Source organism: Carcharhinus amblyrhynchos, chromosome 8 (assembly GCF_965287045.1).
Source record: "Carcharhinus amblyrhynchos chromosome 8, sCarAmb.v2.hapA, whole genome shotgun sequence".
Taxonomy (NCBI): Eukaryota; Metazoa; Chordata; class Chondrichthyes; order Carcharhiniformes; family Carcharhinidae; genus Carcharhinus; species Carcharhinus amblyrhynchos.
The window spans coordinates 61,391,104-61,504,712 of record NC_137331.1 but is presented as its reverse complement, the minus strand read 5'-3'; the positions used below and the strand labels follow the sequence as shown (position 1 = coordinate 61,504,712).

The window sequence follows — 113,609 nt, the reverse complement described above, 5'->3', positions numbered from 1 at the left end:
AAAATTAAGGGGTCTCCCATTTAACATAGAACATAGAACATTACAGAGCAGAACAGGCCCTTCGGCCCACGATGTTGCGCCGACCAGTTACAAAAGCAATGACCCACTAGCCTATACCAATCCCTTTTCGTCCATAAACCTATCCAGAGATCTCTTAAACGCCCCCAAACTAGACGCATTTACAACTGCAGCAGGCAGGGCATTCCAATCCCTCACCACCCGCTGGGTAAAGAACCTACCCCTGACATCCGTCCTATAACTACCCCCCCTTAATTTAAAGCCATGCCCCCTCGTGCTAGCTTTCTCCATCCAAGGAAAAAGGCTATCACTATCCACCCTATCTAAACCTCTAATCATCTTATATGTTTCAATAAGATCCCCTCTTAGCCGCCTTCTTTCTAACGAAAACAACCCTAAATCCCTCAGTCTCTCCTCATAGGACCTCCCCACCATACCAGGCAACATCCTAGTAAACCTCCTCTGCACCCTCTCCAACGCCTCCACATCCTTCTTGTAATGCGGGGACCAGAACTGCACACAGTACTCCAAGTGCGGCCGCACTAGAGTAGTGTACAGTTGCAACATGACGCTGCGACTCCTAAATTCAATCCCCCTACCAATAAACGCCAAGACACCGTACGCCTTCTTAACAACCTTATCTACTTGATTCCCAACTTTCAGGGATCTATGTACACATACACCTAGATCCCTCTGTTCATCCACACTATTCAAAGTCCTCCCGTTAGCCCTATACTCGACACATCTGTTGCTCCTACCAAAGTGAATTACCTCACACTTCTCCGCATTAAATTCCATCCGCCACCTCTCGGCCCAGCTCTGCAACCTATCTAAGTCTCCCTGCAGACTATGACACCCTTCCTCACAATCTACCACACCTCCGACTTTGGTGTCATCAGCAAATTTACTAATCCACCCAACTATACCCTCATCCAGATCATTAATAAAAATTACAAACAACAGTGGCCCCAAAACAGATCCCTGAGGCACACCACTCGTAACCGAACTCCATGATGAATATTTACCATCAACCACCACCCTCTGTCTCCTATCTGATAGCCAATTCCTGATCCAACTTCCTAGATTACCCACAATCCCATACATCTGCATTTTCTGCAGAAGCCTACCATGGTGAACCTTATCGAACGCCTTACTAAAATCCATATATACCACGTCAACTGCCTTGCCCCCATCCACCTCTTTGGTCACCTTCTCAAAAAACTCAGTAAGGTTAGTAAGGCACGACCTACCCGCTACAAAACCATGCTGACTATTTCTAATCAATTCATTACACTCCAAATAACTATAAATCCTATCCCTAATAATTTTTTCTAAAACCTTGCCCACAACAGAAGTAAGACTCACCGGTCTATAATTCCTGGCAAAGTCTCTGTTCCCCTTCTTAAACAATGGGACAACATTCGCTATCCTCCAATCCTCCGGGACTACACCAGAGACCAATGACGACCTGAAGATCAGAGCCAGAGGCTCTGCAATCACCTCTCTAGCCTCCCAGAGAATCCTAGGGTAGATCCCATCCGGACCAGGGGACTTATCTATTTTCAGCCCCTCAAGAATTTCCAGCACATCCCCCTTATCAACCGTAATACTGTCTATTTTACACCCCTGCAACCCAATGTCCTCCTCAGCTATATTCATGTCCCCCTGTGTGAACACCAAAGAGAAATATTGGTTCAATACTTCTCCAATCTCCTCCGGTTCCACACACAACTTCCCCCTGCTGTCTGTAACTGGCCCTAATCTTGCCCTGACCAACCTTCTGTTCTTGACATACCTATAGAACGCCTTAGGTTTCTCCTTAGTCCTATCAGCCAAAGTCTTCTCATGTCCTCTTTTAGCCCTTCTCAACTCACTCTTCAACTCCCTCCTAGCCAATCTAAAGCTTTCTAGTGCACTATCTGAGCCCTCCAATCTCATCCGAACATAAGCCTCCTTTTTCTTTTTAACCATCGACTCAACTCTTTTAGTGCACCACGGTTCCCTAGATCTACCAAATCCTCCATGCCTGACAGGGACATACCTATCAAGGACTCGCAGTAGCTGCTCCTTGAAAAAACTCCACATTTCGGACGTTCCCAGTCCCTGTAATCTCCTAGTCCAATCTATGCTTCCTAATTCACTCCTAATAGCCTCATAATTGCCCTTACCCCAGCTAAAACTACTGACCCGAGGTTCATGCCTATCCCTTCCCATCACTAAGGTGAACGTAACCGAATTGTGGTCACTATCACCAAAATGCACACCAACTTCCAAGTCTAGCACCTGGTCTGGCTCATTTCCCAGCACCAAATCCAATATAGCCTCACCTCTAGTTGGCCTATCTACATACTGAGTCAAAAAACCTTCCTGCACGCTTTGTACAAACACTGACCCCTCTAGCGAGCTAGAACTATAGCAATTCCAATCAATATTCGTAAAGTTAAAGTCCCCCATAACAATTACCCTATTACTTTCACTCCTAACCAGGATTGTCTCCGCAATCCTTTCCTCAACCTCTCTAGAACTTTTAGGAGGTCTATAAAAGACTCCCAACAGGGTGACCTCTCCTCTCCTATTTCTAATCTCCGCCCATACTACCTCAACAGACAAGTCCTCATCAAACTTCCTCTCCGACACTGTGATACAGTCCTTGACTAGCAATGCTACCCCACCCCCCCTTCTACCTTCATCTCTACTCCGACTAAAGCATTTGTACCCCGGAACCTGCAACAACCATTCCTGACCCTGCTCTATCCATGTCTCTGAAATGGCCACAACATCAAAGTCCCAGGTACTGATCCACGCTGCAAGTTCATCCACTTTATTGCGAATACTCCTCGCATTAAAGTACACAAATTTCAAACCCTGCTCCGCCCCACCCCCACTATGCCGTGCCTTGCATTCCCCAACTATGCCCCCCTCACTTTCACCCCCTTTCCTGACTATCCCTCCCCCCCTCCGAATCAGTTTAAACCTCCCTGCATCGCCTTTGCAAATTTACCCCCCAGGATATTGATTCCCCTCTGGTTCAGGTGTAGACCATCCCTCTTATAGAGGTCCCACCTTCCCCAGAATGAGCCCCAATTGCTCAAGTACCTGAACCCCTCCCTCCTGCACCATCCCCTCAGCCACGAGTTCAAACTTTCCCTCTCTCTATTCCTCTCTAAACTATCCCGTGGCACAGGCAAGAGTCCAGATAGAACTACTCTTTCAGACTTTGCCTTTAGTTTCCACCCCAACTCCATAAATCTTTGCTTAATATCCCCTTCCCTTAATCTCCCTATGTCATGTGTCCCCACATGAACTATAACTTGGGGTTGATCTCCGTCTCCCCTAAGAGTCCTGAATACTCTGTCCGATACATCCCGGACCCCAGCCCCTGGTAGGCAACACACCAGCCCTGAGTCCCTACCCTTACCTCCAACTCTCCTATCCGTCCCCATAACTGTGGGACAAAGATGATGAGGGATTTCTTCTCTTTAGAGGGTTAGTATTTGGAATTCTCTTCCGCAGAGAGCAGTAATGATTAGGCCATCTTCAATGCATGGCACAATTAGGCAGAGCTTTGATTGACAAGGACGTCAAGGATTATGGGGAGTAAACAGGAAAGTGAAATTAAGGTGACACCAGGCGAAGCACGATCTAGCTGAATGGCAAAGTACGCTCGATGGGCTGAATAACCTATTCCTGCAATTTCTTTTGTTCTCATTAACTCTAAGGTATAGAAACCTGAAGCTCTTGACCATTTCCACTTCATCCCTGTTGATGGACAGGTGCGTGTCCTCCACTATGCTGCCTGAAGTTGATGACTATCTCCTTCAATTTCCTGACATTGAGGGAGAGATTATTGTTGTTGCATCAGTTCACCAGATTCTCTATCTCTTTCCTGTGCTCATTGTCACGTCATTGTTTGACATCTGATCCGTTACGGTGGCATCATCAGCAAACTTGAAAATCGAGTTGGAAGAGAATTTGGCCATACAGTCATAAGTGTATCAGGAGTATAGTTGGGGGCTGAGGACACAACTTGTGAGGCATTGGTGTTGAGGATGATCATGAGGAGGGTTTGCCTATCCTTACTGATTGTGGTCTTTGGGTTAGGAAGTTCAGGATCCAGTTGCAGAGGGATCTGAGCCCTAGGCCACAGAGCTTGGACATGAATTTTGTATGAATAATGGTGTTAACGGCTGAGCAGTGGTCAATAAATAGGAGTCTACCATAGGTGTCTTTGTTATCCAGGTGTTCCAGGGTTGAATTAGGGCCAGGGAAATGGTGTCAGCTATGGACCTGCACTGGATCCAGGTAATCTGGGAGGCAGGAACTGATTTATGCCATGATGTTTCAAAGCACTTCATGATGATGGATGTCAGAGCGACAGGACGAAAGTCATTAAGGCATGCTGCCTGGCTTTTCTTTGGTACAAGGATGATGGTTATCTTCTTGAAGCAGATAGGGACTTCAGATTGGTGTAAAGAGATGTTAAATATACCCCCTCAAGCTGGTCTGTGCAGGATCTGAGTACTCGTCTGGATACCCCATCTAGACCAGTCACTTTCCTTGGGATGACTTTCAAGAGGGCTGATCTGGTGTCTGCAATGGTGACCGTGGATATGGGTTCTGCCGAGGTTTCTGGGGTGGAAGGCATGCCCTTGCTAACCTCTTACATGAAACAGGCATAGAATGCATTGAATTCAACAGAGAGGGGTACATTGGTGAGCTCATCGGAGAGACAATGCAAATTAACATGAGTTAGCCTTCAGACAAGAGAGTTTTGGATGAGCTTCAGTTTATGCATGATGGAAGATGTGAAAGGCTGGAAATTCATTGGAATAGCTAAGTTTAGAAGTTACAAAGCCTAGGGTAACATTTTCAGCAACAAGTGAATTGAGGCAAAGGTAGAAATGAGAGATTTTACAGAGCTGGAAAGGGCAGTTTTTTAATGGAACGTATATGTGGCAAGAAGCTTATCTCAGCACCAAAGTTGCTAAATTTTGTTCAGCTCAGACAATTACCAAAGTCCAATTTCAAGTGCAATCAGAAAACGGCAGAGTATTTCAAGTTTCAATCATGAAAACAAGTAGCAAAATGCTACCTATAGAATAAAAATCTTTTCTTGAAACTGATAACTGTTCTCTTGGTAATGTGCTTTATGGAACATTATTCCTTAAAAACGTAACAAGTTTATCTGACTCATGCAAAACAGAAAGTTCTACCTTTGATCCTTGCTGAATTGCTGCACTCAGTCAGGTTATCAATATAGGCAATATGAATTGGATTCAGTGCTTTCATTATGGAGAAGAAGCAAAAATTCTAATTTCTGATTGCTATCCAGCATCTCCACACGGAATATTCATGTTTTCTTTCATTCTTGGGACATAGGCATCGCTGGCTAGCCAGCATTTTTACCCATACCTAATTGCCCTTGAAAAGATGGTGGTGAACTGCCTTCTTGAATCGCTGCTGTCCATGTGTTGTGGGTTGACCCACAATGCTGTTTGTGAGGGAACTCCAGAATTTTGATTCAGCAACTGCAAAGAAATGGCGACATATTTCCAAGTCAGGCTGGTGAGTGGCTTAGAAGGGAACTTGATTTCCCCTGCAACTAACCAGACAATGACCTGGCCTCCCTCAGCCCTCTCCCTCTGCCCACCCCCCTCTTCCCCCGCCACCAGAGATACATCTGACCCGCCTCCTCCTCCTTCCCCCACCAGAAAGTGATCACGCCTCCCTTCTCCCGTTTCCTCCCCCACCAGAGAATGACCTGGCCAGTCTCCCTCCCCCTGCCCACCACCAATCTGAGTCAGAGAGCCGTTGGAAGCTCTGAACTTACCTCTTCAGAAACTGGAATGCTCGAAACAGACGTGGGGAAGAGAGGCAGACCAGATCATTCTCTGGTAAGGGGGTGGGGAAGGAGGAGGAGGCAAGTCAGATGTCCCTCTGGTTGGGGGGGGCGGATCATTGTCAGGTGGTAGGAGACGGGGGACCGATAATTCTCAGCGGGGGGTGGGGGGGGTGTTGGAGGCCCGATCATTTTCTGCTGGGGGAGGGAGGCCTGATCGTTCTCTGATTTGGGGGGGGGGGGGCAGTGGAAAGAGGGAGGCAGGGAAGATGTATCTCTGGTGAGCGGGATGGGGAGGCCAGAAGGATCTCTGGTGGGTGGGGTTGGGGGGTGCGGCACCTGCTGCCACTCTGTGGATGATTGTTGTGAGGGAAGAGGGCAGGGGGTCGTGATCAGTCTGGACAGTGGGCACTGGGGGGGAGGGATAAGGGGGATTGTTATGTTGTGGGAGTGGGGCAATATCTGTGAGGGCCATTGCTCCTGCTTTTCGCTCCCGGGCTGCTTTATCCGCTTTTTGCGGCCCGGGGACGATGTGACAGTGGTGTGTTTTTCACATTATTTTCTAACTGCGCATGTACAGTTCAGAGCTCTAATCATTTTGGGTGTGCTAAGCCCCATTCACACCGCAATTCAGATCTGCGATTTTTTTTAGGTTAAGTGCTAATGGGGGCACCTAAAAGCAGATTTCCAAGTCAGATCTCAATTGCACCCAGATTTAGCATTTAGAATGAAAATGGTAAAATCGGGCCCAGTATGTTCAGTTTGGGAAGCTTGCCAGGTAATGGGCCCTCATCTAGCAAAAAGCTGAACAAGATCTATGATCTAAAAAGATAAAGGATGCATACATAAGGTCCAGGCAACTAAAAACAGATAAAACACTTGAAGAATACAAGGAAAGTAGAACATAATTTCAAAAAGGGAGGTCAATAAGGGGTCACATAATGTCCTAGGCAGGCAGGATTAAGGAGAATCCCAAGGCATTTTAATAAAAAGGGTGACACAGTAGCACGGTGGTTAGCACTGCTGCTTCACAGCTCCGGGGTCCTGGGTTCAATTCTCAGCTCGGGTCACTGTCTGTGTGGAGTTTGCACATTCTCTTCACGTCTGCGTGGGTTTCCTCCAGGTACTCTGGTTTCCTCCCGCAGTCCAAAGATGTGCAGGTTAGGCTGATTGGCCATGCTAAGAAATTGCCCCTTAGTGTCCAGGGATGCGTAGGTTAGAGGGATTAGTGGGCATAATATGTAGGGATATGCGGTTAGGGCCTGGGTGGGATTGTGTTCAGTGCAGACTCGATAGGCTGAAGGGCCTCTTTCTGCACTGTAGGGTTCTATGATCCAAGCTAAAATTTTAGTTTTGCATTGCTAAGCAACCAGGAAGTCATTTTAAGAAGAGTGCTTCCAACAGTTGAATGAAGAAATGACAAAACTACTATTTAAGGTGTCAGATTGTAATTCGATTTAATAGTGCTGTCATGAATAGATTGACAAGTTAAATACTAAACAAGATCCTGTTCAGCTAATGACTGGGCTGACTTTTAGAAAACAAAATTATATAACTAATTGTATTTTTTGGCATGCAAGCAGAGATCTGCAGAGAAAGCTCAGTGGTACTGTTGTGCCATTAGACCCATTTTGGATCCCCCTTCAGCTGAAAGTCTTTGTTTGTCTATTATATGTTTTTCATTTTTAAGTTTTCTATGATTTAATAAAACTGGTTTTAAAAATAAAATCAATTACTCTTTAAAAACATTTACCTTTGCAAGATCAAAATTGCTTATTAGAACATTTTAAATTAATCTGACCACCAAAACAGAATTCCCCACTATATTGAATAACTAAAGATGCACAGTTTATGTAAAATTACCCCTTGTTCCAAAATATATCTATGATCCTTGAATTCACAACTACTCCCCTTTCCCAAGCAATACCCAAATGAAGTAAATCTATAAGTCAAATCCAGCTTATAGTTACTACACAATACAGCGCTGATGATCAAGTCTGGGAAATATCTTTTCCTGGTCCTGCAAAGATACTTAAACAGCCTTTTTTATGAAGATTTCTTGCAATCCTCGACTCTAGAACTTAGATGTAACACAATAGCATCTCTGAGAAGTGAAATATGTTACAGGCCTCTTTGGCTATGAAATGGATTTTAGCTTCCTGACTGTTAGTTGCAGACTGGCTTCTGCCTGTGAGGTATGGACTGCTCTATCTTCTTCTGAGGGGTTAACAGTTATATTGTTTCCCATTTAGTTATTTCAGACTTGAGAGTCAGCTATTTTTTCTTTTGTGAAGCTTAGCATTTTTATAGCCCTGAATTACCCAGTCATTTAGCTGAACTGTTTCTGCTTGGGCAACAACATTTCTACAGCAGTCATCTAAGTAACCTGTTCCTATCCATACAGCAATTCACACACAATCACCTTTCAATGCTCTCATACTGTTGGAATCCCCGATCACTTTTAGAAGCTTGCCTGCCCCTGAAAATACTACCTGTTACTGTTGCTAGGCAGATTTTTTGATTTTCAGGCCTTTTTAAATTCTTGTCACTGTTGCAACTTGGCAAATCCTTGACACTGAAGAGAAGATTGGTGAGAACAGTGTGCAAATAATTTGTCTCCTTTCAATTATTATAGAGTGAAGAAAAGCTGGTGCAACATTTGGTGCTATGAAGACTTAGAGTGAATTTTGCTGGGTTGTAATGTAGTGCCAACCATTTCCTGTGTAACCCATATAACAGTTCATTAGTGAAAGAGTACATACATGGCTGAGCCTTCCATTGGCAGAAGACTGTCTTGCAAGGTTATTTCAATGTCATATGGCTTAAACAGATGTGCCAGGACACCAAATTTGAACCACATGGTTCCAGGTAACATCATGCTGCAAACAACAGATGCAGAACTGCACGGCGGGCCAGAAGAAGCTTTCCTTCAAGGATTGGGCCAGCAAAATGCAGGTAAGGTGATTATGACTATATTGCCAACCATCTGGAAGTATTCTGGATTGTTCTCGGAGGTGCTGAGGTGAGTTCCTAGTTTTGTTAGAATGTGTGTTGCATTCGGAAAGGAAAGGCATTTCCATAAAAAGGCTACAACAAAAGTGGAAGCAGCAATGCAGTGCCTCCAGGCCCGCACAGCTGGAGAGATGGAGCAAAGTTGAAGAGGTGGGAAGCTTGCCAAAAATCACCACTCCAAAAAAATGTAGGCAGAAACTTAAGTTTTGAATTGCATTTGGAAAATATCAACGTAATCTTGAATGATGTTACAAGTGAAAATTAAAATTACTAATTTTCAGTTCGCTGTTGATACTCTGCAGTAAAAAGCATTTCCCCCACATACACCAGATAATCAATTTGTATTAAAGTAACACAATGCAAGAACTACAACAAAGTGGTTGTATTATATTTAATGGTCTGACTGATGCAAGTCCAGTTGAAGTAATTCTAATCAATTAAGTGAATTTGTTCAAACTTAGAAATGTTTCCACTGTAAATGGGTGGATAATTATAAATCAAAGCCTTTTCTTCTTCCGTTGTATTAGAAAAATGACAGGAGTTCTTCCTTGCTGGAAAAGAAATTTTAATTATTTTTTGAGGAAAAGGTGATCTTATTAATGATTTCCTAAATTTGCACTTAAAACAATTGTTATCAGTTGGAAAAAAAGATAGACACTGAAAGTAAACCCTAAAAGATGTAATTTTTTTTCTGTTGTCTACCATACCTTCATTAACAAAAAAATCAGCTAAATACCAAGCAACTTGAACAGCTTCAGATGAGTGTGGGATATTCCATGTTGCATTCCACTCATAAGGGCTTCTCTCAGGGTGCCATTGAACTGCATAAATAGGGTACCTAAAAGCTACATTTAAAAAACAAATAATCAAATCAAGCAGTACTTTCACTTCAAACATGGTTTCAACTATTAGATTACAATTACAATGTGCACACTAAAAGGGGCTAACAGCTTGTGCTGTTTAATCTTGGATATCACTATAATGTTACAATGCCTTACAATGACTATACAGTTTAAAACATTGGTATCTCTGACCAATCTTAAAGCGTAGATACCAATGTTTTAAACTGTATAGTCATTGTAGGGCATTGTGACATTACAGTGATCGCTGAAAGTGAATCTAAAATGTACCAGATCCATTTATAACAGTTAACTGTATAGGGGCACAAAATCTATGGAGTGGATGATGATGATAAGAGTTTTGACATTTTAAGCACAAGTTATTCATTTTTTAGCACTATGAAAAAGTATAAAAATATAACATTACAACATATAAAGCAGTTTTTTAACCAACAGCAAACTGATATTTACTAATTTCCATTTTTTGCTTATTAGAATTATAAATGGAGCATTTCTACCCTCATGCTTTCCACTTTTCAAAGCCTACGTGTTGCCTAGTAAGCTCCCAAGATCTATATCGTAAATCCATTCAGAATTCCCTTAACAGTTCAGAAGTTTATGCAGCAAAGTACAGAATCACAGATCTAAGATGTACATAGCAGGAAGGCCATCAGTAAATCAGTAAATGAATTTTAAAAATGTATAATAATTTATCTTCAAAGTTAAATTAGTTGCAATATTTTACTTTGCATTATTATTGACATTCTAATTGCCCACCATTTTTAGTGTAACTCTTGATTCAATGAAGCTGCCAGAAGCTTTCCTATGTTACAGTTAAGCAGAAAAGACATTGGCAAGCAATGCCAGCAGGCTGAGAGCTGAACATTATTCTCCTGCTGCATGCTATTAGTTATAATGTTTCTTTTTTGGTTCCAAAAGTCATTTATTCTACCAGAAGCTTTCCCTCAACAAAGCTACAATTTGCCTATCCCAAATTGCCCTTAAAAAGATGGTTGTGAGCTATCTTCTTGCACCCACAGTATTGTTAAGGAGGGAGTTCTAGGATTTTGGTCCAGTGACAGAGAAGAAATGACAATACAATTCAAGTCAGGATGGTGAGTGACTTGGAGGCGAACCCAGGTATCAGCTGTCCTTGTCCTTTTAGATGGTAGTGGTCATGGATTTGGACAGTGCTGCCAAAAAAATCTTGGTGAGTTCCTGCAGTGCATGTTGTAGATGGTATACACGGCTGTCATTGTGTGTCATTAATGGAGAAATTGAAAGATGGAAAGGGTACCAATTACGTAAGCTGCTTCACCCTGGATGGTGTTGCATTTCTTCAATGTTGTCATCCAGACAAGTAGAGACTATTCCATCACACTCCTGACCTATGCCTTGAAGATGGTGGGCAGACTATGGGGAGTCAGGAGGTGAATTACTCACTGCAGGATTTCTAGCCTATCTGTTCTTGTAAGCACAGTATATATTATATAAATGGTTATTCCAGTTACTTCGGGTCAATGTAACCTCCAGGGTTGCCATGATGGGGGATTCAACAATGATAATGCCATTGAATATGAAGAGGTGATGGTTCAATCTTTTGTTGGAGGTGGTCATTGCCTGGCACTTGACTAGACTGTTACTTGCCACTTGTCAGCCCAAGCCAGGATATTGTTCAGGTCTTTTGCATTTGGACATGGAGTGCTTCCATGTCTGAGGACTGAGGAATGGTGCTGAACATTGTGCAATCATCAGCACATATCCCCACTTCTGACCTTATGATGGAAGGAAGGTCATTGATTCAGCAACTGAAGATGGTTGGGCCAAGGATATTCCCTACAGAACTCCTGCAGTGATGTCCTGGAACTGAGATGAATGACCTCCAAGCCACGACGTCCTTTGTGTCAGCTGACTCCAACTAGTGGAGTTTTCCCCAATTCCCATTGTCTTCAGTTTTGCTCGGACACTTTGATGTCATACTTGGACAAATACGGTCTTGATATCAAGGAAAATCACTCTCACTTCACCTCTGGAATTCAGCTCTTTTGTCCATGTACGAACCAAGGCTGTAATGAGGTCAGATGCTGAGTGACTCTAGCAGAATCCAAATTGAGCATCAGTGAACAGGTTATTGCTGAGTAAGCGCTGCTTGATAGCACTACTGATGACCATCCCCTCCCCCCCACAAAACGCACACAATCCATTACAGATTATCAAGACTAGAATGATGGAGTGTTAATTGGCCAGGTTGGATTTGTCCAGTGTCTTGCATACCTGGAGAATTTTCCAAACCGCCGGGTAGATATCAATATTGTGGCTGTACTGGAACAGATTGGCTAAGGGTAAGGCAAGTTCTGGTGCACAAGCTGGAATATTGTCATAGTCTTTGCACTATCCAATACCTTTGTGGTATCCAATACCTTCAGCCATTTCTTCATATCACATGGAGTGAATCGAATTGGATGAAGGCTGGCACCTGTGATGGATCATCCGTTTAGCACGCTATATTTCTATATACTTAATTCAAAGATTATTTTCAGATCAGTGGTACTTGTTTCTATTTACCTTCCATGGTGGACACAAATTCCACTTGTTCGCTGTCCATATTAGTAGTCAGGATTTTGTAGAAATTAGTCAAGTTCTTGTTATCTGTAAAACTCTAAAATTTATCACAAAAAGAATTCTAACTAGACATATAGAAATAAATGATCAAAACCATTCTTATAACAGTATCTACATTGTGAAATCAAACTTTAAAGTATGCCTTTGTACAAGAAATGGAAGTTGTATTTTTACAAATGACATTGATTCTATAATAAATGTAAGATCTGCTTTTGATATGTTGACTTATGATTGAGAACCATTAAATGATCTTGATAACCAATCATTGGAAAATAACTATCCTGGTTGTTGGGCTGTAATGGCCCCCAATTTCAAACAAATACATTTAAATTATTCTCTTGTCTATTTGTGGTGCTGTGAATTTTCCAAAATATTTTTTTTACTGTGATGTTCAGTGAAGTTGGTAAAACATGATTTTCATTTAAGTACTTCAGTTGTAAATTTCTGTGAAAATAGGTCCTGAAATGTTCACTAGCTTCAACTTGCACTAAAATTCACGCTAAAGCCTTGTGCTAATGTTCGATTCTACAAATTACATGCAAGAAGCCCCGCTGCAACTTATCCAAATCCTCTCTGTAAGGTTTACTTCCTCCTGTTACTCCTATTTGTTTCTTTCAACTTAATTTCCTTAGAATTACCAATAAGAAGCAGAGAGAGTGCTAACACACTGTATCCCCAAAGTGCAACATAAGGACTCCTTAATGTTTTGTTTTCAAAGCAAGGAGAACTTAAATATGGAAACAACAGAAACACAAAATGGAAGAATCAAGGGAAACCAACGGGAAATGGTCTAACAGAAGTAAAATACTCTGTCCCGGATTTTTGTCAAGATAGAACAGTTCAAGGACAAAAGGAACCCATTTTTGTGTTTCTTGCTCCCATTCCCATTTCCAGCAATTTCTGCTAGGATAAGGGTGCAGGTAACCAGCCTACATATAGCACTTTTTCCCTTGCCGGTTCCAATGTAAGGGTGGGCAGTTTAAACTCTTTCCCCTGCCCTAACAATTTTAGTGGAATCTGGGCCTTTCAGCAAGTAGATGCAGTTCACAGCTTCTTAGGAGAGACATGAACCATGGGAGATATAACATGGAAAACTAAAACAAAAAATCATTAGCTCCTGGAATTCTTTCATTGACAGGCTTTGCAAAACAAGAAAATATATATTTTAGTTTCAATAATTAGATACGTTAGTACAGCCATGATTGGAATCTCTGGTGCAACCCAGAGTTTAAATTGTAAACAAAACTTCAAAACCTGTTGGTTATAGAAAAATAAACTGCCAGGTTGCTTGATAGGGCGGACGCAACACGGTTTCATTAAAGGGAAGTCGTGTCTGACAAATTTACTGGAGTTCTATGAGGATGTGTCTAGGGCAGTGGATAGAGGAGAGCCGGTGGATGTGGTCTTTCTGGATTTTCAGAAGGCGTTTGACAAGGTACCTCACAAGAGGTTATTGCAGAAGGTCAGGGGACATGGAGTTGGGGGTAGGGTGTTAGCGTGGATAGAGGATTGGTTGTCAAATAGGAGGCAGAGAGTGGGGGTCAATGGGTGTTATTCGGATTGGCGGTTGGTGACTAGTGGGGTGCCCCAGGGGTCGGTGCTGGGGCCTCAGCTATTTACCATTTATATAGATGATCTGGAGGAGGGAACCGAGTGCAGGGTGTCGAAATTTGCTGATGACACCAAGATTGGGGGAAAGGCAAATTGTGCGGAGGGTGTGGAGAGTCTGCAGAAGGATCTAGATAGGCTGGGCGAATGGGCCAGGAAATGGCAAATGGAATTTAATGTTGGCAAGTGTGAGGTGGTCCACTTTGGTAGGAAGAATGGTAGGAAGGACTATTACTTACGTGGCGAAAAACTGCAGCAGGCGACGGTGCAGAGGGACCTCGGGGTCCTTGTGCATGAGTCGCAAAAACCCAGCTTGCAGGTGCAGCAAGTGGTCAGGAAGGCGAATGGGATGCTGGCCTTCATAGCGAGGGGGATTGAATATAAAAGTAGGGAGGTCTTGCTGCAGCTTTATAGGGCATTGGTGAGGCCGCAGCTGGAGTACTGTGTGCAGTTTTGGGCGCCGCACCTGCGCAAGGATATTATGGCCCTGGAGGGAGTGCAGAGGAGGTTTACTAGGCTGATACCGGAGTTGAGGGGATTGAGCTATGAGGAGAGGCTGAATAAACTAGGCTTGTACTCGCTAGAGTTTAGAAGAATGAGGGGAGATCTCATTGAGACATATAAGATGATGAATGGGATGGATAGGATAGAGGTGGAGAGACTCTTCCCACTCAAAAAAGACAGTAGGACTAGGGGGCACAGCCTCAAGATAAAGGGGAGGCGGTTTAGAACGGAGTTGAGGAGGAACTTCTTCACTCAAAGGGTGGTGAATCTCTGGAATTCTCTGCCCGTTGAAGTGGTGGAGGCTGCCTCGCTAAATATTTTTAAGAAGCGGGTTGATGGGTTTTTGATAAGAGAGGGGATTAAGGGTTATGGGGAGAGGGCGGGAAAGTGGAACTGAGCCACAACAGATCAGCCATGATCTTATTGAATGGCGGGGCAGGCTCGAAGGGCTAGATGGCCTACTCCTGCTCCTATTTCTTATGTTCTTATGACTACTTTGATTGATGGGGCATCTGGTGTTCCTCAAAATAAAACTGGTCCATCTGTTTTACAATTTAGCAGGCTCCATTGTCTGTCAACTGGAATGGTTTGTTATAACAGCAGTGGCTATGAACAATTGACTGAGTTTCAATAGCTCCAGAAGCACTTATTTCAACAGGAGGCGTATAGACATTTTGATAGACAATTTTTAAGAGGTAATTAAAGAATTAATTATCTGTGATGTGTTTTTGAAAAATGTATTTGTTTTTAATAAGCTCTTTGTGCATGAATTCAGCATAGTGTCTGGTCACGATTGCCCACAAAATGCATTGATGCTTGGGCTGAATGAGGGATGTACATTTGGGCTGAAAATAAATTCTGAAAAAATTGTTGCTGATGAGGACAAAATAACCATGCAACCCTCAGGAACTCCCAGAGTCTGACAATGAGTCCTGGCTTCAGGGACAAAACAGCTCTCATACCAATCAAGGAAAATTGTTGAGTCATCCACGTTTGACCTTTTAAACAACAAGACTCTGATCCCTTTGAAAAACTTATGCTACTAACTTTACCAATAACAAGCAACTGACACCTGTGGTTACCAGTTACATGTGAACATCCATTTTCTTTTCATATTCATGCATGACACATGGGCTTCGCAGACTAAGTTGCATTTGTTACTCACTCTTAATTTTCTTTGAGAAGTTGGCAGAGTTGCCTTCTTGAACTGCTGCAGTTCATGAGTGCAGTACATCCTTGCCTACAAATTTTGAACCCTGTTGGTGCTGACTCATCCACTATTTCCGTGTTTTCCAGGAAACATACCTCCAAATATAATGAGGTTTCATCAGCAGCGTACGCATGCCCTGCTATTTGGCTTTCTTCTAATATTATCATAGAAAATTAATCCAGGCATGCCTCTGCATTTTCATGGTCTGTGGAGGGTTTTTCATCATATACTTTCAGCACACACACACCATGGCAGTTTGTAAATATGTTATGCCATCCTGACACTTAATAACATGGTGTTGTTGGACCATGAGCTCATTATACAACACTTGCGCTTAGGTCATGGGAATGAAGTCATCCAATGAATATTTTCTACTCTGACAATATCTGATCCACTCTAATAACACATTGTCTGCATGGACAATCTTTGACTAGTGGAGGGTTTTCCTATGATCCATTAATTTGGGTACATCACGGTCAGCATAACATATAATTAACTTCTCCATTTGCTTATTCAGATCATAAATGGTTGATATACCAACACCATTCTATTGCCTTAATCTTTTTTCCTGAGATTCCTTTCTTCAGGCACATCAGTAATTCTATTTTCTGCTTAATAGTCAGTGATCTTTTGCTTTGGTGCTCCTGTCAGCCATGGGGTTTATTGATATGAAACCAGAAGTAATGAAGTTTAAAATTATAGAGGGAGAGAGATATGTTCAAGCATTGGTTAAACTGCATTTGGATATGGGAACCTGGGGCTTGACAAATTACCCCGTGCATCAATTACAAGTTGTACAATGTGGCATCATCATCAAGTGTTACCGGTCTTTGGGACCCTCCAGTTTCTGGGACACCAGATATGGGGTCTAGTCCCTGTACCAATTTACAAGAGGGATGAACCTTATTCAAATATAGGTTCCGATGGCTGACTTGTACAATGCACTCCTGAGGCATCAGCAACCACTGTAATGGAAAGGAGAAATGGAAAGGCCGTGCCAACATCCCCCCCTCACATGCCACATGGCTCAGGCACTTAGATGGATGGGACTCTTGCTGTAGGATCTGAAGATTGAAATGTGGTAATAATATCTGCCAAGGATGGAAGGAAAGGCCCAACCTCTGAAAACCAGCAGCCCTGAATGGAAGTGGATGAGAAAGTAAGCAGGAACATTGTGGTTCCTCAAACATGGGAGAAGTGTCCCAATAAGTTCAAGGGGGTCAGGAAAATGCATGACATAACTTGTTCAGGAGCCCAAGTCAACACTCACACTTTCTCAACATTTTCCAGCTCAGCTCCACAAAATAACATGCCTTACACCTCCATTCATTCCTGTCTCTCAAGACACTTCTTCACATCCTCATCTGAAAAGCCAAAGTGCTCACCTCAACCACATCATTGTGCCATCAACGCCATGTCTTGCCCTTACTCTGCACAAACACTCACTTTGTTTTCACTCCACTAAATGCAATTCTCACTCTTACAATTCTCTATTTCCAACCCTTTCAGTTTAACTAACAAATTCTACTACTCCACATATTTATCTAGCTTTCCTGTAAAAGTTGCAATGTTCTCATTCCTCAACTATTCCCAGTAACACAGCATTTAGATTGAGGTCTGTGGGAAGGTAATTGCTAACTGTCAATTAAAAATAAATTAAAGGATATACAGCTGACACTGAGAAAAGGACTAAAACACAGAGGATGATGATGTGAGGAGAATTTCAATAGCGCTCCATTCCTCCTTAGTTTTCTACAGGAAATGAAAGCTAGACTTACATGAAAAACTCTTGTTTGATTGTTGTGAAATCTGTTGTCCAGGATATTTCTAATACACTCAGACTCACTGAACCAACGCTGTGGATAATTTGTTATACCCAAACACCTCTGCATATTATCAGGCAAAAGGACTACACATACAAACTAATAGTAAGTAACCAATTCATAGCATTATTCTGAACAGTAAGTGACTTAAGTTTTACAACATAAACTATTCTCTCTCTCTAGCTAATCTATTGTTTAGAAATTGTATACTACTCTGGATCCCCGTGATCCCTGTCAAATCAATCTCTCTCTCTTTCTGTCTTTCTCTCTCTGGTCCCATAAAGACAGTGGACAGGCAATAGTAGACAGTTAAAGAACAAATAGGTGAACTTCAGAAGTTGTTTATTCATGTTTGGCACAAGAGTGGTAAGGGAATTGAGGCCAATCCATGATTTATAAGGGAAATTAGAGATAGCATCAGATTCTAAAGATGTGCAGGTTAAGGTGATGGCCATGATAAATTGCCTCTTAATGTCCCAGGATGTGTATGTTAGAAGGATAAGCAGGGTAAACATGTGGGGTTTCGGGCATAAGGCCTCGGTGGGATTGTTGTCGGAGCTGACTTGATAAGCCAAATGGTCTCCTTCTGCACTGTAGGGTTTCTATGATTCTTTCTATTTCTATGATTCAAGGGAGAAGCATACAAATTAATACAAAAAAGCAATAGGCCTGAGGAGTGGGCAGAGTTTGAAATTCAGCAAAGGAGGGCCAAGGGATTGATTTAAGAAGTGAAAAATAGATTATGAAAATAAGCTAGTGGGAAACATAAAAGCTATGAAATTTTCTTTCGATATGTAAAGAGAAAAAGATTGACAAAAACGAACGTAGGCTCCTTACAGACAGAAACAGGAGAATTCATTTCTGGGAATAAAGAAAAAGCTGAGGAATTAAATTTGTACTTCGCTTCCATTTCAAAAAGGAGGACACGAATAATGTACCAAAAGTTCGGAGAGAAAAATGTTTTAGCGAAGAGCTGAAGAAAATCAGCATTAGGAGAGAAATGATTTTGGGGAATTGATACGATTGAAAATGGATAAATCTCCAGGTCTTGATAATCTTCATCTCAGAGAACTTAAGGAAGTGGCCCTGGAAATAATAGATCCATTGCTGGGTATTTTCCAAAATTCTTTGGATTCTGGAATAGTTCCTATAAATTGGAGGGTAGCTAATGGAAGCCTGCTATTCAAAACGAGAGATAGAAAGAAGAGGGAACTATAGACCAGTGAGTCTAACTTTGATACTGGGGAAGTTGCGAGAGTCCATTATCAAGGATTTCTTAACTCGGCATTTGGAAGGCAGTGGTATAATCAGACAAAGTCAGCATGGATTTACAAAAGGGAAATCATGCTTGACGAATCTGTTGGAATTTTTGAGGATGTAACTAGTAGAGTTGACCAAGGAGAACCAGTGGATGTGGTTTATTTATACTTATAGAAGACTTTTGACAGGGTCTCACATAACCAACTATTATGTAAAGGCATATGGGAATACAGGTAATGTCTTGAGATGGATAGAAAGCTGGGTAGCACATAGGAGGCAAAGATTTGGCATAAATGGGTCTTTTTCTGACTGGGGGCAGAGGGGTTAGCACTGCTGCCTCACAGCACCAGGGGCCCCATTTCGATTGTTGGCTTTGACATTGTGTGGAATTTCCGCAATCTTTCTGTGTCTACATGAGTTTTCTCTGTGCGCTCCAATTTCCTCCCACGGTCCGAAAGATGTGCAGGTTAGGTGAATTGGCCAGATTAAATTCTCCCTCATGTACCCGAATAGGTGCCAGAATGTGGCAACTGGGGGATTTTCACAGTAACTTTATTGTAATGTGAATGTAAGCCTACTTGTGACTAATAAATAAACTTTAAACTTTCGTGCAATTCTGGAGCATTTGAAAAGCAGTGATCTTATGTTCTTACAAGATAGGTCCAAGTCAGCATGGATTCACTAAAGGGAAATCATGCTTGACAAATCTTGTGGAATTTTTTGAGGGTGTGACCAGTAGACTGGACAAGGGTGAGGACCCCAGCTGTTCTCATTATATATTAATGATGTAGAAGAGCAAACTGAATGTATTATCTCCAAATTTTGTAGATGATTCAAAGTTGGGTGAGAGGGTGAGTTGTGAGGAGGATGCAGAAATGCTTCAGCATGACTTGGACAGGCTGAGTGTATGTGCATTGCATGGCAGATACGCTATAATGTGGATAAATGTGAGGTTATCCATTTTGGTAGCAAAAATAGGAAGATAGATTTTAACCTGAATGGGTGTAAACTGAAAGAGGGGATACTCAATGAGACCTTGGAATCCTTGTGTGTCAGTCGCCGAAAGTAAGTGTGCAGGTACTGCAGGCAGTATAGAAAGTAAATGGTATGTTGGCCGTCATAGTGAGAGGATTCGAGTTTAAGGATAGGGTTGTTTTGCTGCAGTTGTATAAGACATTGGTGAGGCCACGCCTGGAGTATTGTGTGCAGTTTTGGTGTCCTAATCTGAAGAAGTATTGTTCTCGAGGGAGTACAGTGAAGGTTTACTAGGCTGATTCCTGAGATGGCATGTCTGTCATATGAGGAGAGGCTAAATTGGTTAGGATTATATTTACTGGAGTTTAGATGAGTGAGAGAGAATCTCATAAAAACTTACAAAATTCTAATAGAGTTAGACACGTAGATTCAGAAAAAATATACTCACTGGTGGGAAGTCCAGAACTAAGGGCCATAATTTGAGGATAGGGAGTTATACCTTTTAGAACTGAGGTATGGAGAAACTTCTTCACCCAGAGAGTGGTGAATGTGTGGAATTCATTACCACAGAATGTAATTGAGGCCAAAATGTTGTCTTAGATATAGCTCCTGGGGCTAAAGGGATCAAGGGATATGGAAGGTAAGGGGAGATCAGGATATTGATTAGCCATGACTAAAGTAAATAGCGGAGCAGGCTCAAAGGGCTAAAGGCCTATTCCTGCTTTTAGTTTTGATGTTTCTATGTATCTATGGTCTGGAGGTGAGCTATTGTAATATCTGAGCATTTGAAAAGCAGTGACAAGATAGGTCCAAGTCAGCATGGATTCACTAAAGGGAAATCATGCTTAACAAATCTTGTGGAATTTTTTGAGGGTGTGACCAGTAGACTGGACAAGGGTGAACCAGTGGATGTTGTGTATCTGGATTTCAAAAGGCTTTTAACAAGGTCCCACACAAGAGATTAGTGAGCAAAATTAAAGCTCATAGTATTGGGAGGAAAGCATTGATGTGGCTAGAAAACTGGTTGGCAAACAGGAAGGAGAGAGTGGAAATAAATGGGTCCTGTTCAGAGTGCAGTGACTAGTCGGGTACCACGGAGTTCAGTGCTGGGACCCAGCTATTCAAAAGATACATTAATGATTTGGACGAAGGAATTGACTGCAATATCTCTAAATTTGCAGATGACACTACGCTGGTTGGCAGTGTGTGCAGTGAGGATGATGCTAAGAGGCTGCAGGGCAACACGACAGCTCAGTGACTATCACTGTTTGCTGTGCAGACACATGGATTTGGGCCAGTGTCTGTGGGCGTTTGCGCATTCTCCCCGTGCTTGCATGTGTTTTTTCCGGGTGCTCCGGTTTTCTCCCACACCCCAAAGGTGTGCTATTAGGCTGATTGGAAGTAATAAATTGTCCCTAAATTAGTTTCCCTCAATGTGGATTGCCATAAAACAATAGATAAGGGTCATGGGTGGAGGGGGGGACTGGTAATGTTAAAATGGCGGCGCGGGCTCGTTGGGCCGAAGGGCCTATTTCCCGGGCTGTTTTTGTTCTTTGTTCTTTGACTTGAAAAGGCTGACTGAGTGGGCAAACACTTAGCAAATGCAATATCGTGTGGGTCAATGTGAGGTTATCCACTTCAGTGGCAAAAACAGGAAGGAATATTATCTGAATGGTGACCGTTTAAGAAAAAGAGAACTGCAAAGTGACCTGGGCGTCATGGCGGAATGGTCACTGAAGTTTGGCATGCAGGTACAGCAGGCAGTGAGGAAAGCTAATGGCATGCTGACCTTCATCGCAAGAGGATTTGAGTATAGGAGTAAAGATGTCTTGTTGTAGTTGTGTACAGCCTTGGTGAGGCCAACCTTGAGTATTTTGTGCAGTTTTGGTCTCCTAGCCTGAGGAAGGACGTACTTGTGATTAAGGGAGTCCAGCGAAGGTTTACTAGACCGATTCCTGGAATGGCAGAACTGACATATGAAGAGAGGCTGGATTGACTGGGTTTGTACTCACTTGAATTTAGTAGAGTGAAAGTGGATCTCATAGAAACATATAAAATCCTGATAGGACTACACAGGCTAGATGCAAAAAGAACGTTCCTGATGTTGGGGAAGTGCAGAACTAGGGGTCACAGTCTAAGAATAAGGGGTAAACCATTCAGGACCGACATAAGGAAGAACTTCTTCACTCAAGAGAGTTGTGAACCTGTGGGATTCTCTACCAAAGCAAGCTGTGGGGGCCACTTTGTTAGATATGTTCAAGGGGGAGCTGGACATGGCCTTCGTGGCTAAAAAGCTCAAGAGGTATGGAGAGAAAGTGAGAGTGGGATAATGAAAGTGCTTGATCAACCATGATTATATTGAATAATGGTGTAGGCTTGAAGAGCCAATTGGCCTACTCCTGCACCTATTTCATATGCTTCTATGTTTCTAAGTAGTAGCTGGCATGTCCAGATATGTTTCTGGAAATGGTGGAGAGGTCAGGCTGAGCAATGCTAGCATAGGCTTCTTACACCTTTCTGGCTATCTTCTGGAATCTTCTAAAGATTCGGTCTGTCAGGTGCTTTGGTCTGATTAGTTTCACTTTAAAGTTGATGGGTTTCAATGTGTGTTAATGAGTTTTAATGGCAGAACCTTTGTGTTTGTGTGTTACATACCTAAATGTCTAGTTTCAGCTTCTAATAAGCACTGAATCTTTTGTCTTACTGATACATGTCTGCCCCATGTATTTTGTGATGATTTGTTTGTCAGGAAATGTATAAGTGCTCTTTTACACTTGCTAATGTGTCCTTGTGCATCTCTGGCTTTCAATTGTCTAATCTTGCATCTTGCAAAAAGCCTGTCTCCAGGCAGAATTGTCTTTGTGCTTGGACTGAGGTAATCTTAGCATACCTTGCATTTAGGCCAATTTCTATACCCTTATGTCACTCTTCATGGTCAGCTTATTGTGCTTGTATTTCAGGCCTCAGGGCTGCCTGCAGGGGGTTCCCTTCCAGGGGGTTCCTCTACTTTACATGAGCAGTTGCAGGGTGTTACAAATCATCTTGTATTCACCATTCCTCTTTAGGGAAGGAAATTTGCCATCAACCTGGTCTCATCCTTCCCTGGACTATGTGAATCCAGATCCACAGAAATGTGGTTGACTCTCAACAGCTGTGTGAAATGGCCTAGGCAAGCTACTGAATTCAAGGGAAATGAGGGGTGGGCAACAATTGCTGGGCTTGCCACTGACACCCACATCCAATGAAATAAATGAAAAAACACATACCCCGTCTTTGATCCATGTCCCTCTAATTTTAAAAATATGCCCACTTTACTGGATTCCCTCAACAGAGGAAACAAATTGTCCCGATCTAATCGATCATCTTTAAAAAACATTTTAAACAATAGCTAATCATCTATGCAACTCACGTTGCCATAATCTTATCTGTTAGTTCTTGATATTATTCTATACCTCCAGGATATATACCCAAGGCCAATATATCCTGAGCTGTGATGTTCAGGCTTGAACCCAGATGGGAACTAATGAAGCGTGTGATGAAATTTTGCTTGACAAATCCTTGGGTTGCATTTAAATTACAATGACTTACCGTGCTGCAATGCAATAACCGGTTTCCATATGGTCACATCTGAGAGAACAGAGAGTGCAGAAAATGGACAGCAATAGGAATCCTGCCTCCATTTTTTGACTTTAAATAGTTTTTATACTTCAAGCATATTTTGCCATTGTTGGTAGTTTCAAAATCAATTGTTTTAGTGTCACTATCTTCTTGTAGTTTGAATTAATATGCTATTACACATTTTATGTTAAATTGACAAAAGCCATTAAAAAAAACACCCTGCCATATTGGAAACCAGACAGACTAGTTAAATAGGCAGCTTTAATTATAGAACAGTTAAAGGATAAGTAATTCATTAGAAAATGTGTTATGCTAGTGTGGTGATCATATCCTCCTCTCCAGGACCATCCCTTCCTTTATTGCGTTTAAAGCCCTCTCTTCTTCCCTAGGTATGTAGTTTGCAAGATCATTGCTCGCAGCATGGTTCAGATGTAGGCCATCCCAACTGTACAGTCCCCACTTTCTTCAATACTGATGCTAATGGCCTACAGACTGAAACTCACCTCTCCCACCAGTCTTGAGCCATGTATTCATCTCTCTAATTTGATGTACCATATGCCAATTTGCACGGAGGCTGAGTTAATAATCCAGAGATGAAAACCTTGTGGATCTGTTATTAAATTTAGTGTCTATTTTATGATAATGCCTGTGCAGATCCTGCTTCTTCATTTTACCTATGTTATTGGTACCTACATAGTCCACAACAATGGGATCCTCTTCGCATCCAAGATCATCCCAAACCTTGGCAATGGGGCAGGCAACACAGCCAACTGGACTCTGACTCCTTGTTACACAGAACATTGTCAATCCCTCTCACTATACTGTCACCTCCTATCAATACTTATCTGCTTCTCCCCCCACCCCCCACCCCCCACCCCCCACCATCCACTGAAGAGCTTCCTATACCAAAGTGCCATGGTCAATCGGATCATGTGTGTTCAACTGCAGCTCATGTTAGACCGCTTGATGGCTCTGGAGCAGCGGATGAATTCACTTTGGAGCAAAAACTGATGCTAAGGAAGCTGTGGGTAGCACATTCAGTGAGTTGGTCATATCGCAGATAAAAATTACAGAGGGAGATAGAGAATGGGTGACCACCAGACAGAGGAAGAGTAGGAAGACAGCGCAGGGGTGCACTGCAGTCATCTCCCTCCAAAACAGATATACCATTTTGGATACTGTTGGGGGACATGGTTCACCAGGGGAAGATGGCAACAGCCAGGTTCATGGCACTGTGGCTGGCTCTGCTACACAGGAGGGCAGAAAAAAGAGTGGCAGAGCAGGGGACTTAATTATAAGGGGAATAGACAAGTATTTCTGCGGACATAAACAAAACTCCAGGATGTTATGGTGCAAAGGTCAAGTATGGCTCTGAGCGGCTGCAGGGCATTCTGAAGGGGGCTGGTGAACAGCCAGCTGTCATGATGCATATAGCCACCAACACTATAGGTAAAAACTGGGATGAAGTGCTACAAGTCGAATTTTAGGAGTTAGGAGTTAAACTAAAAAGTAGGACCTCAAAGGTAGTAATCTCAGGAGTACTGCCAATGCCCCGTGCTAGCCAGAGTAGGAATGTCGGGATAGCTAGAATAAATATGTGTCTTGAGGGATGGTGCAAGATGGAAGGATGCAAATTCCTGGGACACTGGAAACAGTTCTAGGCAGATGGGACCATTAGAAAACAGATGATCTGCACCTGGGCAGGACGGCAACCAATCTCCTAATGGGAGTGTTTGCTAGTGCTGTTGGGGAGGGTTTAAACTAATGTGACAGGGGGATGGGAACCAATGCAGGAAGTCAGAGGGAAGTAAAATGGGAGCAGAAAATAAAGGCAGTAAAATGAAAAATGGAAGGCAGAGAAACTAAAAGAGAGTACAGAGGCTGTGAAGAACTCAGTGAATGGGTCCAGTAAGGCTAAGAAAAATAAAACCAGGGAAAATGTACAAAACATGACAGGATAGATGGTCTGAGAAAACAGGGCAGAGAGCAAGGGAGGCCTAGATTAAACATGACATGAGGTGAAGTCGCACAGGATCTGAGTTAAGCTGGCAAGATGGATACAAACAGCTGGCAAGATGGATAAAGACAGAGGGTAGCAATGGAAGGGTTCATTTCTGAATGGAGGGCTGTGACTAGCGTTCCTTAGGGTTTAATGCTCAGACCTTTGCTGTTTGTAATATATATATATAAATGATATGGAGGAAAATGTAACTGGTTTGATTAGTAAGTTTGCAAATGACGCAAAGGTTGGTGGAATTGCAGACAATGATGAGGATTGTCAGAGGATACAGCAGGATATATATCAGTTGGAGACTTGTGTGGACAGATGGCAGATGGAGTTTCATCTGGACAAACATGAGGCAATGCATTTTGGAAGGTCTAATACAGATGTGAAATATACAGTAAATGGCAGAACCCTTCAGAGTACTGATCAGCAGGGGGATCTGGGTGTCCAGCTACACAGGTCACTGAAAGTGGTAACGCAGGTGGAGAAGAAGGCACACAGCATGCTTGCCTTTATCAGCCAGGGCACTGAGTTTAAAAATTGGCGAGTCATATTACAGTTTTATAGAACCTTAGGCAATAAGAACCAAGAACATAAGAACATAAGAAATAGGAGCAGGAGTAGGCCATCTAGCCCTTCGAGCCTGCCCCGCCATTCAATAAGATCATGGCTGATCTGTCGTGTCTCAGTTCCACATTCCCGACCTCTCCCCATAACCCTTAATCCCCTTGCCTATCAAAAACCTATCAACCCGCGTCTTAAATATATTTAGCGAGGTAGCCTCCACCACTTCAACGGGCAGAAAATTCCAGAGATTCACCACCCTTTGAGTGAAGAAGTTCCTCCTCAACTCAGTTCTAAACAGCTCCCCCTTTATCTTGAGGCTGTGCCCTCTAGTCCTACTGTCCTTTCTGAGCAGGAAGAGCCTCTCCACCTCTATCCTATCCATCCCATTCATCATCTTATATGTCTCAATGAGATCTCCCCTCATTCTTCTAAACTCTAACGAGTACAAGCCTAGTTTATTCAGCCTCTTCTCATAGTCCAACCCCCTCAACTCCGGAATCAGCCTAGTGAACCTCCTCTGCACTCCCTCCAAGGCCAAAATATCCTTGCGTAAGTGCGGCGACCAAAACTGCACACAGTACTCCAGCTGCGGCCTCACCAGTGCCCTGTACAGTTGCAGCAAGACCTCCCTACTTTTATATTCAATCCCCCTCGCTATGAAGGACAGCATCCCATTAACCTTCCTGATCACCTGCTGCACCTGCAGGCTGGGTTTTTGCGACTCATGCACAAGGACCCCGAGGTCCCTCTGCACCGTTGCATGCTGCAGCTTTTCGCCATGTAAGTAATAATCCTTCCTACCATTATTCCTACCAAAGTGGTCAACTTCACACTTGCCAACATTGAATTCCATTTGCCAGTTCCTGGCCCATTCGCCCAGCCAATCTAGATCCTTCTGCAGACTTTCCACACCCTCCGCACAATACTTGGAATATAGTGTTCAATTCTGGTGTCCACATTACCAGAAGGATGTGGAGGCTTTGGAGAGAGTACAGAAAAAATTTACCAGGATGTTGCCTGGCATGGAGGACATTGGCTACCAGGGGAGGTTGGAGAAACTTGTTTTTTTTTCTCACTCGAATGACGGAGGTTAAGCGGCAACCTGGTAGAAGTCTACAAGAAGATTATGAGGGGTATGGACAGAGTGGATAGTCAGAGGCTTTTTCCAAGGGTGGAAGAGTCAATTACTAGGGGCAACATTTAAAGGAGATGTATGAGGCAAGTTTTTTTTTACACAGAGGGTGATGGGTGCCTGGAACTTGGTGCCGGGGGCAGGGGGGTAGTGGAAGCAGATACAAGAGTGACTTTAAAGAGGCGTCTGGACAAATACATAAATAGGAGGGGAATGGAGGGATATGGCCCTCGGAAGGGTTTTAGTTCAGACAGACAGCACGGTTGGTGCAGGCTTGGAAGGTCAAAAGGCTGACCCTGCGCTGTAATTTTCTTTGTTCTTTGGCATGCATAGGTAGCTGGGATTAAGCAGATCCCTTGACGAATATAGAGGTTGTCGGAGTAGAGTTAAAAGACAAGTCAGGAGGGTAAAGAGGGGGCATGAGACTGCTTTGGCTGAGGAGAATCCATAGAGCTTCTAAAAATACATAAAGGGCAAAAGAGTAACTAAGGAGACAGTAGGGCCCCTTAAGGATCAACAAGGTTATCTATGTACGGATCCACAAGAGATGGGCGAGATCCTAAATGAATATTTCTCATCGGTATTTACAGTTGAGAAAGTCATGGATGTTAAGGAATTTGGGGAAATAAATAGTGATGTCTTGAGGAATTTATATTACGAAGAAGGAGGTGCTAGGAGTCTTAAAGCGCATCAAGGTAGGTTAATCCCCGGGACCTGATGAAATGTAGCCACAGTGTTGTGGGCGACTGGTAAGGAATTGCAGATCCCAAGCCAACTGCCACAGATGAGGTACCTGAAGATTGGAGGGAAGTAAATGTTGTGCCTTTGTTTCAGGAAGGCTGCGGGGGAAAGCCTGGGAACTAGAGACCAGTAAGCCTAATGTCGTAGTAGGTGAGTTGTTCGAAGGTATTTTGAGGGACAAGATCTACAGGCATTTAGAAAGATAAGGACTGATTAGATACAGTCAGCATGGCTTTGTGAGTGGAAAATCATGTCTCATGAATTTGATTGAGGTTTTTGAAGGGGTAGCCAAGACGGTAGAAGAGGGCAGTGCAGTTGATGTTGTCTACGTGGACTTTAGCAAAGCCTTCAAGGAGGTTTTTGCACCAGGTTAAATCGCATGGGATCCAGGGTGAGGTAGCCAACAGGATATAAAATTGGCTTGACGAGAGAACACAGTAAAAAGTCTGACAACACCAGGTTTTAGTCCAACCTATTTATTTGATAATATTCTCACTAGCTTTCGAGGGGACAGCCTCTTCGTCAGGTGAATGGAGTGACGAAGAGGCTGTCCCCTCGAAAGCTAGTGAGAATATTATCAAATAAATAGGTTGGACTAAAACCTGGTGTTGTCAGACTTTTTACTGTGTTTACGCCAGTCCAACGCCGGCATACCCACATCTTGACGAGAAGACAGGATGGTTGTCAAGGGTTTTTCAAACTGGAGACCTGTGACCGGTGGTGAGCCTCGGGGATTCATGTTAGGTCCACTGTTATATGTTATTTGTATTAATGAATTGGATGAAGATTTATGGGGCATGGCAGATGACACCAAGATTGGTGGCATAGTGGACAGTGAAGAAGGTTATCTGGGATTACAGTGGGATCTTTATCAAAAGGGATAGTGAGCTGATGAATGGCAGATGGAGTTTAATTTAGATAAATGAGGGGTGATGCATTTTGGTAGCTCGAATCAGGGCAAGACTTACTCAGTTAATGGTAGGGCACTGGGGAGTTATAGGGCAAAGGGATCAAGGATACAGGTTCATAGCTCCTTGAAAGTGGAGTTACAGGTGGACAGGTGGTGAAGATGGCATTCAGCATGCACAGTTTCATTGGTCAGAACACTGAATAGAGGATTTGGGACATCTTGTTAAAGTTGTACAAGACATTAGTTGGGCTACATTTAAGAACATAAGAACATAAGAAATACGAGCAGGAGTAGGCCATCTAGCCCCTTGAGCCTGCCCCGCCATTCAATAACATCATGGCTGATCTGAAGTGGCTCAGTTCCACTTTCCCACTTTCTCCCCATAACCCTTCATCCCCTTGCCTACCAAAAACCTATCTACCCGCGTCTTAAATATATTTAGCGAGGCAGCCTCCACCACTTCAACGGGCAGAGAATTCCAGAGATTCACCACCCTTTGAGTGAAGAAGTTTCTCTCAACTCCGTTCTAAACCGCGCCCCCCGCCCCCCAACCTTATCTTGAGGCTGTGCCCTCTAGTCCTGTTATCCTTTCTGAGCGGGAAGAACCTCTCAACCTCTACCCTACCCATCTCATTCATCTCAATAAGATCCCCCCTCATCCTTCTAAACTCCAACGAGTACAAGTCCAGTCTATTCAGCCTCTCTTCATAGTTCAACCCCCTCAACTCCGGTATCAGCCTAGTGAACCTCCTCTGCACTCCCTCCAAGGCCAAAATATCCTTGCGCAAGTGCGGCGACCAAAACTGCACACAGTACTCCAGCTGCAGCCTCACCAGTGCCCTGTACAGTTGCAGCAAGACCTCCCTACTTTTATATTCAATCCCCCTCGCTATGAAGGCCAGCAGCCCATTTGCCTTCCTGATCACCTGCTGCACTTGTAGGCTGGGTTTTTGCGACTCATGCACAAGGACCCCCAGGTCCCTCTGCACTGTAGCATGCTGCAGCTTTTCGCCCTTTAAATAGTAGTCTCTCCTACTATTATTCCTGCCAAAGTGGATAACCTCACACTTGCCAACATTGTATTCCATCTGCCAGGTCCTCGCCCACTCGCTTAGCCTATCTAGATCCCTCTGCAGACTTTCTACACCCTCCGCACAATTTACTTTTCTACTTATCTTATCTTATTTGGAATACTGTGTGCAGTTTTGGTCACCCTATTATAGAAAGGATATTATTAAACTAGAAAGAGTGCAGAAAATATTTATTAGAATGCCACGAGGACTTGATGGTTTGAGTTATAAGGAGAGATTGGATAGATTGGGATTTTTTCCCCTGGAGCAGAGGAGGCTTTGAGGTGATCTTATAGAGGTCTACAAAATAATGAGGGGCTTAGATGATGTACATAGTCAACATCTTCTTCCAAAGGGAAGGGGGTCTAAAATGAGAGGATATAGATTTAAGGTGAGGGAGGAAGACATAGAAGGGTCCAGAGGGGCAATTTTTTTCACTCAGAGGGTGGTGACTATCTGGAACAAACTACCAGAGGCATTTAGACAGTTGCATGGATAAGATGGGTATAGAGAGATAAGGGCCAAATGTGGGCAATTGGGATGGGATTAGTGGTAAAAATTGGATGGCATAGACAACTTGGGCCAAAGGGCCTGTTTCCATGCTTTAAACCTCTATGACCCATCCACCCTTCATTCCCCATTCTCAACTGAACCAGCTGGAAGAACCTCCAATTTAGACAATTGAAGTGGCTGAAATTTCTGCACTCTTACCCTCTGGGTGCCCTTACCTACCTCAGCAGCAAACATGCTCATTTCACTCAAACATTTCACTCAAAGGGTGGTGAATCTCTGGAATTCTCTGCCCGTTGAAGTGGTGGAGGCTGCCTCGCTAAATATTTTTAAGACGCGGGTTGATGGGTTTTTGATAAGCGAGGGGATTAAGGGTTATAGGGAGAGGGAGGGAATGTGGAACTGAGCCACGACAGATCAGCCATGATCTTATTGAATGGCGGGGCAGGCTCGAAGGGCTAGATGGCCTACTCCTGCTCCTATTTCTTATGTTCTTATGTTCTTATGTTATGCCCTCCTGTCCCTGAACACTTTCCCAAGTGGAAGGTTATATTTGAAAGGGTGCGACTGCCTCCTGAAACAAAGCTTTCTGGTAACTCCCTCCCTCCCTCGCAGCATCTGCAGCTCAAACTCTAGCTCAATGACTCTGCGCCAAAGCTCCTTAAGCCGTGGACACTTACTGCTGACGTGCCTGCCCTGGATAACACCAGTATCCATGAGCTGCCACATGCTGCAGGCATGACACACCAACTGTCCCGATATACTCATGATCTTTAACTAATTACTTAATGATTTTATTCAGTTATTTACTTTAGATATTAGTTAATCTTATCACAAAGTACAGAACAATTTTCAACCTTTGGAAAATAGATCTTGACCACTTGCTGGATATTCACTAACAGCTTGCCACCTCCCCTGTAGAGAATTCCTACAAGATGAAGAAGTTAGAGGAGCAAAGGAGTAGCACCCTCCCCTCCTCACTGAACTCCCTTTTCTCACCAAACTTCCACACACTGTCCAAAGCCACACTCATTGCTGTTCACTCTTGAGTGTGTCTGAATTTCAAAACCTTGCTTTCAGCCATGTATAAATCATAAAACCCAGTTACTTCATTTTCCTTCCATGTTTATTTCCAGAAGTTAAACTTCTTACATTTAAGTTATTGAAATAATATGATGCTTAAAACATATGGGAAATGACGGATGGAGAAAGACACTCTGGTGTATCCAGCCTGCCTCACTCAAATGCAATGCCTTGTGAAGCACAATATATAGACTTCTCCAGTTCAACCAGCGTAGGTGAATTAACAGATTGATAAACAAGGTTACGTTGGAAGAAAGGTTTGCTAGTAAATTCTTCGTCAATCCCCAGAGGCAATTGAAAACTAGTCCAGAAGATCACTCTGGTTCTAATGAGTTCCATGCATTACAAGGTGATTGCTTCTCCACTCCTACATTGCAGCTGTCATTTGAACACAGGGCCTCAGATCCTGTGTTCGAACAATTCCCATTGTTCAGTCTGAGCAGCTGCTTCCCAAACATTCATCAATTTCATTCATCAATGAAAGCTGATGTTGGGTTGTTCAGATTTTCCACTCCAGTGTCATTACAGATTAAAGAAAAAACTGTACCAAAATTTGTTTTTTAAAAAATGCCAACTGTAACTTCCTTTAATTCAGTGGGACCTGAACCTCGGGCATGGCGGTCAGAGGACTGGACTAATAATTGGAAGATGTGAGTTCAAATTCAATCTTTCAATTCCTATACTCACCAATGTTTTCCCCAACCTGAGTGGCTCCTATTCATTGTTAATTTAGAGCACATCCTCAAACTCGGACTGTTGAAACCTAAATGCAACCCAGATTGATAAACAAACCTATCAAATACTTTCGACAAGGACTGACAAACAGCCAACGGGAAACTACTGAATGAATAAAGTTTTACAATGCATCAGTTTATCAGATACTAGCTCACATCCTCACCTGAAAATGAAAAGCTCACTCAGCCACATTGTTGTTCCTTCACCACCAAGTCTCACTCTCACCCTGTACAAACACTGTCTTTGTTTTCACATCACTCAATATATTTCTCACACTCACAATTTGCTATTTTCATCCCTTTCATTGAGGGGTGAGCGGAACTGCAGGAAAGGCAGAGAAGAGGATGTGATACTCCAGTGACAGTCATTGACAAGCATTGGCAATGCATGCTCTCCTGGTTCACTGTGGGGGAAGCCTTGTTACCAGGGGTCTGGACATCAACAAGACCTGCCACAGAAGTCTGAGCCTCCTGATTAAGCTTTATTGCTTGGATCTGGTGCTCAGACATGTCATCATCATGAATTCAAGGTGCTTCTGTGCTGTGGTGAGACAGTAGGGAAGTACGTATCAAGGTGAGTGACGTTAAGGACATCTGTCTCAGTAAAATATCTTAAGGCCTGATACAATTTTCAGACGTTTTGATATTACAGATCACATAGATCACATTGATTTGGTTTCCACAACACAAGTGGCTCCTAGTCATTGGTCGTTTTTGCAGTCTAGTACATAGCTTGTTGACACCTAAATACAACTTAGGATGATGTACGGAAATCAAGCAAATAATCCCACAACCACCAGGGCTCAAGCAGGCAACAGGAAAATGCTGCATTAGGTGCAGAATGAACCGAGTTTTACATTGTACAGGTACTGGATCCATATCGGAGGCGCTGGCTACCGGACTTGTTCCAGATTTGCGTATTTTGGGCCCTGGATGATATGCTTATAAAATATGAAGAAGGAATGAGAAATAAAGACTAAAAGACTTTTGTAATTTAATTATTATACTTTTATTATTCATAGTTTTACAGATTGCATTTCAACTGAGGGAGAGACAGCTGTCAAACAGACAGATGCTGTGAAAATTGAAGGTTTAAGCCAATTTGGCAGTTTCTGCGTCCTTTCTGGCATGCTTTTAAAACATGGAGAAGGAAGCAGGAATAGAGACCACAAGACTTTTGTTCATTATTGTACATTTATTTTGCATAATTTTACAACTCAAATTACATATCAGCCGAGGAACAGACAGCTGCAATACATAAGAACATAAGAAATAGGAGCAGGAGTAGGCCATCTAGCCCTTCGAGCCTGCCCCGCCATTCAATAAGATCATGGCTGATCTGTTGTGGCTCAGTTCCACTTTCCCGCCCTCTCCCCATAACCCTTAATCCCCTCTCTTATCAAGAACCCATCAACCCGCTTCTTAAAAATATTTAGCGAGGCAGCCTCCACCATTTCAACGGGCAGAGAATTCCAGAGATTCACCACCCTTTGAGTGAAGAAGTTCCCCCTCAACTCCGTTCTAAACCGCCTCCCCTTTATCTTGAGGCTGTGCCCCCTAGTCCTACTGTCTTTTTTGAGCGGGAAGAGTCTCTCCACCTCTATCCTATCCATCCCATTCATCATCTTATACGTCTCAATGAGATCTCCCCTCATTCTTCTAAACTCTAACGAGTACAAGCCTAGTTTATTCAGCCTCTCCTCATAGCTCAATCCCCTCAACTCCGGTATCAGCCTAGTAAACCTCCTCTGCACTCCCTCCAGGGCCAAAATATCCTTGCGCAGGTGCGGCGCCCAAAACTGCACACAGTACTCCAGCTGCGGCCTCACCAATGCCCTATACAGCTGCAGCAAGACCTCCCTACTTTTATATTCAATCCCCCTCGCTATGAAGGCCAGCATCCCATTCGCCTTCCTGACCACCTGCAAGCTGGGTTTTTGCGACTCATGCACAAGGACCCCGAGGTCCCTCTGCACCGTCGCCTGCTGCAGTTTTTCGCCACGTAAGTAATAGTCCTTCCTACCATTCTTCCTACCAAAGTGGACCACCTCACACTTGCCAACATTAAATTCCATTTGCCATTTCCTGGCCCATTCGCCCAGCGAATACCCAGCGAATACAGACACAGGCTGTAAAAATTAAGGGTTCAGAATCTGTTGTATGTCTTTTAAACAAGTCCTGTACCTTAAATCATTTCAAATACATGGGGTGTTCTTTCAGAAACACCTCTTGTATTTTGTAGACCTACGTAATATGCTGCTCTGGAATGAAACTCTTCTGATCAATGCCATGAATGAATTGCTCCGTAATCTTTATTCACCTGTCAATAGACATATTTAAATTCATCATCACCACTCTCATTCTCTTTATTCTTGGTCAAGACCGTGGTGTATATTTCAGTGTGGGTGAGTTGAAAATGAATTGGAGAGTTGTTGCCAAGATCACAGAACCTTCAACATCTTCTTCATCCAACAGCTTGGCTTCAGCACACAGAAGTCTTTCACAAATGGCAAATATATTTCAAAAATATCCTTTTTCTCAGATACATGGACACCATTAAATTCAGTTTTAAATCCACCATCACCAATCAAGGAAATTTGGACAAGATGGCAGGAAAATTCTCACAGATAGAACAGGGTTTTACAATGTACAGGTACCAGACCCCATACCTGGGATGTCTGGGATCCAACGTGTTCTGGATATGTGTATTTGGCAGATTTTGAGCCCTTCTTGGCATGCTTGTAAAGCGTGAAGAGGGGATGAGAAATAAAGACTACAAGGCTTTTATTTTATTATTTTACATTTATTATTTCATAATTTTACAACTCAAATTACATATCAAATGAGGATGTGATATCTGCCACAGAGACACAGCTTGTGAAAATTGAAAGTTCAGGCTCTGCCAACACCTTTTAAACATATCCTTGCAGCTTATGAATTCTGCTCTCTGGATGGCATGCTTATAAAACATGGAGAAGGGATGAGAAATAAAGACTCAAAGGCTTTTATAATTTAATTAGTATATTTCTTTTATTTCACAATTTTACATAAGAACATAAGAAATAGGAGCAGGAGTAGGCCATCTAGCCCTTCGAGCCTGCCCCGCCATTCAATAAGATCATGGCTGATCTGTCGTGGCTCAGTTCCACGTTCCTGCCCTCTCCCCATAACCCTTAATCCCCTTGCCTATCAAAAACCTATCAACCCACGTCTTAAAAATATTTAGCGAGGCAGCCTCCACCACTTCAACGGGCAGAAAATTCCAGCGATTCACCACCCTTTGAGTGAAGAAGTTCCTCCTCAACTCTGTTCTAAACCACCCCCCCTTTATCTTGAGGCTGTGCCCCCAGTCCTACTGTCCTTTCTGAGCGGGAAGAGTCTCTCCACCTCTATCCTATCCATCCCATTCATCATCTTATATGTCTCAATGAGATCGCCCCTCATTCTTCTAAGCTCTAATGAGTACAAGCCTAGTTTATTCAGCCTCTCCTCATAGCTCAACCCCCTCAACTCCGGCATCAGCCTAGTAAACCTCCTCTGCACGCCTGCCAAGGCCAAAATATCCTTGCGTAAGTACGGCACCCAAAACTGCACACAGTACTCCAGCTGCGGCCTCACCAATGCCCTATATAGCCGCAGCAAGACTTCCCTACTTTTATATTCAATCCCCCTCGCTATGAAGGCCAGCATCTCATTCGCCTTCCTGACCACCTGCTGCACCTGCAAGCTGGGTTTTTGCGACTCATGCACAAGGACCCCGAGGTCCCACTGCACCGTCGCCTGCTGCAGTTTTTCGCCAAGTAAGTAATAATCCTTCCTACCATTATTCCTACCAAAGTGGACCACCTCGCACTTGCCGACATTAAATTCCATTTGCCAGTTCCTGGCCCATTCGCCCAGCCTATCTAGATCCTTCTGCAGACTCTCCACACCCTCCGCGCAATTTGCCGTTCCACCAATCTTGGTGTCATCATCAAATTTCGACACCATACACTCGGTTCCCTCCTCCAGATCATCTATATAAATGGTAAATAGCTGAGGCCCCAGCACCGACCCCTGGGGCACTCCACTAGTCACCAACCGCCAATCCGTATAGCACCCATTGACCCCCACTCTCTGCCTCCTATTTGACAACCAATCCTCTATCCACGCTAACACCCTACCCCCAACTCCATGTCCCCTAACCTTCTGCAATAACCTCTTGTGAGGTACCTTGTCAAACGCCTTCTGGAAATCAAGAAAGACCACATCCACCATCCACTATCACCTCCGCCATTTCTTTCAGAACCCTCGGATGCATTCCATCCGGTCCTGGAGACTTGTCCACAATCAGCCCCTCCAGTCTGTCGAGCATCGCCTCTCTAGTAACAATAATGTCATTGAGACCCTCCAGTCCTACCACCTTTCCATCTCTAACACCCGGCAAATTATTCACATCCTCCTCCGTGAAGACTGAAACAAAAAAGTTATTCAAGACCTCAGCCATTTCCCCATCCCCTACCACTAAGTCCCCCTTCTCATCCTGTAAGGGTCCAACGTTCACCCTAGCCAGCCTCTTCCTTTTTATATATTTATAAAAACTCTTGCTATCCTTTCTTATATTAAGCCCTAGCCCAGCTTCACAGTTTCTCCTACCCTTCTTTATCAACTTCTTTGTCAATCTTTGTTGACATTTAAACCTCTCCCAATCCTCTTCTTGCCCACTACTCTTAGCTACTCTAAACGCCTCCGCTTTTAATTTAACACTTTCCTTCACCTCCTTCATTATCCACGGCTTATTACCTCTCCTCCTACGGTCCTTTTTGACCATCGGAATAAATTTCTGCTGAGCACCAAGGAAGATCTCCTTAAAGATCCTCCACTGCTCCTCAGCAGACCTACCTTCCAACGCACTCCCCCAGTCCACATTCGCCAATTCTTCTCTCATCCTACCGTACTCCCCTCTGTTCAAACAAAGGACGCATGTTACATATAAACCAAGGAAGAGATATCTGCTGTTGTAAAGGTGCACTTTCGCAGTCTTTATTGATAAACACAAGAAGGATTTATTAATGAGAATTATTTTGCATGCTCATGGCTGTAGCTGGCTACCAAAATTCTCACCATGGGATGATTCCACGCTCGGTGTCCTGCTTCTTCGGACAGGCCATATTGACTGTCACACAGCCTTCAAAGTCATAATCTGTCTTCCTATTTTTGCTACCAAATGGATAGCCTCACATTTATCCACATTATTCTGTATCTGCCATGCAGATGCCCACAGACTCAGCCTTTCCATATTACGATGAAGCATTTCTGCATCCCCCTCACAGCTCACCCTGCCACCCAACTTTGTATCATCTGCAAATTTGGAGATAATACATTCAGTTCCCTCTTCCACATCATTAATTTATAATGTGAACAGCTGGGGTCCTAGCACAGATCCCTACAAACCGCACTACAGCTTGATGTATAAAGTTGATTTATTAGTCACAAGTAGGCTACATTCACACTGCAATGAAGTTACTGTGAAAATCCCCTAGTCACCACATTCCAGGCCCTGTTTGGGCACACTGAGGGAGAATTTAGCATTTAAGAGGATTTAATAGTTATTTTTGAAGGGGAGTTTTTTCAGTATGGCGTGTTTGTATGAGATTTGAACGTCCAATGTTTATTTGTTTTTATGCCCATTTCAAAGACATCATAAAGTGTGTCTAGAGCGGATACTGTGCAAGCGGCCAGGAGAATACATGGAAGCATGGATAGTCTCAGGGTTATAACGGGGAATGCAGTATTAGGGGCAAGGGATGATATAAGTGGCAGAGAGGTGGCATAAGTAGCATAGAGATGGTATAAACAAAGAGGTGATATGAGGCAGCATAGGGAGATATAGGGCGATGGAAGGGTATGAGGGGCAAAGACAGGACATAATGGATATGAGAGTCAATACAGGGGTGAGGGTTTGATGGCTTGACATTTATCATTGAAACTGGGTCAATGTCCCAGTAAATGAAGAGTTCTAACCTATCAAAAGTTGTTCTATGTGAAGAGATTGAGTATAATTGAAATATGTAAGATTATATGGGCAAACGCTGATGGACTGTTTCCACTGACTGGAGAGTCTAGCATCAGGAGGCACAGGCTCAGGATAAGGGATAAACCATTTAGGAGAAACTTCAACGCTTAGATGGTTTTCTACCCCAGAGGGCTATGGATGTTCAGTCATTACGCACATTCAACAGGGAGCTTGCTAATTATTTGTGCTCTTTGTAAGGAAATGAAGAAATATAGGGATTGGATGAGAAAGTGGAGTTGAAGTCAAAGCTGGGACATGATATTACAGATGGTAGAGCAGGCTTGAGGACCTAGCATCTTACTCTTACTCTTGTTTTTCATGCTCTAATGAGCTTCCCCCATCCTTTCTCGCGTCAATATCAGCTTAAGTCTCTTTTATCTTCTCACTCATATGTTTAGCCATTTTCTTGTTAAATGCTTCTATATCAAAAGCATCAATTATTCTCTGCGATCGTGAATTCCACGTTTTCATCATTCTCGGATAAAGAAGTTTGTGCTGAGTTTCATGCCTGATTTCTTGGTGACTAATTATATTGATACTCTCTAGATTTGCTCTTCCACACAACTGGAAATATTTTCTGAGTCTACTTGTGAAAGCCTTTTATAATTTTATTAGATCACCCCTGAGCCTTCATTTTCCAGAAGTGAAGAGACCCAGTCTGTTCAGCCTTTCCTGATGAGTATAATCCCACAATTTTGAAATGATCAAAAAGTATTGTCTACTGACTCTACATGATTTTTAATGATAAGGCAATCAGAACTGTCCTTTATTGCAAAGTATGTATAATGAAGGTTTAGTACTAGTTTAGCATAATTTGAGAGTGTTGGAGTAGATTCATGAAATAGTTTGTTAAAAATAGATCATTATTTAAAGAGAAATATTAAAGGAATAGGAGCAAGCAGAAAATTGGGATGATTTACATAGCTCATGTGGACAAAAAAGACGCGGGTTGATGGGTTTTTGATAGGAGAGGGGATTAAGGGTTATGGGGAGAGGGCGGGAAAGTGGAACTGAGCAGCGACAGATCAGCCATGATCATATTGAATGGTGGGGCAGGCTCGAAGGGCTAGATGGCCTACTCCTGCTCCTATTTCTTATGTTCTTATGTTCTATTTGAGTTATTTCTAAGCAGCAGCCACAGAATCATTACAGTGCAGAGGAGGTCATATTCCATGATCCTTAATCTTGTAGGAATAGATTTAATTTTCCACCCAGCAGCCTTCTATTTAATGGATTATCCTCCACCATTTCTTCCAATTCTGGTGTAAAACAACCACCAAGCATATCTTCTCCCGACCCCCCTTTCATCATATGATAGGGAGTATTTTCTACATGAAGACCCAAGTCCACTCCTCAGTCACCCCCTAACACCCTCCCTATGCAATCTCTCCATGCAAGCATAGGAGATGCAACACCTCCTTTCACTCCCTCCCTTCTCACAATCCAAGGCTACAAACACTCCTTTCAAATGAAACAGCTTCCACTACTTTCAAATATCTGTAAAGTTGTTCACAATATTGTCTCCTCTACTTTGGAGACAAAACACAAAAGACCAAATGACTTGCTAGAGAGCTCAACTCAAGACCGAGGAACAGCACCTTAAATTTCAACACTGTACCCTACGTCATGTTTGACAATTTTATATTATAGCCTCTATCTTCCGTTCTGTGCGTTTCTTTTTTTATTTGATTGGTTTTGGTTTCTTTCTTTGACACCTCATGCAGCATTCAGATGCTTTTTATGTAGTCATTCACACCTCATTTGGACATTACCTGTATTTACCATTCTCTTTGGCTGTTGCATCATGAAAACCTTTGTTATTTAATCTCCCCATGGCTTTCTCCTTTCTGCTTTCAGTCCCCCTCCCCACTTCCACTGACTTAAAAGCTCTTGCATTTCTGCCTTTCTTCAATTCTGATGAAAGATCATCAACCTGAAACATTAACTCTGTTTCTCTCCACTGAAGCTGCTTGACCTGCTGAGTTTTCCCAGCATTTTATTTTTATTTTGGATTTCATTTCAATTGGGGCGGAAACAGAAATTCTTCTCTCTCATCAAGCAATTTTAAATGGAATAAGGTGATGAAGGTAAATCAAGCCCCCATGGTAAATGTTCTTTTAAGTTGTAGCTGAATGACATTGTTGAAATAGAGTAAAAGGATTTCTACCAGTACCTAATTTTCTCTTCATTTAAATGGTGAGTTCTACGTGATGTTGACAATGAGTGACAAATATGAAAATTATTTGGTTCCTGTGATGATCCTGTGCTTTTAAGAAATGTATTTTAATCATGTTCCTTTGCAAGATTTTATTGGTGCCGAGATGTCTGCATCCAGTGTCCTCTAAGTGTTACTGAAGCAATATAATGGACCTTATGTTGATTTTAATCTGGACTAACACAGTGTTCTAGGGTTTTATGATTCTTTGGGGAATACTGAATGGAGCTTGATTTGGGGATAATGGACTGGTCAGGTGATGCCTGAGGATAGGTTTTTAATTGCTGTTAGAAGCTGGTGGAAAAAGGCAATGTCTCAGTCTCTTTCTCTCTCTCCAGAGGCATGATGAAAGTTGAAGGACTGAGAAGCTTCAGAGATTTGTTCCACATTTAATGGAGCTATTCAAAGCAAGTGTTCAAAGCTGAAAGCCCAGCATCACGGGAGAATATGTCTTTTTTTGTGCCATGTCTAGGAAGGTGTGTATGTTTGTGAAATGGTGTTTGACTTGGAACAACATAGATAGCTAGCTGTTAAGGTTTATACTGTATCATGTTTGAATCTTGTAATTGTTAAAAGTTACACTAATTCTTGTTGTTATACTTTAACTGTGTCCTTAAATAAACTTTGTTTGATAAAAGCTTCCAAATGAGTCACTTGAGTGACCTAGAGTGAAATACCTTATGCTCACCCATGCCAAATTCAAATGTAAAAACCTAGGGTCTAGGCTAACTTCATAAAACATCTGAGTTTCTGGCCTGAGTCTCAACAGTTCCCTTCCATTAACTATCTTTCAACTTGTTTTTTTTAAAATATGTTTCACAGTTTAAAACTGGCTTTTTTTCCCTTGTCTTCAACATAAATTTTCAAATCAGCTTTAAACTTAGAAACATAGAAAAACTACAGCACAAACAGGCCCTTCAGCCCACAAGTTGCACCGAACATGTCCCTACCTACTAGGCATATCTATAACCCTCCGTCTTACTAAGTTCCGTGTACTTATCTAAAAGTCTCTTAAAAGACCCTATTGAATCCGCCTCCACCACCACCGCCAGCAGCCGATTCCGTGCACCCACCACCCTCTGAGTGAAAAACTTACCCCTCACATCTCCTCTGTACCTACTCTCCAGGCAACCTAAGCCTGTGTCCTCTTGTGGCAACCATTTCAGTCCTGGGAAAAAGCCTCTGAGAATCCACTTGATCAATACTCTCATCATCTTATACACCTCTATCAGGTCACACCTCATCCTTCATCTCTCTACGGAGAAAAGACCAAGCTCTCTCAACCTATCCTCATAAGACATGCCACCCAATCCAGGCAACATTCTTGTAAATCTCCTCTGCGCCCTTTCTATGGCTTCCACATCCTATCTGTAATGAGGTGACCAGAACTGAGCACAGTACTCCAAGTGAAGTCTGACCAGGGTCTTATACAGCTGCAGCATTATTTCCCGACTCCTAAACTCAATTCCTCGATTGATGAATGCCAGTACACCATATGCCTTCTTAACTACAGCCTCTACCTGTGAAGCTGCTTTGAGTGTCCTATGAACCCGGACCCCAAGATCCTTCTGATCTTCTACACTGCCAAGAGTCTTACCCTTAATATTATAATCTGTCATCATATTTGACCTGCCAAAATGAATCACCACACACTTACTTGGGTTGCCACTTCTCTGCCCTGTCTTGCACCCTATCAATGTCTCGCTGCAACTTTTAACATCCCTCCATACTATCCACAATGCCTCCAGCCTTTGTGTCATCAGCAAACTTGCTAACCCATCCCTCCATTCCCTCATCCAAGTCACTTATAAAAATCATAAAGAGCAAGGGTCCCAAGGCACTCCACTAGTGACCAAGCTCCATGCAGAAAAACAACCACTCTTTGCCTTCTGTGGGCAGGCCAGTTCTGAATCCACAGAGCAATGTCCCCTTGGATCCCATGACCCTTCACGTTCTCAATAAGCCTTGCATGGAGCACATTATCAAATGCCCTGCTGAAGTCCATATAAAACACATCTACTGCTCTTCCTTCGTCAATGTGTTTGGACACATCCTCAAAAGATTCAAGCAGGCTCGTAAGGCACGATCTGCCTTTCCCAAAGCCGTGTTGACTATTCTTGATCATATTACACCTCTCCAAAGGTTCATGAATCCTGTCTCTCAGGATCTTCTCCATCAACTTACCAACCACCGAGGTTAGACTCACTGGTCTATAATTTCCTGGGCTATCTCTTCTCCCTTTCTTGAATAAAGGAACCACATCCTCCAATCCTCTGGAATAACTCTCGTCTCCATTGATGATGCAAAGATCATCGCCAGAGGCTCAACAATCTCTTCCCATCCAGTACCGGCAACTTATTTAACTTGACTTACCTAACTTCAAAAGCTCCAACACATCCTCTTTCTTAATGTTTACATGCTCAAGCTTTTCAGTCCGCTGCAAGTCTGCACTACAACCACCAAGATCCTTTTCCACTGTGAATACTGAAGTAAAGTATTCATTGAGCACCTCTGCAATTTCTACCAGTTCTATATAAACCTTCCCACTGTCACACTTGATAGTTCCTTCATGCCTTAGATTAGGACAAAATATATCAACCCCCACCCCCATCTCCCCCGGTGCGTTTTGCAACAGCAGAGGCAGTATGCCATTGGCCGGTGCCAAGATCTTCTGGTCCCACCATTGTCGATGGAGTTTCCCGCTGTATGCACCCCCTGCTGTTGAGAAACCCGCAACATGGGAATCAGTTGTCAGCAAGACCATGAGTTCTCGCTGGCATGAGAATTCTGGCCTATGTTATTTTTCTAATTCTAACTTAAATTGAAAACAAAATCTTTCAAAATGATAACAAAAAAGGTATTGACTTGAGTTTCTACTTTTTAAACTGAAAATTATATTATAAAGAACACTGTAACCACAATGGAAGGATAATTACAATTCCTCAAAACATATTAAATAAAAGAATGTTAGTTGGAAAAACTCCCCAAATCTTACCTTAACAGAAATGCTCCAATTGTGGTAGTGTCCTGCCAGAGGTTTGACTTGTAATGCTTGTAACAGATATTTAGGAAAGTACTTGAACATTCGACTTTGGAGAGCATCTAAACAAAACAATGGAAAGTGAAATTAACATTTATTCAGCCACCTTCAATCATTTAAGAATTTTTCATTTTTTGGATTCTGGTCACTCCTGGCCAATAATTATTCCTCAAATAGCATCACCAAAACAGATTACTTGATCCTTAACACATTAGTGATTGTGAGACTAGGCTTTGCATTCATTGGCTAACAACGTTCCATAATTTTAACTGTATCAACATTTCAAAACTACCTAATTGGTTGTAAAGTATTTTGGACATCCTCAACTCATGGAACATACTACATAAATGCAAATTTTTGGGCAAAGTTTTCTCTGATATTGGCAAAGTCCAATGTTGGGTGCAAAAACCAGTGTTGAGCCCTCTAATGGCAATGTGGCTTTTTATGCCCTATGCTGCAGGACTTGATGCAAAAAGAAGGCAGACAGGAATTCCAAGACAGATCACTGGCAGGCAGATTCTGATTTGTCTGCTTTGCCATTATCTCAGTGCTTTGATGATCCAGACACCATTTTTAAAGGCAGTCCCAGCAAACAGCAAGCATAACAGGAAACAATCTTCACTCAGGTGTCTCCCTGGCTCCCCCAGTATCACCTTGGTACGACCCTCTTCCCCGCCTGAGCGCAGAGCCACATTACAAGCGCTGCACTCACCTCCAAGCTCCTCTGAAAACACTGCTTGCCAGATGCATGCTTTCTGAGACCAATTGTAGATCATACTGCCGTGGAAGCATTTTTTGAGGTGGGTGTATTATTTTATTAATCTGGCCTATGGGCCCAATAATGAAGTTCCCAACATTGAATGCTGGGAAATGCAGCCCACCACCGATGGGAGGACAGGATGATCACTTCCTGCTTTTATGTCAACCTGAAATGAGATGGTGGTTTTCTCATGCTGTTTTCCACTCTCACACCAACCCACCCAACACGTAGGGGAGTGGCAAATCCCAGCATTTCTTTTTTCAATTGGACACTTGGAGTGAGATTTTCTCCAATATCAGAAAAGGCCAAATTTGGGCAGGAATAAAACAATGGCAGCTTTTTCCACCATATTGCATGGGACAGGGGAAGGCAAGCAGGCAAACTACAACTCATTGCTGGTGGACAGCCTCTGACTCATCCACACAGTCATCAACACAGTGCTTTGATGATCCAGGTGCCATTTTAACGCTGTCCCAATGCAAAGTCAGTACACCAGGAAACATTCTTCATCCAAGTTCACCCCCTGGCATCACCCATCACCCCGACATCACCTTCTCCCCCTTTAGTGCTGCCTTTACCTCTTGAGCTCCCCCTGGAGTTCTGCTCGCCAGGTTCAGAGACCAGTTGTGCATTGCATTCTGACGTCACGCTGCTGTAGAATCTTTTTCTGACCTGGAAATACGAATTTCGTGTATAGGCCTAGTGGTGATATGCAAATGTATGACAATGAGGTTCCTGATGTAAAACTGACGGGGGAGGGGACGATTCCTCCTACTTTTACACTGATATGAAATGCAACTGTTTTCTTGCAATATGTTATGCCCGCGCGAACAGGAGCAGAAAACCTTGGCCTAAGCTGTGGGCAACATTACAAATCAAAATTATAGTTATTACAATGTAATAAACAAATATTGCCATTGTAGGTGCAATATGTTTTAATTAAACATTGATGAAATTTAAATGTTATCTGGTTAGCATGCAAGGTTATCAGTCCTCAGACATACATGTTTCACAGCAAATCACTTTTTATGAGTAATGCAACAGCTATAATATTATTGCAGAAAGTACATGTTGGTGGACATCTTAAGTATTGTTCCTTTTATTATTCAGAAAGCCAAAAGCCATTCCTGTAACAACTTTTCAATAAAGTACAGTTCCATTTCCAAAATTACTTGACAAATTTAATAGTCCAATCATTATTGGTCTGTTAATCAAGAGCAGCAGCATTTATTGCCTAAGTGTAAAAGCCTACCTTGAACATTCATTGAAAATGTAAAATCTACAAAGGGGATTGGAGAAGGCATTTTTGTTCATTAAAATCATATGGATGGAAAAGCTATGCACAAAACAGATACATATATACACACATTTTAAACAGTATATTATATTTTTTAAAATATACAAGGAATTGCAGACAAACAGCACCCAATATAATGAATATTTGGTCAACAGGAAACTGAATGACAAACCATAGTTGTTGTATTGCATAGTAATTTAGGTCATTAGAGCAAGGTAGTGGATTCGATAAGCAAAACTAGCAGAAAGCTGAAGGAAATTTTTTTAGTAATTTACCTTTTGTAAAATTCAAAGGGAGAGGTAGATTATAAGTATTTGTTGTAGTGAGAAGGTTTTCTCCACTGGTGAGAACTGTTAGCTCTTCAAACCCAAGACAAATGGCCCACAGTGGGAAATGGACCCCTTCATCATTTTTCTGTTAAGTTAGAGAAGTAGCACCTGTCATAAATAATACTCCAAATTGCTACAAAGCTTAGATTTTATTAGCACTGTATTTCCATTTACTTTTTTGCATGGGCAAGCAATCTTTTAAGTAGCACATTTAACAAGTCACAATTTCCTACAGTAGACATCATGGGGCCAATCTTCCCAAAAAGTCTAAAAATGGGGGTGGTTTTTTGGGTGATTTTGGCATTGCAATTGCAATGCCCCACTGTTCGTTTTTCTAACAGTAGGGAGATTTGCATCAGTGTAGGGGGAGAGGGGGTGGGGGTGGGGGGAGGCAAGACCTAAATATGCCAGGGAAGCAGTGCCTCCTCTTCCTCTCTTCCACCAACTGGGCACTATCAGGAGGTCAGGAGGGGACTGCTAGGGGTATGACCCAGCCAGACCCCTGACTACACAAGGGCTTCAATGCCCCTGATCCTCAGCACGGCCATGGCACCTGGTCTCCGCTGGTGGTGGTGACTCCACACCTGCAAGGGAGGGGATTCCAGAAGGCCGGAAGATGCGCAGAAATAGGTATGTTGTTTTACCTTAACGTAAGTAGGCTGATTTCACCAGGAAAAGAGGACTGGGGAGGGTATGAAACCAATTCCCATCTGGCGCAAATCAGTTTTTTTATCCTTGGCCATGATCTTCCCGGCTTGCCACACTGATCGCCCAAGCACTGTGAGCTAGTAAGATTGTGCCACATATATAAATTGGGAGTTAGGAGAGGTGACTTCTTGCGATTAAATTAGTGAGTTTTAAGAAGACATTTATAAGTGGGGAAAGATGGTTTAAGATGGCATGTTCACAGCAAGAGTCCAAAGAGCAGAGTCAAGACTGCTGAAAGTTGTGTAAAATTGGCAGAATTACTGGGAGAGGAAGGTTTACATAAGAGGAACACAAGACTTGGGACAGGGTATAAAGTGTGGGAAGTGATAGACAGAAGTTGAGAAAGTGTTTGTAAGTGAGCATAAGAGTTTTGAAATTAATCCTCTGTGGGCTAGGGAGGTAATAACTTGGAGGTGGGTGAGAAGGTGGTCGGCTAGCCATTGTTTTATTTTACCAGCATCCCCACCTGCAAATAAGCTGGCGAGGATGCTGTAAAATCCCCCACCCCCCAACAATTCTCTCCCTAAACCCTTTCATCTTGCTATTTCTTGACCCAACTTCAAAGCCCCCTAAAAACCGAATAGCTGGTGTCTTCAGTTGTCTCCTCTAAGTCTTTACTGGGCCATGAATGCTGCACACCATTTACAAATGTTCCTGATGCATTTTTGTGGTAACAGAATGTAATTATTTTTCATGTTTAAAGTAATACGCAAACAAAAGTAGACTTGTATTATCTGCTAAAATAAGGCAACTCAAGCACATGAAGATCAACAACCTTTCTTGTTCAAGACAAGGTAGGAAAAAACGGCTCTTGACCAAGGTGGCCAAAGCATAAACATCACTGTTTATGTGATGCTTATGCTTTCAAAAATCATCTTACACCTTCCAGCTTTTTCTAACTCCTTGGAAGGGACACATTTGAAGAGATTACCAAGAGGGAGACTATCCAATTGGAACAGTCCTGAATCCGAAAAATAAAAATAACTGAAAACAAATAACTTCCCCAACATTTCAATTACTTAAAGAGTTCTCTGTCTTATTCCAAATCTATTTGTACTTCCTTCAAGTACCAAATGCAGTTACCTTTAGTGTAAGATTATAAAAGATGGCTGAAATCTCAGCAAATCTGGAATTTTGAAAAGGAGCAGTACCCCCTGGAAAGAGCACCCTGAATGAAGATTGCACAAAGCACCAATAAATAAACATATTCCGTGTTCACAAATACTGTCATTATCTGACTAGCAATAGTAAAGCATAATATACTCAGGGTTAACAGTTGTACCCTCAATCTCTCAGTCAATATCAAAAAATAAAACGTGACCTAGCTACACAGAACACATTTTTACAGCCAAAGAGAACGCATAATTATACATCTACTCATTGATATCAGAGGATAGTGACACTGGTCATGCTTGTTGGGGTCAAAAATGATCCAGCGCTGGACAGCTAGACCAGTTTTGGGTTAACTGGCTTCAAATCTGCCCACCTAGATGGAAACAAAGTAAATAGAACCTTTATCGGGGATCAATCAGGTAGCGAGAGAATTTTACCCAGAAGAAAGGGCAAAAAGATGGTTATGAGAAAATGGTCAAATTGACAATAGTAGTCGAGAGGCCACAATGATAACAAGGTTGAGTCGATGGACATGTAGGGGGTGATTCTTTCTGCTGGGCACCACGCCTCCTCGAGACTCCATGGCTACAATTTCCATATGGAAATCATGATTCAAATGTCATTAGTGGGCCCAGGACTGAATCTGCGAGTATCTCTGCCAGGACTGGTTCACTCCAGCAGGGTTTATAACTGCTTCCCACTGATGAGGAACAGGCAGACGACCCCGCTGGAGGGAACAGAGGCCACCTCTGCCCACCCCCCAGGATGTCGGGGGTATGGGGGTGCCACCTGGACACTGCCAGCCTGGCCCCCTGGCACTGCCCAAGAAGCACAACGGCACTGCCCCAGGCACTGGGTAGTGCAAAGCAGTCAGGGCCAGACAGGATGGGGGGGCCCTGCCACTCTGAACATGGATCATTGGTAGAGGGAGGGAGGACGGCGATCAGGGCTGGTCATCTAGGTTAGGCGGGGTGGTGAGAAGGCCAGCGATAGGGGGTTGCAGGGCTGGCCAGCGATCTGGAGGGTGGCATTGCTGGGCCACTGCACGTGCTGATCTCCATGCTGATAGATTGGCACACGTGCAGTGACTCGCTCAGCGCTATGCTACCAGCCACTCAAGTGGGAATAGCTCCTCCTCTGGATTTTCAGAGTGAATCACACTAGTGTCAGAGATCCACTCTGGAAATCACACTGAAAAAACCAGCGGATGTTACTTCCATTTTCTGCAAATTGGGAACTTAGAATTTTTTTTTAGGAGAATGCCAGCCAAAATTTTCTAGAATGTAAAATAGCCTGAACCCACAATGGTAACTCACAAGTAATTATTTTTAAAAGGCATAAGCCTACTAGTCATAGAAGCAAGCTGTAGCATAATAAAGTATGTTGGTAACATTACTATGAACGGAAAATCTTACTGGTTATAAAAAAGAAAGTTGTAAACCTCCAATCAATTGTACAACTCACCCATTTAGAGAATGAAACAACTCCGTATATTCAGCTTCTGTTAGTTCAGTGCTTTAAGAAATAAAAGAGTTGCAAAATTTGGTTATTGTAAAATTCAGCTGAATACTGATTTTGTTTTACGGAAAAGGTATGCAATTAAAGTGCATGGGACTGGAGTTTGGGATGAAAATCTGATATGTCAGTGTTTTAAAATATATGTACTCAGTAAAAATAGCTACTAGTAATCAATGCGTCTACCTCAAAAGATGTATCTGCCTTAAGTAGGAAACAATAGTATAATTTGAACCAAAGCTACTGTCCCAGAAATCTGGCAATCTATTTCAGAGTTGCAATGGGGTTAACTTCGCCTGTAGAAGACACAAGTGCCTTCTACATGACTTGTCAAACCAGGAAGTGATTGCGTTCACACACAGATGTTGAATCTTTACATTCTGGAACGTCAGCTGTGACTAAAACAATTCTGAAAATATTTCCTCAAACGTGTAATTGGAAAAGGATTTTGAAAATTGCCTTTCACCTGTTCCAGGTAAAGAAATATTTTGCTTCCTCTTTTCTGTCTTGGATTCCTTATTTGATTCATAGTGGGCACTTTCACACACATCTTTATGATATAAGCTGAACAGAAGCAGCAAGAGAAAAAAAAATCACAGAGGCGAACAGAATATGTCTACAGTACACCAAAAGGAGAAAGCAGTCATTGCAGTCAGAAAAAAAACAGTTCCCTCAGTGACAATATGTAGTTAAGAAAGCAACAATTCATATCTCAATATATAATGATTTGGATAAGAGAACAAAATGTAACATCTCAAAGTTTGCAGATACCAAGTTGGGTGGGAGGGTGAACGGTGACGAGGATGCAGAGATTCTTCAGAATGATCTGGACAGGTTGAGTATCAATGGCAGATGCTGTATAATTTGAATAAGTATGAGGTTATTCACTTTGGAAGCAAAAACAAGAAGAAAGATTACCACCTAAATGGTTGTAAATTGGAAGAGAGGAGTGGGACCTGGGTGTCCTTGTGCACCAGTCACTGAAGGTAAGCATGCAGGTGCAGCAGGCGGTAAAGAAGGCAAATGGTACATTAGCCTTCATTGTGAGAGGTTTCGAGTACAGGAGTAGGGATGTGTTATTGCAATTATATAGGGCCTTGGTGAGGCCACATCTAGAGTACTGTGTGCAGTTTTGATCTCCTTTTCTGCAGAAGGAAGTTCTTGCTCTCGAAGGAGTACACTGAAGGTTTACCAGGCTGATTCTGGGAATGACGGGACCCAGGGTCTAGTCCCAGTTTGGATCACTGTCTGTGTGGAGTCTGCACGTCCTCCTTGTGTCTGCATGGGTTTCCTCCAGGTGCTCTGGTTTCTTCCCACAGTCTGTAAAATGTGCTGGTTAGGTGCATTGACCATGCTAAATTCTCCCTCAGTTGTACCCAAACAAGCGCAGGAGTGTGGCGATGAGGAGAATTTCACAATAACTTCATTGCAGTGTTAATGCAAGCCTACCTGTGACACTAATAATAAACTTTAAATAAAATAAATAAACTACTTGTTCAGTCTATATAGCTTATGCATCATTTTTAAACTGTTTTGTGTATTAATAAGCTTAATAAGCTACTTTAAAATCACCAATGAGTCCTCAACAGTTTGGGAACCAGCGGGGATGGAGAGTCTGAGATGGGAAACCCTTGTAGGGAATAGGGTGCCCAAATGGGGGAATCCTAGCCTACAGGGAGGCCACCAAAGTTCCCATGGTGACCTTACTATGTGGTGTGGGCATCCCCTGCTACTGCTAAAATAATAGTGGGAGGGAGGTCTTTAAATGGCCATGGAAGGTGGGTACACAGAAATTCCTGCCCTACATCAAGTCTAACAGGAAATTCTTACAGAGTGCATGTAAGCATAACATCATGGAATAATTCTTGATCATGTATTAGGAAATGTGTTCTGTATTGGATAAGCAGTGAAATCTCAGGGTTACAAACCAACCTTATGGGCGCCACTCTTGCACCAGCAGATTCTAGAATCTTCACATATGAAGCAGGAATATAGCTTTTGCCAAATCGCTTAAAACCTTCTCCTGTTTCCACAGCCAGCACACCTTTAGCAAACATAAAAATGAAAATGAAAATAATAAAGTACATAAAGACAGATTTAATACCTAGGAGGTCCATATTGAATATTCACCCTATGAACATGACAATAGGAAACTTTATTCACTATGTAATTTTGTGAAGGGTAAATCATGTTTTACTAATTTGCTCGTATTCTTCAAAGATGTAGCAAGCAACATGGATAATGGGGACCCTGAAGATGTAGTATATCTAGATCTAGTATATCTTCAGGAAAGCATTTGATAAGACGCAGCATAAAAGATAAGATCACATTAGCTTGGATAAAGGATTGGCTAACCAACAGAAAAAGCAGAGAGTTGGAAAAATGGATGCTTTTCTGGTTGACAAAATGTAATTAATGCAGCGCCACAGGGTTTGGTCGTTAGATTGTAAATATTTGAGACCTATGTTAATGACTTGGATGCAGGGAAAGAAGGTACTGTGGCCAAATTTGCAGCTGTCACCAAAATAGGTGGGATAATAAGTTGCAATGAAGAAATAAAAAGTTTACAAATGGATATGGATAGGTAAGGAAAATGGGCCAAATTGGCAGTTGGAGTTTAATGTAGTGTAGTGGAGAATTTCAATTTGGTGGCTGGATTTCTTTAGAAAGTCTGAACAGCAATTCTAAATTCAAACTTTTGCAAAGGTAAAATACTCAGTTTATAAGCATAATAAATTTATTTAAAACTCGTTTTATTAAAACATAAAAAAGTCAAACATGACATACAATAGACAAAACAATAACTTCAACTGAAGGGAGATCTCAGATATGCCTGATGGCATAACAGTACCATAAAGCTTTCTCGGAAGATTCCGTTTTTCATGCGAAAAAGTTAATTATACACTTTTGTTATTAATAATTCAACCCAACAATTAGCCTCGTACGATTTCATTTATTATTCAATATGTCAATCTAATCACGACACTATTGTAAATTGAATTACAAACTGCCACCTTATATTTAGTTACTCCACGAGTCCTTTCTGATCAGTGGAATTCTGTCACTTGGCATAGATTGCTTTCTTGCTGCTATGGCATCCAAGAAATCTTATGTTGCACAAGTCAGCACTGGCTAAACACCGAGCCTTGGTACAATGCCAAATGAGGGCCCGTCACTTAACATTGCTCCAGACCTGGCAAGCAAATCTTATACAATGTATCGTAAAATATTCCTTCCATACTGACATAATCTCAATAAGTTCGCCTGCACTAATTGTTTCTTGAATGCAAATTACACCAATTATAACAATTGTTGCTGCATATTGCATATTTTCTTTAAAATTACTGATATCTTTGATTATAATATTGACAGTTTGCACATTTCTGCTTTCATAGTTTAAATTAATACATTTCAATTTAAAACACATTTATATGTTTTATATAAAAAAAACATTTAATCATGATTTAGTTTCATTTTTAAATCTTTTTAGTATAAATTCAGCTGTTTATTTTTCCTCATGTTGGTTAAGATTGATTATGTGCCTCTCTAACTCCTAAATGTAAGCTTGCTAATGCCTATAAACCCTTTCTACAAATGACCCCTTCTACAAATTCCCTCTTCTGGCTTACTGGCTAACAGCAATACAAGGCCAAAAAATGATTAAGTAAACATTGTCGTTGCAATTTCCCCTCTTCTCCTCCATTATTTTTCCTATAATCAAAGTGTTATTGCATCTTAATTGATTCTTATTGATACTAAAAAGAAATAAGGTATTAGTAATTCAGCTTAAAAGTAATTTCACTTTTTTAGAAGATAGCTTTTGTGTACTCATTTTCATAAATTGGAGGCTTTGTTGTCATAGCCAACTCATTCTTCTTTTCTTCAATCAATGTTATCTTTGCTATTGCTTTAGTTGGCTTGGAACAGAAATGCTTGAATAGCATTATAGTCACAATAATTATCGAGATGTAGAAAAGGAGATATGTGACTTCTTGTAACATGCTCACTCACATTGATCCAATCCAGCCGGTTATCCATCTTTCCAAAGAAAACAGTTTTGGTTGTTCCAATTTCTTCATTTTCTTCGGAATTTGTACGACCAAATTGGTTATATTCTCCAAAGTTTCTGTTATGTAGGTACAACATTTTGGTCCGATTAAAGCATGTGTTCCTTCTCTTGCTGCCAAAATAAAATCCAATGCCATCTGATTTTGTAACACTACAGCAAGCATTGCTACCATTTCATCATTGATTTGTGATAGAGCTGTAGCAATATCATTGGCAACTCTTTATAAAATGTAAGTTAAAACTTCTATCTCCATCGACAGTCTTACGCGTGAATAGGTGGTATCATTATTCCAAAAAAAATTATCCAATCCCACTAAAGCACATCATTCTCTTATACTTTTTGTGGCAATTGTTTAGGGTGGTAAATGTATGGAACCACATATCCCAAGTAACATACCTCTTTCCATCCTTTGGGTAACCATGGGTAAGCTTTGTTTCCATAAATCCAATAGGTTCCATTAAGGGTTGGGTATATGTGTTCCCCTCTGAAACAATGATCATCTTCTGGTGGATTCAAACAGAATCTACTTTTTATATCTAATCAAGTCTTGCAGTTACTAACTCCAATGTCTATACTACCCTTTTCATTCTTGATACACAATATCCCTTGTCTTGTTCTTCAAATTCTATTTCTATTAAAATTAAAGTAGGAGCTTGTTTTCCTTGTTGAATATAGGTGAATACCTATTCATATTACCTGATCCTCCTGTACCTGATTTCTTTTTAAAGGAGTCTATTCTTTCATATTCCCTTATGAATCCCACTCTTCTCCCCCACAGATTTCTAAATAATTGGGTCAATTGATTCCACACAATCAAATCTGCCCACTTCAAAGCAATTGGACATAAGGGTATCCCCTCTTCTGCATGAATTGGTATATGAGTACGTACCAAACATTTAGGTATATCAGCTGTTTTAGCATCTGTTTATGCCATGTACAAATATGTATTTTTGTGAAAATCTTGAAGGGCTGATTGTACTACACATAGTAATCAATATAGCAAAATAAAATGCCCATCATCTTGTTAGTTCAAATGTTTTGAAATTGTTATATGTTAATCAAAATAATACACTGTTCCGACCACATTATACCCCTATTTGCATCTGGAAGCTATTCTAGCTTTTATTCAATGATGTTTTCTTTCTTCAGGTGTCGATATCTTCTGTCTTCGTATATATACAATTTCTGTAATTATTTACAATATGGTCCTAAGGCATCCAACTAGGAGCTTGTTACATGCTTTAGAGGCAGTATAGAGCAGGTGGTACAGTCTGTACTTAAGAAAGATTGTCCTACTTTGTAGCCTATCTTGTATAGTGTTAGTAAAGTAGTTTTGAAGCAGCCTGCCCGAGTCAGACTAGACATGATTAGAGGAAAGCCTTCCCCGTAAGGATTAGGTCACAAGGCAAATCATGAAACACAGAATATGTTCCTCTCATTCCTGGTACTAGTTCTGGTTCATGCTGTGCCTTTCATATTTCAAATTATTTTTAAATATTTCCAAATATTTTGTTGCAAATGATTTAGTGTTCCTTGTTATGACATGGAGTACTGGCACCAGAGCTGAGCCAGGTAGACTGAAATTTGGACTGTACAAAATGAAACGCATGACTATCCTAATTTCCAAAGTTAACACATGTCTGAACTCTTGAAGTTGTTGCCTGTTTCAATGGAGTAATGCATTATTACCACAATAAAAGCTGGACCATTATCTTAGTTCAGTTATTTCTGTTTTATTTAACAACAGCAGCTTCTTACAAAATAGCAATATTTGTGATGGATCACAAAAGTAAATGAATATCTTAACAACTGTAATCCTTCCACATCACAGAACCCAGAATAAAAATATATTTAAAAACCAAGACTTCCTGATTTACTGCTACATTTTCCAACCGTCAATCCAGGTACATCATCAGGTCCACAACTGAAGTGACAACTATAAACTTTCAGTGTTTAAACATCTTTATAACTGTGATTGTTTTTCCTTGCTCTTGTAGGAACTTGCGCCTCTTACAAATTGAAATCCAGGAAAGCAAATTCACAAAAGATTTTGCAGTCCATATGGCCAGTCTCAAAAACTGATACACATTTCAACTGATTTTTAGCCAACCTAACGAGTCCGGCTGACACAACACTGCCTTTTCTCCCAGTTATTTTCCAATCTAATAGAAAGAAAGTTAAAGCGCGCTGATCTCTCAGTAAAACTGGGCTGGCTGCGCTGTTGTTCCCGGGTAATCTTCCCCTTTCGCCTGCTGTCAGTGAAAGGCGTCTCTTACCAATGATGGGCCGCTGGTTGAGCGGAGAGGTGAAGAGCTGCTCCCAGTACAGGGAGACACACAGCAGCACTCCCGGCACATAGTGAAGGAGAACAGCCATCCTCACTGCTGCTGCCAGCACCCCAGTAACCATAGAAACCAGCGCAGCACCTGGAGTTTGCGCACTCATGTCCGAAAGATTCTTGCTCAGAGAAGGGCAGGCTGCAACTCCACGTGGATTCCCCTGCTGCAAAGTTGGGCAACTTTTATCCGACGTAGCTAAAACCAGCAATCGCGTAAACTTCGGAACACCACAACTTTCTGATTTCCTCAGGCTTATTTCAATAGACTTGCTGCATTTGAGGAGGAATCATTAAAAATAGGTATAAAATATTACAAGAACATAGGTGGTACAGTGGTTAGCACTGCTGCCCCATAGCTCCAGGGACCTGAGTTCAATTCCTGGCTTGGGTCACTATCTGTGTGGAGTTTGCACATTGTCCCCTGTGTCTGCGTATGTTTCCTCCCATACCCCAAAGATGTGCTGCTGAGGTTAATTGGCCATGTTAAATTGCCCCCTAGTGTCCTGAGATATGTAGGTTAGAGGGATGTGTGGAGTAGTGGGAGTAAGGCCAAGGTGGGATTTTTGTCGGTGCAGACTCATTGGGCTGAATGGCGTCCATCTGTACCACATCTTGGTACACTGGGGAGTCCATCTGCACAGTGGGGATTCTATGAGGATCAAGTAATTTAGCTCCCGGCCTAAAGCTTTGCTTTGGTGCCGCTCAGTGAGTTCATGATGAATCCAAATCTCCATTTACCATGCCGTACTATCTTTGACTAACAAAAATCTGTATTGATCTCATTTAAAATTTACATTAAGTTTGCATATACGTTCATGCTTTTTATGAGAGTTCCACACACCTGTCACTTTTGCATGAAAAAATGTTAGCTCAGATTTTCTGGTTTCTGAATGGTTGTACTCCTGAAGCTGTGCTAGGGAAGCCTACATTATCACTACACTGAATTGCCCTGGAAGTTTCAATGTCCTGGGCAGCATGGTGGCACAGTGATTAGCACTGCTACCTAGCAGTGCCAGGGACACGGATTCGATTCCCAGCTTGGGTCACTGTCTGTGTGGAGTTTGTACATTCTCCCCATGGCTGCGTGAGTTTCTCCCAGGTATTCCGGTTTCCTCCCACAGTCCAAAGGTGTGTGGGTTAGGTGAATTGGCTATGCTAAATCATCCATTAGTCTTAAGAGGTACTAGCTATGGTAAATGCGTGGGGTTATGGGGAAAGGGCCTGGGTGGGATTGTGGTTGGTGCAGACTCGATGGGCCAAATGGCCTCCTCTTGCACTATGATTCCTTTGGGCAATTATCCTATGGCTGGAAACTCTGATTTAAAGCTGGAGACTTCAAATGGTTTTGACTCACTTAACAGAATAGATACCATGGAAAAATTGGAAGGATTAAAAATTGTTCTAACTCCCTGGTGAGTATACTACTCTCACTCAGACTCCCTATTGGACCCTGAACTATCACCCTAAACTGACTAGCCCTCTTACCCTTTGACCCATCAACTACACTTCAACCCAACTATCCCCAAAGTCTGACAGATTCATAAATGAGTTGTCATTTGACTGCTCAAGTCATTTGGCCCACATCTCTATTATTTTATTCAATTGCTTCTATTATCACTGCGCACGAACAACTGTCACTGATTTTCCCTGATGATTCAGATTGAGACCATTTCAGTGATTGAAAGTATTTACCAAAGACACCAAAGTTCAAACTTTGAGTCAAATAAAAAATTCTCACTTCAGACTTGTTGGGAGAGCCAGAGGACCCTGGTATGCAGAATTAGTTAATGGTGATCACTTCCTATCTCATCACATAGAAATGAAAACATTCAAAAATTCAGTGGACAAGCCTTGATAAAATTAACTGCTTCCTCCAAACAGCCATGAAATCAGCAGGCATTTCCGATTGTTTTATATTTTTCTCCATTCTTAAAGTTAAAAAGCTGATGCACAGAGTGGACTGGGCAAACCAGAATTCATCTCCTTGCTTGTGCCAAAAACTAATTCAAATTGAATCCAATTTATGGTCATCACAAAAGAGACATACAAGATCAAAGCTGACAAGAAAAGGCATTGCACCTGATCTTGGACTTGATTTGATTCATCAATCTTAGTCAAAAGGCAGAGAAGCGCAGGCATTTTCTGTGCAGCTAATGCCTCCCAATGGATGCTGCAGAAAATAAACATTGCTAGTGGGGATCACTATGCACGTAACAACCCAGTGTGTTGGGCTAACATTGCATGGATCCCATCTTTAACTCCTACACATTTTGATCAATCAATCCCATTGTGAATAATAATGTAACATCAATTATGATGATACATTTGAGATACATTTAATGGGGATTGGGGGAGGGGTGGATTGTGCTGACTGGTGTCTGTGGGAGCACGAATCGGAGCCTGATAACGCTAGATTTACTGATAGGCTAACTTGAGCAAGGCAAATTCTGATTGGTTGAAATTGCCAATTCAATTGGCAATTGAATTGCCCTTGGAGTGGACAAACACACTCAGTCATTGAGGTGACTTTTCATGTCTTTTTTAAAATCTTTTTTCATGACAATTTTAAATAACAGTCATGTTATTTAACAGTTTATGTTTGTGTTGAAATCCTAAAGTAACTGTTAAGATTTGGTTTTGGGTTAAAAGACAAAATTATGAAATTCTGCTGAGAAAAGCCTCAGGATGATGCATCCGAGGGTTCTGAAAGAAATGGCGGAGGTGATAGTGGATGCCTTGGTGGTTATTTTCCAAACGTCGCTGGATTCCGGGGAAGTGCCGGAAGATTGGAAAACGGCTAATGTTACGCCGTTGTTTAAGAAGGGTGGCAGGCAAAAGGCAGGGAATTATAGGCCGGTTAGTTTAACGTCTGTTGTAGGTAAAATGTTAGAATCCGTCATCAAGGAGGAAATAGCGAGGCATCTTGAAGGGAATTGCTTGATAGAGCAGACGCAGCACGGTTTCGTTAAGGGGAAGTCGTGTCTGACAAATTTACTGGAGTTCTATGAGGATGTGTCTAGGGCGGTGGATAGAGGAGAGCCGGTGGATGTGGTCTTTCTTGATTTTCAGAAGGCGTTTGAGAGTGGGGGTTAATGGGTGCTATTCGGATTGGCGGTTGGTGACTAGTGGAGTGCCCCAGGGGTCGGTGCTGGGGCCTCAGCTATTTACCATTTATATAGATGATCTGGAGAAGGGAACCGAGTGTATGGTGTCGAAATTTGATGAAGACACCAAGATTGGTGGAACGGCAAATTGTGCAGAGGGTGTGGAGGGTCTGCAGAAGGATCTAGATAGGCTGGGCGAATGGGCCAGGAACTGGCAAATGGAATTTAATGTTGGCAAGTGCGAGGTTGTCCACTTTGGTAGGAATAATGGTAGGAAGGACTATTACTTACGTGGCGAAAATCTGCAGCAGGCGACGGTGCAGAGGGACCTCGGGGTCCTTGTGCATGATTCGCAAAAACCCAGCCTGCAGGTGCAGCAGGTGGTCAGGAAGGCGAATGGGATGCTGGCCTTCATAGCGAGGGGGATTGAATATAGAAGTAGGGAGGTCTTGCTGCAGCTGTATAGGGCACTGGTGAGGCCGCAGCTGGAGTACTGTGTGCAGTTTTGATCGCCGCACTTACACAAGGATATTTTGGCCTTGGAGGGAGTGCAGAGGAGGTTTACTAGGCTGATACCGGAGTTGAGGGGGTTGAGCTATGAGGAGAGGCTGAATAAACTAGGCTTGTACTCGTTAGAGTTTAGAAGAATGAGGGGAGATCTCATTGAGACATATAAGATGATGAATGGGATGGATAGGATAGAGGTGGAGAGACTCTTCCTGCCCAGAAAGGACAGTAGGACTAGGGGGCACAGCCTCAAGATAAAGGGGGGGGCGGTTTAGAACGGAGTTGAGGAGGAACTTCTTCACTCAAAGGGTGGTGAATCTCTGCCCGTTGAAGTGGTGGAGGCTGCCTCGCTAAATATTTTTAAGACGCGGGTTGATGGGTTTTTGATAAGCGAGGGGATTAAGGGTTATGGGGAGAGGGTGGGAATGTGGAACTGAGCTACGACAGATCAGCCATGATCTTATTGAATGGCGGGGCAGGCTCGAAGGGCTAGATGGCCTACTCCTGCTCCTATTTCTTATGTTCTTATGTTCTTATGAGGCAGTCGCAGCAGAAAAGTTGAGTGCAGCATGCTCCACATGGCCCGCTGCAGGCTGTGGGCATTCCCAGGTATAAGTCTGCCACATGGGCTTCTACAAGCAGATGACTGCAGGTTGTTGGGTGAAGAGCTCGCTGCTGAACAAGGAGTCTGCTCTCCAAGTGGCGTGTATGTGAATGCGCTGCTTGCTCTTAACAACCTGGGTCCCTGCTGTCAAATTGCCCCCAGTACCCAAATCCACTTCCAAATCCCCCCCAAGACATCAGGACCAGAATATCCGAACACCCTTGGGAAAGGACTCCTCCTCAGCAGTCAAGACTTTATTGTGGCAATCTAGAAATATGAAATGGCCAACAGCAACAAGGAATAAATATCAATGACAATTAGACATCTGCTTTGGAGCAGCTTCATAGCATCTGCTGCTTTCACCTCCCTCCCTGTTTTTTCCCCTTCTTCAATGTCTTTTTTGCTCTTTGTTGTGTAAAAGAGCACCCTTTGCAAATTAGTTTACATTTGCTTAGAGGCAACAAGCTGCTTGTAAGGCCAACACAGTGCGAAACAGATTACATTCTGGCTGCCATCATCTGAATCAACACAGCATGAGAAACCCACTCAGAGACTTCAAAATAAAGACAGTGTTTGTGTCACTAATGGATAGAGATTGAGAGAATTGTGTGAGTGAGTGTATGTGTGGGTGAGGAACCGAGATTGAGAGAAGTGCATGTGTGAGTGACTGCAAAAAGTTTTTGGGGAGACTCAAGTCTGCAGCAATATTATTACATTTAGAAAGAGAGAGAGAGAAGCAGTAGCTACAACTGGTACACTTCCTGCTAATTCCGGACTGCCTTTGGGTGTGTGCTTGCTATTCAAGTGTGATTCAGAGGGCACTCAGCACTGGCAGGCTGAGGCTGGAGAGGACTCTCAGCCTTTTTCTGGGGTGGGGTTGTTCCTGTTTTCTTTCCTCCTCCATTCTTCTCTTTGAGGATGTTATTGAGTAGTACCCCAACTGCTGTTGGAGCTGCTTGTATTGTTCACATCAGGCACCACAATGAGCTTGTTGGCATTTCACAAGTGCTCATCTCACTCAAACTAAGGATCCTTGTCTCAGAGAGGGGATCTCTATAGAGTGATGAACTTTCATTTATCCCCCCTTTTCAATGACTTTACATACTTTAATATTCCAAACAATTTTAATGGATTAAGCTATGCTGTTGAATTTGAGATTGAGAGTTATGTATTCAATTGGTTATTGCTGCAAGGGAGATGCAGGGAATAAGTGTGTGTCTGCCCAAGTGACTGTATGAAGGCTGAGGGGGGATCTTATAGAGACATATAAGATAATAAAGGGGCTAGTTAGGGTAGAGGTAGAGAGATTCTTCCCATTTAGAAAGGAAAACAGAACTAGAGGGCACAGTCTCAAAATAAGGGGGGGCAGTTTAGAACTGAGTTGAGGAGGAACTTATTCACTCAAAGGGTGGTGAATCTCTGGAATTCTCTACCCATTGAAGTGGTGGAGGCTACCTCGTTGAATATATTTAAGTCACAGGAGGAGATTTCTGATAGACAAGGGAATTAAGGGTTGTGGGGAGAAAGCGGGAAAGTGGAACTGGTCCACTTCAGATCAGCCATGATCTTAATGAATGGCGGGGCAGGCTCGAAGGGCTAGATGGCCTACTCCTGCTCCTATTTCTTATGATCTTATGAAAGAAGTGGAGAGGAGACTGTGAGTGCGACAGAGGATGTATGTGAATGAGGGAGAGAGATTGAGAGGATTGTGTGTAAGGGGGAGTTTGGTGTGTCTGTATGTGTGGGAGACATTAGAGTGTGCAAGTGACTGAGAGTGTGCACAAAAGTTCAGTCAATTGTGGTCTGAAATGTGAACAAACACTGCATCAAGTTCTGGAATGAAATGTTTCTTTATGTACAAGGCCAAACTTAGAACCAACAGCATCATTACCCTGATGATAATGTGATTAAATGACTTGGCAATGAAAGTACGGATACTCTGGTTTGAAATCTTCCAGGAGGCCATCCTGCCTTTCAATTTCATTTGCAAGTGATTAAAAACTATTTTAAGTTTACATTGACTTATAATTCCAAAGTGTGCCTTAGTGTAAGTGTGGATAAAAACGGACCAGCATTTTGTTTTTCCTCAGCTCTCTGTATTTTGTTTCTTGGGGATCAGTTTTGCATTACAGATGAAAGAGCAAACGAATCACCCTTCTGCTTTTTCTCTGTAATTCTGTGCATTTAGCATGGCCAATCCATCTAACCTGCACATCTTTGGACTGTGAGAGGAATCCCACGCAGACACAAGGAGAACATGCAAATGCCACAGAGACTGTCACCTAAGGCCAGAATCAAGCACAGGTTCCTGACACTGTGAGGCAGTAGTGTTAACCATTGTGCCATCATCATTCTGGTGATTTATCAGGCTGTCCTGTAATATTATCATTATTGATTTTGAGATTTGAGAGTTATATATTCAGTTGGTTATTGCTGCAAGGGAGATGGAAGGAATAAGTGTGTGTATGCCCAAGTGACTGTATGAAAGAAATTGAGAGGAGGCTGTGGGCCCAATTGTAGGGCGCGAAATTGCGGTAAATTCAGGCGTTGGGCCTTTAATGTGATCTGCACCTGAATCCGAGCAGATTGCAACTTTACTGGCACCTGATTTGGGCATGGGCATTAGCATGCATTTAAATCGATTTAATGAACCGCGCACCTAACTCTACTGCCAAATCCCACTTTAGCGTCTTCACATCCGTTCCGGATCTGTGCTGTAAGCGACCTGCTAAATAAAAATCCGAAGACGCTTTCTATTCTGCAGGGGAACCTCCAAAGCCCGTCCTCCTCGACCAACTTTCACAGAACCCCCGCTAACCACCCTGGCAGACCCCCCCCCCCCCCCCCCCCCGGGTTGGATCCCCCTGGGAGGCAGGCCCCCCCCAGCAGACCCGCCCACAGCGTGGATCGGACCGAAGCCGGCAAAAAGCGTATGGGTGTGCTGGAAAGAGGATTCCAGGCTTGGATCTGTATTACGCCTGGATCTGGCCCTTAGACTCCAAATGGTAAAATCGGGCCCTGTGAGTGTGACAGTGTATGTATGTGAATGAAGGAGAGAGATTGAGAGGATAGTGTGTGTGAGAGTAACTGCACTAAAAGGTCCAGAAATACCATTTTAGTAGTTAAGTAGATAAAGATGTGTTTAAAACCGCCTGCAGGCTGCACTTTGTGTGGAATCACAATGTCATGTTAAGCTAGCACTTACTGCCTAATGACATGAGATGTGTTTGATCAATATTGTTTCTTTTTTTTGATTTAAAAAAACCTTCATCAAGGACATAACTCTGAATTCTCCCTTAATATTCTGGCATGAGTTGTTCACGACATATGACAGCACAGATATATAACTCTCAATAAACCGAACTCATTGCATCATATTCATTGCATTTGTAACACAATTACCACCCTCTGGTTTGTTGTAATGGTTCAAATGCAGATGGCACAATGGACTGATGCGGAATGAAGGTATGTCTCGGAGCAAGTGGCTTGTGCTGAACCCTTGCAGCCAGGCCAAGGTCCTTCAGCATGTTTCACACCAATCCCTGTAGACCTTAGTAACAAGAAACCACCATTACGATCACAGCAACAGCCAGCAGAAATCAATTCATGACTAACCTGAAAGTAGTTGAGGTTTCTTGCTGCTGCTAAATGCATATTCAGCTGTCAAGTTTAAATGCCAGCATTAGCTCAAGCACTGTGCTTCAAACTGACAGCATTGGTGTCAATTCAGCACGTTGCTGTCAGGTTTGATCTGCCTACTCTGAATATTTGAGGTGGGCTCTCACCAATAAAGGTATCCAGCATCACTCACACCCAATATGTGCAGGATTTCATTTTGGAAGCATAACAGTATTTGCAGCGTGAACAACAGAGTGCCAAAGTTACAAATATCACAGTCCAGGAGTAAGCAAGGATAAATTAATGGATCCTGTGCTCTTAGCATGGGAGTAGACTTGAAGGTGACAGGTTTACAACAGTGTAACCTTGAAGCTCAAACCCTTGTTCCTGATGAGCAGTTTTTTTTGCAGAGTTCTCACTATTTCAAAATCATCCAACCACAGATTGAATTGTTGCACTTCACTGCTCTCTAGTGGCATTTTGGTTACTATGTCATTGTTTGCAGCTTTTGGTTAAGATAGAACAGAGCATCTGACAGAACACTGGTGGTAAAAACAAGGTTACACTTTCTACTCTACCACTTTGCTGGAATTACAAGAGGTAGGGAAAATTCAACAATTTGTATTTTTATTGAATTTAGTTTTTTCTCAATTTCACATTTACTCCACTTCTATAAAGTCAGACTATTTCTGACTACTAATATAAAAACTAAGCAACAAATCTAACCTACTGGCTTGGGAGAAACAGGTGGGTGAACATTCAAAATGATCCATTCTATTGCCAACAGAAACTAATTTTCTAGTTAGCAGGCTACAGCAAGTACTGCTGCCTCACAGTGCCAGGGACCCAGATTCAATTCTGGCCTCAGGTGACTGTGTGGAGTTTGCCCATTCTCCTTGTGTCTGTGTGGCTTTCCTCCGGCTGCTGCAGTTTCCTCCCACAGTCCAAAAATGTGCAGGTTAGGTGGATTGGCCATAGTAAATTTCCCCTTAGTGTCCAAGATCTGTAGGTGAGGAGGATTAGCGGAGTAAATATATGGGGTTAAGGAGATAGATGTTCTGTTCGAGAGTCGGTACAGACTCGATGGACCAAATGGCCCCCCCTCTACACTGTAGAGATTTTGTGATTCTACTTGCTTGGGGAAACAGATGGGTGAATATTCAAAATGATCCATCCTGGAGCAATCAGAAGTTAAATTTTCCAGTTGGCAGACCACAGCAACATCTTTCAAAACTGGAGGAGTCCTTCTTTAAAATAAATAAAACATATCACAATCTGATGTTGGCACGGCCTCACAACAATCTTTTACTAAGTGATGTAAACCGGAAATGGTTGCAGTTCTTGTCAAACAAGTTAAAAGGCTAGTCATGGCATGAATCAATTCCAGCCTCCCGGACTGCCTGGATCTACTACAGTTTGCCTACTGCTGCAATAGGTCCACAGCAGATGCCATCTGCCTGGCCCTGCACTCAACCCTGGAAGACCAAGATAACAAAGACACCGATGTCTGACTCCTATTTATTGATTACAGCTCAGCCTTCAACTCCATTATTTCTGCAAAACTCATCTCAAACTCTGTGGGCCTGGCCCTCAGCACCTCCCTCTGTGACTGGATCCTGAATTTCCTAACTGACGGACCACAATCAGTAAGGATAGGCAACAAGACCTCCTCCACCATCAACCTCAACACTGGTGCCCCACAAGGCTGTGTTCTCAGCCCTCTACTGTACTTCTTATATGCCACTGTGTGGCCAAATTTGCCTCCAATTCAATTTTCAGGTTTGTTGATGACACCACCATAGTGGGACAGATCTCAAACAATGACGAGGCAGAGTACAGGAATGAGATACAGAACCTGGTGAACTGGTGTGGCGCCAATAATCTCTCCCTCAAAGGAGATCGTCATCGACTTCAGGAAGTGTAGCAGAGAGCATGCCCCTGTCTACATTAAGGGGGACAATGTAGAAATGGTGGAGAGCTTCAAGTTTTTAGGTTTCCAGATCACAGAACATAGAACATAGAACATTACAGCGCAGAACAGGCCCTTCGGCCCACGATGTTGCGCCGACCAGTTAAAAAAAAAACAACAACAATGACCCACTAACCTAAACCAATCCCTTTTCGTCCATAAACCTATCCACAGACCTCTTAAACGCCCCCAAACTAGGCGCATTTACAACTGCAGCAGGCAGGGCATTCCAATCCCTCACCACCCTCTGGGTAAAGAACCTACCCCTGACATCTGTCCTATAACTACCCCCCCTTAGTTTAAAGCCATGCCCCCTCGTGCTAGATTTTTCCATCAGAGGAAAAAGGCTATCACTATCCACCCTATCTAAACCTCTAATCATCTTATATGTTTCAATAAGATCCCCTCTTAGCCGCCTTCTTTCCAGCGAAAACAACCCCAAATCCCTCAGCCTCTCCTCATAGGATCTCCCCTCCATACCAGGCAACATCCTGGTAAACCTCCTCTGCACCCTCTCCAAAGCCTCCACATCCTTCCTGTAATGTGGGGACCAGAACTGCACACAATACTCCAAGTGCAGCCACACCAGAGTTGTGTACAGTTGCAACATAACGCTACGACTCCTAAATTCAATCCCCCTACCAATAAACGCCAAGACACTTCTTAACAACCTTATCTACTTGATTCCCAACTTTCAGGGATCTATGTACACATACACCTAGATCCCTCTGCTCCTCCACACTATCAACAACAACCCATCCTGGTTCCCCCATGCCCATTATAGTTAAGAAAGCCCATCAACACCTCTACTTTCTCAGAAGATGAAGGAAATTTGGCATGTCAATTACGACTCTCACCAATTTTTATAGATGCACCATAGAAAGCATTCTTTCTGGTGGTATCACAGCTTGGTATAGCTCCTGCTCTGCCCAAGACTGCAAGAAACTACAAAGGTCATGAATGTAGCCCAATCCATCACGCAAACCAGCCTCCAATCCATTGACACTTCCTGCTGCCTCAGCAAAGCAGTCAGCATAATTAAGGACCCTACGCATCCCGGACATTCTCTCTTCCACCTTCCATCAGAAAAAGATACAAAAGCCGTCAACCTTTTGAATGGACCTACCTTGCATTAAGTTGATCTTTCTCTACACTCTAGCTTTGACTGTAACACAACATTCTGCAATCTCTCATTTCCTTCTCTATGAACAATATGCTTTGTCTGTGTAAGTGGCAAGAAATAATGCTTTTCACTGTTACTAATACATGTGACAATAATAAATCAAACCAACCCAGTATGGAAATGGATCAGGAGCAGGAGAGGCCCAAAAAGATGATTTTAATTATTTTTAAAAACTTTGCTTGTGGGGCCACAAGAAGCAGGAATGATCTCCCTCAGCCCACATGTCTGCTCCTTGCAACACAAGGAAAAATTAAACTTCCCAGCTCGGATTTCACTTCCTTCCACCACTACCCACCAATTTCAGAGAAACCTGGTAAATTATCACACCACTCACATGCTGTTGGTGATTGGCCACTGGATCATCGAACTTTTCAACAATTGCCACCAATTCGCCATTTAGAATGTTCAGATAGTCAGCCAGGGTAATTGAAATCTCTCTCACACTATAGGCGCTGGGTCAATTGGAAATTTAAAGACTGCAGTTGATAGATTTTGTTAGGTAAAGATATCAAGAGCCACAGATCGAATGGAATTATTGTACAGATTAGTCATGGTCTGACCAAGTGATAGAACCAGCTTGAAGGGCTGAGTGATCAACTCCTATTCCTAGATTCCTACTCCGAGCAATTAAAGTACCCCAAGCGTCGTTTCTGGAGCAGCAGGTGAGCTTCTAACATGTAACTTCTCAACGATGGTTAAAATTGGACCTAGACTTTTTTCCCTTCCTTTAGGCACATTGCTTGCTTTATGTGTCAGACATTTTTGGGTATATTTTTCAAGGTGATGCAGCCAGCATAAACCCTGGAACACAGATCTGAGAAGTTGTCAATGTAACATAGAAAATAGGAGCAGGAATTAGTCATTTGACCCTTTGAGCCTGTGTGCCATTCATTACTGATCATCCAACTCAGGAACCTGTTCCTGCTTTCCCTCCAGATCCTTTGATCCCTTTAGCCAAAAACCATTTCTAATTCCTTCTTGCAAAGCATTATGTGGTGTTCACAGTTTAGCACCTCATACTTCAAAAGAGATATCAAGCACTTTTACCTTCAGATTTGATCTGAGATCTTTGTAACAGCAGAGCTTTACTTAAGTCGAACTTACTTTTTAACATTGGATTCATGGATTATGCAATTTTCTTTATCCAAAAACTATCTCAAATATTGTGTATGGTTGTAGTGACTCAGGAAGCCTGACTGGAAATGAACATAGTTTATTACAGAATGCAAAATAAAACCCCAACCATAGTTTACACAGAATAGACCCTGTCTGGGACTGCAGTTCAGCAGGCTCAGTCCTGGGCCTGCCTTAAAAAAAGGCTCAGGTAATGAGTTCCAGCTGTGCAGGCCATTGCCTGTCACTGGGGAGCTCATACTCAATCAGTGACTCCCCATGGATGTCATGGGGGTTATCACAATGGCAATTAAAAGTACAGAGATCTGCATATTACAAACAGGCTTTCAATATGTTTTTTACACATGGCTAAAGGTTTCCATTCTAACCATTATAACTATTAAACATAAATGAACAAGTTAATTAGAACACAGCAGAAGACTTCAGTTCTTAGAGTTTAAATTGTTAAAATTTAAGACATTCAGTTGGAAACCAAACTGGGTGACATCTTATCAAATAAGAGCAGTGTTGATTCCGATGAATAAAAACACCATATTTTCTTCCAGAGAAACACCACGGGTTTTCTCTCAAGATCTACCACACTTTGTCACAAAAAAACAGGTTGGTGTGTGTCACACCGTCATGTATAGGGATGATGCCCCAACACATGGTGATGCACAATGTTTAAAGGGTGCTTCATTCAGACCAAAAAGTAACTTCCCCCTCACCTCACCACAGAAGTCTCATGAGCCCCCCTCACTGATCACAGCTGGTATTCACTCCCGGCAACCACAATCACAGCACACACCGCCCCCCCCCATAGTCACTCCCACCACGCCTCCCTCATTCCCCTGAACATTAGACCCGTTCCCCCAAACCACTCACCCATACAGTCATTGCTGGCAACCCCTCCCCAGACTTCAACTGATGGCATTCCCAGCTTCATGACCACTCCTCCCACCACCACAAGTTAATCAATCCAATCCAATGAAACTGCCACTGGGGCACTACCCCTTGGCACAAGTTGGAACTGCCAGTTTGGCATTGGCATGGTGCCAGCCTGGCAAAGCCTTTGTGTGCCAAGGGGCAGTGCCAGGGAGCATTTCCCTCTTCTCCACAAGCTATATTCACCTTTACCCTCCCCCAAGGGGATCCTCATGACAGGTTCATATCTGGGCGAATCTGTTGTAAACAGTGCTGACATTATGTCGAGGCATCTTTATTAATATTCTAACGTATTCCCATAAACCTAATTACATCAACGGTGATGGGTGGCGAAAATTGGAAGTCACGATCTCGCCGGCGAGATTTGCAACTTATGGGTTTCACGAGTTCTTGAGCCCCCGCTGCCATTCTCCTGGACGATGAGTGCGGGCTCAAGGTCACCCCCACTACATAGTAAAATACACTTTATCCACAGTAATCTGCAATATCAAATATACCCAACATTTCATTCAAATCTTTTAAAAGGAATTTCTACTTATACTACATCATAGTGCATATCTCAACACTTGCTTGCTCCATAGAAGTCATTTTGAGCAGTTCTGTCACACTGATGTAACACAATGCAGTGTTTTTCAGAAAGCAGACGCAGTGCCACGAAGTATCAAGTAACAAGTGAAAGTTTGCACAGATCTTTCTCAGACCGCTGCACAAAGTTGATCCATTCCTCACAAAGTTCCTCATAAGCAGGTCCTTGGCCACCATATTCAGTGGGAAGAATGTGAATGGGAAAGTATTTCAAAAGGCTGTGCTGGTAATTGCTTCCATGCGTGTGAATCTGAAATAGACACCACACAGTCAATTTAAGATATGTGCTCTTCAATTTCTCTCTTGCCAGTTTTCATAAAGTATCATTTTTTTGTGTTTATAGTCAACAATTTTGCACTTGAAATCAAACCACCGAATAAATATAGTATGGTGCTCTTGACTGGTTCTCAATATTATTATGTTGTACTTGCTGTGTTACCTTTTGTTCATCTAGATGATAGTGGCGGAGAATGAAACAGTAATCATCTCTGTATTCATGCTGAGAAGCTAAATAATCACTTGGCACTCTGCCAGTAATAACTTCCCCAAGTCAGCCCCAGCTTAGTCTAAATGTATTTCCGTCTAAACTGGCTACTGTGTTTCTGTTTCAACTGATATACAAGCAATATTTTCACTGCAGATGTAATCAAATGAAGGGTTACTCACACGCTGTTTGATTTTTTCTGGCAGGAATGCTTTAATTATGGCAAGGACTGAATCAAACAGTACAGGCTCATTGATCATGTGGACACCCCGAACCTTCAGTGGGAAAGAATCCTAAGATGACAGGAAATGATACTCAGTATATTTCATTTTGATTCTATCTACATTTTAATAAATTACCACCATCTAAAGGTATAATCCTACACAACTATAATACTTCTTTTTCAATATATCAATTTGTTTAGAAATGAATGGGTAGTCTAAAACTAATAATATCCTGTATTGGCATTCTGGCTTCTAGTCTTGGCATTGTACCTTTCTCTAGTTTCTCTCCTATGTCCATTCATGCATTCTCCAAGTTCATCTTGTCCATGTGTCTATCACAAATTCAATACATCATATGACTACAGTTTCAGAGAGTTCACTTTGATATCATCCTCCATTGGAAATGCCACAGGAGATCAGATCAAGTATTGAGTTCTCAGAAAAATAAACTCAAAATTTACTCAAGAATAAAATGTCAGCACTTGATGATAGTTTAAATATGAAACCTTTGCAAAGGAGTTCTCCATATCCTCCAGTTGTACAACATTTTTCTTTCCTAACTCCTTGAGTGCTTATTACAATGACCAGCTCCAAGTTAGACTGTATGAATAAGTAGTACTTCTGGTTTAACCTGAAGGAGTATGGCAGAATTTTACCGGCAGGCCTGCCTGAGGCTCAGAAGATCGCATCTGAGGTCAATGAGGAATGCTGTTCTGTGAGCCTCGCCTGCCCCGATTTTAGAGCAGGTGTGCCTGTAAAATTGGGGTTTGTGGAAATACTGCACTGCCTACAGGCATAGGATGAGAAATTAAGGAGTTCAGTCTGCCTGTCTCCCAGAACATAGCAACAGCCAAAGTGTTCAACATTTTGTTATCTCAGTTTCTGGATGGGGCTGGGGGAGGGGGAGGGGCAGATAGGGGGGATAGTGCTGGTTGGGTTTGCTAAACGTTGCTCATTTGGTCATTGTTACAGAGTTCATAAGAACATAAGAAATAGGAGCAGGAGTAGGCCATCTAGCCCTTCGAGCCTGCCCCGCCATTCAATAAGATCATGGCTGATCTGTCGTGGCTCAGTTCCACATTCCCACCCTCTCCCCATAACCCTTAATCCCCTCGCTTATCAAAAACCCATCAACCCGCGTCTTAAAAATATTTAGCGAGGTAGCCTCTACCACTTCAACGGGCAGAGAATTCCAGAGATTCACCACCCTTTGAGTGAAGAAGTTCCTCCTCAACTCTGTTCTAAACCGTCCCCCCTTTATCTTGAGGCTGTGCCCCCTAGTCCTACTATCCTTTCTGAGTGGGAAGAGTCTCTCCACCTCTATCTTATCCATCCCATTCATCACCTTATACGTCTCAATGAGATCTCCCCTCATTCTTCTAAACTCTAACGAGTACAAGCCTAGCTTATTCAGCCTCTCCTCATAGCTCAACCCCCTCAACTCCGGCAGCAGCCAAGTAAACCTCCTCTGCACTCCCTCCAAGGCCAAAATATCCTTGCGTAAGTACGGCACCCAAAACTGCACACAGTACTCCAGCTGCGGCCTCACCAATGCCCTATACAGCCGCAGCAAGACCTCCCTACTTTTATATTCAATCCCCCTCGCTATGAAACAAGGTTACTTGGGGTCCAAAACTAGGGGTTTGCGCATGGAGGCAGGAGACATTGCTAATGTACTAAATGAGTGCTTTGGCCAAGAAAGGTGCTACCCAAGACAGTGAAAAAGTAGTTGAGGCATTGATGGGCTAAAAGTTAATAAAGTAGTATTAGAAAGGTTGGCTTTTTTTCAAGCTGAGAAGTCATCAGGATTGGATCAGATGCATCTGAGGATGTTGAGGTTTTAGAGACACTGACCATAATTTTCCAAACTCCCATGGGTAGTTGAAAATTTCATGTGTTCATCCTTCTTCAACAAAGTGTGTAACGCTTTGTTGTCCATTGAAAACATGAAACTGAGCCAGTGGGCTGTAAGTGTGAATTTTTACTGGTTAATGCAAATATATACAATGATTACATTCTGAATAGTGAACATTGTAAGTTCAAGATTCAGAAAGAAACCTTGTTACAGGAACAGAAATGGGGAATCTGGCCGTGGAGGTCAGTCAGGCTGGTGGGATGTAGGGCTGTAAGAAGTCTCACAACACCAGGTTAAAGTTCAACAGGTTTATTTGGTAGCACAAGCCATAAGCCACAAGCTTTTGGAGCGCTGCCCCTGCGTCAGGTAAGCAGGAGTTCTGTTCACAAACAAGACATATAAAGACAGAAACTCAATTTACAAAATGATGGTTGGAATTTGAGTCTTCACAGGCAATCACCTGTAAAAGATTATGCATTCCAACCATTATTTTGTAAATTGAGTTTGTGTCTTTATATTCCCTGTTTGTTGTCAGTCCTCCCACTCACCTGATGAAGGGGCAGCACTCCAAAAGCTAGTGGCTTGTGCTACCAAATTAACCTGTTGGACTTTAACCTGGTGTTGTGAGACTTCTTACTTGTGCTTATTCTGGTCCAACACTGGCATCTCCACATCAGGGATGTAGGGAACCAATATTGTGCGGTTTCAGAACACTGGGAATGAGGTAGCAAAGTCAAGAACAAATAAAATGAGAATATCATTTTTACAACAGTAATAAAAAAAGTTTTGAGGTATGGTTGGATTAAAGAAGTGGGTCCAGGATATGGACATACTGTGAGGGAATGCAAGCAAGGTGTGGCAGAGGGAGGATTTGATTAGTAGGCAGTGGCAGCATCAGGTAAATACCAGTGGAAATTGAGACTATTGTTTCATAAAGTTGAATGAAAAGTGAGAAACTTACTACCAGCACAGCAGAAATTTGTTTGGCAATTGTTGGACTAATCTTCAAAGCATGAGCAAATCGCCAACCACAAAGATCAAAGATAACCTTCACGCCATTTAACTGAGTTTTCACTTCCTGTACAATTAGTTCAGATGTAATGAGACTGACACGAAATACTTCATAGGCTGAAAAATGCTTGGGGTCCCAGTTTCCTGGAAAAAGAAACACTTACATTAGTGATACATAACAGTCAATGATCCTTACCCCAACCTCTCTTTGAATAGTTACACTTACCCAATATTAGCCCTGATGTTGTTACATGCCTCTCTGAATAGCTTGGACATTTCCCCATCTTTCTGTCTTCATTTTTGGTGGCCTGCAATATCCACCAAATATTATAACATCTCTGTTCCCTTTTCTTAACTCAACACATTCTGTTTTTGTGTGATCCCAGGATGTGCTTACATTCTAAGGCAAATATAGAATTTTTTGCAAACATTCCTCCCTGATTTTTTTCTTGTTCCTCTATGTCTCCCTAAAGAGAGCATCACTGGCCCTTTTTATTTTTGTGCCCCTTTTTAGGTACACAAAATGAAAAGAAAATAGCACTTAGAATATGGATGACAGTTGTGCCTGAATATTGTGCATTTGCCAAAAATGGGGTATTTAGTAAATTTGTCAATCGTAACGACAAAATCAATGCCCTACACATGAAAAAGGTTGGATGTGATTTTGGACCAAGATGAGTAGAAACATCATGTGGTATCAATGGTGCTTTGTGTTGACTTGTTGCATGTTCTTGACATGCCTTGCACTTCTTGGAGATGACTGCAATGTCATTGTTCATATCCAAGTGAGAGATTGTTTTCGAGTCTTTTACTCGATCCATGTCCATGGTGTGAATGATGAAGTTGTTGAAGAATATCAGGCTGCAAATCCAGTATGATAGACTGTCTGCCTTTAAAAATGACTCCCAGAGAAATGACTAGCTCATGCTGCTAAGATTAAAATTCTCACGTGTTCATATGCTGAATTGAATCAGACCATCCTTCAATGATAGTTTTCCACAGTTTCTGTAATGTAAAATCTTTCATTGTTTCTTCTTGTAGCTGCTGGCATTTGCAGTGTGCAAAATATATTGGATCAATGTCTGGTATATGGAGTTCAATGTCAATTAAGTTAGCTGATTTATCTTCTGTTTTCACTGGGTTAGACAATCTGCTGAATGTATCCAATGTGATAATCAAGTTACCTGGTCTGTACCTAATCTCACAGTCAAAGCCTTGGATCTTCATCAAGAGACACTGCAATCGTGGCAGTGCACTGGTTGATGGTTTTTGCCAAATCATCTCCAGTGTTTTGCAGTCTGGTCTCTACCACAAAGCTGTTGACAAATACATAGGTATGAAAATTCATGATTTCAGACACGTTATCTACTCAACGTTGGAGTAATTTGATGGGTAGCTCTCTGCTAGTGTGCATGTCGCCGCCGCGCTCCCCCCCCCCCCTCATCCCCCCAGACATTTCATTGAGTTCTTTATTTCCATGGAAGTTGTCTCCCTCAGATCATAAAATGCCAATGTTGATGTTTCTGATTATGTTTGTTTCGGTGCTTTGAAACGGTTGAACTGAGTTTAAACCATCTCCTGCTAATATATCAAGAACAGTTAACGAAAGACATTAAAGTGCTCCAAGCACAGGCCAGGCCCTAGCAACAGACCAGTCACCATTCACATACATGAAATATTTATACCACAAAGTACACCATGAAATACAGCCAACAATGATGAATGTAACTGATATGGGATTACCAACTTGGTGCAAACATAAGACCAGACCTTGCAGGAAGTAATAGAGCAAGCAGAATTCAAAGAAAATCAGAACTATTATATAACCTGTACTATCATCAGTAGTTAGACATCACTGTTAAGGATAATATGAAGGAACATCCATCCAAATATGCCAATAGTGGCACAGTGGTTAGCACTGCTGCCTCATAGTGCTAAGAATCCAGATTCAATTTTGGCCTCGGGTCACTGTCTGTGTGGATTTTGCACTTTTTCTCCGTGTCTGCATGGGTTGCCTCCGGGTATTTTAGTTTCCTCCCACAGTCCAGGTGCGGATTAGGTTGATTGGCCATGAAAAATTGCACCTTAGTGTCAAGGAGCATAGCAAAGTAGATATGTGGGGTTACAGGGATAGGGTCTGGATGGGATTGTGGTCCCATCCAGATTGCCTCCTTCTGCACTGTAGAGATTCTATCATTCTATATTTGCATATATTAATTCCCCCATTGCCGAGGCATCTGACAAAGTTGGTGCAAGATATTAATTCCACCAAGCAACGTTTCTACCTGCTACAACAGCAGGATGTAAAGGTTGAAGAAGCCAACATTGTCTACCTGAAACACTGGAAGAAAGGATGTCCCGAGGCATGGTACATCGGCGAGATCATGCACACTCTATGAGAATGGATGAATGGACACTGCTCGACAATCATCTATTCCCATCGGGGGACACTTCAGTAATCAAGGGCATTTTCGGGTAAGCGTTCTCCAAAGCAGCCTTCAAGTCACACGACAACACAAAATTGCTGAGCAGAAACTGATAGCTAAGTTCCGTACACAAGGATGGTCTCAGCTGGGATCTTGTGTTCATGTCACGCTACCTCTAACCCCACGATTTGCCTGAGCTTTCAAAATCTTACTAACTGTCCTGGCTTGAGACAATTCACATCTCTTTAACCTGTGCTTAACCCTCTCCACTTGCATTGTTTGTACCTGTAAAGAGCTGATTACCTATTAAGACTTGCGTTCCAACCATTATCTTGCAATTGAGTCTATTTCTATATATGCCCTATTTGTGAACCCAAATCTCCACTCACCTGATGAAGGGGCAGCACTCCGAAAGCTCATGCTACCAAATAAACCTGTTGGAATTTAACCTGGTGTTGTGAGACTTCTTACTGTGCCTACCACGGTTCAACACAGGCACCTCCACATCAAGGTTGAAGAAGATATATTGGTTGTCAGAGTTAAAGATACTGGTGGAACTTTGATTTGGACATTAAAATTCCTTCAATGGACTACAAATTCCTCAAATGATTCTCATTTGTGATTGAAGTCAGATACCAGAGAAGAATGATGATTGAGCTGAGAATCTGCCTATCCCAGCTCCTGTTCCATTCAATTAGATTCAGTAAGGGATCAATAGATTAGCAATACATTCCTCCCTCATCCCAGAGAGATGTGAGCTGGATTAGACTTGTTTTAGTATAGTGTACTTGCTAAAACTTGGTCATATCATTATTGGCTCTTTATATAATCATGTAATCTACAAAGGAGAAACTTGATCAAGTTTCTATTTTATACAAACATGTGGGCAAGAAGGTATGTTGAATTGGTGTTGTTAACCATTTTGCCTGGGTAACTTACCTTATATAATATTCACCAATTCGCAACAGGTGAATGTACTAGATGAAAGTACCCCAATTGCCCTGTATTTGAAGGATACATAATTAATCAATGGTCAATAAGAAATGTTATATTTCTATATTTTCCCACAAAAATCTCTATGAAAGAATTGAAGTTCCATCACAAAGTCTAGGAAAGAGCCCAAGGTCCATGGGATCCTATCCTATTAGGAATATATCAACATTGTATGCTGAAGTTCTGATTTAATGAATGAGTTGCCTGTAAATCTTAAAATAAGGGATGAAACTTGAAGCAAATCCATTGTTTTAATTGTAAGGTAATTTGCACAATTAGCCAGAACCAAGGAAATTCACTCATACATGTTATTAGTTTGGCAAGGATTGCAGCAAGAAGAATCAGCTGGTAGTATTTATCAGCATCCACAGGACAACTCAAAAGGCTTTGTATCACATATTTTTTCCATTCTTACAGTTAATTCCTGTTTCCCATCTTTCATCTATTTAAATTAGTGGGCAGGATTCTCCAACCACGCACGCCCCAACAACAGGAATTCCCATCTGAGCTCAACGGATCTTTGAATGGTCCATCGAATTTTCTGTCTCACTTGCTATGATTCCCACAGCAGGAGGGATGGGAGAATTTCAGCCAGTATTTGTGGAAAGAGTTCATTTCTAATGCACTAAAACATAGTCGCATCAAAGGCATGACTGCCAAGTAGTAGTATCAAAATATCCCTCTGGTATCAGAAATAGAAATTGGAATTTTCCAAACACCTTTTTGAGCTATATTACTAGCTTGACTTGGAAATAGCACTGGAGAAGTGGTTTTTTTGTGACACTGCTTATCCTACTATTTTGTAACATTATTATGATGACCTCACCCAATGTCTTCAAGATGATGTGTGAGGTTATTCACTTAGGAAGCAAAAACAAGAAGGCAGATTACAACCTAAATGGCTGTAAATTGGGAGAGGGGAGTGTGCAGCAGGATCTGGGTGTCTTTGCACACGAGTTACTGAAAATGCAGCAAGTGGTAAAGAAGGCAAATGGCATGTTGGCATTCATTGCAAGAGATTTCAACCACAGGACCAGATATATATTGTTGCAACTATACAATTATGCTACACACCTAGAATATTGTGTGCCGTTTTGGTCTCCTTTTCTGAAGAACAGTGTTCTCGAGGGAATGCAGTGAAGGTTTACCAGGCTGATTCCGGGGATGGCAGGTGTGGTGTATGAGGAGAGATTGACTACGTTGGGATTATTTTCGTTGGAGTTCAGACGAATGAGGAGGGATCTTATAGAGAATTATAAAATTCTAACAGGTCTAGGCAGGATAGATACAGGGAGGATGTTCCTGATGGTGGGAGAGTTCAGAACCAGAGGTCACACTCTGAGGATTCAGGGTAGACCATTTAGGATGGAGATGAGGAGACATTTCTTCACCCAAAGAGTTGTGAGCCTGCAGAATTCATTACCACAAGAAGTAGTTGATGCCAAAACATTCAATGTATTCAAGAGGCGGCTGGATATAGCCCTTGGGGCAAATGGGATCAAAGGTTATAGGGAAAAAGCAGGATTAGGCTATTGTGCTGGATAATCAGCCATAGATCTCATTGAGACGTATAAGATGATGAATGGGATGGATAGGATAGAGGTGGAGAGACTCTTCCCGCTCAGAAAGGACAGCAGGACTAGGGGGCACAGCCTCAAGATAAAGGGGGGGCGGTTTAGAACGGAGTTGAGGAGGAACTTCTTCACTCAAAGGGTGGTGAATCTCTGGAATTCTCTGCCCGTTGAAGTGGTGGAGGCTGCCTCGCTAAATAATTTTAAGACGCGGGTTGATGGGTTTTTGATAAGAGAGGGGATTAAGGGTTATGGGGAGAGGGCGGGAAGGTGGAACTGAGCCACGACAGATCAGCCATGATCTTATTGAATGGCGGGGCAGGCTCAAAGGGCTAGATGGCCTACTCCTGCTCCTATTTCTTATGTTCTTATGTTCTTATAATGAATGGTGGAGCAGGCTCAAAGGGCCAAATGATACCTCGTGCTTCTATCTTCTATGCTTCTATGTTACATCATTAGCCTCAACTTTATTCAGAAAGTTCAATAAGGTTTGGTCAATTACGCTTTTATCTCAAAAAAATTCAAAGTGCCCAAATGGGCACGAATATGAGAGGTTTTCCAACCTGTTTTTTGGGTGAGCTTAGTTAAATTAATTTATGGCACTCTGTGCAACACAGAATCCATTAGGCAATTCACAGAGCCTAATTACTGTTGAGAGGCTGGCACCAGACTGCTGAGCAGGCCATTGCTCATGCACCAATACCCCCCATCCACCCCGCCTGATTGCCAGTATAATGGGTGATCAGTTGACATGTCTCCCTTGTAATTGCCTGCCTCTCGATCACTGGCTCCAAATTAACTGCCCCCCCACACACACCAACCACCACCACCCCCACCCCCGCCCCTTCCAGGTCATCGTTGGACCCGATTTCCTCCCCCAGTCACCAACCTCAACAGCCTCTCCTAACATCACTGGCACCAACCCATTGTCATCTTAACTCCCCCGATGACCCCGGTCTCCAATTGGCAGCCCCACCACTAGCCAGCACCCCCCCACCCCACTCAATGCAGAGTTTCCCTCCCTTCCTATCTTCCCTCCTAGTCTGGCTCTACCCTATCTGCCCCCTTGACACTGCCTGGTGCCCTGTGGGACTGCTGGTCTGCCAGGCTGGCAGGGCCAGGGTGCCAGGCTGCAAGTGCCAGGCAGGCACTGTCCAAGGAGCACCCTCCCTTGCCCCCCGACTCCCGTGGGGGTCATAGTGGCCTCTGTCCCACCAGCAAGGCCATCACTCCTAGTCCCCACTTTGGGAACCATACGTGATCCCCATTGGTGTGGACCTCCACTGGTGGGGTTGGGATCATAAGTGAGCCTGGATGATAACATACCAGGCTTGCCAAATATAGGATATACATGAGGATATAAATATTTAAATCAGCCTCATGCCATTCCCCAGCACGAGGCTGATTACATCAGAAAAAATGGACAGGCAGATCTCTCCCGGCTGGACACCGGTTGTAATTCCCATTTTTGGCCTTCCGCTGACATTTTTCACCATGTCACATGACTCAACCAGATAGCAGGGCGGGAAAGTCATGCCCGATTTCTCTGTACACCAAATGGATGTGTTTGCACTTTCCTCGCATATACATTTATTTACATCACAATTCTAATAGTTTAAATAGTTCAATGATATTCATTCACGTTATATTTTTATGCTATTTATCTGTAGGTTAATGGTCTTCTCTGTAAATCAGCACTAGAATTAGGGGATGAAATAGATGCAAAGACTTGGAAGGTGCAGTACTCACCAATTTTATATATCAAAACCCTGCTTCCACTGGAATCACGAGACCTCAGAACTGTATGGTAACCAGCCTCCAGGAGACCCATGATTGTTAAAGGCCTCAGATCTGCACTTATCTCAGGGCATTCAGCTCTCCATTTATGGTAATTGGACAGTAGCTGTGAAAAGAACGTTAGAAGTTCTAACTTGGGTGAATGGGTAGGAATCCTCTCACTCTTAATGCCAAACATTTTTCATTTTTAAAATTCCAGATTCCTGTCCCCTTGTCCAGATGGTGCTAATGCCCAAGTGATCACTCTTCGTGTACAAACCTTGAAAATGAATGGAACTTAATGCTAGTCAACTGTGGATGAAAGGAGATGGGGAGGGGAGTTGGTAAATCAAACAAAAATTTTCAACTTCCCAGTATAAGTATAACCTTATCTAATTATTCTGATAGTGACTTGGAGGTGGGATGGCAGTGCTGATGTCATTGGGCAGGGCCTTTATTGAAATGCTTTAGCATATAATGAAAACTGATTAAAGCACAAATTTCCAAGATTAAATGGTACTTCTGGGATTAAATCAGAGACACATGGGAAACACAGGCTTTTGCTTCCTTAACCAGTTAAAGCTGGCATAGAGCAGGCAAGGCAATGTTCATGATGGATTTGCAATGAGTTGAGCTGCTTTGTGTTTATGGGAAAGTTTGTTGGAAAAGGGGAGAGGAAAAGGCTGACAAGTTTTATTTTGCAGGTCGAGTAGCCGAGGCAGATGATGGCTGAGAGAGGGATGGTGGTGGGTGACAGAGGGATGGTGGTGGGTGACAGTGGGATGGTCAAGTTTGTTTGAGAGTAGGTCACTGGTGATCAAGGGACGGCATATGGGGCACCTGGGGCAGGTCCAGATTGATGGGAGGAGGGTTGAGTGTGCTGGAGCGAGAGTCAAAGTTTGACCACGAGATGGTCAAAGGTGATGAAAGAAGGGTTGAGGATGATGGAGGGAAGGCTGAGTACAATCAAGGGAGAGCAAGGTTTTTTTTATTTGCTCACAGGATAGAAGCATTACTGACAAGCACAGCATTTGTTGCCCTTCCTTAATTATCCCCAATTGCAATTAACAATCCCATATCATCATCAGCCAGGGATCAGCATAAGCCTGGCCTTCAACAATGCTCTGACTGTCAGGCTGTCACAGTCTCCATCAGCAGCTCCAACTTGTCTGTGATGTGCTCACCAGAATGTGAACCTGATTCTACCTGTGAAAGCACACCCACCAGATGACTGTGTGTGCACTGCTGGAGGGCACAGCAGAAACATATGACTGTGTACCCTCTGAGGCTTCCAGGTCCTCGTCCTCAAGAGATGGACTGCCAGGTGATGGAATTGGCCTTCCTTTCAGAAAGCGGTGACCGCATTGGAGAAGAATTCACGTGACTTTATTCTCAGTCCCTGGGCCTCCTCTCTCTGACATAGGTTCTCTTTCTCCCCCATGATCACCACTAAGGGCCAGACCTCCTCACTCTCTTCTCATATCTGCATTGTCATCCATGGTTATCTGGCTACACTGCCCTCCGATCAGTTCCACCATCACCTCCTCTGGTGAGAATCTGTACATCAGGCAATTCCCATTACTCGACACAATGTGCCATTTTTTCTGCAGATGGAAAGGGAGAATGAGTGTCAGGTCAATGGACCCCAATCTCCACACCCACCCCCCCCCCCACCCCAGACACCACTCCCTTGCAATCCCACCCCCCCTCCTCCCCCCCCACCCCATCTCCACTCTTTTACCACTCTCTTCCCATTCTCTTACAACTCTCGTACCACTTGCAGCACAATGGCATAAAGAGCCAGTTACCTATTGCCTATTTATGTTCAGCACACGTGATGCATCTGCTGCTCTCTGACACTTCATCTGCCCACCTGCCAAGTCCCTCCTGTGGCTTAGATGTGTTGCTTGTTGCCCACATGAGTTTTATTGATGTGCTGCCACCATTTTGCTCACCCTGCAGTGCAGAGGAAATCCTTGAGCTCTTTTCTACATTGCACCCAATGAACCAATGACTGCTGGCCTCCATTGCAATCACAATCCAGGCTTCCTTGGTCAGAGGGAGGGGCTCCTGATGCCATTGGTGGGAGGAGCACCTCCCGCCATTCCCAGGCAGCCTGGAGGAAAACTTGTTAGGAAGCATCTCTGAACCATGGGGCCAGATGTTGTCTGCTTTGAGATGTTTATCCACAGAGCAACATTCAGGTCGCGATGATGCTGCTGGTGTCTCTTTCAACCACTACCAGATCAATGCTACTGTAGCCACCTGACTGTCCAGGTGCCCTTTAAAAACTTCACCCAGAACTCTAATCTCACCAAGCTGATGGCAGATGTGTCAACTTCCTGTCAGTACCCATCATTTAATTGATCTTGGCCTCTGTATTTTTTTTGGTTGACTGTCATAAAATTGCAGTCGATCAGCCATTCTTGCGCAAATGGAAGTTCTGTTTACTTCCAGATCACTAAAGGGAGCTACATTGTTAGAATGAAATTTCATCCAACATGTCCAAATTGGAAGTGGTCCCAACGTATCTTTAATTGAATAGAGAAACGATACCTCCGCTTAATGTTTCATCTGATGGTTGAAATGGTGCGTCAGTGTAGCATTCATTCTTAAGTGCACAGGAATGTCAGCCTGGATTATGCACTAACTCTAACCTGCAACTATCTAACTGAGGCATAACATAGGAACACAGGAACAGAGCCTGTTGAGCCTGCTCCACCACCCAATATGATCATGGCTAATCATCCACTTCAATTCCTTTTTCTCACACTGTCCTCATATCTCATCACATCATTGGTATTTAGAAATTTTTCAATCTCTGCTTTAAACATACATAATGACTGAGCTTCTACAGTTCTCTGGGATAGATAATTCCAAAGATTCACAATCCTCTGAGTAGAGAAATTTCTTCACATCTTGGTCCTAGATAGCTTCCACCTTATTTTGAAATTGTGTCCCTGGTTCTGGAGTCCAACCTGGGGAAACAGCTTACCTGCATCTACCCTGCTTATGCCTCGAAGTATTTTGTAGGTTTTGATGAGATCACCTCTTGTTCTTTGAAACTCTAGAGAATACAGGCCCAGTTTCCCTTCTCTTCATAAGACAGCCTCACCGTCCCAGGAACAAGTCTAGTTAACTTTAGATGCACTTCCTCTGGCAATAGTATCCTTCCCAAGATAAGGGGACTAAAACTGCCCATAGTACTCCATGTGCGGACTAACCAAGGTTCTGTAAAATTGAAGCAAGACTTTGCTAATCCTACACTCAAATCCTCTTGCGATAAAGGCTAACATACCTTTGGCCTTCTCAACTGTTTTCTGCATACCACCTTTCACAAGACTAAGAAAGCAAGTTGACACAGGATTCCTCTGCGGTTAAGTAACCTGGCAACACTCACTTTTAAGCTGATTAATGAATAGTCACTTTGACAAAGTGTTTTTAAATGATGGTGGAACTGCCCTAAGAATGGAGGAAGTAAATGAGCAATGACATGATCAATATATTTTACCACTAACTATTCTAATATGTTTAAAAATATTACACAAAACTGAATTCTTTACAGAACTGGAATAATCCATGAATGATTCCGAATTATAAAGCCAGAACCACTTACATAATAAACACAGCATTGCAGCTGAACCTATCACGGCCAGTGTGATGCTTAATTATTGGATGTAGGAGCCTGGGAGTTAGATTGCTTCTTAAGTCACCATTCAATCTCCTTAGTCTACCAAAAAGGTAGGCAGGAAGAACACACACACTGTAAATGTGCTTCCTGCCCTGTTGGGTAAGAGCAAACAAGAAGTGTCCTTCACCCATGTTTGAAATAGATGTTAAGCACTTGGCAAATGCAAATAAGGGACCAAACACATTGAATTAGGAACTTATTGAGTTGGAATACTGGTTTCTCCCAATTGGCTCTATTACTGTGTCCAGTTGGCCCCCAGACCTTTAGGACTTAATGCAACTTTTGATTTCTCTCTGAAAAAAATCACCAATGCTGTTAGATCAGGAGTTCCAAGAATTTGACCCAGCAGTGACGAAACAATGGCAATATATGTCCAAGTCAGGATGGCATGTGACTTGGAGGGGAACTTGAAGGTAAAGTATATTTGTTGCCCTTGTTGTTTTAGATCATGAAGGTTTTGAATTTGGAAGGTAATGTTGAAACAGCCTTTGTGAGTCACTGCAATGCATCCATAGATAATACATATTGAAGCCATGCTGCAGCATTGTGGAGGAGATACCAAACAAACAGGCGAGCTTGTTCTGAAAAGTATTGAGCTGGTTTATGTGAAGCGATTAGATTCTCTTTGTTTAGAGTTGAGCACTACTTGATAATTGTGTGGTGTGAATGTTGTTTCCATCCATTGCAAGCCTATATATTGTCCAGATCTTGATGCATATGTGCCAAAACAACTTTATTGTGGACGGCACAATGGTTACACTACTGCCTCACAATGCCAGGGGCTTGCATTCGATCCCTGGCTTGGGTCACTGTCTGTGTGGAGTTTGCACGTTCTCCCCATATCTGTATGGGTTTCCTCCGGGTGCTCTGGTTTCCTCTCATCATCTGAAAGATGTGCTGGTTAGGTGCACTGACCCGAACAGACACCAGAGTGTGACAACTAGGGGAATTTCAAAGTAACTTCATGCAGTGTTAATGTAAGCTTTACTTGTGACTAATAAATAAACTTTATACTTACTTTTACTTTAATTATCTAAGAAGCTGAGAGTGCACTGGACAATGTACAATCATTAGCAAACCAGTCTAATCTTTAAATTATAATGGAGGAAAGATCATTGTTGAAGCAATTGAAGACAGATGTGTCTCCAACACTGTCATGAGGAACACTTACAGGAATGTTTTGGACCTCGCATCCAACAATCACTACTATCATCATTTGCGGTAGGTATGACTGTGGCAACCAGACATTCTCACATTGACTTCACTCTTAGTAGGTTTGCTTGGTGCCACACTTGGTCAATTGTCGCCTTGACATCAATGACAGTTAGTCTTATCTCAGCTCTGAAACTTAGGTCTTGTGTCCATATTTGGCCCAAGACTACAATGTGGTCTCCAAATTGATGGTGCTAGATAACACTTTTCACACCCCTTTTTTCACTTTGTTGATGATTGAGAATAGACTAATAGGCTGGTCACTAGCCTGATGAAGGAACATTGCTCCAAAAGCTTGTGATTCCAAATAAACCTGTTGGACTTTAACCTGGTGTTGTGAGATTTTTTATTGTCTCCTGCCAATGTAAGATAGCCACACAAAATGGCAGGTATAATCCTGTGTAACCATAAAAAACCACTGACGGCACTCTGCTGCATCCAGCCTGCAAATTCGTTTGTGCATGCGTATGTATTAAACACATCTCATCATTCAGCACTCTTGGCAATATGATTTAAACCAACACAATCCAAGTTCTGCGTACTACAATTTAATGTGATCATTATGGAAATATTGAGAGAATATTTTAACATTTCTATAGGATAGGCTATGATTTCCAGTTCTTATTTTTTCCCCTGCAGATCCTGAATAACTGGTCGTATGCTTTCAGCATTTTCTCTATTGGTTTTGCATTTACGGCATTACTATTTCTACATTTGTCTCTATTTTTAAAAATAGTCTGGGAAATATTGTATGTTAATTTTATGTAAAGAGCACAAAAAGTGAATAGCGTCACACCTAATGTAGCCTTTTGTTTACATTGTGAAGAGGAACTGCTTGAAATTTATTGTGAGTTGTAAAACATTAACCATAGAATCCCTACTGTGCAGAAGGAGGCATTTTAGGCGATCAAATCTGCAACAACTCTCTGACAGAGTATCTTACCCAGGCCACCATCTGATTTTAACCTGAGGGTCATCACATCTCAAGTGAAGAGTAAGGTTGAGAGGACAGGCCTTCATGAGTAACCTTAATATTATAGAGGTGCAATATTGTAGAATCATACAATGCAGATGGAGGCCATTCAGCCCATCGAGTCTGCACTGATCACAATCCCACCACATACATTTACCCTAGCTAGTACCCCTGACACTAAGGGGCAACTTAGCATGGCCAATCCACCTAATTCACACATCTTTGGACTGTGGGAGAAACCAGAACACTCGGAAGAAACCCATGCAACACAGGGAGAATGTGCAAAACTTCACACAGACAGTGACCCAAGCCGGGAATTGAACCCGGATCCCTGGCACTATGACAGAAAAAGCAGTGCTAACCACTGTGCCGCCTCTCATTCACTCATTCACTTTTGAATATAGCACTCTCAAAAGTTATACAAAGTAGCATTACAATGCATCTTCTGCAGTTGCTACCAATATTTGACACTCGTGTATTTCAGAATATAGAAAGGAGTGACTACACTTCAGAAGTACCTCATTGGCTGTGAATGCTTTGAGATAGCTGGTGGTTTTAAAAGATGTTATATAAATTTAAGTTTTTTTTTGTTCCAGTGAACTCAACGGTTCCTTTCTATCATTCAAAGTAATGAAAGTGGTTGAGAAATTCCATCCACTGGACACTTCCAGCTAAAGATGCTGAAAGCACTTAAGTCTGTTTTTTTAACTCATGTGCCACTGTTGGGATAGAGTGTTCCTCCCTCAGTTGCTTATTGTTCACCATCATTCGCAACTGGATGTTTCATAGTTATAGAACTTTGACTTGATCAGTTGGTAGTAGAATAATTCTATTTGACATGCTGCTTTTGTTGTTCAACAAAATATGTGGTCCTGTGTCATAGCTTTCTCAAGTTGATACCTCATTTTCAAGGTGCCGAGCAACGCTTTGGGCATACTCTTCTAAATTCCTCATTGAATTTGGGCTTGTCAGTTGGCTTGATTGTGATAAATGAAGGATACTGGTATACAATTCTGCGGCTGCAGATGACTCACAGCACCTTGTGGTTGCTGTGATTTGAACAACTAGCTCTGTTCTTACATCTTTCTCACCAAGCATAGAGGCAAACCATGAAAAGGGATATCCAGAGTGTGCAGTGGTCACTCCAAGTAATGTGTCAAGGACAGAGAGATGTACAACTGGTAGACTGGTGAGGACAAGGTCAAGAAGTTAATCTCTCATGTTTATTTGCTTATAACTCGTTGAAAGCTATGGTACAGTCTTTCAGGACTCAGTCAATGGTGGTACTAACACACTGCTTTCAATGAGGGCCCCTACTAGACCTGCAAATTATATGCTTCTGTTATCCCAGTGCATTCTCCAAGTAGCTTTAAATATGAAGGAATATTGATTTATCAGCTGAAGGAGGGCAGTCGGTGGTAAATGTAAAATAATTTCCTTGACTGTCTTCATCCTGAAGCAATGATATTTCTTGGGATCCAAGATCGATGTTGAACTGGGTCACAACACACCCAGGAATGTTGATAAAGAAATCTGATAGGCTACAGTGATGAATATAATTGTGTGAGTGTGAATATGTCGGGCTGTTGATTGACTAGTCTATGCAACAGCTCTCCCAATTTTGGTACCAATCTTTAGATTATAGTAAGGAGATTTTTTGCATAACCAATTGAACTAGATATGCCTTTGCTGTGCCCTGATTAAGTGCAGCCAAGTTGTCCATTCTGTTCTATCCTTATTTTTATGCAGCTTAATAGCTTCAGGGACAATCAAGAACCAATTACCCTGGTGTAGGCCTGGAGTCATATGTAAACCAGAATGTTCCTTCCTAATTGGACATTAGGAAACCAGTTAGGTTTTCAATAATCCCATAGCTTCATGACCACTTTTACTGTTACCATTTTCTTATTTCTAGATTTGATTTTAATATAAATTCAAATTCTCAAACTATTGTGATGTAAATTGTCTGAATTGCACTAGGCTTCTGGATTACTAGTCCAATAATAAACTGTACTATACTGTGATCAGCTTCAAGCCTACCTTTTTGTCCTCACACTTTTCCATTTCAGAAAGCGCACTCTGAACTAATAATGAACAAAACTTTGACCTTTTGTTCCACATCGTTGCTATTCCAGAGAAATTGCATATTTATTTAGTTGTAAATGTTGTACGACTTGTTGACAGAAGACAAAGGTAGCAAGAATGTGAAAATGAGAGGTCAAAGATAGCTCAGACATTGTCAATATTTTGCAACATTTCAGCAGGAAGTTTAAAGAAATGGCTGAAGAGGATTCATGTTGTGTGCTTTCTGAGGAAGAAAGAAGCCAGAATGCACAGAAGGTTACTGGTCCCACAAACCATTATCCTGTCAACAGAATACAAAACAAAAGACTAATTTATCTAGATTTTTTTGAGGAACGTTATATACATTAGCTAGGACTCACCAAAAAAACTGTGATATAGTTATGCTAAATGATGCAGTCTGACTTGGAGCCAAACTTTAGAATAGACACGATTCAGCCAGTAGCTATCAAGGTCACTTTGGTTTGAACTCTTATGCCTCTGGCTAGTTTTTTTGTGTCTGTCAATGTGCTAGTGATGCAAGTTTCAAAATTGAATGCTGAGCCAAATTAGATGGTAGGAGGGCTGGCCAAATGTTTGGATCAAAAGGTGGGCATTCAGGAGGAAGTTCTTAAAGGAGGAAACTAAGGTGGAGAGATCTCCAGCGTATAGCATAGCATTCAAAGATGAGACAAAGCAGGGTAAAATATATTGGAGGAATGCAGAATGCTTAAAGGATTGAATGGCTTAATGGATTTGCAGAGCTAGAAAGGAAAAAGACCATGGTGGAATTTAAACACAAGGTTTAGAATTTTTAACTTGAGATGTTGGAGAAAGCTGGGGCCAAATATAAGTTAGCAACACAGGGTGTTCATGCACAAGACGTGGTGCAGGACAGGACAGCAGGCTTTTGGACAAGCTGATTTCTTGCATTTATGGGGACGGTGGGGGCTATGAGGATGACCAAGAGAGATTTAGAATAGTTAAGTCTAGAAATGATCAAGTCATGGATGAATTTCAGTTGAAGGTGTGGGAGGCCATTGTGCAAGTGGATGATGTTACGGAGCTGGATGAGAGTGATTGGACAGTATACAGGGTTGGAATCTCAGTTTGGGGCCAAGTCTGGTGGCTCAACTTGAGCCAGAGTGGGATGAATTGGTGGCCAGCATGCAGAGTTTATCGAACAGATAAAAGACAATAGCATTTGCTTTTTTAATCTTTAATAAGAGACTGGTGGATATTGGATATGCACTCTGGTAACACAGAGGCTATAAAGTGTCAAGGCCACAGAGGAATTTGAATGTGAAGAACAAATTTTAAAATTTGAGGCATTAATTTACCAAAGGCCAACATAGTTCAGGAAGTAGGGCAGTGATGGGAGAATGTAACTTGTTGCAAATTAGGATACAGTAGAGTTATGGGTGAGCTTAAATTTATTTTAGTTGGAAAATAGGAGACTGGACAGGAGAGCATTAGGATACTTGAATCTGGAGCCAAGAAAGGCACAAATTAATGTTTCTTCACCAAGGGAATGAGCTGATGCAAGGATTGAGGTGGACAATATCATGAATGTGGGAAGCGGTGACTTTGTTGATAGTGAGATAGTGGCCAGAAGCCCAGCACAGAATTAAATGGGGTAGAGATGGGGAACAGCCTGATGCAGCTTAAAACAGCAGCCAAGTTGGGGTGGGAGGGGGGGGAGCAGCCAAGCTACGGGGGGGGGGCGGGGAATGGTGGAATCAATAGAGTTTGTGGCAGCGTGAAAGATAATGGGCTGAATTTTGTCTTTTGTGGTCAAATCTTGCCATCAGAGCCAAAACGGAAACCACCCATTCTCTAGCGATTGACAGGACCATAGGGTGGCATTTTGTTGGCAGCAGATGATTAAGCAATCACCATCACAGCTGCTATCCTCAAGAACTGCAGCCCAAAAAGAGAGTTGGCAACTTGACAGCCCCAGGCCAAGCCAATGCCAGACACAGGCCATGCAGTTTGGGGGGTGGTGGTGGTGAAGGGGAAATTGTGGCGCACTAGTCAGGATTGCAACTGAGGAGCCCCTCCACGGGCCACAGAGTGTCATTCAAGGAGGATCAGTACCCCCTACCCGGAACCTGGTGGGAGACTGCCAGGATTTAGCTGATGGTCTCCCTGTTAGGCTTTGGGCCTTTCTAACATGAGCAAAATGTCTGTGGGGGTGGGAAGAGATGCTTAATTGGTCAATTGAGTAGCTCAAATGGCTGCTCAATGGGAAACCATGCTGCCAAGATTTTCACAGCAGGCAGTATGACATGACAGTCAGAAGATATTTGATTTTGCTTCCAACACCTTTCCCACCATATTACTAGCCCTCCCACCTCCCAGCCAGTCTCCAATGAATTGGAAAAATTCAGTAATGGCTTTGATGTTCCCAATAGAACAGAAAGTTGAGATTGTCAGGGCAGAATAGAATGGGGAAACATTGAGGGATATTAGGTCCAGTGGGTTAGTGGAAAGGATGGATGAAGCAGAGGCAGCTGAACAGATGGTTGCAATCTTAGTGACAAATGGTCCATGAGCACCTCTTGCTTGTTGTTGAAGTTGAGAGTGGAAACAGTAGGGTTTAAGAAAACAGCCAGTGATGGAGGAAGGTTTTCTTTACATTCCAGAACGATGCTGGAACAGTGGACAGTTTGATCTAGCAGACTTTGTTGTGGCCCACCCAGATCTGGTAATGAATGGCTAAACCAGTTGATTGACTCAAACACTTTCAGTATTGCTCCTATCAATGATAAGTGCATTTTGTCTTAGTCTTAGTTACATGCACCACAGTTAAAATGTAATTTTCCATTAGGCAAATTAAAGCCCTCAGGACTCAACACTGAGTTCAACAACTTTAGACTGTGATCTTTCTCCTCCACCTTGACCCTTTTTTTAATAGTCAAAACATTTTTGTCCCAGTGAACACCCCCTCCCCTCCCCCACTGGGCCATCTGTCACTTGTTCTTTCACTGAGCACTGACCTTTATTCTCCCATTAGCACATTCTTATATTGTACCTTTATGTAACTACTAGAATCTTCTCTCTGCCATTAACGTTTCCTCTGTCCTGTGACCGATGCATCTTTGTTGCAATGTCTTCTAATTGCCACTAATCACTGACCTTCTACTCCACTCCAGCTGTTCCACCCCATCTTATACAATATATAATCCAACACATTTCTACTCCACTTTAGCTCTGAAGAGTCATACAGACTCAAAACATTGGTTGGAATTTTACCACCCCGCCTGCCACAGGAATTGGAGTGGGTGAGATACAAAACATGGAAAGGTCCATGGACCTCAGGTGGGATTTTACAGTTTTGGGATGAGTGAGGCTGTAAAATCCCACCCATTAACTCTATTTTCCTCTTCCCAGATGCTGCCTGACATGTTGAGTTTTTCCAGCCTTTTTATGTATTTTTTAGATTCCAGCATCCACAGTATTTTGTTTTTTCATTTTTCATTGTTTGTCCCATTCCCCAGTGCAGCTAAATCTTCCTTTCATAAGGCAACAGATATAACACCTGTAAAAATTCTAATATCGTCTGTAAACCTGCTCAACGTAGCCCAACTCCACTGCCCAGGTCATTCAGGAAACAGTGAATATCAATCCCTCAAGGACACCAGGAGTAATTTACCTCCAGGATAATCTATAACCATGAAATACAACTTCATCCCTGTCAAATTGGAGCCAATTCCCAATGCAGTGCATCAAATTCTCACTGGCAGCACAAGATTCTATTTGTGAGGCAACCTAGTGTGTGATACATTACCAAAGGTTTTTTGAAAATGTCAAACAGATTAACCTTATCCACTAATCTTGTAGCTTCTTTAAAAAACTGAATTAAACTTCTTTCTTGAAAGCCTTATTGAGTATCTCTACTGGCCCTTCCTCTCTTCTAGTGAGCAGCAAAAACAACTCTTGGCATCCTGCCATGCTTATGATAGATATTAGACTGATGGGCCTGTAGTTCTCTGGCCCTGATTTGTCTGCTTTTTTGAAAACTGGAGATACACAAGCTACCTTCCAGTCTAAAGGAATGATTCTGACTCTAGATGTCGGTAAGGGGCTCACTGAGCAACTATCCCGTCTCCTTAACCATTCTTGGCTGGATGTTATCTGGCCTTATCTATGCTGGAATTTTTGATTCTATCCAAGATGAAATCTCCATCTATTTCAACATTTATAATCTTATTTACTACAGTACATCCCAGAGCTGAAATATGAAGGGAATCAAAGGATAATCCTCTGGCTCACTCAGAAGGATAGTAAGAAGTCTCACAACACTAGGTTAAAGTCCAACAGGTTTATTTGGTAGTAAACACTTTCAGAGCGCTTTCAGAGCGCTGCTCCTTCGTCAGGTGAGTGGGGAGTTCTGATCACAAACAGGGCATATAAAGGTGTGCACAGATTACAGAATACTGATTAGAATGCAAGTCTTCACAGCTAATCGGCTAATCAAGTCTTAAAGGTGCAGACAATGTGAGTGGAGATAGCATTAAGCGTAAGTTAAAGAGATGTCTGGGGGTTACAGATAGTGTGACATGAACCCAAGATCCCAGTTGAGGCCGTCCTCATGTGTGCGGAACTTGGCATTCAGTCTCTGCTCAGCAACTCTGCGCTGTCGTATGTCGTGAAGGCCACCTTGGAGAATGTTTACCTGAAGATCGGAGGCTGAATGCCCGTGACCGCTGAAGTGTTCGCCAACAGGAAGGGAACAGTCTTACCTCATGATTGTCGAGTGTTATTAATTCATCCGTTGTCATAGCAGCTGCACGGTCTCCCCAATGTACCATGCCTCAGGACATCCTTTCCTGTAGCGTATCAAGTAGACAACATTGGCCGAGTTGCAAGAGTATGTGCCGTGTACCTGGTGGATGATGTTCTCACGTGAGATGATGGCATCTGTGAGAATGATCCGGCACGTCTTGCAGAGGTTGCTGTGGCAGGGTTGTGTGGTGTTGTGGTCACTGTTCTCCTGAAGGCTGGGTAGTTTGCTGCGGACAATAGTCTGTTTGAGGTTGTGCAGTTGTCTGAAGGCAAGAAATGGGGGTGTGGGGTTGGCCTTGACGAGATGTTCGTCTTCATCAATGACATGTTGAAGACTCCGGAAAAAATGTCTTGGCTTCTCCGTTCCAGGGAAGTACTGGACGACAAAGGGTACTCTGTCCACCGTGTCCCATGTTTGTCTTCTGAGGAGGTCGGTACGGTTTTTTGCTGTGGCACATCGGAACTGTCAATCGATCTGCTCAGATGAGGAGGATCACAACAGACACCTTCTGACGCTGAAAGATGCCCTCATAAGAACAGGATATGGTGCTCGACTCATCGATTGACAGTTTCGACACGCCACAGCGAAAAACCACACCGACCTCCTCAGAAGGCAAACATGGGGCACGGTGGACAGGGTACCCTTCGTCGTCCAGTACTTCCCTGGAATGGAGAAGCTACAACATCTTCTCCGGAGTCTTCAACATGTCATTAATGAAGATGAACATCTTACCAAGGCCATCCCCACACCTTCAAAGGTCATGGGCATTCGGCCTCTGATCTTCAGGTAAACATTCTCCGAGGCGGCTTTCATGACATACGACAGTGCAGACTCGCTCAGCAGAAAATGATAGCCAAGTTCCGCACACATGAGGACGGCCTCAACTGGGATCTTGGGTTCATGTCACACTATTTGTAACCCCCATGACTTGCCTGGGCTTGCAACATCTCACTTACTGTCCTGTCCAAGACAATACACATCCCTTTAACCTATGCTTAATGCTATCTCCACTCACATTGTTTGCACCTTTAAAACTTGATTAACTGATTAGTTGTAAAGAGTCACATTCTAATCAGTATTCTTTAAACTGTGTGTGCCTTGATATGCCCTGTTTGTGATCAGAACTCCCCACTCACCTGACGAAAGGGCAGCACTCCGAAAGCTAGTGGCGTTTACTACCAAATAAACCTGTTGGACCTTAACCTGGTGTTGTGAGACTTCTTACTGTGTTTATCCCAGTCCAATGCCTGCATCTTCACATCATCACTCAAAAGGATACCAGCAAAGAAAGTATTTTAAAAACTTCAGATCCAAGTTTCTCAGATCTTTTTAGTTGAAGGACTGTTTCTCAAATGGATTAGCATCACAGATCACCCCCATTTAAATAAAAGTATGATAAACTTCTTGCCTATTTAAATTTCTGAATGCAAAGTTCATTTGTATCCTGTTAAATGGATACTTTTTTTTGCCAGAGCAGTCCCATAAGGTTAACACTGATTAGACTGATGGTTAGAAAATGGTTATTTTCACTTCATCTGAAAGGTACCCTATAAATATATCAACATGTCCTGTTGAATACTTCACCACATCTCCCTGCACTTTTTGGAGTGGGATGACGTTCATTGGTTCCTCACCCACCTCCTGACTGCACATCTGCTGAGTATTACGGTTCTTCCCTCTCTGCTGTTTACTGTTCAGACTGCATTGGAATAGCATCGACACACTATATGGTGGGCAGAATTTTGGTTTTTGTTTGGACCTAGATAAAGGCCTAGCTGGCATATCTAATGAATGAAGCTTGGCTTATTCTTCTTTCCAGGTTGGGATGCAAACCCTCCGGGATTAGCCTGCAGTCTCCAGAAATTGAAAATAAATCTCCAGGTCATAGCTGCATGACACTCTGGAGAAATATTACTGATATATTAACAAAATTTTATTAATGTCATTTTCTTTGAACATTTCTCTTTCTCCAGATATAAAAATATTGAAAATAGATTTAAAAAGCTATTTGCCTGACAGTCAAGCATCATCCAATTGGATAATAAGTCTTTTTTCTTTTCAGTTGGCAGTAAAAAGGCAGTACATCACAGGATGGATATATTGGTCATCTAATAGCCAGAGTGTGGGGGCAAGTCATATGATGAAGTCTCCAGGAATACACTTAATCACAGTTGGCAACTCTAAATCCAGCCCCCTGGATAATGTGGCTCCTTTCTATTGTTTCCCAACACCAGCCTTGAACACCATTCCAGGGGACCCTATAGAGTTTTGTGTCCCGTTTTAGAATTCTTAATCTGGGGCTGTACTAATTCTGTGCCCTGTTGGAGAGTGACTACAGAGCGTTCCCACAAGTGTCTCACCATGAGAGGACACCAAGTCCTGTGGCTTGAAATCTAACTTGGTGTGTGAAATCTTAGCTGCGCCACCCAGTTGGGTGAGCGAAGCTAAAGTAACAGCCAACAACTTGCACTCAATTCACACTATGACAGCAATGGGTCCCAATCACATTATTCCATGGAAAAGTGTAAAGTATCTCCAGACTCCCAGAAGCTGCGGATCACAGTTTGAGATATCACAGCTATTTGACTGTAGCAGAAATGGCTGCAGACATGATGCCATTTACAGCTTGCAACAGAAACTGCTTGATTGGAATGTTCAGGTTAGTGTAATTTCCTGTATAGAAAATTTTCATCTATTTTCTGTTAGCAAATAGCATCCTAAGTAAAAATGCTGAGCTAAAAACTAACAGGTGAAGCATTGGAGAGCATCAGAGCTGTCAATTGGAAACTTTCTTCCACTGTGGGTATACTGTGCCACCTTGCACAAAACTACACAGCAAGAAAGAACATCTGTGGATCTGTTATTAATTAAACTGGAAGTCTGGCCTAATACTTCCCCCAATCAAGAAAAACTGAACAAACTTGCTTAATCATACTTAAATAGTGTTGCCAATTCAGAGATAAATTGTACCTACTACCCTCACCCAGCTTTGAAGAACATCAGAATTACAACCACATCAGATCAGACAACCATATACCCAGAAAAATAAACCATGCTGGTGATGCTGACTTTTGCCTACTCCACTGGCAGCATCGGCTGTCAGTCATATCCAAGGTGAACAGGAGTTACTGTTTTGAGGATTAATAGAATTCCTACAGTGCAGTAGACGCCATTCAGCCCATTGTGTCAGCACCAACTCTCAGACAGAGTATTTTACTCAGATCCTTTCCTCTGTTCTATCTCAGTAACCATGGCTAATCCATCTAAACTACACATGTTGCAACACTAGGAGGAAATTTACCATGACTAATCTTCCTAACCTAACTTGACCAGAGTCAGGGTGCCATGTAGAGGCAGCTTGTTGGATTACATATCTCCATAGTCGGATGGTACATAAAGCATAAAAACAGGTCATGCAGCCCAACAGCTCCACGCCAATGGTTGTTACAGGAAAGCCCCCTTGCTTCAGCTAACCCAAACAAAACATCCTTCTATTCTTTTCTCCCTTATATGTTTATCTGGCTTCCTCCAAAATGCATCACTCAAGGGTGGATTAAGATTAGTCAATATTGAGCCAATATGGCTAGCAGTGCGGGCGACGGGGCGGGGAGCAGGGCGAGGGGAATCACTGTGCGGCAAGAGGACCCAGGCACTGCAACACATGTTACTTATGTGGAGCAGAGAGAAGCAGTGCTGTTCCTAACTGTCTAAAGAAATTATTTCAACTTTACCATTGCCAAGTGTCTAGGCTCAATGGACTGTGGAAGTGATTGGAACCTGCACAGCACACACATTCAGCTCCTAAAGGGCACTCAATGGGTGCTGTGGCACAGATGGATAGTATCCCTGCTTCTGCGCCAGAAACGCTGATAAGGAAGGTGCATTTTGTGTCAATTCTTCCAAAGTGTGCCAATGGCTATTGGAAAGGGAGAGATTCCTGGTCAGGCATGGAAAGAAATTGGAGCTTCCATCATCACTATCTATAGTACTTGGGCTGCAGTGTTGTGGAAACTCTTTGAATGGAGTAAGGGGCAAACAAATTTCCCTCCCAATTTTTGCCCAGGAACAGTATTGTTATTTAGAGTGCTCAAAGTTATCCCCAGCTACGGACTGTGGCACCCGAAGCAGATGTCAACAACTGGAAACAGAGAGATGTCAAAATGTTCTGTTCGCTGTTCCGTACAGCTGAGATGGGGAGTTGTACATTTCGCATCCTGGAACCCCTCCAATCCCCCTCCTCACTCTTACCCCTTCCCCTCCTCCCTCCTGCTCTGCCTATTTGTGTCGCCTCACCTTCAGCGCTAGCTCGATGTCGAAGTCCCGGGCTCTGAGGAATTTGAGAAGGAACTCATTCTCCAACCCCAGTGGCCAGTCTGGGCTCTGCTTCAGCGCTCGGAGCCGGAGCTCCGCAACGGAGCCAAGCATCGAGTGAGAGTAAGGTTGCTCCTCACTCGGATCCGGCTTCCCTTCCTGCGGATTACACTCTGCCGACGTGTTCTCCAGTATTGTCAGAGTGTAGTTGGCAGCAGCCATTCTGAAAACGCCCGATTAGTGGCCCTTCTCCACCACTTTCAACACCATTACATCTGAAAGTTTCGGAACTTCACTTGTGGGCGGAACCCAGGTGACGTTCAAACGCCTCTTACACTTCTATTTACCCTGATTGTTTTGCTGTTAGTAGTTGGGCTGAAATGTGCTACAACAAGGCATTGGCCAACATGCAGAGAGCAATAGAAGAGCCAAAACACAAAATGTTGGAAAATCTCAGCCAGTCTCACAGTATCTATGGAGACAGAATAGAGCTAAAACGGAGGGGTGGGGGGAATTTTCCGACCTCTCCGCCGTTATTAGATCCCACCAATGGCGGAGAATAGCTTGTGAGCCTAACTGTTTTGTACCCGGCATAAAATAGTTTGCAATTCTCCCGGCCCCTTTCCAATGTCGAAAATTGTTTCGTGCCCATTCTCGCCTGGAAAGGACACGAGGATAGTTACCATGAGATTGACTGTATTTCAGTCTCATTAGTGAAATTGGCACATGACCCATCCCTTCCTGGAATGCGTCCACCTTTCAGGTCCCACAGTGGTAGCCTGGAGTATGTGACCTCCAGGATTCAATCTAAAATCAACTGGTCTTAAGATTCACTAGTAATTGGAGGTAGGCCTCACTAAGTGCTTTGAAAGAACTTTCATCTGTTGGGTGGCATGGTGACACAGTGGTTAGCATTGCTGCCTTACAGCACCAGGGACCTAGGTTCGATTCCCAGCTTGTGTCACTCTCTGTGCAGAGTTTGCACATTCTTCTCATGTCTGCGTATGTTTCCTCTGGGTGCTCTAGTTTCCTCTTACAGTCCGAAAGATGTGCTGGTTAGGTGTGTTGGCCATGCTAAATTCTCACTTAGTGTACCTGTTGGAGTGTGGCAACTAGGGGATTTTCACATCATTGCAGTCTTAATGTAAGCCTAATTGTGGCTAATAAATTAACTTTAACACAGAATTAAGGTATTGCAATTGATAAATTATAGCCTGAATCCAAAGCAGCCAATTAGACTCTCTGACACCCACATTCAAGCATAAATTAATTCTTGTTTTGCACATCTGTATAAGATGGTTACTATGCTTGTGTGTAATCGATGACTGGTGATGGTGCAGTCTTTCTGAATTAAACCAGTAACAATTCAGAGTCTGATGTCCAAATGCACGTTGGGAGGAGGAGTGTCATATTCTTGTTTTGGCCAGATGTTTGTTAGCTGTAGTGTATTAAAAAAAAATGAAAATATACCACATGGATGTTTTGCTTGTTGGGCATGTGTTGGTGGGCCTGAAAATAGACACCCATTCCTGCCCACCGCAGGAATTGTCATGGAGGGAATGGAAAAATTGATGGACCATTGACAGATCCATTGACCTTGGGCTGGAATTTCCAATCTTGGGGTGGGCATGACCGGAAAATCCTACCCAATGTACACTTCCGGCTGTGATCGAACCCTCAATCAGGATTTCCCACTAGCTGGCCAATTAACTGGAAGCCAGTGTAAAACATGCGCTGAGAAAGGCTCAGCAGTGTTGGAGTGAAGGCAGATGGGCTCAAGAGGACAGACGGCAAGATGAATGAGGAAATAAGTTCAGAACACTTTAATGTTATCTCCTCTGTTTAGTTAATTTATTTTTTTCCCCTCATGTCACTTTCACAGATTTAGGATTTTTCAAAACTTTTTCAGATTCTTTCTTGTATCACAATGACCCTCATTGCTCCCCTTGCCTATTTTTTGCTACTCCTCATTTATTCGCTTTATAATCTGTTAGCCATAAATGCTCAGAACAGGGACAGACAAGGTTCAGGAGGTTGTAGCGTGACACCTCTTGCAGAATTTGTTTCCTTTTGCCCACACACTGGGCTGGATTTTACCAAATAAGCTGATGTCCAGGGTCATTTGTGGGCCAAGAGGCCTCATGGGCTGGTGGTGGGATTTCATTAGCAAGCTTCTGATATGCAGTCAACGGGAGTCCGGTTGGCAGGATAGTCAGCCAATGCCACGTGGTGGGTGGGAGCTAGTACCAGCAGTGGCACCATGTTTTAGTGACCAGTCTGCAGTCCCATACAGGCTGCACACAAAGGACAGGGAAGTGAGCCTGTGGAGGAAAATCTACTGCAAGAAGAGGGCTGCAACATATCTCAGTGAAGTTTAAAGCTTTTTTTTATTAGTGTCACAAGTAGACTTACATTAACACTGCAATGAAGTTACTGTGAAAATCCCTTAGTGCCCACAATCCAGTGCCTGTTCGGGTACACTAGGGGGAACTTAGCATGGTCAATCCACTTAACCAGACTGCGGGACAAAACAGGACCATCCAGAAGAAGTCCGCACAGACACAGGGAGAATGTGCAGACTCCACACAGACAGCTGGGAATCGAACCTGGGTCCCTGGTATTGTGCGGCAGCAATGCTAACCGCTGTGCTACTGTGCCATCCCTGGAGATACTCCAGGCAGAGCCCAGCAAGCTTTATGGAGAAGGTGTAGCTAGAGGTACCTGAAGAGGTCAGCAGCTAAGGTATGATCATATGAACATAGTTGCAGTTCCCAAAGCGATTGTGTGACATTGTGAGGTTTGTCAAGGCAAGTGGTATGCCTAATGGCAAGACAGAAACCTCACATGTCTTGTATTGTTCCATAGAATCACAGAATTCCCACAATGCAGAAGGGGGCCATTCAGCCCATTGACCTGCACCAACAACAATCCCACCCAGACCCTAACCCTTAACCCCATGTATTTATTCTGCTAATCCCCCTGACACCAAGGGGCAACTTAACATGGCCAATCCACCTAATCTGCTCATCTTTGAAGTGGGGGAGGGAACCGGAGCACCCAGAGGAAACCAATGCAGTAAGGGGAGAACATGCAACCCCTACACAGGCGGCCATCCAAGGCTGGAATTGAACCCAGGTCACTGGTGATACTTGCAGTTGTCCTTCAAATGCAGCAATGATGAACCTTGAAAGTGACATTCCAAAAAAGCTCAGCTGAATCATGTGACGTTGTGTATTACTGTTGTTACAGGAGAAGCATGCTCACAATGTAAGGGAGCAGAGAAGCACAGTAAACAGCTTACCCTTCACTGCGCTAGTCTTGTAAATAAAGGAAAATATGTTGAAAATTGGATGTTTTGCACCATGTGCAGCGAGAGTGAAAAAAGTGATGGTTGTGGGCACCAAAACTTTTAATGAAAATCACCACTGGCCCTTGATGACCACAGGAAGCTCCAGGTCGTGGACAGGTAGGAGGTTGTGGATGGATGCAGAAGTTGTTAACAATACTCCTGTCTCCCCTGTTCAGCTAATGGTGATTGTGCCAACTGATAGCATCTGAAGGACATGAGAAATGGAGCAGGAGCTGTTACCTGAGGAGGCAGCATCACAACTGTCCAGTTCACCTTCCATTGGCACATGTTCTTCTATGCCACTGAGCACATGTGCATTTAGAGTGGGTGGCACCAGCTGGTGAGCATTGCACATGTGCACAGGAGCTGGTGGCAGAGGCAAAACAACTTTGGACAGTCCAAGGACTGAGGGCTGACCCAGCAATGCTCAGTTTCCTGTGATACTGAGCCTTGGGAGACATCGTCAAGGCAACAGATACTGGAGCAACATGGTGAAAATGTGGATATCTGCCAAAGTTCCCAAAGGCTGTTCACTCCATCTGCACACTATGGAGGAATCAATCTGTGTCATAATTTTGTACAGCTTTATCAAATCTCCCCCTGATCTCCTTTTCCAAGGAGAACAACTCCAGCTTTTATAAAAAATCTTTCACAAGATGTGGGCATTGCTGGCTAGGCCAGCACTTTTTACCCATTCCTAATTGCTATTGGGAAGGTGCTGGTGAGCCTTCATGAAGGTAGATACACCCACAGAGCTGTTAGGAAACAAGTTCCAGGATTTTGACCCACAAAATGTGAACAAATGGTGATTCAGTTCAAAGTCAGGATCGTGAGTGACTTGGAGAGGAACTTGCAGGTGGTGGTGTTCACTTGCACCCTTGTCCTTCTAGATGGTAGAGGTAGTGGGTTTGGAAGGTGCTGTTGAATGAGCATTGGTGAGATACTGCAGTGCATTTTGTTGATAATGCACACTGCTGTCATTGTGTGTCAATGGTGAATGGAGTGAATCTTGAAGGTGGTCCTGTGCTGTTTAATAGCATTGTTAACAATACCTTTCATCACTTCATTGATGACGGAGAATAGACTGATGGGGTGGTAATTGACTGGATTGGTTTGTCCTGTGCCAGGGCGTATCTGGGTAATTTTGCACATTACTGGGTAGATGCCAGTATTGTAGCTGTACTGGAACAGCTTGGCTAGTGTGTGGAAGTTGGAACCAGTTGTTAGCAGGTGAAGGGTCAGAGTCCTTGCATAAGTGGGTCCTTGGGAAAACACAGAATGTTCCAAGTACTGATTGTGGTTAAAGTAAATCAAGATGTTTACTGAACATTGCCTTTTAAAAATGTCAAGGATTCTGCTCAACTGCATGCATAGGTGATAAGAATGCAAATTAAGAATTGAAATGATGTTAAATTCTATTGCTTGATACCAACCTGTAAGGCTATTCGTGCTTTACCTGGCATGTTCTCTCTTATTGGCTAAAAAGTGTTATAACTCTGTTGGAATATCACAGTGAAATTCAGTGTGTCTGTTCTCCTTGCTAGCAAATAATAAGAGCTTAGAAGATTGAGTACTCACCATGCCTAGTTTAGTTAATTCTCAACAGTAGCATGGCAAGTTCTGGAGCACGAGTCTTCACTCCTATTGCTGGAATATTGTCAGGGCCCATAGCCTTTGCAGCATCCAGTGTTTTCACCCGTTTCTTGATATCATGTAAAATGAGTCAAATTGGCCAAAGACTGACATCCGTGATGTTGGGGAACTAAGGAAAAGTTGAAGATGGATAATCCACCTGACATTTCTGGCTGAAGATGGTTGCAAATGCTTCAGTGTTGTCTCTTACATTGATGTGCTGAGCTTCCCAATCACTGAGGGTGGAAATATTGGTGGAGCTGCCTCCCTCTCCAATTAGTTTCTTTACTGTCCACCACCATTCACGACTGGATGTGGCAGGTTTGTAGTCCTTAGATCTGATCTGTTGGTTGTTTGATTACTTAGCTCTGTCTATTGCATGCTGTATTCACTGTTTGGCATGTGAGTAGTCTTCGATTCTATCTTCACCAGGCTGAGAGTTCATTTTTCAGTATGCCTAGTTCACCCCTAGCATGTCCTCTTGTGCTCTTCATTAATCCCTGGCTTGATGAAACGTGCCAGGCCATGAAGTTATTGATTGCAGTTGAAAACAATTCTGCTGCTGGTGATGACCCACAGTGCCTCAAGGATGCTCAGTTTACCCCATTTAGCACAGTGGCAGTACCACACAACACTCTGCCACCCTCATGCTGGTCAGTGACTCCACTGCCCCTTAAGCTCAGATACATTGAGCTCCAAATTAAACAACTGGAGACACTTCCAGCACATGGTCACCCAAGGCACATGGGCAGTGGGGGAGAGGGGGGAACCTTACCAAAAAAGTTCTAAGTCCAGAATGAGAGGTAAAATTGTAGAGTTTCAGATTCGTGTTTTTGGCAAAGCCAAAATCTTATGCCATCTGTGCAATGAAAAAGCCCTTAATCTAATTTCCACCTGTAGGGGGAGTGGGCATAGCCTAAATCACATGAAAGCTGGCTGATAGCAACAAAGGATGCCACTGTGCACATGCAGATCTCTGTGTTGAGAGCAGCAGAGACCTGTCACTGCCTCCGCTGCTATAGCCAGTACGGCTCCATGGCCTAAACCTGGTACCCCACCCCCATGACCGCGGACACCACGGCCATTCGTAAGCACCACACCCCCCCTTCCCACCTTCCGTCAGAATGATCGCAATCCCCCGCCTGGAAAAATCACAACCAGCGTCCTCCCATCGATCACCATTGCAGTGTGCGTAGCTATCCCCCCACCCCATCAATCAATATGCACAGTGCACAGTGGTCCCTACTCCCTCCCCCCGCCGATTACCATTGCAGAGTGTGTAGTGGTGCCCCCTCCCCCACAATTGCTCTGGCAGAATGCATAGTGGTTCCCCCCATCGAACAGCCCACCCCTGGTTTGGTCCTGCCCCCGAATTCCTCTGCTCCTACCTCCTTGGCACTACCCATTGCCCATTGGGCACTGCCAGGGTGCCAGGATGGCAGTACAAATGTGCCTGGTGAGCATTTCCAGGGTGCCAGGCACTCACCCTTGCCCACAACCTCCCAGGGAGGCCTCAATGGCCTCTGGTTCTACTGGCGAGGCCATCACATATGATCCCCATTGATGGGGACCATACATAATCCTCTCTGGAGAGATCCTTCCCCAGCAAGGCTGCAGAGGCAAGTGAGCCTAGACGATACCATCCTGGGCTCGCTAATTCCACGTAAATGCGGATTTTAATAAATTTAAATAATATAAGCAAACATGCGCTCACTTAGGGCATGAGGCTGAACATGCCAGATATCTGGTGTGAGTAAGATCCCGAGAGGCGTGAAATCTGTCGTGAAACTGATTTCTTGGCTATCTGTGATCTTACCAATTCGCTACACCCATTGGCCGGTGGGGCACAATGTTAAGATCACCCAATGAAGTCTCCAGAAGTTCTGATATGGTGCAGAAATTGCAAGCAATGTGTTTCAACTGCCCATCCATGATGCAAAAAAACTTTTAAAAATAATTTCTCTGGAATGTGACTTGTTGTTTATCCCTAAGTGCCCTTTGAGGAGGTGGTGGTGAGCCACTGTAAGCTTAATCAATTGATGGTCTTTTATCTCTTTTGGTTTTTTAACGGCCTTTAATAATTAAGTTCAAGGCCTTGCTTAATCGATGTAACATGTGACTGTTAAGATATTAGTGGCAATTTGCAAGTACTCAGCAATGCAGTAAAGAACATATGTCTAGGTTGCTTGAATTAAGGTGAGAAATTGAAAGATGGTGCAGGTTGAGTTTACTAAAGAGTTTATACTTTTGTATTTTTTAGAAGAGATACTTTTAAGCAGAAATATTTTTAAGAAAGGATGTTTTAAAGAAAAGCTACGATTATGAAATGGATTGTTTCGTTTTGCAAAGAGATCATGAATGATAGGGTATCTGCTGACATTTGTAATGGCAGTTTTTGAGAAAGACAATGCAATGGTAAAACCACAGGGTTGCAGAAATAGTGCTGGTAAGGTGTAATAGCTTTGGCATCTATTAGTGTGTACGTACTAGCAAAGAAAGAGACACTGCGGGGATAAAGATATCAAATCGGACCAATTGTATTGGCTACATTGAATTATCACTAATATGGTACGAAGAAAGCTCAGTATAAAGAACAAAAGAAGTTTGAGAGCGATGTAGGGAGGCTAATTAGGCAAATGAACGCATGACCATAGATTTAGGAGTACGAACACGACAAAAACTTTATAATGAATGATCTTGGATTACGGGAACGTAAGCCAGCCAGGGCTGTTATCATAGAAGATAGCTCTGCACAGTTAACAAATATTTCTCATTTAAAACACTTAATTTGAATTTACAAGGTGGATGTGTTTTGCTTTTGGTTACATTTTGTGAAACTTCAGTCAGTGACAAAGTACAGGGAAAGGGCAGGAACGATTGATTCACTGAAAGAAGTAATGCTATCTGTAGTGGTCGGGAACAAGATGGCTATCAATGCTAGCTTTACAAATAGGGTTATACAACTCCGAGAGATAAGGCAGGGTCAGACAAGAGTCCCGTGGGTTCAATTCAGTGAGAATAATTCTCCCATGTCACTATCCAGCATCCCATATTGCTGGCAACAGAAGGGAAGTAATTTAATAACAAATGAAATCCCATTAGGTCATGATGTGTATTGTTATAGGTTGGAGTTAATGACAGGATGATTATTGACTGATTTGTATTAATGTTTACTAGATAATGCCCACTGGAAAGGTAGGCAATATGATTTTGGGAATGTGTAATTGCTTTCACAGGGGCATTGTTCTTCAGACTGATATGCGGTTGCCCGCATTCTGTACCTGAGTGCAGGGCTTCCTCGTATCATTCTCCCATTTGATTAAATCAAGTCACGTCTTCAACATCAGTACACTGTATTTTGAGCCTTTGTATTAGCTTTAGTAGCTATACATAGCCTGGAGAGGAAGCCCCCAGCTACAATTTGGCACTGCAGAGCAGGGTGATTTCACTGGCTTTAGATGGCAGGACGGTTCTCCTGAGTGGGGGTGAGTATGTTTTTATATTGACCACCTCAATTAATTAGAATAGCCCCTGTCAGGCCATCAGGACCGTAAGCTGACTCACCTGAATCACTGCGAGGGGTTGTGGGGCAGTGTTACTGAGAGCTGGAGAAGACATAAGGAGTTTGGGGCACTTAATGCGGAGGACTGGGTGTGAAAAAGACCTCGGATTGTTTTGGGAGGAGTGCCAGGGAGAGTCGCGCCCATGGGCAGCAGCACCATTGGGTGACGAGACTCCAAAAAAAAGAGAGGGAGCAGCACCATTGGGTGATGAGACTCCAAAAAAGAGAGGGAACCGCACCACGTCAGGTGAGGTGACTCAAACAAAAAGTTGGCATAGTGGTGAGGTTGTGCTAAGAGATGTTAAAAATAAAAAAAGAAAGTGAGAAATCCCCAAAGAGGGGAGGGACAGGCAAGTAATGGGAGTCCTGGGTGGGCTTAGATCGGGACTCCAGGGGTTGAGAGACCCCTTGAGAGACAGAGAGACAGAGAAAGGCAGACAGAGACAGAGAGACAGATAATCGAACAGGCTGTGATCCAACAGCCTGTGGAGAGGACAGAGAGCTAGAGCTAGTAGAGAGAAAGAATCCAGTGAGAAACTCTCAGAGAGGGAAGTAAGGGGTTAAAACATGAGAGCAGAGAGGGAACTGGCTTGGAGACAGAGAGAGCGGTAGGCTGGCTGTGGGTGAGAGCGAGAGCACCCTTGTGTGGATACTTGGGAATTACAGATGACAGCAGAATTAAGACTAATACAGACACTTTAAGATACTAAAGTCTCAGGTTCCTTGATTGTTCGGGGGTGATCAATGACCAAGGTCCTTCTTTAAAAAAGAGGACAAGAATTTGGCAGAGATTTGGGCTCTTTGTGTTTGCATTGGTTTAAAAACGACAAAATGTTGCGTCTGAAAAGTTGTACATCGGTGAAGAGAGTGCGATAGTCTTTAGCAGGTATGCTTGAGAATCAGGGTATTTAAAAGTGATGATAAATCTTGTTTTGGATTAATCTTAACAACGGAAAGATAGGGATTAATCTTTCATTCAGAAGTACGGGGATTTGATGTGATGATATTCATTTGGGAAAATATTCTACGTCCCATTTTGAAGCAAGTAGAGTTAACCCATTCTGTCCCACACAGAATGGACCTTCGTGTTTTAAGATTTTGGGGTAGCTTTTAAGTAATAAAATCATTAGCTTAAATCAAAACATGGCAGAGGGAGAGAGAGCATTCAGGCATTTAGTGAAGAGTTACATAAGGTAAAATGGGAGTATGATTTTAATGATTGGCAGATTGGTAACAAGAAAGAGGTGAGAGAAATGATCCAGTGGGATAAATGAACATTTAAAGGAAAGGAACAGGTAAACGAGGTACAGATGAGATGTGGGAAGTGAACAGGGTAATAAGAGACATTATGGAAGAGATGATAATAGACAGAGTAGGACGGGATTCATTTGGTGAATACAGAGAACAATATTGCGACTAAAAAGAGTCATTTAGAAGGATTCTAAGAAGTAAAACAGTTTAACTATGGTTGAAGGAACAAGCTTTTAAAAAAGAGATAAAATAGACACTAATGGACAGTTGAAAGCTCACAACACTGTTTTCTGAGCTTGGGATAATTCTTAACAAATGGTGGTGTTATTCAAGAAGATGAACGAGCAACCAAAATAAGTTTCTGCCCAGAATCAAATTGAAAGATCTGATTTCTGTTTCAAATCTGTTGTAGAAGTCAGTAAGGAAAAGAGGAATTCCAGAGGACCTCAAGAAGGTTATATTTTATGTGCAAAGACTTTTCATCATGAAGGGGTAAGAAAAACCCTGGAGTCTTTTAACTATTACAGGAATTTTGGGAGGATTATGCTGTATTTGCCAAACCTTTACAGAACCTGGTTAAGGGAGGAAAGGCTAGTAGTGAGGAAGTAGTATGGGGAGACACAGAAGCACAAACCTTTTCAGTTTAAAACAAGCCATAGCAAGAGCCCCAGCCCTGGGCCTACTGGATCTTAGAAAGTTATTTCACATTTTTTGTCAGGAGAGTGACGGAGTGCAAGCTGCAGTAGTGACCCAACGGCATAGGAATTGATAGATTCAGTAGTCAGGAGAAAGCATTGATCTGTAAGAGCTTGTGCCTCCTGAGCTGTGAGAGTATTCAAGCCATTTATCTTGATGGGAAAAATAACTTTCTACAGCCCACACACAGTTGTTCAGCTTTTAGAAGCAGGGAGGTTCAAAAGAGTTTCTGTTAGAAGATGTTCAAAGTGGGAGGCAAATCTTTTTTGTCAGGAGACAAACATGTAGAGATCAGCAGAGATATAAGAGAAAATCCTGCAGGAAGGTTAACAGTGCAAGGAACAGAACATGAATATATTGTGGAAATGACAGGAGAAGCGAGCAAAGGAGGTTAGCAAAGGAACCACTTACTGGGGAGGCAGTGATTAATCTGTATGCAGATAGAGCCAGGAAGTATGTCAGTGGCCAATCCTGCACGGCATGGGCGGTAGTGAATGAGAAATGAACAGTGATTGCAGGAGAACAAATCCCAGGGAGCAATTCAGCACAAGTAGCAGAGTTGTTAGCTTTGACCAATGCTTTAGAATGGAATAAAGGAAGATGAGTAAATGTGTTCACAGACAGCTGATATGCCTTTGGCATAGTCCATCACTACATGACTGCTTGGGGAAGAAGGGGATTTGGGACATACTCAGCATGAACATCTAATGAGGAATTTACTTAAGGCAACTCACAGTTCCTTAGAAACTGCAGTAATAAAATACAGGTCCATCAGATGATTTCCACCCAGGCCCAAGAAGAAAACAGTAGAGCAAATAAGGCAGCTAAAAACCTGTTGGAACAGAATTTGAAAGAACTCCAAACAGCAAATGCGGCAGCAGTACAAGCCAGGGAGTCACAGATACAATGTGAAACAAATACAGGAATAGTCACCAGAGGAAGACAAACAGGAACGAGAAAAACATGGAGGGCTGAGAAGCCAAGACAGCACATGGAGAAGGGAAGATAGAATAGCCCCAGATATAATAGCCCCAGTAATACAACAGACCTCATTGAAAGCATATCATGGATTAGCACACACGGGCATGGACCGCATTGTCAAAGGAGCCTGCAGTGCACCCCAGAGGAACCAGGTTATTCCTGCAAGGTCTAGATGGGTAATTTCACAGCCTTTTACAGTGCCTTACCCAGTGTGCGAGGAAAGATCTGTTACCTGGTTATTATTGATCAGTTACTCAGTGGGTAAAGGTATTCCTCTGCAGAGATGTTACAGTCAAAACAATGACTTTAATTTTCATAAATGAGGTAATACCTGGCGTATGCCTCTTTAGTTAGATTCAGATCAGAAAACCCACTTCACAGGGAAAGTTTTAAGAGAAGCCTGTGAAATATTGGGAATAAAGCAAATATTTCTCATACCGTATAACCCCAGAGTTCAGGGATGATAGAGTGGATGAACAGGATGTTAAAAAACAGTCTAGCCAAGGCTATTCTACAGGAAGGAAACAATTAGGTAGCAGGCTTTGCGTGCAGTATTGTACAACAAAGAGCTACTCCTTCTCAAGGAACAGAGTTAACCCCTTTTGAATGATGGGAAGAGAAATGTGCCTCCCAGAGGATGCGATATCAGGTAGGGGAGAACTTGAAATTAGACCAAGCACAGTGTTTCGGCACATGAGAGAATTAATTGATCATTTACATTCTCTTAAAATACAGGTAGTTATTCCATAGCAGCACAGAGAACTGGGCAAAACTAGCTGTGGAGAACACTCCTAAGTTACTTACACCAGGAGATAAGGTAATGGTGAAACTTACGATAGACAGGAAAGGGCTAGGTGTCTAGTGGGGAGGTCCTCAATGTAATCATTGCAGGACATACATGAGTCTTAATTGATGAGAAGCCTGCTCCATGATGCTGACACAGGACTCATATAAAACTTTAACTCATTGAGTAATCCTGAAGTGGTAAGTATCAATAGATCACCCCAGTGGATTTATAATCATACTGAACAGGGGGTAATAATGGTTCTTGTAGTAGCTTGAGAACTTTACTGGAGTAATTTGAATTTGTAGATTAGTGATTAGGTTATGTCAGATAATAGTGCAAAATAATCAGGGGGGTATTAGAGGGTAAGAGATAGGAATGATTTAATTGATAAAGAACTAACTTAATGCTGCGAGGTATCAGACTTGTGTTTTATAGAGTTGTGAGTGCTCTTGAAAGAAAGAAGACAAACCAAGCCCGAGTCCACATCCCAGCGGTGGGACAATGGGCCTACACCCAACATTGATGACAAGAAGATCTCATCAAGTATACTGTGATGTAACACGAAATATAATTGAATTTTGCCTGTTTAATATTGACCAACAGTCAAAACTTGTGTAAAGAGATAATCATGGCAATTTTTATAATGAATGTATATGCTTCCATTTTTTCTAGTATTTAATATGCAGATATTAGCTCAAATGGGACCAGCATCTAAGATCATTCAGCATCTTCATCAGGAAACACACATTAATACTTATATTTGGTACACACATGAGGACATTACACATTAGGATTTTTAAGTTCGGAGGTAAGGGAGTAGTTTCACAACAATGAGGCCTGTGCAGGAAAACTAACTGTATGTAGAGGGATATACTTGTTTACAATTTAATAGGATCAGCTTCTAGTCTAGATTTAAAGCAGCATCTACATTGAGAGAAATCTATTACACAGAGAAGTTGGGAGGTTCTGGAAAACTTAGGGGTAAGCTAAAGTGATTATACAGTAAGCCCAAGGAATATGCTATGCCTGAACCCATCCAGTAATAATCAGTCATGTAATACATCATGTTTCAGTGAACTATAATATCCAACTTTAAAATGGTACATTGGATTCGTGGATATAGAGCCTATGCTTGGCTCCCTGTTGGATGGAAGGGATCTTGTTACCATAAAGAAATTTTCTGCGTACATATAAATTCCCTTGTCTGCCAGGACACTGGCAAGCTATGACAGAAGAAGAAGAATGGTTTTCGGCATAATATTTATCCATTATGGAGTGGTTAGAACAACGTGAGAGACAATTTATGTTCCACTGGGAACAAGTTGCCAATACAGAAGCTGCCCTTACGATGATCAATGGTGAGATGTTGCCATGCATACAGGGGGATTATAATGGCGTTGGATAGCGTCTTGGCAGCAAGGAGAGGGACATGTGCCATAATTAGATCAACGTGTTGCACTTACATATCAGACAGTTCAGTAAACATAACTAATCTGGTTGTACACATCAAGAAGGAGGTGGAGAAACTCAAAGATCCTGAACCATTTACTTTGGGTGGTTGGCTCTCGGGTTGAATAGGCTCTCCGGGAACATTGACCCTGGAAGGGATTATATTATTTTCATTGTGATCCTAGTGTTAGTAATAATTGTATACCTGATCAAGTATGGAAATGCACAACTTTCTGAGTCTACAGGAGGAACAGCATCAGTGACAGCAGATGGGGTAAACAAGAAGAGAATCTGAAAGTCAAAATACTTAGTGAGGGCTAAGATTAGTTACTTAAATACACCCATTTAGTGGCCTTAGTTGGTCCTTGGCCAATGACCAAAAAAGGGAACTGGTGTAGGGGGGTGGTGGGTGGCTAATTAGGCTAATAAACACATAATCTATGGCCATAGATTTAGGAACACTAACATGACACTAACTTTAGAATGAATGATCTTGGATTATGGGAACATGAGCCAGTCAGGGCTGTTGTCATAGGAGACAGCTCTGCATAATTAACAAATATTTCTTTTTTAAAACATTTATTTTGAGTTTACAAGATGGATGTGTTTTGGTTTTGGTTACATTTTGTAAAATTTCGGTCAGTGACAAAATACAGGGAGAGGGAAGGAACAATAGATTCACTGAAAGCAGTAATGCTATCTGTGGTGTCGGGAACAAGATGGCTACCAATACTAGCTTTATGACTGGGGTCATACAACTCCGAGAGATAACACAGATGGCGAGCAGACATGAAGGATTTCTCAGGGTCAAACGAGAGTCACATGGGTTCAATTCAGTGGGAATCACTTCACTGTCCAGCATCCCATCTTGCTGGGCAACAGAAGGGAGGTAACATCCACAATTTAATAACAAATGAAATCCATTAGCTCATGATGTGTATTGTTATTGGCTGGAGTTAATGACAGGATGATAATTAACTGATTTGTACTAATGTTTACTGGGTAATGCCCACCGGAAAGGTAGGCAATATGATTTTGGGAACATATAATTGCCTTCACAGGGGTATTGTTCTTCGGACTGATATCCAGCTGCCCGCATTCTATACCTTGAGTGCAGGGCTTCCTCACATCATTCTCCCGTTCGATCATTTGGTTGTAAAGTCATATCTTCAACATCACTACACTGTATTTTGATAGTTAATAGTTATACATAGCCTTAAGAGGAAGCCCCCATCTACAGACAGACATTGGCAGCACAGGTATAAGATGACACAAAGAAGTAAGAAGAAATAAGAGAAAAGGCTGAGGAAGCAATGACTTGCATCCAAAATTCGCAGAAAGCAAAAGCCATCTATTTTCAATTGTCTAATGTACTTTCTTAAGTATTACATAATGTCTTAATAAATCTTATTTCATTCACTAATTCGAGTTTTTCTCACTGTAGGACTAGATAGAGGCTGAAAATCCCACGCTGCCTTCTCGAACCACTATAATCCATGTGGTATAGGCTCATTCACAGTGCTATTAGGAAGGGAATTTCAGGATTCTGACACAGTAACAGTGAAGGATTGACGGTTTAGTTCCCAGTCAGGACTGCAGAACTTAGCACTGATCCTTTGGTTCCGAAATCACTTAGCTCTGACTATAATATGTTGTTTCTTCTGTTTGGCTTGCAATAAATCCTGTGTTGTATCTTCACCAGCTTGATACCCCTTTTTTTAGGTATGCTTTGTGCTGCCCCTGGCATGTTCTCCTTTCTTTATTGAATCTGTGTTAGAATTTAAAAGTATCTAATTCAATTATTAATATCAATTAATGCCTTCAGACCCACTTATGTGCATATTATTTTATTATTTCTTTTACTCTTAACTACTCCTCTATTCAGTCCATCTTTTTCCATATCCTAACTTCTGATTTAAAGCAATACTCTACTTTAGAGAGCTAAAAAAGAAATAGTACACAACCTATCACATACATGCTTTCCAGTGACATCAACTTTATCTTTCCTCCTCCTTGAACCTGTGATCCACTCCACACCAATTGTGATATAAGCCTTCTTGTCCTGGCTGTTTTCACTCCTGGTCTCGGGCCTGCTCTCCCACCAGTCTATTTATTCCTGCTGATACCTCTCAGCTGTGGGGTTTGGTGTATTTTCTTGGGTTTTTATGAATAACTTTGTAATACTCAATCACTGGCAAAACATGACTGTTAGCTTTGCTTGAAAAGATTCTTCGTTGCGTTTGAATAAAGTTGATACTAAACCCTACCTCAGAAAACCTCAACAGTTGTCATTAACAACACCTTGAGTGCATGAACATCAAAGTATAGAGTAAAGGTAATGGAGTTGTACTAAAATGTTGTTTTAAGCACCTCAGCTTGACTAAATGTTGAAAAAGATGTTTTTCTAAATTGGACATACATGTAAGACCAGTGACAGATATAAGTAGGTCAGAGTAGTTGGGTGTGAAACCATAGGGTTGTAGAAAGTGAGAAATGTCAGACAAGCATGAATGTTGAGACTTTGCAAAGATCAAGGACAGGAAACATATGAAGAGGAACATGGTAGCTGAACAATGAAATAGTTGTAAACCAATCAATTTGGGTAAAATTAGGCTTTACTTAATCTGAACCAAAGGGATATAAGATGAGTGCTAAGTATTACATTGTTGAATCTCTTGGTATGCAACAAGAAATCGACCATTGTTATGGTAGGCGGATATCTTTTTTTTAAGAAACTATTTCAAAGATTACATTTTTTAAAAACCTGGACTGAATTCAAACACAGTTTCAAAATGGCTCCAAGCTACCAGATTGTGGATTTCAGATGGGTGTCCTCTTTCAAGAGAACAAAAGACAATCATTAATTTTATTATTGTTCATTGTGATCTTGTCTAGAAGATAAAAAAAATTTCATTGCAAGAATGGAAATTGTGCCTTCCCCATGACAAAAGCTAAGAACCACAGGTGGGAAGAAAGCTGCTTAAAGTGTTGATGCCTTATTTAGGAGATGACATTCTGGTACAGGTCACATGAAAATAGTGACCATCTCGTCTTACCTTCAAAAATCACTGAAAACGTCAGGAAAAAACAGATCCACAGAGAACCATCTGGAATAGGCTTCAACCCAGGGTAAGATATTTAAAACAGCTGTTTGTCTGCTTAAAGAAACTAGGGAATTAAACATGCTGTATCTGCAGAACAGAAGTAAGGAACATTCTCTCCTCCGTGTGAACTCTGATTCCACCTCTAAGCTCACCTGTTAAAATAACCTCTGGCAGTTCAGCAGTGGAAGTCATTGCAGCTGCACAGCCAACTCCACCTACTCAAGGCCTTCATTTAGGAAATGCCACAACTCAAATTCAAACATGATCGAACAAC

General features: G+C 42.5%; 2 protein-coding genes across 2 annotated transcripts; both read right to left on the bottom strand.

Moving 5' to 3' along the window:
• Nucleotides 1-9,246: 9,246 nt before the first annotated feature.
• Nucleotides 9,247-55,557, bottom strand: LOC145347013 (gamma-glutamyl hydrolase-like). Its single transcript, XM_080194900.1, has 9 exons — nucleotides 55,458-55,557; nucleotides 51,045-51,156; nucleotides 49,062-49,112; nucleotides 47,568-47,652; nucleotides 45,723-45,861; nucleotides 43,346-43,452; nucleotides 12,274-12,367; nucleotides 9,577-9,714; nucleotides 9,247-9,420 (listed from the first exon to the last, which is right to left on the bottom strand). Exons 1-9 carry the CDS (start codon nucleotides 55,555-55,557, stop codon nucleotides 9,299-9,301), a joined length of 948 nt encoding a protein of 315 aa, XP_080051026.1. The 3' UTR covers nucleotides 9,247-9,298.
• A 12,917-nt stretch (nucleotides 55,558-68,474) lies between these two features.
• On the bottom strand, nucleotides 68,475-96,824 carry ttpa (tocopherol (alpha) transfer protein). Its single transcript, XM_080194899.1, has 5 exons — nucleotides 96,507-96,824; nucleotides 79,461-79,614; nucleotides 72,672-72,865; nucleotides 69,814-69,924; nucleotides 68,475-69,397 (listed from the first exon to the last, which is right to left on the bottom strand). Exons 1-5 carry the CDS (start codon nucleotides 96,744-96,746, stop codon nucleotides 69,224-69,226), a joined length of 873 nt encoding a protein of 290 aa, XP_080051025.1. The 5' UTR covers nucleotides 96,747-96,824; the 3' UTR covers nucleotides 68,475-69,223.
• Nucleotides 96,825-113,609: the final 16,785 nt, after the last annotated feature.

Coding starts and splice junctions, on each gene's coding strand:
- ttpa (XM_080194899.1), bottom strand. CDS start 96,746: ATGGCTGCTGCCAACTACACTCTGACAATACTGGAGAACACGTCGGCA. Junction 79,615..96,506: donor ACATCGAGCTAGCGCTGAAG/GTGAGGCGACAC, acceptor TTCTTTTCACAG/CTACTGTCCAATTACCATAA. Junction 69,398..69,813: donor CAGAAAAAATCAAACAGCGT/GTGAGTAACCCT, acceptor TGTCTATTTCAG/ATTCACACGCATGGAAGCAA.
- LOC145347013 (XM_080194900.1), bottom strand. CDS start 55,557: ATGGCTGTTCTCCTTCACTATGTGCCGGGAGTGCTGCTGTGTGTCTCC. Junction 47,653..49,061: donor TTGTTTCATTCTCTAAATGG/GTGAGTTGTACA, acceptor ATCTTCATTCAG/GGTGCTCTTTCCAGGGGGTA. Junction 9,421..9,576: donor TGATTTTTTTGTTAATGAAG/GTATGGTAGACA, acceptor TTTCTTTTCCAG/CAAGGAAGAACTCCTGTCAT.